At 45.8% G+C, this 144179-nt stretch overlaps 3 protein-coding genes across 3 annotated transcripts in view; 1 reads left to right on the top strand and 2 right to left on the bottom strand.

Moving 5' to 3' along the window:
* Nucleotides 1-7996, top strand: part of LOC121048678 (multidrug resistance-associated protein 1) — a 110710-nt gene extending 102714 nt beyond the window's left edge. Inside the window, exon 7 of the mRNA XM_042288553.1 lies at nt 7879-7996. Within this exon, the coding sequence (XP_042144487.1) occupies nt 7879-7996 (118 nt within the window). The remainder of the gene's footprint in view (nt 1-7878) is intronic.
* Nucleotides 7997-25596: 17600 nt separating this feature from the next.
* Nucleotides 25597-98155, bottom strand: LOC120839800. The gene is made up of 4 exons (XM_042288552.1): nt 98144-98155; nt 97739-98003; nt 33524-33619; nt 25597-25694 (listed from the first exon to the last, which is right to left on the bottom strand). Exons 1-4 carry the CDS (start codon nt 98153-98155, stop codon nt 25597-25599), a joined length of 471 nt encoding a protein of 156 aa, XP_042144486.1.
* Nucleotides 85910-86768, bottom strand: LOC115319059 (zinc finger BED domain-containing protein 4-like). Its single transcript, XM_029978828.4, has one exon. The coding sequence runs from the start codon at nt 86727-86729 to the stop codon at nt 85995-85997; it is 735 nt and encodes a 244-aa protein (XP_029834688.2). The 5' UTR covers nt 86730-86768; the 3' UTR covers nt 85910-85994.
* Nucleotides 98156-144179: the final 46024 nt, after the last annotated feature.

Here is a 144179-nt window from a genome sequence, read left to right as displayed (position 1 = left end):
TCGCGCTTTGGGGTCTTCCGGAAATATGAAAAAACTGCAAGAATCTTTCTCCACGCGATGGTTACAACCGGGTACGAAGCACCCTCTCATAGCGCGAGTCCGCAAACAAAATTTGGGATCTCAACCGATCGCCTAAAGTGCTTTTTTCAGAGTGCATTGCGATCTTTTAGCAGACGATCATCTCGGTCGACGCCCGGACTTTCGATAAACCATATTTAGCATCGCACCCCACTATGAATTCTTATAAGTGTCTGAAACTCATTATATTTGAAACAGATGCAATATCAGAGTATCGTCTTTATTCACACGACTCAGACGCCGGCGCCGGCTTGGCCGGCGGGTGTGTGGCAGACGGCACACTACTTGCATTCGTCGTCTGCTGCAGGCATCTTGAGGACCGGAAGTTGCAGTCGTAAACATTTCAGAAACAAGCAATTACCGGGGCACTTCTGTCGAAACATATATGACGTTCAAGTTTCCTATATCTCTGGCTTTTAGAAGTTTAAATCCTACTCCTGATTTTTGAACGGTCGGGTTCAAAAACCTAGCCACATGTATTTGCCCATAACAACGACCCCAGCAACGGTTTGTTTGGACCCATGACGTCACATTTACGGAGTCAATTGACTCCGTACGTGTGACGTCATGAGAAACCCGACCGTTCAAAAATCAGGAGTAGGATTTAAACTTTTAAAAATCACAGATATAGAAAGCTTGAATGTCATATATGTTTTGTCAGAATTGTTCCGGTAATCGCATGTTTCTGAAATGTTTGCGACTGCAACTTCCGGTCCTCAAGATGCCTGCAGCAGACGGCGAATGCAGGTAGTATGCCGTATGCCCACACGCCCGCCGGTCAAGCCGAGGCCGGCGTCTTAATCGTGTGATTAAGGACGATATTCTGATATTGCATTTCTTTGAAATATAATGAGTTTCAGTCACTTATAAAAATTTATAGTTGGGTGCGGTGCAAAATAGAGTTTATCGAAAGTCCGGGCGTCGATCGAGATGATTATCTGCTAAAAGATCGCATTGCACCCGTCAGAAAATCACTTCAGGTGATGGGTTGAGATCACAAATATCCAATCTTTCGCGCTATGGGAAGGTGCTTTGTACCTGGTTGTAACCATCGCGTGGATAAAGATTCTTTTAGTTTCTTCAAATTTCTGCAACACCCCAAAGCGCGAAAGAACTGGATGAAAAACATAAGGTTAGTTTATTACAGATTGTACTCGCGTCGCGGGTTCGATGGAGATCTTCACCAGAAGAGCACATCCACGGAATTCGATGTATACCAAGGAAAAAGAAAAAAAATACTCCGAAATCGCTATAGACATGCAATTAATTATTAACCTGACAACCTCAAAAATAATAATAACAAACGACTTACCTCCACGGCGTACGATTTGTTTCTTATGCCGGCCTGCACCACGCCGGTAATGAACTTCAGGTCGTCGTCTTAACTGATCTGCATGGCGTGGTTTGATTTTACGGCATTTTCACCCCTCTGAACTAAGTTGAATTTTTCACAAAAAAAAAACAAAAATGAAACGCAAATCGCGGAGGCCTTTACGGCTAGGGCCATGCACTTGTTTTTGTTCCTCGTTTACCGACGTAATTCAATGAAGACGCCCGCTGCAACAGAGGCGGGCAAATCTATCGTGTCGTCTGCTACGAAAGCAAAGCGGAGTGTAATGCCTCAGAAATGGCTTCCTTCGTTTCAATACGACACCGAGACGACAAGAACATCTTCATAATTAGATATCAAGAAGTTCGGTTGCTTACAAAAATTATTTACTGGTAAGCAAAAAATCTAGCCACATGTGGAGTCTCCGTGCATTAGTCCATAGCGACGTCCCTAGCAACAATTTGTTTTGACCCAGACGCCATGTTGTGACGCAATCACTTGCGGGGTCAATACCCCGCCCATATTAGTCAAATATCACCATCTTGAAGTATGAATCTGTTTAAGATCCTTATTTTATGAAAGACATTAATCTCATTGAATCTATCCAGGCCAAGGCTGTAAGGTTTATTTTGAATAGGTATGACCATAATTTCTCTCCCTCCTCGGACTTTTTATCTCTGGGGCATTAGGCCTTTATCCAGAAGGCGAACAATTGATAGAAATAAAATATTACACAGAGTTTTCAATGAGGGCTGTGGAATTCAGCGAAGTAAATATATTTTATTATATCACTAGTACACGCACCAGACGACCTAAGTCATTAAATATTCTTCCTTTTCAGTCTCATACTAACTACTTAAATATTTGTTTCCTTCCAAGTGTTATTGAAATTTGGAATAATATTCATGGGCAAATAAATACGTACTCTTCCAGATGGTGATTTTAATAGGGTTATGCCTATGGCTTTTCATTATTACATGACGTAATCGTTTTCCATTTTTGTTATGTTCAAAGGCATATTGTAATATTTGGCTGGTACTTTTTTTCTGTATTTATAGCACTCCTGCAATGACCTCATCAAGGTCGCAGTATGTGCGAATAAGTAAATGAATAAATATAATGGCCACAGGTCCAGGGTTGCTCCGAAAGGAGTGCCCGATATTTTTTTTTTTTTTGTGACGCATTGTTTTTTTTTTAATAAATATGCTTTGCAGACAGTGCCACTGCATGCTTCCTTTTCAGACATTGATGTTTACGTAATCTTCGTCCACTTCAAAAGTGTACAAAAGCGCAGAACAAGAGAAGGCATGCCTCCTGTACCAGCTGGTTGCCTGCTTACATACCCATTACGTCACCCCTTGAACAACGCTCTCATCGTTTTCAGACCGCGCTAATCATGGGGTATGCTTTAGTGGCAAGAAAATATAAATATCTCACGACGCCAGTTCAAAACGGCTCTCTTGCCGCGTCCAATATTTTTTTTTTTTTTTTTTTTTACTTTGAAAGCACGCTGCAACATCTCTGGGTCTGTGAACATGGCAGGGTGCCCGTTCGCAATCAATCGTGCAGCTCCACTCGGTTGCTTTCTGAAGCCTTAATTCGTTGAACATATAATTCAGGGATGTACCTATCGATTGCAGGATCTCCATGCGCAGCAGACGAGCAGTTGAGAATGACTGACTCTTCTCTCCGCCACTAAGAACCCAATTACAGCTCTTTATTCGTGACGCGTGTGTGATACACAGAAAGCCGTATTACAATATACTAAAAGAGCGCCTTCTGTGAGACGGCTTTATAATTGCGCGGATGTACATGAGATGGAAACATCAATATTCCAACCTGTTTGTATGTAACTATTTTTACCTTAGGATGACAAAAAAAAGTGAAGCATTAATTTCTGAACAACCCTCGTGCGCTCAGTGGAATATGCGCACAATTTTGAACATGTAACTATATAATCTGCTGTTTTCACCAGTTTATGCTCTATATTAAGTCAAACAATTAAATTCTAAGGAAATTGCTTTTCTAAGTCATCTTTCTTTTCAAAAACCTTATTTGTTATTTCAGGGTGAATCATATGCAATCCTGACATCTTAGTCAAGTTAACACGCCTCATTTAATAGCTTTAAATTGGTCGCGCAGAAAAAAAGGGGGTTGGCTAAAAGGAAGGCTATGCTTTGTTTCAGGCTAGGTTCGAGCGCGGCCTATGTTATGAGCCGAAGGACCAATCATACAGCGCAAAAAGCGCAGCGTCATGGCATGCTCTCTGCGCTTTATAGAACTAGCCAGAAGAGGAGCACGCACAGAGAAGCGGCGAACAACGGCTGGTCCTCTCAGGTGCAGAGAGCACGCCATGACGTTGTGCCGCTTTCGCAGTTTGATTGGCCCTTCGGCTCATAACATCGGCCGCGCTCGGACCTAAGCTGAAACAATTTTTTTTATAGCATCCATAATGAATGTCCACCCTCGCTAAATAGATAGGAGGTAACATCTATAAGAGCACTGCTCTCTCGGGTGTGCATGAACGTTCGAGATTTAAGGGCAAGCGAAACCAAGACCAGAAGTTGATTTCATCATCAATAATTTATCGATCCATCTTTTCAGCGTGGGACAGCGTCAGCTAGTCTCTCTCGCACGAGCACTCCTTCGACGCCCAAAAGTATTGATATTGGACGAAGCAACCGCACAAATGGACAGCAACACGGACAGCCTGGTTCAGGCTACGTTGAGAAGCAGCTTTGCCGACTGCACAGTTATCACCGTGGCTCACCGTATTCACACGATACTGGATTACGACATGTGAGTGGCCCGTTCCCTATCAGCTTGAAAGCTGGTTTGACGGCTTAAACATTGACGTAAAAAACAAATAATGCACACGCTAAAAAAAAAAAAAAAAACGATGTCATCAGCAAGGCAATACACCATTCCAATTTCACGAGTCCTCAGCTTAGCAAGCGATGTCGTCAGCCCAGCCCGCGCATATTCGTCGCTTCGGGAAGCGAGGAAATCACACGCCATACGCACGAACCCTGAAAATCAAACCCGCCAGGAGCCCTTTTTTGGAAAGGTTTATAGTCGTTGACATAAGTAGAGCGGCAGGGCGTATCTTTTGAACACCTGGCCTCTAGAACGCGCTCCATGCCTTCTAACGTGTTTTGGATGTGCGAGCCCCATCGAGGTGCACGATACATCGAACCATTCTCGCATGTACGAAGCTCGCGCTCAAGACGGGAAAGCAGGAGCTCATTCATTCTCCCCACGCCTTCTTAGAGGCACGATAATTATCTTCAAGGTACGCATAAAATTAGGCTTAAAATATTCCACTCACCACCGACATGATGGTCGTCTTTACCCTTTCCGATAATGACAAGCTCCGACAGCGCAGTGTCAAACTTTATTTATAACTTGTTATTGCTCATTGTCGTATGAGCGGTACTTGAAAATCGAAATATATAATTAGCTGGATCGTATGGTATTTATGGTCAGATATATCTCTGTTTATTGCTTCCTGGCTCTGTTCCGGTGTTGTAGGCCGACAGGTACGGGCCTCCGGCCTTTCTGGTACATCTCACCTCTCCCGACTCCAAGTAGATATTGCCGTCTTTGCTCGTGTAATAGTCCCGCTGTTTTTAAAGAAGGCTAGTGGGTCCGTTTTTACGTGGTGCACGGGAATAGCGAATCACCGCCATCGGCAAGAAAATCGAAGTGATTTACGGAACAGAGACGTCTTCACGCGAAATTGCTGTCGGTTCAGATCGATTTTTTACGGACAATCGTGTTCGAGCCCTCATTATTCGCTGCGTCCTTTATGCGGAGCGCGATGATTCACTGCATGCGTGTTCTGGAGGAACGTAGAGGCAAGGATCTTGTTCGTAATTTGTGCGGCTATCACTAGAGCAAATACGGTATTGTTATTATCTGAAAAACGCAGTGATTAGCTGATTATGTTCCAATTTTTGGCTTCGTGATTATTTCTTTGATGGTCTTAGTTGCAAATGCTGAGATCTCATTGGCCGCGAGTGGTATCAAAATATTCGCCACCCGCCACGCGCTGCAATTCTTATGCTGTTCAGGACCATAGCCAATTTAGCATTAACGTGTTACACGGGCGCACTCAAGTACAATTAACATAAGCCACAGGCACCACACAATACTTGCGGACAACATTCTGCAGCTATGCAGTCAAAGGTATGGGCGCACGCGCGCTAAAGCATTTTGAGCACCCATCAAAGCAGTACACGTTCACTATTCACCTCTTCTGAAATAGTTATCCTGGAATATAGTGCGGTAACTGTGGCGACGCGTAACAGAGGTTAAAGATGAGTTAACTGCGGTTACAGGTGCCCGTGTTACACCGGTATCAATGTGCAGGATATCGTATGATAAGACTTTATTACGCGTCCATTAACTTAATTGATCGTAACTCTTCGGTAAACTTGCGCGACAGATTTATATACGTTTAACGACAACATCACGTACTTCATAGCCAATCAGTACAAGATTGCAAAAAACATATCTAATAACACCAAGGTGTTTAGTTTTGTTGGCCGAGTTCTCCTGATACAAGGGAAAGACTACCTACAACTTGAGAATTTCAGGGCTTGGCAAATCTTCCACATATTTCGTAATCGTCTTGCAGCCAATGAGATCGAGTCATTAGTCAATGCAATCGCCTGAAAACCAAGCTCTGAGAGACAAGTCGCATCAAAAATGTGTTAAACTCCCAGTGACCATGGACACCGGAGCGCTCAAATAAAGATATTCGGTCTATGTGCAAGCTCATTAGGTCAGAAACCTATTTCGTTTTTTTTGTGCGTCTAGGAATGTATTGCACGTTTAAGTGAGGTGGAAGAGCGTGGGCGACGTAGTAAAATTTGATGAGCTGACGATTCCGAATTACGACTTCATAAAGCGTTCCTAATTCAATCACAGAATTGTAATTATAACATGATTTGTTTTGTTTCTTGCACGCTCTTCTGTGAAATTTTACGCACATCGCTTATCGACTTTGCTTAATTTTATTATTCCCAGGTATCATCATTGTTCCGGTATAGGGTGGTTCAAGTCACCAGGCTCGATCTAAGATGGACCGTAAAAATCGACGCCTGCGCGTAGCAATCTAAACTTTTCGTGAAATGTGTATTTCACAGGTCGCTTTTTTCTTGTAAAATTACAAAGCGTAGTTCTCTTTCTGTAAAAAATAAGGCAAAGAAACTTGCCAGGGTCTACGGCGGGCAGCGACGCAGACGACAGGGGTTCAGTAGCGGGGTGTGTTTGGCGTTCGTATTGATAGATGGCGCTAGCTTCTTATCGCGACGGCTCGCGACCACGTGGTTTATTAAAATGAACATAATATTTTGGAAATGTACCTTCGGTTGAAAACTAAATGCGGACAATAAAAGCAAAATTTAAAGTAGAGAAACGCGTCTGCATAACGGCGGCACTTTTGCTGCCAACAGATTTCGTCTTCGTGTCGTCTGCTTTCTTTCGCTGGTCGGCTGCACCTTTGGACGCCGCTCCCGACGCCATCTATCAATACGAACGCCAAACACACCCTGCTACTGAACCCCTGTTGTCTGCGTCGCTGCCCGCCGTAGACCCTGGCAAGTTTCTTGCCCTTGTTTTTTACAGAAAGGGAACTACGCTTTGTAATTTTACAAGAAAATACCGACCTGTGAAATACACCTTTGACGAAAAGGTTAGATTGATACGTGCGGGCGTCGATTTTTACGGCCCATTTTAGATCGAGCCGACTTAGACCGCCCTATATATTATATGCATTGGCGATCTACATAGGCCAGCAGCACTATTTCATAGGCTAAGGAAACATAATTATGGAAACAGTAACCATATCTAACCCCTCAAGATATCTAGCTATTCACCCCCTTGACAAACGGCAACAACAGAAATTTATTTTTTGAATGCAGCCAAGTATATGCCAGAATCCGTAAAGACGTTACTCTTTCCTCTATTGCTTCCGAAACAGGAGTCCTATGCAATGATCCTGGCGAAAGTAACTTAAGACTAATTTTAGTATAACTGTGATGGTGCTATGAGCTTTATATTATTTAAAACATCGTTTATGTAACATAACGAGTAACCATAGTTGGTGACAAATTAAGAGTTCAGTGAAAACTCCTCCCTCCCCTTTCCACTTTTGCAAAGCGAACGCTGGAGAGGAGGTCCCCTGCTCCCCAGCGTTTGCTCTACTAAAGTGGAAAGGGGTGGGAGGAGTTTCTCCTGAACTTTTAGCCTGCCACTGTCTATATATCAAATATTTTCCAACACACTAGTTTGCACAAGAGACGACCCGAATCCCACAGTTGAACGCATGTGTTTACTGTACCTTATATACGCTTGTCTAAGAAACGAACGTTTAGATCAACACTAAATGTGCAAACCTGAAAACATTGCTTAATTTATTTATCGACTTGCTGTAAAAATGGTAACCATCATGTTCTATTTTATAGGGTTATCGTGATGGCTGATGGCGTCGTACAAGAGTTTGGACCCGTGGCTCAACTCTTGTCAAATCTGAACTCGGCCTTCAGCCATATGGCGGGGAGTGACGGCATGACGCATTCATAGGCCTCAAATAAGCCGCATCATCGGTAACGCGTGCTATATTTGGTTTTACCTTTAGTCCAGACACAACCAACACTACAAGGTAATGGTACCAATCAATGAACGTCAGAAGCTCAATTCACTAGGCCTCTTTTGTTTATGGTGGGTTCGGCGATGACAGAACAAGTAGAGACACATGAAGAACACCATGATGGCGTGCTTTTGATGCCGACTGATTGCTCCATCAGCTCGTAGCGTCGGCTGCATTTATATTCAATGTCAAACGAATTATGATGCTCTAAATGCTTCGTCCTGTGCAAGCTCCACTTCTAAAATACTCTTTTTACAAGTAACGACAACCAATACAAATGATAAAGCACATTCCGCTGGAACAAAATGGCGTCACTCAGTTCACTCTTCGGGTGTGCGCCGCCATTCACTTCCTAAAAGCCTGCACCGTCACACAGTCGGCGCTTCAAGGAATGTCGCTACTTGTCGAAAGCTCTTCTCTAGAAACTTTATCCGATTCCGCAGAACCTGAAGGCGTAATGATTAGCGAAGTGGACATGCCTGATCAACCTCGGTAGAGAATTGATTTTTTTTGTTCTCTGATCCCTATGATTCACAGCATAAACATCACCGAACCTTAAGCCCTCATTAAGCTCAACATGAGAAGTAGATGCTACACTTCGTTTCAGCTTAAGTGCAGACGCAGCCGATGCTACGAACTAATGGGACCAATCAAGCAACGCCAAAAGAGCAAGTCAGTGTGTCTTTTATATTTGATTGGTTCAGCAGTGATGAAACGCGTAAAGAAAATATGACGCACAGAGTGCTGATGCGATTTCGACGCTGTCTAGTTGCCCCCATCAGCTAGCACCGTGGGCTGCATCTGGACTCAAAGTGACGCGAAGTATAGGGATTAATTTAAATGTGCAAGAAATTTGTTCATGACGACAAGTTACGTGAAAGCCGGTGTTGGTGTTATTCCCGATCATTTACTTGAGTATACGCACGCTTGTTCGCAAACAAAGAGTCAGCGAAATCACGCGCATAATTAAAAAGAAACGGTTTTCAATGGAATCGAACTGTTGTTCCTACTATCAAAGACAACACTCTTGGTTCGTTAACTTTCTTAACTGAATTCTACGTAAGAGGCATGTGCAGTTACTGTGAATATACTTGATGCCTATTAATTTTGGTAAGTGTACCATACCGTCCAAAGCTGTTTGATGTATTTTTAATATTACACTTAATTCCACAAAAATTGTTTTATTTAAACGAGCGTTCTCACGATGCAAATAAATAATAAAAATATTCTAAGCAACCAATTGCCTCTGTGTAAAGGTTTTATACATTCATTGTCAACATACATTTTTCGTTTATTGGTTCTGTTTTTCTGGGGTGTTTTCTTCGCGATTTTGTTACGTTGTTTGTAACTGTCTGTATAATTCATATCGTTAATGCAACGATGGGATTAGAAAGATAATGCATCTTCTCCAATTTCGTCTGTTGCCGAGATTTTTTTAAATAAAGACAATATTACCAAGAAATAAATAAACAAATGTCAGTCTTAAACCGAACTGTACATTTGCATATTTTAATCGTAGAGCGATGGTGGGAGTCTTGCTGTAGCGAAAACGTCAGGCCTAGAGGTTGGAATTTTTGCATTTGGTGAAATTCGGGAACCACATTTTGCCAGCAACCTCAACAAAGTCAAGGCTAACAAAAATTGTATTGTAGAAACGTTGAGGATACTCCAATAAATTGTTTCTTGGCTCTGAGGTGATGTATGGCTGTCTTTATTTAAATTTAATGCACTTGAATGTGGCGTGAGTGCAAATGCGCTTGGTCATAGTGCTAGAGTTTTTTTTTTTTTTTTTAAGATGACGAAGTCAAGAATGTGATCGTCCAATTGCGTTTTGTAATTTCGTTTTCTTTCAATTCAGTTGCCTTTTAAATTTCACAAATTTTACTAATAAATTGTGCGTAGTGCCCAAAAAGCCACCAAAGTATCGAATATACAATAATTAAATCCGTGACATTTAGATATTTTTTGTGACATTATACTGCTCTTTATATTGTCTAGTACTTGTTCAAGATAAGAGCCAACAAAGCTGCTCAAGACCGAGTCCTGTCCTCTCCAAGTCGTTAAGCCATTGGCTCCGGGATGATTAAAATGTCTAGCTTACTACAGAAGATAATCAAGCAGCTTCCGTTTATGTACAGAGGTCCACCCTAAGTGGTTGACAGATTGCACCTTAAGTGTTGGACGGATTGGAGCTGAGACACTTGGGTCATGCTTGTGCATAGAACCAGGCGAACAGATTAAACTCTTAGTTCAGCGTTCGCCTATATTGTTTTTTTTTTTATTTCAGTTTCCTTGCCTTTTTTTCCTTTCGAGCTGGTTACATTAAAAAAAAAACTAAAAAAAAACTAAGAGTTGCTCAAGTTACTTTGTTGGCCTCCTATAATCTACAATTCTTCCGTAAGCCTCGGGCGGGAAAATTGTGGAAGGAATTCAACCCCTTCTAATGGAAGGCGTTGAGCGTACAGTCAGCAAAGGCGCAACTATTGTAGGGAAGAAAAGAGAGAGAACCTGCGTTCCCACGAGCTCGAGAGTTACAGTAATCACACAATCCTGGCTCGCCTGCATTTAGGCTCTAACCTAATCTCTTCTGATGGCCCCCTCAAAAATCTTTCAAGGGTGCTTCGGCAGCAGAAAATACAGGTCAGGACGGGAGGAAAGAATTTGTAAACTTGGCTAGATCAATTACTTTTCTCCCCCTCCCCCACCTAATGTCCTTTGATTGTGTGCGATAAATGTGATGGTGAAAAACATTATGTATACGTACATGCTGTCCTCTTTCGCTGTTGCGGGGAGGCAGAGGCTCGTCAAGCAAACAGCTGAGTTGCTTTTTTTCTCTGTATATATATAGTGGTACAGCTGGAAATTTTAGAGTCATTTCAGAAAAAAATTGGTTCCGAAATACAATCCTTCACTCTCCGAAAACAAATGCATTAAACTTCTTGGCTCCAGGACCGACATTGTCATTAAGCCAGCCGACAAAGGTGGTGCCGTAGTTGTTCTCAATACGCAGGACTACATTAATGAAGGACTCCGACAACTGAATGACCCAAAATTTTACAAAAAAACTTTCAAGTGACCCAGCATTGCGAATCAAGTCCGTTGTTCTCAAAGCACTGTACCACTTGAAAGATAACGGTGGAATAACTAAGGAAATGTTCCACTGCATTAAGCCCTGGCACCCCAGGCCTGGGCGATTCTACACGCTACCTAAGATACACAAGGAGAATAACCCTGGAAGGCCAATAGTGTCTGGCATAGGAACAGTAACCGAAAGAATATTAAGTTTTATTGACGCTATAATTAAGGAAATCCCACCCACCTTTCCGTCATTCTTGAGGGACACGAACCATTTCATCCAGGATATATCCCAGCTATCCATACCCACAGGATCATTTCTGGTAACATTGGACGTAACTGCGCTGTACACCAACCTTCCGCACGATGACGGCATCGCAGCGGTAATTGGAGCGTATGTGAACACCCGAAACTCTTCAATACTCGATTGTCAGTCCTGAACAAAATTGTTACGACTCGTGCTTGAATGCAACCATTTTGAATTCGAAGATGAACATTATCTCCAAATTAGCGGAACCGCCATGTGCACAAAAATGGCCCCAAATTATGCCAACATTTTCATGGCGGAATTGGAGGGTCGGTTCCTCGCAGATCGTCCGATTCAGCCATGTTTCTATAAAAGGTATATTGACGATATTTTTATGATATGGACAGGCACCGAGGACGAACTCAACACATTTATTTCGGAATACAATTCGGCTCATTCTTCTATTCGGTTCACCCACAACGTATCGCAGCGGACAATCAGTTTCTTGGACGTTACCGTCCAAATTCAGGATAACAAACTTTCCACTAAACTCTACAGAAAACCCACGGACAGGTAACAATATCTTAACTACGATAGCTGCCACCCCCACCACTGCAAAAATAGCTTGCCCTATTCTCAGGCGCATAGGTACAAACGTATATGCAGCAACGAGAAAGACTTCAAACAAAACGCAGATAATCTAACGAAAGCACTCATTAGGCAAAGTTATCCTCCGGGCGTCATAAACAATGCTATAGAAAAGGCTAGTAAACTAGACCGCACGACATCCATCAACAAAACAAGCGTTCGAAACTCAGAGAATAATCAGTATAATTTAGTGCTAACCTACGCAAGTAACCTTCCCAACATCAACAACATCCTACGCAAAAATTTTAATATTCTCTCACAAAGCCAGCGCCTCCAATCTGTCTTTCCGCAGGCTCCACGCGTCGTGTACCGTCGAGGAAAAAGCCTTAAAGACATGCTAGTACGATCCAAAACCACACATGAGGAGTTCCTGGGATCTCGGCCATGTCGGGTGCCGCGGTGCAAAGTGTGTAGCCACATGACAGAATCCGTGGAGGCAAAAAGTACTAATTCGGACTTCACCTTTAGGATAAACGGAAATTATAACTGTAACTCAGCTAATGTTGTCTATATGTTGCACTGCCGCGTATGCAACATGCAGTATATTGGACAGACCGATCTCCCCTTCCGTCGAAGATTTAACAATCAGAAGTCCCACCTTAACACACTCCCCAAACTCCCGCTACTCTACAAGGTCCTCATTCGCTCTAAACTCGAATATTCCGTTTCGGTTTGGGATCCAAGCCACGAAAACTTGATACACTCACTTGAAATGGTTCAAAATAATTCTGTTCGTTTCATATTGTCTAACTATAATAGAACTGCAAGCATCAGTACAATGAAATCTAACCTTGATCTGCCATCCCTAACATCCCGCCGCAAGATCTCTCGTCTTTGTCTCTTTCACAAACTGTTTCTTCATCCCTCCTTGCGCGCCGAACATATTTTACCCCCCCAATACATCTCATCTAGATTAGATCATGTTCATAAAGTCGGGATTCCATCGTGTAGAACTAATGCTTTTTTTCAGTCATTCTTTCCTCGCACATCAGTGGAGTGGAATGGCCTTCCCGCCCCGACAGCAACAATCAAAGATCCCCAGCAGTTCAAGAACGCCATAGCTAACATTGTATAAATAAGAGTCAATTTACTGTACTAATAACCACTGCATTTTTTAACTTTATACTTATACATTGTACCCACTCCCCTCTCTAATGCCTTTGGCCCTGAGGGTATCTGAAATAAATAAATAAATAAATAAATAAATATGCGTCTCGATCAACACCACATAAACAAAATATTTGTAACTATACTTCAATCGGGATTTAGTACAGCACGCGAAAGAGAGCAAAGGGAATCGTACCTAATTAAAAAAATTTAACACGCTTCGCGCGGGCATTAACGAGAGCGCCGGCCTGCTTAAGGGGTGTCCAAACAGGACACTACAAAACGCACGACCCCGACAAATCGTGAAAATTGAATCGGACGCGCCCGCTTCCATTTTCACGATTTGTCGGAGTCGTGCGTTTTGTAGTGTCCTGTTTGGACACCCCTTTAGCTGCTTACATCTTGAACGGTTCACCTCCTCGGAACCCCCACGTCGACGGGAAAACGAACAGACGGAGTCCCCTGCCTAGAGTTTTTCCTGCGCTGGACATCATTACGACCTCGAGGAATGTCTTTGCTCTCGGGCGCGAGATGGCGAGGCGGTCGGTGATAAAAATAAAAATAAGGAAAATGGAAGAAAAAAAAAAAAAAAAAGGGGGGGGGGCATGCTTGCACGTGAGTGTGTGGGTGTGTGTGTGTGTGGGGGGGGGGGGGGGGTGGAGAGGGGTGTTTGGGTGTGCAACTTGAACCATCGCGCGTCTCGGTTCGCGCCCGAGCTGCTCCTGTGTCTCTGCTGGCTCTTCTCGGCCACCCGGGCGCGCTTTTGGGCCCACTTGATTTTGTTTTATTCCCCTGTTTCGTTCTGAACACTGCTGAGCCCCAAGGGCGCCTAGCGGGAGGTTGTTTGGGGATGCATGCGGGGCCCCTTCCCTGGCCGCGGCCTTCGTCTACCGCGTGGTTGTTCCTGAGAAGTTGTTTTCTCGCCTTTCCTCAGTGTTTTTTTGTTGTTTTTTTTGCCCCCATGTCAAAGTGGCAGGCTTCCAGTTTTGACTGCAACATTAGGACCTGATGAAGAGCGGTCCCCGCTCGAAACGTCGTCCAATAAATACGTTTTAAAGGATTTAACTCCTTTTTACGATATATATATATATATATATATAATATATATATATATATATATATAGCGATGCATGTAAGACGTTGGTATATTTCTTTCAAAATCAGATTATCAATAGAATTAATTAATGATGAAAAAAATATCAAAAGCACTATAAAAAGTACTTTGGAATCTGCTACGCACTCGCCTAAAAATTTTAAGTTTAGGTCACTGGTGCTAAAAAATATACATTTACTCTTCTTGGACATGAAGAATCTTCGATCGCGGTGTACTATTTCAACAATATTGGGATGGTTATTTATAAGGTCAGATAATTGGTAATCAAGGTGAATCCAACTACCATCAAAATGATGAGTTATATAGAGCCATTCTAAACATCCGTCTTGAAAAAAAAAAGTCTGCTATTGCTTGTTTTATTATAGATCAAAATGCAGTCAAAAACTATAAGATACGCAAGTACAAACACGCATACTAAAAGCGCAAGTCCATGGTGCATGGTTTACGCTTGATTGCTTTGACCGGGGACAAAAACGCACTATAAGACGTTGAGCTCCGTGACATAGTGTTTTCTGGCTCTGCTTGATTGGCCTCATTGACCTGTTATGTCGGCTGCGCTCTGACTAACAGCAAAAAGGAATTGAAACGTTTATGTCGTGCAAAAGCTCTTTCATTCATGAAATGCTGACAAGGCATGTCTTATATATCTTCTTTAGCGTTTGATAATATTCTTCACTGATTGAGTGACTATATTTTTAATTCTTGAATAGTTAAAACGATAGCTACTGGCTTGTGAACCACTAACGAACGCTTTGCCAACCCTGCAGCGCGGAACAAAGCCAGTATCAAAGATCAAATTTTGCCCAGCTAGGCACTCTCGATCGGGTCGATGAGCTAGCTGGGCTCCGCGTCTGTGCGAACTGGGCACTGCTAGCACCACTGGCACGTTTGCTGGCATTTGTGTCAGCGGGAGCACGCGCTGAGCGTTGAACGTGCACGGGCAACCAGAAGAAAGGAGGAAATTAGGATCAAAGAAGGAACATCACTGGGCCACGAGCCTGTTTTCTGGCCACACGGATGAGTGCCGCCATCTAGCGGTTGAACTGATGGCTTGTTCAAGATGGCCGCCGTGGGACCGCCGCCTTAAACGTCATCACTAGCAGATCCTCTCAGCGCCTTCTTGGTAGCCCGGATGAGTACCATGGTCTGCTCCCTCGCCTGCTTCGCCTGCTTTCAACTGGCTCAGTTGAAATAATTCACAACTTGTCATTTTTATACCGTTTTTATTGGCGCAAGTGAGAAAAAACGGGCCAGCTTCTGCCGATATACCGAAATCATCTTGCGTAATCGCAAAGTAAAAATGAGCAGAGCAGGCCTCTGTTAAAGGGGCCCTGCAATCATAATTAAGCGTCTACCTTTTTTGCGGTTTCCACGTCTCTTGGGGTTCGGGCAAGCCGGCGGGCATGGAGAGAGTGACTAAATATCACTGAGTCATATTTTAACCGGACGACGCGGAAACCTCCTCCACCTACGAGGGCGACCCGCGTTGCCGAAAGCGCGCAATATGTGACGTCTTTGGTCCTGGGCTTACTACTGGTCAGAGCCGCTAAAAGCTTTTTAGGGGCGAAGCTACTTAGGGGTTAGCCATGTCCGTATGTCCGTCCGCCGTCGGGTGCACGTGCTGCTGCACGTGAGCTTACGCGCTTACGTGCTCACGAACTCGTCAGCACGTGCTCCCGTGCTCGTGTAGGGCAAAAAAAAAACAAAAAAAAACAACCGCATCTCCACGTGGCGAGTGATGTCGATTGGGGCGAAGCTCTGGTGGTGCTTGTCTGCGAAGACGGTGAGCCGCAGCATGCCGAGCCTTTCGTTCGTTTTCATCCATGTCAGAAAGAGAATGTAAGTAAGTAAGTTAGTTTATTTCCCATCAACACTGATGGAGGAGGTCGAGAAAAAAAGCTGTAAAGTACAGCTTGACAAGGTCCTGGACCTCCTACATAGGCGAAATAGCAGAGGAACAGGAGAAAAAGAAAAAAAAAAACATACAAAAAAGATTTTCCATGCCAAAACATGGTTCAAGGTGAAACAAGAGGACATTATACAAGCGCAAAATACGTACTAAGCAAACAAGGAATAAAAATATATATATCAAAATATATTAAAAAAAATATTACATGAAAGATGAAATCATTGCTAATTTACCTATAAAATATTCTCTAAGTTGTTTTGGTGATATTCTATTCAACTACAGTTCACTCTCTTCTAACTGGTTTAGCAATTTAGGCAGCGCATATCGAACCATCTTGGGAACCGTAATTTGCTCTCCGAGCCACCATCCCCCAAAGGTGTGCATGACGAGTGGGGTAAACCGGTTCTTTTAGATAAAGATTAGCCAAATTTGTAAGGAGACGTGTATTTCTATTGTTTTCCGTTTTAAACATATTACTAAGTCTATAATTGTATCAATTGTATATATTAATAACGCGGAAAGCCCTAAACAAACCAGCTGAATGGGAATCAAACAAGACGCCGCCGACGGACCTCAGTATTTTTTTTTTGTAATAAAAATATCTTTTCAAGGTTCGATAATGTAGTTGAGCCCCAAACAAGATGGCCAGAATTTAAATACGAATAAAACAGAGAATTGTAGATTAGTAATTTCACATTTGTTGGCAAAATTAATCGATGGCGATATATCGATCCAGTTATTCGTGACAGTTTGGGAATTATATAACTTATGTGATTATCCCAGGACATATTCTCAGAAAAGATCACTCCCGAAACCTTAAAATTGCTCACAATCTCAATTGGGGTTGTATTAAGAGTAATATCTCTAATTATTCCAATCGATTTATTTCTCGAGCGAAAAAATACAGCTTTAGTTTGGTTTATGTTAATTTTTAATGAATTTTCCCGGCTCCAAATTTCAAATCTCGACAGCCTCAGATTTGCAATGTCCACTAGCACGTTGCGGTCCTCGGCCGAGATAAGTAGCGTTGTGTCGTTGGCGTAATTCACAAATTTGACATTTGGGTTAATGTTGACGACGTCATTAACATAGAATTTAAAAAGGAGAGGACCTAATATACTGCCCTGAGGAACACCGCAAAGTATAGGTTTCATAGAGGAAGAATTCCCATTTAGACAAACATATTGCGCTCGATGTTCTAATGAAGACCTAAAAATCTGTAACGCGTGTCCCCGAATGCGATAAATGTTAAGTTTTTTTAGTAAAATTTCGTGGTCAAGGCAATCAAAGGCTTTACTGAAATCTACAAACACTGCCAAAACTATTTTTTTTTCTTCAAAACTTTGCAGAATGAATTCTTTCTGCACAAGTAATGCAGCCTCCGTTGAATGATCTCTCCTAAAACCGAACTGCGAATCCGTAATCAGTCTGTATTTATTCGTGAAATTCGTCAAACGAACATGAAGCACTTTTTCAAGTGCTTTTGAAAATACGGGTAGTATGGATATGGGTCTGTAGTTTCCCCATTTCGTTTCTATCTCCTTTTTTATACAAGACCGAAACTTTAGCTATTTGCATGCGTTTTGGAAATACAGAAGTTACCAAGGCCAGGTTAAAAATATGACTTAGAAATGGAGCTATCAAATCAACAACATACTTCACTGGTTTTATCTGGATGCCGTCGGCATCGCAGCTCCCGATATTTTTTAATTGCAAAGTGAGAAAAATTACCTCATATTTAGTAACTGGTTCTAAAAATAGTGAGGCCTCGTTTCTCGCATCACAAAAAGTAGAATTAAAATTGTCCTTGGTGCTCGTTATACTTACAAAATGGTCATTGAAAGCCTCAAATAACAGACAGCCTGTCAGTTTTGCACCATCATGCTCTATTTGCTCGGTATTTTTCGATAGTTGATTGCGGCCTAAAATTGAGTTTAACCTTTCCCACATAATATCTAGGCGTCCGTTTGCAGACTCAAAAACCTCATAATAATAATAGCGAGCTCTTGCGCGTCGGATCTCTTTTGTTAAGTTGTTGCGATATGATTTAAATACTTTCAAGGCATCCTGTCTTCTAGTCTTCACAAACCTGGTGTACAATGTATTTTTCGTACGAATTTTACAAAGCGAATCCGGCGTTATCCATGGTTTTCAAATACGCCTGGTTTTTCGGAAGGGCTTAAAGGGAAAATGGGTCTTACATAGAGTAGAAAAAAGATCCAAAAAACTGTTATAGGCCCCGTCAGCATTGTCCTTACCGAGTACTCCGGTCCAGTCTGTGTTAATGACATCTTGTCGAAATGCGTCCAACCGATCCTGAGTAATACTTTGAAATAATGTACGTTGTGTTTTGTTCCTCTTTTTAGAGATATTCTTTACGCTAAAAATATTGGGAGATGATCGCTCAGATGTGTGGTATGGAACGTGGTTATATAGCATTTGAGCATCTGACCGCAGCGTGACATGGACGAAACCAAACGAACGGAAGGCTCGGCATGCTGTGGCTCAGCGTCTACGCAGACAAGCACCACCAGAGCTTCGCCCAAATCAACATCATTCACCACGTGGAGATGCGGTTGTTTTTTTTTTTAGTCGAGATACAAAATATAAATGTCGCGAACCGTTTCCATTATGTATCAAAGTAGTTTTTGTTCAGTATTTTAGATCGGAAAAGAAACAAATGTAGTTTAGAAAGGACGGAAACAAGAAATGACCCGTCGACATACCCGCCACCAAGCGGCGGAAGAAACGGCGCATACTAGAAAGGGCTAGTGGGATGAGGCACCGGCGAACGCGGAGCGTAGAAAGGTCCCGGATGTACGCGGCGGCGCTGCCGTTGTATACCGGCTCGAGGATCTGACAGGTTCTGAGCGTCCCGAAGGCCTTCGGCGCGGGCTTGTCTGGCGACTTGGCCATTTGGCGGTATGGCAGCGCGAAGTGGCTCCGGTTCTGAACTGATCTTTATCCCGTGTTTACTGTCGTTTGTGGCCAATGAAGTGTTATGCCGAATTAGTTTTTAATCGCGCATCAAATGCAATGCGAGCCGCCCTGGCCGCCCGCTTCATACAGCTTATCCAACACATGCTTTAGTGGCGCCCTCTCGAGCCGTTGGCACGGAGTGCTGCAGCCGTGAGCGCTCGATGAGCTAACTACTCCTCCTCTAGTTCACGGCCACTCAAGGCAGGACTTTCGACGTCACGAAGGAGGTTATTTTTTGCTTGTTTTTGTCATTCTAATTTGCCAATAACTTTTAAAATAAAGCGAAATTTGAGAAAAGAAAAGTTTCCTTAAGTTACTACGGTCAGTGCGCTCAGGTTCGGTGCAAATTAAAAACCAGTCAAAAAGTCCTTGCATGGCCCCTTTAATCCAAAGTATTCATTGCGATCGCTGCGACGCGTCACGGCCAAGTTGACGGTCACCGGCGTCGCGCGTTGGGCGCGTGAACAAAAACGTTCGGAACAAAATAGACATCTGTTTGGTGATATTAAAGGGCAACTCCGCTCAATTCCGAAAAATTTAGGCTTACACGTGATTCCATTTCACATGTAAGCCTTTTCACTACTAATTTCATTTCACTATTTTCATTTCACTACTAAACAGCTCTACGTCCTCGTATTCGCGAAATGTGGAATATTATTTGTGTAATCTTAATTTAACATCAGATGATACCGAAACCGAAACTTCGGTTGCGTCAGGCAACATTGGTCTCGTGCCGTCAGAGTCATGGCCACGTCACGTCGAACCACGTGATCTTGTGACGTTTGGGGGGGGGGGGGGGGGAAGAGGGGGGGGGGGGGCTAGGGACAGGACACGCGACGCGGGCAGGTCGGTTCGCATGGCGTGGACGGTGATGGCCCGGGGGAGAGGGGGGGGGGGAGGCGGGGAGAAGACGAAAGAGGAGAGAGGGAGCGGAGAAACAGACCGATAAACACGCAGGGCAGCGCAAACTAGCGGATCCACGTTACGGTGTTCACGTGGACGCCGTTCAGCCAACACCGAGAGGAGAAACTCATGACGTCATCGTTCAATTTCGCTTCTAGAAGTAAAAACAAGCAAAACGTGAGAATAACGTAGTCATGCCTCTGACGTAGTGGCTGAACGTTGGCCGCTCCAACTCCGTCGCAATGGGCGCGTTAAGTCCCTGCTCCGGAGCGCGAGAGTTTGGTGCTCCTTTCACTAAACGAACAGTAGTGCCACCGGAGACTGACACTCGAGCGCGCTCTTCGTGCACCGAGAATTTTTCGGAGCGCGAGTGACTTCTTCGCGCTCCGTGACGTCACGTAAACAAACAAGATGGCTGCGCTACTGTTGAGAGTCTTGAGACCGTCGAGACGAAAAGGCGTAGCCGGACCGCTGCCCCTTTTCAGTTGATTAGTGCTTAATCCAACGGATAAAAACGATTTGATTTGAAAGTCAGGACAGCATTTAGCGTTCCGAAAAAGGTTTGTTCGGGAATCTCGCCTGAAAAAGAAATTCATCTATCAAACGGTAGCGTGCCGATTGCACAGCGACGAAAAAGTTATCAAGGTGCGGAGACATTCGGACCGCTCTGTCCAATTTATAATGCTTAGCCCAGCGAATAAAGATACTTCGATTTGAAAGCCGAAACATCAGTCAGCGTCGAGGAAAAGGTTTGTTCGTGCGTCTTGCCTGAAAACGAATTGATCTATCGAACGAGCGTGCCGATAGCTCGGCGACAGAAAAGTTGTGATGAAAAGACAGCCAGACCGCTGACCTGTTTAGAATGCTTAGCCCAGCATCAGCGAATAAGGATACTTAGATTGGAAAGCCGAAACACCAGCTAGTGTTGCGGGCGAGGTTTGTTCATGTATACCGCTTAAAAACGAATTGACGTGCAATCAAACGACGATGTGCCGGTATCGGCGTAGCTTCCGTCTCGCTGCGAGACGGAACCGACGGAACCAGGGAATCTCTGACAAATTTGAGGATTTCCTGCGTCGACGAGCGGGTTCAAGAATGTTGTCTTTAATTTAAATGGGAACAGCATGCATGGTCAATAAATAGATCGGCCAGGTAACCTTCCACATATGTGCACGAAGCGAGTCTTCAAACCTTTCAGGAATATTAAAACGTTCGTAGAAACTTCATAACGTCGCCGTCTCTTTTGCTTTAGACTCTGCCGCTCCACACGGGCCTATATATTTATCTTCGAAATATTTTCGGCTTCTGAAACCCGTATCTACGGTCGGAAGGGGTTTGTGTGGCCCGTCTGTAGCCCCTCGATAGTTTCTGGCCGTTTTTAAGAACTTACTCGATCTAACTCTAGGGTAAAGGTGATTATCGAAAACCTACCCGCGTCCAGCGTTTCTCCATTTTTGTTGTCACGTGACACAATCTGCCAGGGTAACTCAGATCCATTCTAGTAGGTTTGAAACGCAGCCTTGGTGTGTCGCGCCATAGTCGCGCTCTTGTACGCTATGCGCCATTTAGTTGGTGCCCTTGGAGTATGAAACTCGGAGCGTCGGAGTAGGAGTAACGGAGCGCCGACTTAACGCGCCCATTGACTTCGCTGACGATTGCGCCTCACGTCGCACGCTGGAGTTGGCAGATTTCGGCGACTTGGCTGATTTGAAAGTTTGCTGGCCAGTTTATTAAACATATAGACGGAATTATATCGTAATATTTGACATGGGGTCTTCCTACATGATACTGAAGAGGGCTACATAGTTTTCTAAATATCAAAAATGAAGCGGAGTTGCCCTTTAACGATACCTGACTGTACTGTGTGTTTAAACAAGAAATTATGTCTGCTGTCGTAGTACACCATTTCGATAAAAAGGGTATTCCCTTGGGCTAGTCGGTTGTACACAACGTTACTGGAGCAAGCTCAGTTTCGCAGCTCCCTATTCTCGTTGCAGAGGCGAGTGGCTCAGGTGGCGTTCACAAGAACTAGCGGCGCTGCAGTCGGATCTTGCTTGCCTGTCTCGTACGTCGTCTACTATACTCCGTTTCACCTTATATTGTACCGCAGCGAAGGCTAAAAGCGCGAGCTCATAGCGTTGGCAGCTGCCCTTGGAGCACGAGAGCTTGTGCCGCCGAGACGTGCCCTAGAGCAAGGAGCTCGCGCTTGTAGCCTTTCGTGCGTTACAACAGAAGATGAAGCAGAGTATACCACAGCGTTGAGAGCTTCCTTTTCTTTTTCTATTCTTTCTTTTTTCTACTTCCATGTGTATATTAGCAAAAAAAGGTGATAAAGATGAAGTGTAATACACCACAAAGATCAGAGTCAGCGCATTGTGAGTGTTCTTTCTTTGAGTGTTTGAAATTTATTTTTGTGTGCGTCTGTTTCCTTGCGCTGTGAAGTGTTAGTATGAATTTCCAACTCGCCCAAGCTCAAGTATTGCTATTTTAAGCTTTGCGGGCTAGACAATCCGGAAGTAATACGCGTGCCCCACGGGCAACTTGAATGTCATTTACAACGAATGACATTTGAACGATCGACCAGTCAGCGCGCGACACTCCAAGCGTGGGGCATTCCACGCGCGACAGTTCACGAGCCGATTCGTTGATCACACGAATGTCATTCGTTGTAAATGGAATTTGAGTTGCCCGTGTGGCACGGGTATAAGACTCGACTGCAGCGCTGCTAGTTCTCGTGACCGCCACTGAGCCCACGTCGCAGGCGGAGCTGTGTAACTGAGCTTGCTCCAGTAACGTTGGTTGTACATTTCAAGATTAAAAGCGCTTTGTTTCTTGCTAGCACAAGCTAAAAAGATTATATGTAGACTGTTGGACATTGTGTTATCATGACGTGAATGCTTGTTGATAAGGCATATATGTTTCTTCTTTGGTTTAAGTCAGATTAAACCTCAGATGCAAGTGAGTTCTATTGTGTGTGTTCCTTTTTTTAGTGGTTCTCGTTTTTTTTTTTTGTGCTTTCAATCTTGAAACATCATTTCGACTTATTACAGGCACAGTGAGAAGGAAGGTACTCACCATTTTATCGCCCCATCATTTGTTTAGCCCTTCTTTCATTTTTTGGCGATGGGGCAAGCGACGAAGTGTATGCGGAGAGCAAGTTTGTCTGCTTCTTGCACAGGGGTTGCGATGATGTCAGAACGCCGAGCTCTTATTGTTCGATTAAAAAAAATTTAGGATGGACCTCAAGGCATTGAGGTCTACCCACTATTCTTCCAATCAAAGCCAATCAGAGGTTGGCGTCGTTTTGACGCCACCGCAACTCCTACGCAAGAAGCAGACGGCTTGCTCTCCGTATTGCGTCTCCCCACTAGAGAGGGCGAGAAAATTCGAATCCTGGTTTTGGCAAAATCTTCATTTGCAGTTTTTTTTTTCTATGGCCATTTTGAATTTAGAGATGAGAAATAGCCCACCGGAAAGAGTATAATGGGTATTGTAAAAATGGGTGTAATTTGAGTAGCTCGAACTTTCAACCTTCGGCGACCCGTTTGAGGTTCATCTTCGCACGCCCAATAAAAACGCCATGTTACGCAAAGGGCACACGCTGGAGGCGGAACCTCGGCAACAACGTTGTAATGGTTGCAAAAACCCCGAGACTGCGGGTAAACGATAAAACACTAAAAAGTCTCTAGAAAGTCTTCTAGATACTTTTTAGTGTTGTGTCATTTACCCGCAATCTCGGTTTTTTTTAACCTTGTGCAATGTACACCAGCTCATTTGCGCCCTTACATGTTGTTCATAAGGTGGTAATAGTGGTAACTTGGGCTGGCGGAATTTCTGGCCAATTCGTAACTTGTATCTGAGTATAGCGGTTTTCCTGCCGCCTCCAAAAAAGCTTGGAAGACGAAATTTGAACCATGATGTGAACCATTCAACAGGGAAACGGGCTTGGCTGTGGACACCGTCACCCACCTACTGCCACTCTGACCCATCACGTTCACAACGTGCTTGGGGAAGAGTGAACTACTCCTCGAGTGCCAGGCAGGGTGTTTCCTCCACAATGACGATTTTCGCTTTTGTTTATTTCTCTCTTTCTCATGCTGTAATAATACAACCTTTCCAAAAGTGCGCGCCATCTGGGATTTTCTGCGCCAAATATAAGAGTTCGCTATTGTTTGGGCATGTAATCTGAGCGTGTTTTGGGCGCGAGGGCTGCGTTACCGTTCGGCGTGAACTCGGCTCGGATCGAGAACGAGCGCTGTGTCACGGTTTGGCGAGAACTCGGATCAAATCGCACGCTTCGTGCCAAGAAAATGGCTACCGCCATCGTTGCTTGACGAGGTTTCGAAAAACTGAATATTGTGTCCTTTTAACTTCGTCCCCTTGAATTCGAAAGCCTTCAAAGTGACTTTGACATTGTTTATGCAGATATTACTCCCGGGCCGTAAGAATTTTGCCAGTAACACAAGAAAAAGCTACAATTATCTTTCTACAATTTAGAATATCACAAGGTGAGGCTATCGAAGCAATTTAAGGACCGTTCACACACTTGTGTTTGCTTAAGACCGAGTTCTGTTGACGAGAGAACTCTAGAGAGCCCAGGTTAAAACAGGGTCCATTTTAATCCATGCGGAGTGTTTGCAATTTGATGGTGGATGCTTTCTGCGTAGATGGGTCGCAAGTCCGCATGGGCTGTGTTTTCGCGTGGCGAGGAGGAATGCAGGCGGAGAAGTTCGCAGACGATCAACGCTTTCGACACCTCCTCGCAGCTCGTATTGCAAATAGGCTCTCTAGAGAACAAGCTGGCGCCATCTGTGAGATGATCCTGGAGCTGCATTTCACTAGAGCGAAGCTTTTCGCGGTATTTTCGAGATCAAATGTACTCACTATCTATGAGGATGGGTCGTTCGTATATTGCGCTCTGAAAAGCTTTTTTTTTTTTTTTTTTGCGAGACAAGAAAGAAAAAATGATGCGCAAAAGCAATTATAATTAAATATATAAAAAAAATGCCAAAACGTTCCACGGCTGCCCAATAGCTGCGGCCAATGGGTTCTCTGGTCGTAAGAGATCACAAGAGGTCGCAAGCAGTCAAAAGTGTGTGAATCAGCTTTTAGGAGAACGGGTGCTCTTCTTTTTTTTTTTTGTGTGTCAGAGATTTGTAAAAGTATAAATTTATTTACAGACACGAGCCGGGGGTAAAGCATGTATAAACTTTGTGCTACTTTATTACCCGTTTTCTTTTTTTACACCTTTTTTTATTACTTTTATGCCGTCCTCTGAAGACACTTTCATCCCGGTTTATGGGATCGCTGCCATGCGTCTCCTTTGTTCCCCTTAGTTCTACTGCTTTCGTTTATATCTCTTACTTCTTTTATTCCTCCTTTATATCTTTACTTTCCTCTTGCGATTCATTTTCATCTTCTTCATCCTCTTCGTCTTTCTCTTCATCTTCACAGTCCTCAGGATTGTCTTCCTCAGAATCGTCTTCCTCAGAGCCGTCGTCATCATCACCCTTTTCCTCTTCACTTGCATATCCGCATTCCTCAGGTTTCATCAGGGTGGGACTTTGCAGCCCTGCTCAATAGGTTTCGATTGACACCACTCCGGAACGACGTCACCTCCGCCCATTACCAGGACCCAGTATGAGCAGTCTGAAACGAATCAATTAGCTTTACACCTGTCACGGTCGGTTTCCCTTCGTATTTTCAAACAGCACCGCATGTTATTACTAGAGTGTGGTGCTAGTGTCATCAAAACCGAGATACAGTTCGCCGTGTCGCTTGGCATGTCCCGCGTTACATACAAAGCGAGGGTGACGACGGCGGCTTCTGCGTCTGCTCGGAAGGTGGCACAGTGGCATTCTCTCCAAGGCGCCGCTTATACTTGCGTACCGTGGCATACAGGGAGTCCTTTACCGCTAAATTTGTTGTAACGCCCCAGGGATAATTTTTTTTTAAAATATCGTTAACTGGGGACCGGACGTACCCACATTGAACATTTATGATAATCTCATTAATAAATATTGGCTGCACCGCGCACGTTGTCTGTGTGTATACTCAGACAGCTCACGAAGCGCAGGGTACGGTTTATATGTTTACGCTTCGTGCTTTGTGATTGGCCCCTAGGCATTTTTATCGGATAATGCCGCAATCTGATTGACTGCGAGCCGATAATAAGATGCATGGAAATTGCCACGCTCTGCGCTTCTTACGCTGTCAGTAACACTTATTGCATGCTTTGTTTTTTAATGTTATAATGACTAACGAAAACGGCTATACCCCGTTTCACGAAAACTTGGCGAACTTTGGAGGCTGCGGCCCCCGCGACCCAATAGGGGCGCTGGAGCAATGCACGTGATAACACTTAATAATCGAGGCCACCAAATCCTCCTTACCGCCACAGCAAATGAGCCCTCCGCGACAAAAAGTAGTCCTAGGTTTCTTTTTCTTTTAACTGCAATCTAACTCGTGCTATTCAATCTATAACGAGAGGATATAAAGAATAAGAATAAACAATCACAAATTTATGAGTTTTAATTATATTTGAACCAAAAACGTGATGCCACGTCCGTATCAGCTCGATTTTTTTCGCCTTGTAGCGCCTTGGCCCTTGGCGATCACCGGCGATCGCAGCCGTGTATGTCCTGTTAGGCTTTGCTGAAGAAGAGGAGAACGACGGGAGGGTTTTGAGAATATAGAATAAACATGGCGTTTAGACAGGAGCCTACCGGGAGCGCTCTGTGTCATTAACAGCCAACAACACATGGTGTCAAAAGTTCAAGGATCCAGGACCTGAGAGGAACGGTGAGCAATGGCTAACGCCAACTCATTCCAGTGCCAACCTCCTGCGGAATTCGATTTCACCAGCCCCGATGAATGACCTCATTGGAAGCGGCGATTCGAACGTTTCCGCGTCATCAGTGGTCCATCAGAAAAACCTGAGCCTGAGCAGGTCAACGGTCTTATCTACTTTATAAGCGACAAAGCAGACGACATCCTTCTCTCGTTTAACCTGCCTCCAGCAAAGATGGAGAAGTACGAAGAAGTCCTTTCAGCTTTCGAGCGACACCTCGCAGTCCGATGAAACGTCATCTACGAGAGAGCGAAGTTCCACAAAAGAAGTCAGCGGGAAGGCGAGGGCACGGAAGAATTTATAACAGAACTTCATAGCCTCGCCAAGACTTGCGACTTCAGCGTCCTACACGAGGAGATGATTCGAGATCGCATTGACGTCGGGGTCCTCAACCAAAAACTGTCGGTGAAAATGCAACTAGATTCGGAATTGACACTCGAGAAGGCTACAAATCTGGCTCGAAAGTCAGAAGCTGTCAAGAAAGAGAAAGTTGCTCTCCACGAGTCCCCAGAAGAAAATGTTGACAGAATCTTCATAAAAGAAGCAAGTCAACAGGGAGGAAAGCAAAGAAATGGAGAAAAGAAAACTTCTCGATAGAGTTTACCAACATCCGAGAAAGTCTGTTCAAGATGTGGCAATGAACGACATAAAACGAACAAGTGCCCTGCGATAAAAGCTACATGCAACGAATTCAGAAGACAGGGGCACTACGCACGGGTTTGCAGAAGCTCTACCACCCTGAGGGAGGTAACAACGTCTGAGACGGCATTTCTTGACACCGTGTTCACGTCAGATGGACAGCAATGGATAGTCAAGGTTCAAGTCCGAGAAGTCTCCATAACATTCAAAGTCGACACGGGGGCCGACGTCACCGTGATTCCTTAGAAGATGTACAAAGGACTCTTCAGTGATGTCTCTCTACAGAATCCCAAGAAAGTCCTCAAGAGTCCAAGTAAGAAATCCTTGACAGTTCTTGGTGTCATGAACGAGACCCTTTACTACAGGGACAAAACATTCATGACCGACATCTACATCGTAGAAGACCTGAAACAGCCACTTCTCTCAAGAGATGCAAAGGAACGATTAGGCATCGTACAGCGCCTTGATCAAGTTGGGGCCGTCCGAAGCTGCACTGTCGAACCAAAGAGAGAATACCCGAAGTTATTTTCTGGGTTGGGTCACGTCAAGATTCCGTACAAGATCAAACTGAGACCTGACGCTGTACCTTTCGCAATGATGACACCTCGAAGAGTGGCCATTCCTCTTCTCGGCAAGACCAAGACGAAGCTCGAAGAAATGGTAAAGATGGGAATAATCGAGCCAATCGAGGAGCCGACTGAATGGTGCTCTGGAATGGTGATCGTGAGAAAACCCAACGGAGAGGCCCGGATTTGCGTTGATCTAACGGACCTCAACAAGTTCGCCGAAAGGGAAGTTCACCCACTACCTGTAGGAGAACACGTTTTTGGGCAGCTCACCGGAGCACGCTATTTTTCTAAGATCGACGCCAATTCTGGGTTTTGGTAATTTGAGCTTACTGAGGAGTCCCAAGCTCTAACGACTTTCATCACACCCTTCGGAAGGTTTAAATTCAAGAGACTACCGTTTTGAATATCATCGGCTCCAGAATTTTTCCAAAAGAAGATGTCGCAGTTTCTGAACGGTCTCGAAGGTGTTGTATGCAATATGGAGTACGTTCTCATTTATGCCAGCTCCCAACAAGAGCATGATGACAGACTCCGTCTGATTCTGGAACGTCTCCGGGCGAAAGGAATGACTGAATCCGGACAAGTGCGAATTTAACGTACAAAGAGTGAAGTTCCTGGGTCACATCATCGACCGCGAAGGAATTCGTCCAGACAGCGCCAAAATGGAGGCTATTGTTGACATGAAGCCTCCCTCAAGTGTTTATGAACTGAGATGTTTTCTGGGCATGGTCAAGTATTTGACAAAGTTCATACCGAACATCTCACATAACGCCTACCCACTCGTTTCTCTTCTGAGCTCAAAGAACCAATGAGTTTGGGCTACGGAACAGCAGAGAAGCTTCGATCAACTCAAGCACGCACTCACCACGAGTCCCGTACATACGCTGTTCGACCCAGAAAAGAAGACAGTGATTTCAGCCGATGCTTCATCATATGGCTTGGGGGCTGTGCTTCGGCAGATTCAAAAAGACGGACCCTACAAACCTTTGGCGTACGCGTCACGGACACTCACAGAGACAGAAAAAAGGTACGCACAGGTGGAGAAGCAAGGCCTAGCGGTAGTTTGGGCATGTGAAAGGTTTCAAGATTTCCATCACGGGCCTTCAAATTGAAATTGAAACCGACCACAAGCTGCTTGTGCCAATCTTTATGTCTAAAAATCTAGCTGACATCACACCTAGACTTCAAATAATGAAGATGAGAATGATGAGATTCTCCTATGTGATGAAACACACTCCAGGAAAGTCTTTAATTGTGGCGGACACACTGTCCCGACAGCTTCTAAGCGAAACTGGTGACAGGGATCTGGAGCAAGAGGTGGCTGCATATATCAAGGGGGTGACAGCTGACCTTCCCGCGACAGAAAAGAGGTTACAAGAAATCAAAGATAAGCAGGCCACGGACTCTACACGCAAACAGTTGGCGTGGTACAGCGAAAGAGGGTGGCCCATCCGAAAAGAAGTCCCTAACAGCTGCAAAGATTTTTGGCAACATCAATCAGAGATTGCCGTTCAAGATCGACTGCTCATGAGAGGGTCAAGACTCATCATACCGCTGTCCATGCGTCCTGTTATTCTGCTGAAGACCCACCAGGGTCATCAAGAAATCACCAAGTGCAGAGCTCGAGCCAAAGACTCTGTATGGTGGCCAGGACTTTCAACACCGATCGAAAGTATGGTACGCAGATGTCCAGAATGCATCAAGGAAGCGTCCAACCGCCATGAACCTTTGATGCCATCCGACTTTCCAGAGCGTCCATGGCAGAAAGTAGCAATGGATCTGTTCTACCTGTCGGGAAAGAACTATCTTCTAGTAACTGACTATTACTCGAGATATCCAGAAATTGCCCTTCTGAATACTATGACATCAAACGGTGTAATAATACACCTAAAGTCAATTTTTGCAAGACATGGGACGCCTGAAGTTGTATTCAGCGACAATGAACCACAGTTCCAGCGAATTATTGGAAGTGCATTTCAGCAGTTCGCCCAGGAATGGGGTTTTGAACACAGGACGTCCAGTTCAAGATATCCACAGAGCAATGGATTTGTTGAAGTTGCTGTTAGAATTATTAAGAGAAGCCTTAAGAAGACATCTGACAGCTACATCGCATTGCAGTCCTACCGTGCAACACCATTGAGAAATGGATATAGTCCCGCCGAATTACTCATGGGTCGCCAAGCTGAGAACGTCCCTTCCATCTGTTTCCTCTTCTTTGGAACATAGGCTTGTGAATACCAAAGAACTCCAACGGTGGTAAAGAAAAAAAAACAAATCAACAAAAGGCCAACTACAACAGACGACGGGGTGTACGACAACGCAAACCATTGAGAAGAGGAGATCTGGTCTGGATTACCGATCAGCGAAAAAGAGGGACAGTGCAATCTGCAACGAAGTACCCAAGGTCATACTTAGTGGACACCGATTCAGATACTCTTCGCAGAAACAGCTTTCATCTTACACCGATGCCTGGGAGGGAAGACACCGATAAAAGTGCAGCACCAGACATCGGATCGACTGCTCTTACACCGGTGCCTGGGAGTGAAGACACCGATAAAAGTGCAGCACCAGACATCGGATCGACTGAGTACACGACACGAAGTGGAAGAGTTGTAAAACCTGTAAATGGACTTCAGTTTTAAAGGGGGGAGATGTGCTGTTAGGCTTTGCTGAAGAAGAGGAGAACGACGGAGGGGTTTGAGACAGGAGGCTACCGGGAGCGCTCTGTGTCTTTAACAGCCAACAACACAGTGTAATCGGCAGTTTCCGCTCCAGATATCGCACTGTGCTCTGGCAGTAGCACCCGTCACAGATTCACGGCTAAATTGAGCGTATGGTTGTGTCATGAACTGTTCCCGAAGTGCTCGCTATTCAAGCGGACGGAAATGCTGCTGCGGTGAACGTACATCTGAAGTTCGTTGGTTTCGGCGCAGACGACTCCTGGCTTGCTGACGACAGCCGGTTCTTCCAGGCCTCCCGGTTCGCATTTGGCATGGTGACAAAATTCTCCTTGACGTCGGGTTACGTGCCTCGCTCCAACGCTCTTATTGGGTCGCGGGGCCCTAGCCTAAACAGTTCGCCAAGTTATTGTGAAACAGAGTATTGCAAATGAGTTTATAATAGAATGTTAAGTTGGGCTAGTTGGTTGTTTATGACTGGAAGGAAGCGCCGAAAGACGGGGACAAAAGAAGTAGGTAACGACGACACGTGGCGCTTGCAACGGAAGGTTTATTGAAAAATACAAAGACTTAAATACTATGACAAACCACTTCATTTCCTGCTACCCCACTCTCTCTCTAAAAATAGAATCTCCTCATCTAACAATGCCACAGACAGCTCGCTGATGCACTTTATAATAGACCACACAAAAAACTCTTCACACGAGACATTTCTTTAAGTGGTGTTAAGACTAAAAGCTTTCAGCCTTTCCACTCTGGTGAAGAAGGAAGAGCAGCGGAGCAGTAGCTTCTTTTTCCGGCGGTGGCTTTCCAGGCGACCGATCTGCTCCTCTTTCGCAAGAGAACCTGAAGCGCTCGACGCACGCGGCTGTTGCGGACCCATTCGCGCTGCTGCGTACGTCGCCGCTCCTTCCGCACCCCGGTCTTCTTTCCCGAAAAAAAGGCACGCGGCCGACTTATCGTGAGTCCAAACCAAAATTGTTAAGAGAGTAGAAAACAGCATGGAAAACAGACGAGGACGAAAAAGAAACACATGTGACGTGCGCTGCGCTCGTCACGTGTGTTTCTACTTCGTCCTCGTCTGTTTTTCGCGCTGTTTCCTACGATGAATAGACCGATCTCGCCAAACGTTCCACGCATGCGTGACGCCGCCATAACTGTAGTTCGTAGGAGGCAGACGCCAGTTCACGAGATAGCTCATGCCGCCTCGTGCTCTGCTCGCGCAGACCTCCAGCAGGGTTGTCGCGCGTGCAGAAAGACTACAGCTCCCACGATGCATGTCGGCAGCAGTGGCGTACTCAAACTAGCTCGTGAGATCGGTCTATCCACCAACCCGCCCAGCTATCCAATCCTCTTTGGTAGCTAGAAAGGCTGCCGCCATCTATGAGCGACGGAGGCAATCAGACTGGTTGCCTGGTTTCCGCCTTCGCTTATACATGGCGGTAGCTGTCCAGAAGTTCATGTAGGTTTGGGTCGATATTTCTTTGCTACCGGATACGATCCTGGGGAACCTAGTCCTTAACAGCTCCGCTGTAAAAGTTATACTTTTAGAGTTTTCCTCTCTTACTCGAACTTGTGTTCCACTAAGAAAACTTTCACTGGCAATATGAATATACTTTTTAAGCCGCTGTGTGTGGACGCCTTCATTTTATATATAATTTAGGTCATAATGTTGAACGCAACAAGGGTTACCATCGAATCCAAACCTGCTAAATTTCCGTCAAAGAGGTTAGGTTCTGGGTTTTAAAAAATATTTAGACGCAAAAACATACTTTTACGGCCATTCGTGTTTTTTTTTTTTTTTTTTTTTTGTGTGTTGGGTTTGATCGAGAAGATTGAGAGCCGGTGTTTCCGCTTGCATAGGAAGCCATGCAGAATGCTCAAAATCAGTAATAATATGACGCTACACAGTGGTGGGGATGGAAGACGAGTTTGAGAATATAACACCACATAAATAAAAACTAAAAATGTTATCAATGAGCCGATATCCTTCTAAGTCTTATCTCGCAAAACAAAGACAAAATGGCATTAAGGGCGCCAGTGCCATTTATTTCAATGAAACAAACTTGTCAGGAGGGAAGAAATCAATGTATTCTTAATGACAAGTTGGTTTTACTGAAATACATGCCTCAGGTTACCGCAATGTTATTTCTTTTTTTGTGTGTGTGTCTGTGAAATAGGAATTTCCTCGTTCTCTTATATCTTTTCATACAGGTAATGCTATGTTTTAAAAAAAAATTGCCATGTTATCCCCTCCACTTAGCGGCATATTATAATAATCTAATAATAATCTTTATTTTGTTGGGTGTCCAAAAACAGCACAAGGCCTAAATGCCATTTTAGGCCTTGTGCCTTAAATGGCATTTAGGGAATAAAGGGAATAAACAATGCCTTCTACAATGCATTGTTTATGTATACGACCCGAAAAATCGAGTTTTGTATTCTCGATCGGACCCTGTAGTTCGAAAAACCATATACAACTTTTTCTTATGAGAAATTAATCCTACCCTGCGAAATATCTAAATGAACGATGTGTGACGATCGCCCAAGTCTCAAAGCTTTCCTTCAGTATTTTTTAAGCGATACACTCGGCAAAGAAACCTTTGCCAAAAATAGGGGTTTCAGTTTCGTTCTCTTCAAGAATTGGCCAAGCATTTATTTCAAGTTATTTTAGCCACCAGGTTTTGCACAGTTTCGAATGAAAATTCTCCTATACAATTATAATGAAGCTGACTGCCTTACTTGATTGTCCCTTTGAAGTTTGTAGTGTGCTGCAATAGGTGCTATCTTGATTTTTTACATTCAGGAGTTCATATTGGACTGTCCTGTCCATGAGCCCTGAAACAACAACACACATGTAGATAGGTTTAAAGAAAGGCGAAGACAAACATTATGGTGGTTGAAACCAAGATCGCTTAAATCACGGTTCAAAGAACATTGATTTTACCACATTGGTTTAAATTAGATTTTTCCGGGAAAAATATTTCCGAAAGAATTATTTATTAAGATTTGGTGCGCCTTCCATTTGGCTCTTCCGATTAATATGTATTTGTTACTTACATAGAAGAATCATTAGATAAGATATATTCTTGCTAGGGTAGAGAAGGAAAAACAGCTAAAGTGATCACTCTCTGAGGTGAAAATAAATCAGTGTTGAGGTTGCCATCAGTGTTGTAGGAAACGCTGTCCCAAGGAACGGCGTTCCTGGAACGCGTTCGTTTTAGAAGGAACGAAGGAACGCCGCCGTTCCATTTTGCATCGGTGACACTGGAACGGGAAGGCGTTAAATTTTTTACTTGAACAAGAAAAACGAGGTTCCTTTTTTTTGTTTTGTCCGGTGAGGTAATTTTTTTAAATTTTATTTCAACGAGGGAAGTTCTAAATATACAGAAATAATATCTTTACGAAGGGCAGGATCTCGTGAACTTTTTGGTTACATATCTTGGGGTTTATTTTTTGTGGTCCCAACATAAAAGAGTCGGTGCAGAAAAGCTAGTAGACATCGAGTTTTTTTTTTTGTTTTTTTTGTTCTTCTGTTTTTTTTTGTTTTTTTTTTTTATTTTGTTTTAGTGCCCGAGACTACGGTACAAAAAGCAACTCTTAGTCGAAAGAAGACACCGAAAGAGGGACGTCTCAAACTCAGCTACCCTCTTTGCTTCCACGAATCCTCATACATCTAGAAATCTAAGGCCGCCTACAACCATCATACCTCCACAAAAAGACAAAAAGTTATGACAGAAGAGCAGGTTACCAGACCTAGAACGCACCCTTGTATCCCGACCATTAGTCACTTAAAAGATACAGAAATATTAACGTTTATTCATTTTGTCCTTGTACCCCACATTCCAACTGAACAACGAATTCAACCCTCGCAAAGATGGACTCGTAGTTTTTAAGACTGACCTTTCAAAAGCCCACATCCCCTAACTTGCTCGTCTTGCGGACAGCAACATCGAGAAGCAACGGTTGTTTAAGTTCTAACAAGCGACTTTGCTAGATTGAGACGTGTCAGGTTGTTGTAAAACGCTCGTGCAATGTGGGGTAACGGTACATTTTGCTCGTCTCGATCGTTCCCCCAAACATAAATTTGGGTAAACGATTCGATTTTTAAAGGTGAATATATAACAAAAACTTGCTTCCGCTTGTTTTTTTATCCCTAGCAGTGTTTTTTTTTTTTTTTTATTGCGGAGTACAAAGCTGTATGCTCCCATTTGGTAGAATGAATATAAAAAAAAAACTAATAAAAACTTCCCTCGATTTATCGAAGTATGGTAATCATCAAAATACAAATATAACGTATATGAAACGATACGTTCCATTTTTTTTTTTACTGTAACGGGAACGTGTTCCTTTTTCACATATGAAACTTGTAATGAGAACGCGTTCCAAAAATCAGTAGGAACGAGGAACGATCGTTCGTTCCTTTTTTTTTTTTTTTGAGGAACGTGTGCAACACTGGTTGCCACTTCACTTTGCTCTTACCTAAATCAAACTCAACACTCAATATTATTTTGTGTTTCAAACTAAATAATATAAGTAAAAGGTGACAAAAAAAGTGTTCGGCGATCTCTCGAACCCTCCCTTCTAGCCCCATCAACAGGTATAGCATTGATCGGCTAGCCACATTACTCTTGAAATTTCTTTATAGCTTGCCTATGCAAAAAAAAATAAAAAATTTTGGACAACCTTTTTTTGGTGATGGAGCCAAAACTATGGGAGTCGTGCGCTCGCACACATTTAGCGCCCATCACAGTTGTGCTCCCGCAGTCTTCACTTCTCCAGAAATTCCAGAAACATTTGTCCCCGATCAACGCTTGGTACGCTTGAGCGTGCGGTGTTCGCATAAGGCCCTGTTAGGGTTTTTTTTTACTTACACCAGGCATTGACGCTTTTTTATTTAACTGGTAGGCAGCACTTAAAGCGGTGATGAAACGATTTTTCTACTTTCGCTAAATACTACTAAGATTCACTCCCTAACGCTAATAACCAAATCAACTTGTCTTAATCCTGTTTTTTTTTAGGCAGTGGCAGTTTATAAGACAATTCGACAAATATGAGCATCGTTCATCCCCTCAGCTGGGAGCCAGAACAAGCGGCCATGTGCACTGGTATCCTATGGCAACATCGTTAAAGGGGCGGTGCAACGGTATTCAATTGGAATGTTTTTCACTTTACACGACCTTACTGGCACTAATGGGTACTCAAGGATACTAGCACACGAGGAAAATTGGTTAAAGAAACTTCTTTGTTGCTACGTAATTTCAAGGACAATAGCGAACATTTTGATTCAATCTCTCCTTAGCAAAACTTGATGACGTAGCTCAGCGGTTGCAGTACCGCCCAGTGACGATATTTTACTGCCGCTCATAGATAGGACCCGGGCATTGCGTGGGCATTCGATTTGCGCTCGTGATAATCGATAGCTTGAGAAGCATTCGGGTAGATGCCCGTGTCCAATCGCTGCAGTGACGGCAATAGCCGAACCATAACAATGTCTTGAACTCAGAGCGTGTCTTGCGTTTTGCCAACCCCAGCGCGTGGCTATGATCAACATTGGCGGTATATAATCGTCTTCAGATCACGTGGCTGCTAGTTCTGGCTGCGAGCTGAGAGGGTTAACGCCACTCCATTTTCTTTAATTTTTTCTGCGACTTGGATTGCGTGTGGTGAAAAACGAACAGGTGTTTCACAGGTCATTAACGTCAGGGATCCGTTCTAAGCGGCATTTAAGCAAAGTACAAAATTCGTCGCATCGCCACTTTCATCATAGCCACGCGTTGGGGTTGGCAAAATAGAAAACGGGTGCTGAGCTCCGGTCATTGTTAGGGTTCGGTTATTTTCATCACAGCCAGTAGCCGAGTGTCCTCCGAGGCATTGATTATTACGAGCCGAAAAGGAGTGCTCACGCAGTTCTCGTGTCCAATCCATGAGTCGCGCTCGACTGCCGACCAGGCGGATGGTTTCGGTCCCACAATTACGTCATCAAGCTTTGCGATGGCAAAACTGAAAGAAGTTGCCCCCTTTTATCCTCGCAATTTCACCGCGACAAAGAAGCTCCTTAATCAGTGGCGGTTTGTGCGAGCATACGTGGGCCAGACTAGGACCAGTACGCCTCTGCAAACTCATAAACATTCCAACTTGATATCGTTTCACGAACCCTTTAAGAAGGAACGTTTGTGACATCGTTGTGGCGTCGGCTATCCTCGGAGATACTCGTAGAACAGAAGCAGTTTTCACAAAAGGTTTGTCTTTATCTCAAATAAATTAGGGTGGTTTCATTTGAAATCGAACACGCTTGTCGGGGTGGGTCTTTAGATTTTTTTTTTTTAAATATATGTAATTGCCCTATTTCTGGAAAGAACAAAACCGCTTTCCAAAATTTTTTAAAAAAATATTTCGCTTCACAAAAAATTATTGAGTGGAGAAGAGTGAAAATCTGTTTTTTACTCCGTGATTTTTCTACCCAGTTCTGTACGCTGGTATGAATACGCGAAGCATACAAAACTCACAGTAATTTTTTGTGCTCTTGTATGTTATTTGGACTATTTTTTAGTTTAAAGGAAAATACTTTTGTAGTTTTGTTTATTGAGGTAAAAAATGCCAAACATCGTCTCTTTGACCATCCGGTGACGTCTTCAGAGCCTTGTAACTCATGAGTTATTATATTTGTCACTTATTAAATACTATGCGGGTGTAGCCCTATACATGGGCTATCGACGGGAATAAGTTTTGTTTATTTTATTTTCACTGAAATTTTTATATAAAATTTGAAATATCGTCGAAAATGAAATCAATTGATATTTTGAACTCACTTTATCAAAAAAGGCCATTTTTTATTTCGTTAAATTTTTTTATTATTGCTGCCGCTCATATGAACTTTCAATTGGCTTGATGCGATTTCCCCCTTTTCTTGTTGTATCTTCTCAAGAAGTGATCGAAATCGCTCCCACGTTCTCTGAACGGCCAACCGCAGTTTCCGCAGGTCGGCTTCGCTGCAAAGACTCTACTGCTTATTTGTGTGTTCAAATGCCGCGGGTAAATTCATTTCGATTGAGAACACTCGTGCTTGGCTACATTGTATTTTATTAATTTTTAATGATGGCAACTGACATTCCTTAGCCTGATATTTAGCGGTGCAGCGGATGTTCCATTATCCGATGTGTAAAGCCAGGGCACAAAGGGCGGAGAAAACGGAACGAGCTCTTCATGTAGCCAGACCGGAGTCATATACCTGTACAATCTTTGCATTAAGCTCGGTGCGACAAAGTGGAGAAACTAAAAGTCTACAGAGACATCAAGTGACTGCTTTCGCTGCCTTCTGTGCATGTGGGAATCCTTGCTTCTTGGCATCAGAGATATCGATCAGTCTTGAACAAAACCCAACACTTTTATTTTTAACTGCACACACTCATTCAAACAGAAGGGCCACCGTCTCAGGTTCTCGCTTTGGCTCCAGTTTTCGTTCTGTTCGTCTCGACTTACCACGCTGTTGAACTTCTCGGGTGCATCCGACCGCTGCGGTACAAAGTTCAGCTCGCCCCCGCGCTCGATCGTCTCCACAGGTAAGCCAATGCCGTTGTCAAAAAGTTCCAATATTGCGTTGCTCGTGAACTGGACTATTTAAAGCACAACAACATATTGTTTTACAAGTGCATCCTAAATATATTAGCGTTAATTAATAAAAGTGACTATTTATCGCCAATTGGTGTTTGTGTTCTGTAAAAAATTGTCTTCGCTTCAAGTAAACTCAGTCCGTTTTCCTGACTTTTTTTCAGCAAACTGCTTTTTCTTCTTCAAGAGGGGCATGTGATATTACATATTTTTGATATACACGCTGACAATGAAGAACAGGTGATTACATGGTTATTTGATCGGACGCGACAAGACACATCATAGATTGGCGCCCGTGCCGGATGCTTCCTGGGTGTAACGAAGATGGGCCTATAGCCCGAAGGGTCGGGCGTGCTGTACGTGCCTTACAAACTGTGTATAGCAGTAACAGATATATGGCCCCGGTCTGGCTACATGAAGAGCTCGTTCCGTTTTCTCCGCCCTTTGTGCCCTGGCTTTAAACATCGGATAATGGAACATCCGCTGCACCGCTAAATATCAGACTAAGGAATGTCAATTGCCATCATTAAAAATTAATAAAATACAATGTAGCCAAGCACGAGTGTTCTCAATCAAAATGAATTTAACCGCTGCATTTGAACACACAAATAAGCAGTATAGTCTTTGCAGCGAAGGCGACTTGCGGAAACTGCGTTTGGCTCTTCTGAGAACGTGGTTGCGATTTCGATCACTTCTATAGAAGATACAACAAAAAAAAAAGGGGAAAATCGCATCAAGCAAATTGAAATTTCATATTATCGGCAGCAATAATACAAAAATTGAACGAAATATTAAATGCCCTTTTTCGATAAAGTGGGTTCAAAATATCGATTAATTTCATTTTCGACGATATTTCAAATTTTATATAAAATATTCAGTGAAAATAAAATAAACTAAACTTATGCCCGTCAATATTCCATGTGTAGGGCTACACCCGCATAGCATTTGGTAAGCAACAAATATAATAACGCGTGAGTTACAAGGCTCTGAAGTTGTCACCGCATTGTCTCGTGGGAGCAATTTCGATCACTTCTAGAGAAAATAAAACAAAAAAGGGGGAAATCACATCAAGCCAATTGAAAGTTCATATAATCGGCAGCAATAATAAAAAAAATTAACGAAAAAAAAATGGCCTTTTTTGATAAAGGGAGTTCAAAATATCGGTTAATTTCATTTTCGGCGATATTTCAAATTTTATATAAAAAATTCAGTGAAAATAAAATAAACAAAACTTATGCCCGTCGATAGCCCATGTATAGGGCTACACCCGCATAGTATTTAGTAAGTGACAAATATAATAACTCATGAGGTACAAGGCTCTGAAGATGTCACCGTATCGTCAAAGAGACGATGTTTGGCATTTTTTACCTCAATAAAGAAAACTACAAAAGTATTTTCCTTTAAACAAAAAATAGTCCAAATAACATACAAGAGCATAAAAAATTACTGCGAGTTTTGTATGCTTCCCGTATTCATACCAGCGTACAGAACTGGGTAGAAAAATCACGGAGTAAAAAACAGATTTTCACCCTGCTCCACTCAATAACTTTTTGTAAAGCGAAATTTTTTTTTTTTTTTTAATTTTGGGAAACGGTTTTGTTCTTTCCAGAATTGGGGCAATTACATATATTTTTTAAAAAAAAATCAGAAGACCCATCCCGACAAGCGTGTTCGATTTCAAATGAAACTACCCATTACATTTTGATATCTTGATGCAATAAGGCAGTTAAAGCTTATTCACCGACGTTTAAAACACAAATAAGGTCATCGTACTTGGAAAAGTACAGAGTAGCGAAGTAAGCTTTTCTTGGAGGCGTATTAAATTTAAAAATATTTTTCGATGACAATTTTGAAGCCTCAAGTTAATTGACACAACTGATATTGAATCTGTCACATCTTACAACTTAAAAGAAGAAATACAATTAGAATAAGCATTAATTTAAGAGTGATCTTTATCTATTATACAGCATATTTCACAACATATCGCGCTGCGATTTATTAAAAAGGTGCGGCTACGTGGTGGAAGCGAATAAGCTTACGTTGTTCAAAAAACAAAAACCTATTACGGGCTATCTGCCGGCCGCGGCATTCGCAGATGGCGTCATGAACATGCTCGCCTAGTTGCCGAAAGGTGGCGCAACGTGAGATACGAGAGTAGTTAAGAGCTTATATTACAAACAGTTTCCAACTGCTCGATCGGGGTCACGTGGTTTGTAAGCCGTGTTTAAAACACGAGCTGCGAAGAAACGCCGAAAGCGTTGATCGCCTGCAAACTTTTCCGGCTTTCTGTCTGTTTTTAATGCGAAAGCATTAACTGGTCCCACGTGTTGTGTCGCGCCGAAGCGCCAAAGAACAGAAGCTCCCACGCAGAAGAACAGCACATAAAGAACAAATTTAATATGGCGAAGACACATTTTACAGGGCAAAGACCAGCGCACCTTGGTGGTGAGAATAGGAACCTGTTACAGTGCTTTATACATACACAACACTCCTCCACACTTACATAAAAGAACACTAGTACACCAGTCTATTTGGATGGCGTCGAGCTCTGCTCGACCGTCGAACTTCCTGAGCAGCTAGGGCACTGTCAGAATTCTGTGGCATTGGCACCTCACATTCGCCCGGTTCATCAACACTCTCACTGTCACTCGATCCACTCTCCGAAGAGGCTGATCGGGACGAGCCCTCACTTCGAAAACGCAAGTGATCAGCATGCACATAAGGAATCTGGCTAGCCACCCGCACCAGGTATGTAACCGGATTGATTACTTTCTTTAAAATTCCTTTAGTCCAGTTTACTCTCTCCCCCCTCACATTTCTGACCCAAACTCTGTCGCCCACTTGAAAGAGTTTCGTTGGACCTCTGCGCTTGTCAGCCAGCTCCTTTTTCTTGTTTTGCTTCTCTCGTTGTGGAAGGGACGTTGCACCTGGCTTGAGCTGCGACAGTCGGGTCCGCGGAAGCCGTCCCAGGAAGAGCTCTGCAGGTGCATTTCCAGTACTTGTGTGTGGTGTTGTCCGGTAGGCAAGCAGGAAACACGACAACTTTTCCTGGATATTCCTTCTCTTCCCTTGGAGGTCGTCTTCAAGTACTTGCTTGAGCAGCGCTCGCTTGACTGTTTGCACAGCCCTCTCTGCGGCGCCATTCGAAGCCGGGTGGTAGGGTGGCGTCATGGTGTGCACCACTCCTTGATCCTTCAAGAAGTTCTTCAACTCCTTGTGGAATTATTGAAAGGACTCGTTGGTTTTTAGAATAACAGAACATGGTTTATTGATATTGAAAACTAATTTAAGCAAAGTTAGAGAAGGCACGTCCTCCTTCGACTGTCGTTCCAACAAGAAGGGACAAGTCGCCCCCACCAAGCGTCGGTCCAAGAGGGGGGCTCGTCGTTTATGACCCCACGGTGGGGCGCGCTCACCCCGCGGCTCTCCGTCCCTCTCCCCGGTTTCCCGGAAAGGGGCTGGTGCCTCGGTTTCTGCTCGTCTTCAAAGTCGCTCTTCCTTCCCTCTTTCCGGCTCGGGCATCTCCACGTTTTCTTCTTTTTATTTTACAACACATTCCCCCCCAAAATGACAGCGTCATTTTTTTGTCCCGTTATGCGATCTCTAGAGGGTACAATAACTGTATGGGTCTTTTGAGCGTTGACCCTCCAGGCATCTTGAGCAGGCATGATCGTACTTTGCCGTCTCTTCCCGGAAACACCTTCTGGATCCTAGCGAGTCTCCACTGCTGTCGGGGCCGCAGGCCGTCACGGAGAAGAACCAGATCACCCTCTTCCAGCAGTTTTCCCCGACGTTGTTTCTGGCTTTGCACGTTCCTCAGTTCCGCCGGGTACTCTAGGCTCCATCGGCGCCAGAAGGCTTCCGTTATTATCTGTCGGTGGGTCCAAAACCTGCGGAGGTCGGTGTGAACACCTTCGACATCTTTCCTCCCCATGCTTGGCAGCGTCGTCAGTCGTCTGCTCGTCAAAAAGAAAGACGGACAGAGTGGCTCGGGCTCTCCGGGTTCGTCGTAGACGTGAGTAAGCGGTCTCCAGTTCAATACCGCCTCGATCTCGGTCAGTGTTGCTGCCAACTCGTCGAAATTTAAACATCTGGCACCAATCGCTTTCTTTAGTGAGAGCTTCGTTGATCCGACGAGGCGCTCGTAGAACCCGCCCCACCATGGGGCGCGCTCGACGATGAATTTCCACTCGATTCGTGCGTTGGTAACGTAACCAAGGACCTCGGGATCACGAATAGCGCTCCATAGTTGTTGGAGGTCTCTGTTGGCTTTCTTGAATGAGAGTGCGTTATCGCTGTAAATGGTCCGAGGGACACCTCTTCGTGAGATGAAACGTCTCAGCGCCATCAAAAATGACTCGGTGGACATATCTCTGGCGAGCTCCAAGTGAATCGCTCTCGTTACGGCACAAGTGAACAAAGTCACATAGGACTTGTGCAGTCCGTTTTCTCCCTTTACCAGCAGTGGTCCTGCAAAGTCGACGCCTCTGACCTCGAAGGGTTGAGCCTGTGTCACTCGGTCTCGTGGAAGCGGAGCGGTCACTTCCGTCGCCGGACGGGCATTAAAGCGCTGGCACGTCACGCATCCCTTGATTATCTTCTTCACCAATTGCCGTGCTCGCACCACCCAGTACCTCTCTCTGAGCTGGGCCAGGGTGTCCCGAACTCCCCCGTGTAGCACCTGACGATGCGACTGTCGGACAAGCAATTCTCCCAAGCGATGTCCGCCTGTCAATACGCTGGGGTGTCGTTCAGAGTACGGCTTGTCACTTTGTTGAAGCCTACCGGTGACACGGAGAATGCCGTCATCGTCAATGTGCACTGGGATGTCTCGTAGAGGCGAGTCCGATGGAAGACGCTCCCCTTTTTGTGTACTCTCGATTTCCCGTTGAAGCTCTTCCCGCTGTACTTGACGTATCCAGTATTTTTCGGCCTGATCCAGTTCGATGGCTGTAAGTTGACCGGTGTTACTGTTTACATGCCGTAGCTTGCCGACATAGCGCAGAATCCACGCTGTCACCCGAAAGAGGCGTGCTGCATCGCTGTAGCGTTCAGTGTTCAGCACTGAAGGAACTGCAGTGGAGCTCGTTGCCTGGAGCAGCTCAATCGTCCTTCTCTCCACCAACGCTGTCGGCGGAGAGTCACCCCCTAGTGGGGAGTGTGGCCAAGAGCTCTCGTTCATCTTGATCCACGGAGCTCCCTCCCACCAAAGATAACTGTCAACGAGCTGATCAGTACTAATCCCTCTGGTCATGAGATCTGCCGGGTTTTCCAGTCCGGGGCAGTGCCTCCACGCAGAGATGTCGGTGAGGCGTTGAATCTCAGTCACCAGGTTCTGCACGAACTGTTTCCACTGAGATGGCTCCCCTGTGATCCAATGCAGAGCTGTCGTTGAGTCCGTCCAGAAGTGTGACTCGTCTGGCGTTTGTTTCAAGCTTCGCATGACGTAGCTGTGCAACCTGGCCACCAACAGACATGCCATCAACTCCAGTCGCGGTAGTGTCAGTTGCTTGACTGGAGCGATTCGTGACTTGCTCACCAGGATGGTCGATGTAGTATTTCCATCCGCATCTGTGACACAGATGTAAGCCACTGCTCCGTACCGGATCGGGCTGGCGTCGGCAAACACGTGCAGGGTAGTTTTCTCCGCACTTCCAGTCGTGCCGGCTTGGTAGTAGCGCTGCACCCGAATGTTTTGCAGATTGTTCAGTTCACTACACCATTGCATCCATTTCCCGTCCAAGTCCTGTGGCAGTTTTTCATCCCATTCCACATGTCGTTGCCATAGCTGCTGGAATAGAGCTTTTGCCCTAACACTGAATGGTGACAACCATCCAAGGGGGTCGTACAGGCGAGCCGTTGTTTTGAGAAGGGATCTCTTCGTGATCATTCCAGAATCTGGTTGCGTAATCGTCGATGGAGTGAACGTCAGGTGATCAGTGTGGGGGCTCCACGTCAGTCCCAACACCTTGAGGACGCCCGTGAGATATCCTAGGTGCTTGGCCTCACAACTGTCATTCACGAAGCGTTCGTTCATACTCTGGTTATTTGAGGCCCACTTGTGGAGTGTCATGGAAGCAGTCCCGAAGATGGCGTTTGCGTCGTTGTAAAGCCTCAGAGCTTCCTCCTCGTTTTCTGCTCCCGTCAGGAGGTCGTCGACGTACAGGCAATCCGCAAGAAGCGTTGCTGTGTCTGGGTAGTCTTCCTCCACGCTCTTCAGATGATGCCTGAGGGTTGCCACGAGCAGGAATGGGCTGGCTGTTGGTCCGAAGGGAACTCTCGTCATGCGCCAAGCTTGTACCTGGGGTTGCGGTCCATTCGCGTCTGGCGTCGTCTGGTACCACAGGAAGCGCAATGCGTCTCGGTACTCTTCCTGTATTACAATCTGCAGGAATGCTTTTTCGATATCTGCCACCAACGCGATCCTGTGGCTTCTGAAGTTGAGTAGCAAACCAACGAGGTCAGCGGTCAAGTTAGGTCCGCTTTCAAGGTTTTGGTTTAGTGACCTCGACCTGTTGCCATGCGATGAAGCGACAAACACGACGCGCAACCTCGTCGTACTGCTTGACTCTCGGAGCACCGCTTGATGTGGCATGTAGTAGGTCGGCTTCTGCTCGTCGACGTCGTTCCTCGTTACCGGTTCCGCCATTCCTTCCGAACAGTACTGTCTCATTACAGCGTCGTACTCGCGAAGCAGGTCCGGTGTTTTTTGGAGACGGTTCGTCAGCTGGGTCAGTCGTTTTTCTGCTATTTCCCTGTCGTCGTCGAGATTCACGTTTGATTTCCAGGGAAGAGCAACTTCGTATCGGGAACCAACTCGTTTGATGGTCTCCTCGAAGGAGTCTAGCTGCCGTTGTTTTGCCGAGTCAACTCCTTCGTCTTCAGTCACTCCGATTGACTCCAGTGTCCAAAACCGCTCTATGCAGTCTGTTGCTTCAGCCTCTGCCACAGATGTGTTGAGGGCGATCGTTTGCGTACAATGTACGTCGTGAACTGTTGCTCTCACAGGACCCTGGATACTCCATCCGAACGCGGTCTCGACCGCTCTTAGTTTCTCTTTTAGTGGTTTGGATTTCCCCGTCACAAGGTCCCAGTAGTGCTCTGAGCCGATGGGAAGGTCAATGTCACCACGTTGCTTGTTGTTAGTCGAGTCGGCCATCTTCAATTGCCTCAGTAGTCTCTTCAGGTTGGGTTCAGGGATAGGGATCTTCTGATCGCATATCACGTCCGTTTCTAGAACTTCAAGCTTATGTATCTTGCCGTTTTGTGCCGTTAAAGACCGACCAACGAAGCCATTTTCCGCAGGGTAAGAAAATGCCCCTCGCACCCTCCTCTTTTCACCCCCTCCCAAAAATCACGTGACGGCAGGGGCTTCTTTTGTGTCGGCTTTTTCTGTAGGGATAATCCTCAAAAACCGCGAAATGAGCGGCTAGCTGAGAGCGCCACAACGACCTTGAGACGTTCAGGTGTCTTCCCTCGTTGACGCGGGTACGCTCAATCCGCGAGATTGAGGAAGCCAGCGCGACCGAACGCTTTCTGCTGCAGGTCCGAGGCCGCTCGGTCGGTGGAGATCGAGGGGTCGTGGTATGCGGGGTTCGTTCCAGCAGCCGCTCTCTGGCCTCGCGCGGCTGCTGAAACCATTCCCGTGTCTGCACAAGGATTGGCTTGCGCAATAAAGGGTTCAGGTCGTTGATAATATATTTATTTTCGAAACTTATAAATCAAGTAGCTTTCCCTAATCTCTTCTTTACTGTTTGAAACACATCTCCTCTCATAGGTTGTTTATCTCATTTTGGAGTCTTTTACGTATTTATTCGTCCTTACCTCTGCTGGATGTTTGTTTTATTACTTGATAAAGACCTTTAAATATTGGCGCGGGCTTGCGCGGTCAACGCTGTCCCGGATTTATCCAAAAATTGGAAAGATTGGCGTCAAAACCGGTTGAAGAAGCAAACCGAAGTCCTCGCTTCCAATGAAGACGGCACAATCGTAAGATAGGTCTTTGCTTCACTTGCCTCCAGAACGCTTTAATGTTTGCACTATCGCAACTTCTCAGTAACATAGCTGTATACCATATTTTACTTATGGTTACTATAGATGTGGCCCCACGGGCTTTCCCGTTATCAGCGAATCGACTTTTTAACGACCGGCGAATCTCCTGAGTGAGAATAAATATTATCACCTTCCCGTAACATCCATTCCTTTCTCTCTCTCTCTCCAACCCCCCCCCCCCCCCCTTTCCCGAGTTGGGGAGATATCAGGCCACTCCAGGAAGCAGCCTGCAGACTGCGCTTTTGGGCTACTCATTCTCAACGCATTCGAACGTGGAGTAAACACATCGCATGAACGACACCCAGTTTATTTGCAACCTAAATAATGTGGCTCTACTGTTCGGACCAGTAAAGAATATGCCCCTCCCTGAGGGTCAGGTTGTTTTGTCCCGGTCCTTCCTAGAAGTCGTAGGTCAGGGCCGGGCGATCGTGGACTGCCGCGCTGGATGGTCGCTTCTTGCTCGTTGGTGGTGGCGGATCCTCGAGGAAAGACGCTCAAAGTCGAGAGCAACGATTGATAAAAGCAAATATATTAAAACGACAACGGCAAACTTGGTTACAGAACTCTACTGTCCGCTCACGGCAGTAGAAATACCAAAAAAACGCGCCTCGGCGCAAAGTGCCACCGCGCACGGTGAGGCTCAAAGGAACTGCTCGTCGCTCGCGACAAAGCTACGCGGACCGGCGGACCGCGGGAGATAACTTGCTCCGCGCACGGGCTTGTTCAAACTCAACGATTCCTCGCCAGCGAGGACGAGAAAACTCCCCGCTGACACAGGGCCTGTCCAATCAGTACGATTAAACAATTCTAATGGCCCCAGTGCCAGCGGGTCCTCCACCAATCACAAAAAGGCCACCGAACTCGTTATCTCCATTTCTAAGAAGAGAAACAATGGTAAACCCCTGGGGGAACTCTCCAATCGAGGCGATACTATATTACTTTACGGGGAAAACACCCCCCGCTTCGACGCGTCAAAACAAATTGGCGCCGTGTCCTTCTAAGTTAGCGAGTAAAGCGTAACGGAGTCCAAGTGGACCCAGACCGGCGACCCTCATCGCTAAAACCTCATTGTAACAGTCTCCCGACTGAATAAGCAGTCACTGGAAACGCGCCGTGACGACAAAGTCGCCACTACCTCGCGTCGACAGGCAAGAATGTCTGTCTCCTTCCCGGGCCAAAGATTAAAAAGGGCTCAAGCCACTCATCCCCCTACCCTCGGGGCGAGCCGTCGGGGTGCCCCCATCCGAACGGTTGAAGGTCGATTACCTCAGTTTCCAGGAAACGACCAAATCCTCAAGCGATCCCTACAGGACCCAATCAATTTCATCATCAATCATTATTTGTTACGATTTCGTGGTGAAAGTGTGTTCGTCGTGATGCCACAAAAGTGATCGATGTATTTATTTTGCTGAAATACTCGCTCCTGTGACGCTCTATAGTGCGTAAGGTCAAAGCACCCGAGGCAGTGCGTAATACTTTACAACTTTCGTTGACGATAAAATATTTGTGGGAAGTGCGTAAAAATTGTTCACACTACAAAAGAATACCTAAAATCAACAAAATATCGCAATGGGAAAAAAAAAAGAAAAAAAAATCAGCTTGCGAAAACCGTTGTTTCCCTCTCTCTCTCTCTCTCTCTCTCTCTTCGCGCCACTACCAAAAATAGCGGCCGAGCAACGAAATTCTATCAAAACCTCGCTTCTTGGAAAAAGGACCCTAGGCTATATGGTAGTTCATCTGCCAGGGAGTTTGTAGAAATAATGGGCGACCATTGCAATTAGCCTTCTGCGCAAATCATGCCCGGGATATTTCCATTTTTCTTCCACGCGATTAGAAGGCAAGACGCTGGGAGAATTCATGCGCACTAACATGCTGCTTCTAAAAGAACGTACCAGATTAATAGTGCATGTGAATTTAGATGCAAATGGTTTAATCACTGTGCACCAACATTCGCGGCCTGGAGGATCACATGGAAGCATGGCGGAAAGCAGGTTGCTGAAAATAGAAATCTCTATTGCATTGCACTGGTGTGAAGAATTATTACGTATTTTTGTCTTATTTCCGTGCCAAAATAAAAACAGCGTTTAGAAACCGAACCCTGTGCGTTTTGAGGAGCGCCGAAAAAACAGAAAAAACCGGGACAACCAGAGCTTGTCCTGGTTCCTTGTTTGTTCGGAGCCTTTCAAAAGGGGATGAAAAATTATGCACCGAGTGACCCGACTTACCACATTAGGGCAGTTCATTTCCATTGCGACAGGCTGTCTTCAAGCGTCTTGCATAGTCCAGCTTGTTCTGGTCCGTTTTTATTTTCGGTTCCTTTCAAAACGTGAGCTCTAAGCCACTGGACCAAACTACCACATTCATAATCTATGGAAGCGGAGAAGTGGAAATGCAACAAAGTGAATGATTCGCCTACGTTATTTGAGTCCTATAGAAAAGCGGACCGGATAGAAGGGGGCCGAAATCTCTTTCAAGAAACACAATTTTCTCTTCAATTCTGTCTAACAATTTGTTGTGAAGGTGTACTTGGCTATGGCATTATTCGTTTAGGAATCAAGCGTCTACGTTCACTACGTCCACGTCTACGTACACTCCCATTCAATGCTTATCATGTTTTCGACTATGTACACGGGGTGGTTTTCAGCGGTAAGTTTTTAATATGATTGCCCGCCAGAGCGCGAGCCAGAACGCACTACGGCCGCGGGCCGTCGCGCTCTTCTCATTCTTCTCCGTATCAATATACAATTAAAGACGCGGGCGGTGCCGTCAATCGTGCTGGTGTCGGGAACCAGTAAGTCTGACCCTTGAAATGCAGGCGTGACGCAAAACCTAGAGGCGTCTCGTTCGCCCACTTACGTTCTTCCCAGGCGGCGGAGATTGTCGTTTAGAGGGGATTATCTTCTGAACGGATCCAAGATACTCGAGCAAGCTCGCATTCTACTCGCAAAGCCCAGCCACTTAGCAAAGGTAACGGACGGTGGTTCGAGAGGCGTGCAACCCTTGCCCGCTTGGCCCTCCCAACCACTTCTCCGCTTCCGTAAATTTTGAATGTTGTAGGTTGGTCCGGTGGCTTAGAGCTCACTTTTTGAAAGGAACCGAAAATAAAAACGGACCAGTACAAGCTGAACTATGCAAGACGCTCTAAGAGAGCCTGTCATAATAAAAATGAACTGCTCTATGTGGCAAGTCGGGTCAGTCGGTTCATTAATTTTTCATCCCCTTTTGAAAGGCTCCGGAAAAACAAGAAACCAGGAAAAGCTGAGTGACGCAAGGCGCCTCGTATTGTTCAGGTTGTCCCGGTTTTCCATGTCCTTTCGGCGCTCCTGAAAACGCAGTGTTCGGTTTCTAAACGCTGTTTTTATTTTCGCACAGAAATAAAACAAAAATACGTATAAATTTTCACACTAGTGCAATGCAATAGAGACTTCTATTTCCAGCAAGCTGCTTTCCGCCATGCTTCCATGTCATCCTCCAGGCCGCGAATGTTTGTGCACACTGATTAAACTATTTACATATAAATTGACATGCACTAGAAATCTGGTACATTCTTTTAGAAGCAGCATGTTAGTGCACATAAATTCCCTCAGAATCTTGCCTTCTAATCGCGTGGAAGGAAAATGGAAATATCCCGGGCATGATTCGTGCAGAAGGCTAGATTCAATGGTCGCCCATTATTTCTACAAACTCCCTGGCAGATGAACTACCATATAGCCTGGGGTCCTTTTTCCAAGAAGCGAGGTTTTGATAGAATTTCGTTGCTCGGCCGCTATTTTTGGTAGTGGCGCGAAAAAAGAGAAAGAGAGAGAGAGGGGGGAAAGCAACGGTTTTCGAAGGCTGATTTTTTTTATATTTTCAATGGCGATATTTTGTTGTGTTTAGGTATGCTTTTGTGGTGTAAACAATTTTACGCACTTCCCACAAATATTTCATCGTCAACGACAGTTTTAAAGTATCACTCACTGCCTCGGGTGCGTTGACCTTACGCACTGGAGCGTCACAGGAGCGAGTAGTTCCGCAAAATAAATACGAGGAACTATTTCTCCCTTTGAATCGACCACTTTTGTGGCATCACGACGAACACACTTTCACCATGAAATCGTAACAAATAATGATTGATGATGAAATTGACTGGGTCCCGACAGTAGAGCCACATTGCTTAGGTTGCAAATAAACTGGGCGTCGTTCATGCGACGTGTTTACTTCCACGTTTGCATGTGTTGGGAATGAGTAGCCGAAAAGCGCAGTCTGCAGGTTGCTTCTAGGAGTGGCCTGATATCTCCCCAACTCGGGAAAGGGGGGGGGGGGGGGGGTTGGAGAGAGAGAGAGAAAGGAATGGATGTTACGGGAAGGTGATAATATTTATTCTCACTCAGGAGAGTCGCCGGTCGTTAAAAAGTCGACTCGCTGATAACGGGAAAGCCTGTGGGGCTACATCTATAGTAACCATGAGTAAAATGTGGTACACAGCTATGTTACTGAGAAGTTGCGATAGTGCAAACGATGGGGCGTTGCGGAGGCAAGTGAAGCAAAGACCTATCTTACGATTGTGCCGTCTTCATTAGAAGTGAAAATTTCGGTTCGCTTCTTCAACCCCTCCTGACGCCAATCTTTCCAATTTTGGATAAATCCGGGACAGTGTTCATCACGCAAGCCCGGGCCAATATTTAAAGGTCTTTATCAAGTTATAAAACAGTCATCAAGCAGAGGTAAGGACGAATAAATACGCAAAAGAGTCCTAAATGGGATGAGCAACCGATGAGAGGAGACGCGTTTCAAACAGTAATGAAGAGATGGGGGAAATCCACTTGATTTATAAGCTTCGGAAATAACTGTATTATCGACGACCTGAACCCTTTATTGCGCAAGCCAATCCTTGTGCAGACACGGGAATGGTTCCAGCAGCCGCGCGATGCCAGAGAGCGGCTGCTGGAGCGAACTCAGCATACCACGGCCCCTCGATCTCCACTGACCGAGTTGCCTCGGACCTGTAGCTCATGGGGAAAGGCGTTCGGTCGCGCTGGCTTCCTCAATCTCGCGGATTGAGCATGCCCGCGTCAACGAGGGAAGACACCTGGACGTCTCAAGGTCGTTGTGGCGCTCGCAGCTAGCCGCTCATTTCGCGCTTTTTGAGGGTTATCCCTACAGAAAAAGCCGACACAAAAGAAGCCTCTGCCGTCACGTGATTTTTGGGAGAGGGTGAAAATAGGAGAATGCGAGGGGCATTTTCCTACCTTGCGGAAAATGGCTTCGTTGGTCGGCCTTTAATGAAACCAGTACCCTGTTAAATACTCGTTCTGATTGGTGTCCGCCGAATACTCCGACGGTCAGTGTCTCTTGTCCCAAGATCTTGCACTCGAGACGTTCGGACGCGCTCTTTGTAATGAACGAACGTTGGCTCCCTCCGTCGAAGAGAGCTCGGACGATCATCCCGTTGGTTTCTCCTGCACACCAGATTGTTGCAGTCTGGAGAAGGACAGCTGGCCCGGCAGTTTCGCCTGTGGCGGTTTCCAGATTCACTGGGACGCTCGTTATTGCATTTCGGTTTGCTTCTACCTTTGTTGACGTGTAGCCTGGGTCGCACATCGTTGTCGCATGTCGTCTCGAACACTTCGTACATTGCATGCTGCTTCTGCATTCATTCGAGCGGTGATTAGGTTTCGTGCAACGGTAGCATCGTCTCTCCAAGCGCAGCAGTCTTTTCTTCTCTTCGATTGAAATGTCAGCAGAGCAGGCAGCTGTCGCGTGGTTTTTTTCTTTGCAGAAGAAACAGCTATCAGGTTTCGTTGTTTGATGCAGTAATGCTGCGGAGGATTGATAGCATTCTCTGGGACTTCCCTTCTTCCCGTTTTTCTTCTCTGAACTGAATCCACGCGGCTGCTGTCTCGTGTCCATAGCTTATTGTGCAGCTAGGTTCTTGCGGCTCTGGACTTCAGCTCTCAAAAAGGCAAGCAGTCGTGAGAATAGTGTCACGATACCTCGTTCAGTGGTGCTTGTCTCCGTCGGTCGTTCCTGAGAGTCCTCGGATCTGGTGGACATCCCTCCGGCTGAAGCGTCCAGCGTCGACACGTCCGATGTTTGCTCGTTCACGATCGTTCTGTTAAAATCCAGCAAGATTTCTTTTGGCAGCGCACGCTGAACCACTGGAAACAAAAGAGCACCGAAGGTCTGATGCTTCTGTCCGAGTGCCTCAAGTCCTCTGAGATGCGAGATGATGGTGTCGTAGAGTCGACGGAGACCCCGGACGTCGTCGGCGTCTCGCACTGGCTGTAGATCTAGGAGCTTCCGCATGTGTGTCTCAACAAGGACGTCCTCATTTCCGAAGCGTTTCTTCAGCAGAAGCACGGCGTCCTCGTAGCACCGTGATGTGGGAGGCAAACCCCTGATGGCACTTGACGCCTCGCCGGTCACCGCAGCCCTGAGGTACCCGAACTTGTCCAAAGTCGTTAGCTGGTCGTTGGTGTGTATTACTTGCTCGAACTGCTCCCAGAACTCTTGCCAAGAGATGCTTTTGTCGTCGAACTTGTGTAGCTCGAGCTTCGGGAGCTTCACTCGGCAGGCAGTCGTTGTCGCGTTTTCGTTGTTGCTCATCGGCGATGAATCCAAATTTCGTGGTGCACTTGCTCGGACTCTTCAACTCTTCTTGAAGTGTTGCAATACAGGTGACGACCCGATCATTGTATTCAATTGTTCGCACAAAGTTTTGCTCGGCTTCTCCTTCCGGCACTAGTGGCTCGATGGCGGCGTCCACCTCGTTCAGTTGTGCTTGGAGGGCGCCAAGCCTTGCGGAGGAGATGCTGAGGTTCTCTTCGTTTTTCTCGTTGCTTTTGATGTACGAATCAATTTCAGAAAGGAGTTTGGTCACCTGTGTTCGCAGTGCAGTTCGTTTCCCCTTGAGTCGTTCCATGATCCGGAGCTCGTTTCCTCAGTCGTTGGCGAATCCAAGATGGCTCCTGCCTTCTTCTCGTTGCCTGAGCAGTTGGGGAATGCAAGATGGCTATCCAAGATGGCTCCTGCCTTCTTCTCGTTCGTTGTTTTCACTTTTCTGTCGTTGGATGTTCTGCGTTGAAGTCATGCCCTAATTTCCTTCATCCCGGGTTTCGGCACCAACTTTTTAACAGTGTGGAATTAGGGAAAGGACTCGTTGGTTTTTAGAATAACAGAACATGGTTTATTGATATTGAAAACTAATTTAAGCAAAGTTAGAGAAGGCACGTCCTCCTTCGACTGTCGTTCTAACAAGAAGGGAGAAGTCGCCCCCCACCAAGCGTCGGTCCAAGAGGGGGGCTCGTCGTTTATGACCCCACGGTGGGGCGCGCTCACCCCGCGGCTCTCCGTCCCTCTCCCCGGTTTCCCGGAAAGGGGCTGGTGCCTCGGTTTCTGCTCGTCTTCGAAGTCGCTCTTCCTTCCCTCTTCCCGGCTCGGGCATCTCCACGTTTTCTTCTTTTTATTTTACAACACCCCTCACTTCGAAACTGGGGGCCTCCATCAGTCACCACTTTTTCGGGTAGTCCAAACTGTGCGAAGACAGCCATAAGTTTCTCGACTGTCTGGGGTGCGGTTGTGGAAGACATGGGCAGGACCTCAACCCATTTAGAAAAACTGTCAACCAAAACAAACAGGTTGGTTCCCGACTTGGTTGCAAAGTCCAAATGAACACGTTCAAAGACCCGCGAGGTCACCTTCCATGGCTGGAGTGGTACTGGAAGAACGTCGTTTTGAACCGTTTGGCAGATCTCGCATGACTGCACCTTGTTCTCGATCATGGCATCGATTCCCGGCCACCACACATGCCCTCTCGCAAGTTGTTTCATACGCACCATTCCTGGATGTTCTTCATGCAGGCTCTTGAGGACCGCAGCCTGTAGTGCCTGTGGAATCACGACTCTAATCCTCCAGAGTAGGCAATCTTGGTCCGTTGACAGCGTCTCCCGCCTGTGCCAGAAGGGTTGCAACCCTGGATCTTGCACGGATGTTGGCCAACCTCTCTTAGTGTGTTCAAGGACACGTTGCAGCAAGGGGTCGCTGAGGGTCTCTTTCCCCACATCAGAACTTGAAAGAAGCGGCTGCTCTGTGGGTGAAAAATATTTCAACATACTTTCCTCTCCTACAGTTGTCTTCAGAGGAAGTCTCGATAGGGCATCAGCATCCCCGAGCTCCCCGCCCTTGCGGTACAGGATCTTGAAGTTGTACTCTGCAAGTAACAAGCGCCACCTCTGGACCCTCGCAGCAGCTATGGCTGTGGTAGAATACTTAGGTCCCAGGATCGACGTTAGCGGGTAGTGGTCAGTTACCAGGGTGAACGAACGCCCAAAGAGATACCGGTGGAATTTCTTGACCGCAAATATGAGTGCCAAGGCCTCTCTTTCCCCTTGTGCGTAGTTCTTTTCAGCCACAGTAAGCGTCCTAGACGCAACCTCCACAGGTCTGTAGTCCCCGTTTCCCATGTCTTGTGTTAAGACTGCTCCGAGGCCGTAGCTGGATGCGTCGGCCGTCACTCGAAGTGGTAGACTAGGGTCGTAGAGGACAATTACCCCAGCACTGCACAACTGATCTTTGCTTCTGTCTACAGCCTGTTGGCATTCTTCCGACCAATACCACTTCTTGCCTTTCTTTTAGAGTTCATACAAAGGTCCCAGTGTGGCAGCTAAGTCTGGGAGGAAACGAGCATAAAAAGCTAGCAGCCCCACAAATGCCTTAACCTCCGTCACGTTACTCGGTGCGGGTGCCCTTTTGATAGCCTCTACCTTCTTAGGGCATGGCTTTAAACCCTGGTCAATCAACAAGTATCCCAAGTAACGAACTTAAAGTCCATGTTCCTGAAAGCGTTTCAACACTTCCAAGACTCTCTGGTTGCAGTCATTTTGGTCTACGCCACCCACCAGTACATCATGAAGATAGCACGCTACCTTGGTTAGGCCCAACAAAATCTTATCCATTACACTCTGGAAAATTGCTGGTGCGCTCGAGACTCCGTAAGGCATACGTAAAAACTCAAACAATCCTAGGTGGGTGGTCACTGTGAGCAGTTTCCGCGACGCTTCGTCAAGGGCTAACTGCAAGTATGCAGTCTTTAGATCCAAAATAGCAAAGAGGCCACACCCCGGAAAGTTGTTGAACACCTCATCTACCCTCGGTAATGGGTAGTGATCCACCGTCACCTGTGGGTTTACGGACACACTGTAGTCACCACAGATGCGAACTTTACCCCCTGGCTTGGGAACCACAACAAGGGGTGTTGCCCATTCACTACTTTTTACAGGCCTCACAATGCCCTGCGCCACCATTTTCTCAAGCTCACTCTCTACTTGCTCTCTGAATGCGTATGGCACCACTCTGTGTTTACAAAACACAGGTTGAGAGTTTTCTTTCAGTACAATCCTTGCCTGAAAACCCTTTATCGGCCCCACTGGACCTTCAAAGACGCTAGGGAACGACCTTTTCAATGAGTCTGTCATCGTCTCGTTCTCAATACGACCTACGCCCGACCAGTTAATTTCTAACTGCTCGATCCAGTCTCTGCCTAGAAGAGCTGGCAGCTGGGCATTCGCGGACTTTACCACAATCAAAGGTAACTTTTCGCTTGGTAGCTCCCCGTTTTTTACATTAACGCTCGCTACACCCTTGATTGGCACTAGAGCCCCGGTGTACGTTCGGAGACGCATGTCACTCGCCTCAAGGGGCACGTGAGAAAACAAATTCACATACATTCTTTCTGGCATCAAAGTAACTGCTGAACCAGTGTCGATTTCCATCGTCAACGATTTTCCTTCGATTTCCAAAACCTTCTGGAATGCTGCAGACGGGTCATTCTTCCGCATACAGGTTACGCTCCAAGGTCCGCGCTTGGTGTTCGAAGTAGGCTTAGGCTTGGCCCTACACACCGCCTTAGTGTGCCCCTGCTTCCCGCATTTGAAACACTTTGCTTTCGAAAACGGACACTTCTCGAAAGCATGCACGGTACTAGCGCATCTAAAACAAGGGCCTACCGTACGCTGATACTGGACCTGTGGCGATGCAGTGGCGGAAGGTGGACACCCGGAGTGTCCTTCACCATCACCTTGAACGCGGTGCACGTCCATTGAGTCCGGAACGCCGGGCTGTCGTATCTCGTCCGTTTTGCGCAGAGAAAGTTCTTTGGCCAGGCTCACCTTTAGAACTTCGTCGAAGTAATCGTCGTCGAGCTGGATGAGTGTCCGCTGTACCTCAGGGTCGCGACACCCCGCCACGAGCCGGTCCCGAAGAGCCTGATCGAGGTAGTCCTTGAACGCGCATGTCTGGGCTTCTTGGTAACCAAGGAGAAGTCCGCAGGGCTCTCGCCGACCTCTTGATTTCTCCGATGGAACTTCGTGCGCTCTGCAATCACTAAGCGCTTGGGCGCGTAGTGGCGTTTCAGCACCTCGGAAAGTACGTCGTACGATTTCGATACCGGCGAGTCTGGGACGAGCAAAGTTTTCAGAACCTGGTACGACGCTTTCCCGATGTAGTTCAGCAGCGTCACGGCCTTGTCTTCCGTCTTGACAGCGTTCACTCGAAGGAAAATTTCGAAGCGTTCGAGATATTCGTTGACGTCGTCCTCCTCCGGCTTGAACTCCGTGAACTTCGGCATTGTGCTGTTCGCCACATTGTTACTCGGTTCGTTCGATCTTCCATCCCATCCAAGTCGCCATTGTTGTGTCGCGCCGAAGCGCCAAAGAACAGAAGCTCCCACGCAGAGCAACAGCACACAAAGAACAAATTTAATATGGCGAAGACACATTTTACAGGGCAAAGACCAGCGCATCCTGGTGGTGAGAATAGGAACCTGTTACACTGCTTTATACATACACAACACCACGGAGCAGAGCCGGCTGCGTCTGTAACCGCGAAAAAGGTGAAAGAAATTCCCATTCTCCCATTGGCCCAGCGAAACGGCACCTGAACTTCCACTGGCTGCGACGCGTCTTAGTTCCGAGGAACGCCAACCCACAAAGGAGCCCTTTCCGTGGCGCTGCGGCCCGCGTGCTGGTAAAAGGGAGAGGGTGGCGTGCGCGCGGCCGCCCCTCATCCCCCTCCTCTCTCGTTCACGTGTCAGGCATGACCGGAGGCCCGGAGGGGGAGGGGTGGGGGAGGAGCGGGAAGTACCCACTCCCTCTTCCTGTGCACTACCCTATCGCGTGTTCTACTACGCTCTGCTTTCAGCCATGTCGCACCGACCGGCCGGCCTTTGCCGATGACAGCGGGGCGCACTGCTAGTAGGAATGCGCTGAGTGTAGGAATGTCTCATTCCTACACATAAGCAGTCTTAACTGTACTCCTGTTTTTCTACTCGCCACGCAAAAACGCAGCGCATGAGCACTTGCGACCGATCTCCGCAGGAGGCTCCCGCCATTAAATTGCAAACGCTCCCTGTGGTTTGAGATAAACCCTCTCTTCAATCTAGGCTGTGTGGAGTAGTGCAGTGCCTCGACCAACCATCTCCGTATCGAAAATGGGGAGTCATGAAGGATTTAAATCCCTGTTTTCTTTTTAAGTTCATAATTTTTAATTAATGAGTAATTTCACTTTGTGAGCCTAACATTAGAGAGACGCGCGCTGGCATAGTGAAATGTTTCTAAAGATCTGTTAAGCTCGGCGCCGGCACGCTCGACGTTTCGGACATCTGTCGGTGGCAAATGTTAATAGGTGAGCCCGGTCAAGACGTCGGCTGCTAACGTCACTGTCGATAGCCCAAAACAGGCTTTTTATTTTCATTGCAAGGAAAGTTTCTTTGTTGATATTTTCGCTCCAATCTTCCACCACCTAGCCGCAAATTTCAAAGCGATAGGTTGCGAAAACAATTTTTGCAAACCACGTAAAGTAGGTTCGAATGTTTGTGTACATGCTGTCCTATGTTCACATTAAAAATGTAAGTAAAATTAGTTTCATATGAATAAAAGTAGTAAGATTTTTGTTCAAATAATTTTTGTTTTGTCTAAAATGAATACTGGTAATTGATTTTTCAAGACATTTTATTGGTACGGATTTTTCTTAATCTTATTTTTCTAAATATGCAAATTCTGGTGATGAAAGATAATATCATTCCTAAGATTAGCGCCTAAGATATGCCCATGAAGCTGTAGCTTCAAAGAGCCTCCCCAGCCTAAATATAGCGATCGTAGCTCTTCACGCCTCGCACAATTTTACGCACCTTCAATTACGCTGCAAAATTGTCAAACTAAGATAACTGAGCTTTCGCTCGGACATTAATTCCAGAAGCTCACATGTTTATACACACATTTTCGTTTATTTACTCGACGAAATCTGTGACGCAATGGAATACTACAGCCGCTAATCGTGGCATCACGCTTTTTTGGTTCTTCTATTTACCAACATCGAGCCGCTCTCTCGAGACATGCAAGATCTATGTGGGACAAACTGGCAGATGTCTCAACGATCGACTGCAAAATCATCATAACACGAATAGGACTGTCTCTGGCCATCTAGGGATTCACTGCCGAGACTGTGGTTGCGATTCACAGTCCACAAAATGCACTGTATTGGCGCGGGGTGGCGACCCTTTAATTAGAGAAAGTATTAAAGCAGAGATCGCGCGACTCCATGACAAGTGTATCAGCGTCCTTTCTTTTACAGCGGAGCTGTTAAGGGCTAGTTTCCCCGGGATCATGTCTCCCGCAAAGAAATGAAGACACCAAACTCTGGACAGCTACCACTATCTATGAGCGACGGCGGCAAGACACGCATCTGGTTGCCGCCATCGCTCATAGATGGCGGCAGCCTTTTCACTCTGGCTTGCCGACTTGCGGCAGGCCATTACTTTCCATTGTACCGCTCGGCTGGCCTTCCTTCTTCACCAGAGTGGAAAGGCTGAAAGTTTTTCTTTATACGCCAAAGTACTATACTACTTGGCGAAGTAAACGCAGACTCCCAAAGTGTTTTTTTTTTTTTGGGGGGGGGGGGGGGATCTTCAGGATTTTTTGCTTCGTTCCCTGTTGGAAAATTTCGATGATGGAAAGATGACGGAAAAGGCTCATACAAGCGTAACCGTAATATGGGACATTCTATACAAGCGAATCGGCGGATGGAGTATAGTGGATTAAGGCGGAACGATACAGGTAGGCAGAACCATACAAGCGTGTCGTATTATGAGACATCCTATACCAGCGTAGTGGAATATGGCGGAACCATGTGGAACCATACATGCATAACGTAATATGGGACAACCTATACCAGCGAAAAGGCGATACCAGCACGGTGGAGCCATATGGCTCCAACATGCTGGTTTCGCATTTTCACTGTTGTACAGGGCGATTTAGTTTTAAGCTTTACATATATGTTTAGAAAGGTCGTGAAAGCTAAATTAATGCGGTTTGTGCAGGCGAGTTATATGGCCAGGCGTACGTAGTATAGGGACCTAATCGTAACAATCAGTCAGATAATTAAATAAAATTTGTTAATTGTTAATTTCTATGTTTACAATTGTTAATTAACTTTTTAATTAGTGGAAATGAAAATATGGTTTCAATTAGAAACTTGCTGAGTCATTGAAAACCACAAAATCAACTCTTTTTAGAAGGATATAATGCAGGGGTAACCTTTTACGCGTTCTGTAAAAACGCTTTATTTGGACGAGTTTATAGGTTTCAGTTTCTTATCAGAGCTCATCTCTGCGCCCAAGGTCCTGTTCCCCCTTAGACACGCAACGCACGTGCGCCTTGCTTCCCTCCATCCTACGAGGGAGGCGAGGGGGCGGCTTCGCACTGCGGCCACCGGGCAGCAAAACCGCAGGTGCAAAGATGAGCTCTGGTAAGAAACCAAAGTCTGGAAACGCGTCCAAATTGACCATTTTTTTAGAACGCCATAAAATGCTGCTCTTGTTTTATATCTTTACAAAGAAAGTTGATTTAGTGTGTTTTGATGATGCTTAGCAAGTTTCTAATTGGAACCATGGGTCTATTTTCACTGATTAAAAATTTCAGGAACATACTATACTTAGAGAGAGGCTGAAGCGGTTTTGTATTTGAGAAAACACTTTTATCTTCTTCATATGACCTCCAGAATCTCAAATATCAAAATTATTTGGTAATTTTATGAATCGAGGCTGCATAGAGTCATTTTTAAAGCGCTGTGAAAGCACTTCCCTGGAGAGCAACGTCACAAAAGTGGCTTTCGAAATCTTTGCTCATGCATCTTCAGCACCTATCAAAGCTATGCACGCACGTGCTATTTTTTAAAAGGGCAGAAAAATGTGTCACAACTGGTGCCAATGCGGGAGAATATACCTAGAAAACTTGAGATTGGACGAGCGGCCCTTAAGCGACGCGCTTGGCGGCCGAAAGGTCTTCTTACGATGTCACTATCGGTAGGATGTTTTTTTGTTTTCTCACGTTGAGTTATATCTTTGCGGAAAACGAACGGGATATTCAGATTCGCGAGATAAAACTATGCTAGAATGAACCTCCATCTAGTTTTCTGAAAGAAGACTGGCACATCTCTGTAATAAGCTGACTGATCATTACAAATTAGCCTTTTATACTATGCCACCCTGGCATATAACTCACGTGCACAGACCGCGTAAATGTAGCTTTTACGGCTTTTTTAAAACAAATCTGTAAAACATACAAAAAAAACACTCTCTAGAATGTCCCCCAATACGATACGATTGTATGGTCCCTTTCCCGCTTGCATTGTTCAAGAAAGACCTGTGGACATCCAGCGTTTCATTGGAATGCTGGATGTCAGCGAGTGTACATCAGTGAGTGGTTTCAAACAAGCTTGATGTTTGCACACCAGTAAGCTCTTATCCGAGGCTCACCAGGAGCACTAAGAGCAGAGGCAAAATGTTGTGACGTGGTAAATTTGGTTGTATTTATTTTTAGAAGACCTGCAAGCAACAAAGCTTAACTTTGCTCAAAAGAAGATAATTAAAAATTCAATACTGAACAATGGTGTCCCTTGAGCTGTCAGACCAAACTCCCACTCTTGCCACTCAGGAGTTCCTAACTTGTGCGTAGAGGATCAGCACAACCCAGATTTGTGCTGCAAGCGCACCTGCAATATAAAAGTTGAATAAACATGAGATGAAATATGAGACGTTTACAATTCTCTGTAACGTGAAATTAGAGCACAGATCTTGAAGAGGAGGATGGGAGTGTATGCCCCTCCTCCCCCTCCCCTCCTCCTCTTCTGCTCCCTCCCATTTAGCGGGACATTTCCCTGAATTTAGCGGGAAAATTTCCCCATTAAATTTAGCGAGTTAAGTTTCCCACTAAATTTAGTGCGGAAATTGATGTCACATGACTTCAACACAAATGCAGTTTTCCCGCTAAAAGTAGCGGGGAAAATGACGTTGCATGACCGTGTCATGTCATCCATAAAAAATTCAGTTTCTCAGCTAGACTTAGCGGAAATATTAACGTCACATGACCGCAACATTAATTCAATTTCCTGCCAAGTTTAGTTGGGCGGTTACGGCGAGGGCGACGCCGCGAAACGCGGAAACGGGTGCTAAGAGCTGCGCTAAAAAAACTAAATGCATCAGGTGAAATAAGGTGAAAATTAGAGATAAGAAAAAGAGAAGAGAATCTAAGATACCGTTCTCAGATCCTTCCTTTTGTCCGTTCTCAAATGTTTTGATTTCAAGAAATGTTTATATCTTTATTCATACCCAGAGAACCCCTCCCAGTTTCAGCATGAATGCAATAAATCAATGCAGACTAGACCTTGTAAACTATAATGCACATGAAAATGAATGTTCGCCACATAGTCATGTATGAGTCAGTGGCTCAGATCTCTAAATACATTTGTATTGAGGAACATTCTTGAATAAAACTTCTGGGCTTTGAATTCGACAGTTTGTACTTCCATAAGGAACACTGTATGGCACTGATTTTTTTTGTGACACATCAGAAACAGCAGTGTCATCCTTGCATACCTAACAAGAATTTGCATTTTTTTTTTAGCATGGCATGTGCTATTTTAATGCTTATACAGCCTCCTTTAACAAAATTTCTTTTGTAGAGCTTTTTATTGGTTCTTATTTAACTCGCACGACAGATTCGGGACCTTGAATTCTCACTCGGCATCAACAGTTTTATATATTAATGTAATAGTGAAAGACAAGATTAACGGTCGTGAGTACGGCTCGACAAGCACAGATGTTGAGAAAAGTACTGAAGAAAACTCAAATGTCAAAATAAAAATAAGCTGGAATGTGGATACAATTAAGGACATGGTCATGAATACAGTAGCAGATTCAATATGAAGAATACGTGTTAGACGCACGCTCAAAGAAACCTGTTGCATCTATATTCATGCAAATTACTTCGCAGAACCCAGCGCTGCAGTCTCGGGTGCGAGTTCGCTGAATGAGTCCACTGAAAATGAGTGCAGACGGAAAAAGCAGTTTGATCTGCGACAATGAGCATTACATAGGCAAGTGACATGTCATTGTTACTGTTACAGTGCCGAATGTTTCAAACTGCCAGTCGCATCATTCTGGAATTTCATCCGTATATTACAGGGTTTGGCTCTCTCGAATGCTTTGCGAGAAAAATTATCAACTGGAAATGTCTAGCGTAGTTCTAGAAAAACTACTTCCAGAATCCTAACTCAGCATCGTAAAGAATATAAAAAGTTTCTAGAGATAAGGTTAGTGCAGGAGTTGAATAAACTAAATACTTAGTTTTGTGAAACCTACTTGCCGTAGTAAACGTATAAAGTTCCCCTAGGTAGAGCTAGTCATTACGGATGATTGTGCCCATTGCATACCATAAAAATATAATTTGCGACCTACAATATTTACAGACTCAACCAACTCTTAATAAGTGGAACACTTGGCACTAAAGATTGGTCTCACCATGACTGTCTGCAAACATCCACATAATAATAAACCTATGCATTTCAAGAAAATATTTGGAGCGAGCTGTTTAAACTGCCATAACACTTTTTAACACTAATAGAAAGCCTGTAGTGGGCCACAACTTAAGCAGTTTTTACTTCATTATGAAGGGCAATAACAAATATGTGAAGCTTAAAACTAGGCCTGCACTGAATTGCTTTCTTAAGTTGAACGTGCTATGCTTGGTTCAATATATTATCTTTGCAGAGCTGACAATGTGCAAGTTCCCATTTTTTTTAATATTTCACATCTCCCGACTGCTGGGTGGGGTAGGTACATAAGATTAATGACACCAACGTAACACAATGATTATTTTAAGAATTTGTTTGGGTATAGCACTAGCGAAGCCATCTGCGGGAAGTTATTTCTGTGACTCCGTCGAACCTACATCCGTGGGCTTTAAGTTCACATGTGAATCATGTCTGCAGACGCCTTTTTGTAATTGGAACTCAAACCAACCCGAGATTTGAATGTTTTTTGCATTTTAGGCTTAGTAGTGCTTTTGCTGTTTCACTTCAAGAATAGGTAAGAATGCTTATTTCGAGTAGCATACCTAACACTTGGTGGCATGAGGACTCCCTTGTCGTGATGCTAATCGAAAGTCACAGGCAGGGAGATACTGTGATGCTCTTGTTGCTGGGATTACCTCCCCCATGGTCCTGGCCGAACCACAGAAGAAGATTGAGTCCAAGCTTGTGGCCACTAGGATCTCCAGATCTTGAGGCAACCAAGTAGCTGGAAATAAAAACAAATCACAATCAAGTACTTGGCAGAGCTACATTAGAATGGCTAGAACATTATTTCATGATCAGCACATAGATCCTTTTGTTTTTATACTTTGTACTTGTACCTATTAAAAAACTGCTCCTTCACAGCCACAGTCATAGACACACCCAAGGACAAGGCCACACAGGCCTTGAAATGATGGGTACCGAATTAAGGCGAATGATCAAATGCATTCATTTAACCCTCTTTCACCCCAACCTGGGAGATTTCTGTCAAATATTCACATTTAACTCTAAAGACTATAAAAAAAAACCTACTACTGCAATGCAGAGCCGTATAGTGGGAGAGTTTAGCCAGTGGGTGTGGTGACAAAGGTGCCGGAGAGGAGGAAAGGGAGGAGAGCGCCGAAGGAAAGAGAATGAAGGCAGAAAAAAGGAGACGACCGCACTTTTTGACGCAACGCTGTTGGCACGGAGCACTGCTGAGGCTATGTGTCGTCTGCTACTGGCTTAATTCATTTTTGCCTTTATAAAAGTTTGCGTTTAAACATGGAGAAACTTCTTTCTTTAGGTTTTTAAGCCACCGTGGAATAACACTATATTATTTTATTGCCAGAGCCTGCCAAATAAAAGCAAAGGGCAGGTGTCTGGATAGAAAGAGTTTAGTTGGCGCACCAAGAGGCTAACCAATAAAAATGGGTACCACTCTGCGCAAAATGCCTAAAAAGCGTGCATCTCTACTTGACACTAACAGCGGCACACACTATCTATTTTACCGACTAAAGGGTACTAGATCATTATTTTCAGCTAACTAGTCAAAATAGACAACGGCTTAAAAAAAAGCAATGGCAAAACCAACAATCGAATTCGCCTGCTCTCCAGTAGCACGACATCTATAGAAGGCAGACCTGCAGAATGAACAAGCAGTCTAAAGAAGAGTATGTCCCATGTATAATTTGTTTCCATGCTGCAAACCAAGTGCTGGAAAGAGGTTTCATGACATTAACAAAATTTCTTGCAATCAGTTGAGAACAAGTTAGAGCAGTGAACTTGTCCTTGCCCTTGGCATAACGTTTTAGTTTTGCCCATGGAAACTCAAATAAATTTGTGAATAAAAACAAAAAAAAAGACTAACCTTCATAAAAAAAAATCTAACTTTCGCAAAGAAAAGCTATCTTGAACAAAATATGCGGGATACAGTTGTACAGCATCCATTTTTGTGCTGAACCAATTTTGAGGCAAATCTGCGACAATGAAAAGAAAACGCCCGAATACAATTAAGGGAAAGACAGAAAGGATGCATACCTACAACAAAAAAAATTTAGAACGACCACGGGCAGGAACCTCTGGTGAGGCTCTCGGAGTGACTCCCTGCAATGGGCCTGCGCAGACCAGAGAACAAGATCGGTCAGAGCTTGCAGCCATAAGGTGCTTCATACCATGAAGTTTCAGAAGTAGCTGCACTTGGAAGCAAAGTGCATTTCATTTCTCTGCAGAATGGAGAGTTTAATAGCTAGTATGCATTCATAAGGTGATACAGTCACGAATGCAGATTTTTCAATGCAGCACTTATCACCAAATTGTTAACAGTGCCGGGCAACACTAAAAACCGGGAGCATTATTTTAAACTATCTCAGTTTAAAGTTAACCACGGCAGAAGCTGCAAGCCATGTGACCTTCTAGTTGGATGCCATGGTACGTCGAGCTTCTAATCATGTCTCACACTGTTTTTGCTGCAATGGCTTGTAGTGTCAAAAGTGGTCCAGCTTAAAGAGATGCAAAGTATAGACGTTTGTGAGTGGGGCCCTGACCTAGTCTTCAGCTACATTGCGAGGTAGGACGTTCCAACCGGGATGTTTGCTGCCTGTAACCACACGACCAGCTTGTGCACAGCGATCGCTCGAGCCGAGTACATGTCCTCGACAGTGCCATTATTTGACAAGCAGTTTTATGAATGTTAAACATGACTGACTTGCAGAGAGACTGTATCTCAACGACTAATGACTTGGGATACCTAACTGAATACTGATATATTAACTGAATGCAAAACAAATTACCTGGCAGGCATTAAAATTATCAACAGGGTGGGTCAACTCCGCATTAAGTTGGAGTCGATGCGTCAGGCACGTAGCCAGGATTTTGTTTCAGGGGGGGCCCCCTCATAACAAAACGTTGTATGAGGGGGAGGGGGGAGAGGAGGACCCATGCAAAATGGAAGATATCGGGGGGGAGGGGGGGGCCGGGCCCCATAAGCCTCCCCCTGGCTACGTGCCTGCGATGCGTAATAGGACAATACAAACAAAGGTATGCCTTACAATTCCTTTTACACCCCCAAAATGATGTGTTTTTGAAGGTAAGATACACAATGTTCTTGATTCAGAAAGTGCCTCAGCTGTACAAATGCATATGCAGTAAGGGCACTCGCCAAGCCTATTCTCCTCAGCTCTGTGCAGGTTAAGCTAAGTTAGAGTATAGAGGTACACGCTCACTGACAGCATGAGAAAGGCAGGGAGAAGTCTCCGTTGTTCCACCACCAGCCCGTCTGCTACCTTCGATGACGTTTCAGCGCCTCATGAGCCTGGAGCAAGCACATCTGTCCAAAGTGGGGTGAAAAGCACAAGCACGTGCTGGAGGACGCCCAGCCATTCTCTTTTTGTCATCGGCTATTCTACATATTTTAGTATGACATATTTTTAAGTGAGAAAAAGTATTGCAAATATGCAGTCCAACTTTGACCATAATACATAAGTCTGATAAAGATAACAGTTGCCATTCACCATTTTCCAAATAAGTGCTCCCACCTATCGGAACATCTACACATGTGGTGCGTGAGTGGGTTCAGGACTGAGACGCTAGAAAATGAAGCGCTCACAAGGCTTGTCTGGCCCTTCCAACCATGCGGGTACATTCATCGCAAATCCCAGATTTTTAGACAAAATGATTTAGAATAAGCAAATCTTGTCTATGCCCGAGGTAGAACATTGAATTGTGATTCCCCCATATTGTGCCAACCATCCTTCAACCTGCGGTACCACCTGCAAATGAACTATGTTGTGCTGCGGCACGCGTCCATGCTGCCTGCTTGAGAAGAAAACCACTGCTCATGTTGAAGACGACATCCCACAATGTACAGGCAACAATGTTTAACAAACTAAAACAAAATTGATATCGTTCAATAGACACAGATAGGCTTACAAAGTGTCGACACCATGATTGTTGTTGTTGGTTTTACTCCTGCATACAAACATAAGTGACTTCCTCTTTCCTCCGATGTACAGTAAAACCCCCTTATCTTCGTGGCCCCTATTTCTTCTCGAATCGGTCACAGAGGACATAATCGCAGCCACTGAATTCTGCAAAATTAAAGGCCGCGAAAATTAAAGGTTCGCCAACATTAAAGAGTTTACTGTTCTTCCGTGTGTCACATAATGTTAACATTTCAAGGAGGCTGAAGGTATTAGTTTAAGGAAAAATTGACTTATGAAAAAAAATGCCCTTCTCCAGGTTAGGCACGCGAGGTTCTTTTGCACTACCTATAAGGCGGCAAGTTTGTTTCGGCAGAGCTTTTGGTTAAACGGAGTCACAAAAGTAGCTATACTTGGAGTCAACCATTTTGTGCTGCATTATAAAGCTAGAGTAAATTCCACTGTGCTTCTCACAGCACTGTTTGTTGCGAGAGCATATGTGGTTTAGTTTTGCATCCCATTTGCATGATCTAGAGAAACTAGCGCTGACAGAGTTGGAGCACTCAAAAAAAAAAAAAAAAAAACAGCCGACTGTGGAAACATTGAGAGATGCACACATGCGAACTGTGCATTTCTTAAAAGTGGATTCGAGCAAAGGTAAAAACAATATCTATACTTACGGCGGCCATACTTGCCTTTCCCAAGCACGACCACTTTTCCCTCGGTAGCACCATCCAGTAAGCACCAGCAACACGCCCATGAGACGCCGCCGACTCATGGATTGAATGACGACCCGCCTGAGGTCTTGGAAGGAGATCCGGAACACTGCTTTAGGCCAGATGTTGTATCTGGAGGGGGCAGGGACTAAAAGTAAAAATTAACAAATTTATCTGAAGCGCTACATTCCTATAGCATAAACTCTAGGATAGCAGTATTTTTTTTTTTTTGAGGTCAGTGATGCATTTTAATTAAACACAAATGGTTGGTTTATAACTTTATATGATGAACCAGCAGCCCCTATTTTCCTTAAGTGTAACGGAGTGTCTAACGTTACGTCCGACGGAACCCGAAATAAAAATTAAAGTTACGCCCAACGTAACTGTCAAGCATTCGAGTTGCGTCCGACGTAACCCAAAATAATAATTAAAGTTACCGTATTTACTCGAAAATAGGTCGAACCCTATTTATTGTATCCACCAAGAAAAAAAAAATTGAAATATAGGTCGATCTTTTTTTTTATTTTTAAGAACAGGGGAAATTTTGGGCAAAAGAAACAAAAAAACCTTTATTTACATCACTCTCAGCTAAATCACGGGGCGATGCCAAAAACTTCATCACCGTCAGAACTTCTGGACATGTTATCATCGTCCCAAGCTTCGTCAGCTGGGTAGACATCCTCGCAAATTCGCAGCAATACTTCACTGACACCGTTGTAAAATGACGACAAGAAACGAAAAAAGGTGCGAAGCGACGGAAGACAAACTACAAAGACGCAAGCAAAGCCGCCGTGTCGCCATGAGCAACACGCGAGCCGAGCCGCCTGCGGGGATTGGGGGTAAAGTGCATGGCGCATCGCGTTCCTCTCCTTACCCGTTGCCCAGCAAGGGGAACGCTAGAGGCGCGATGTCGAAATCCGACGCCCGACCGGCAACCGCGGGCGGCGAGCCATTTCGGCAACCAAGAGCTTTTTGAAACAAGAAGCGGCGCGGCTCTACGGCAACGCCGGCTTGGTGACTCGATAGCTTCATGCCTCCGGTAGGGTCGCAAAATTTGGTCGCGAATGTAGGTGTCGAAATTCTTTAGTCACAATTTCCGAGAAGAAAAAGAAGAAGAAGAAGAAGAAAAAAAAAAAGGTCGATTTATATTGAATAAACACGGCAGTCAGCCGCGCGACGAGACACACATTATGAAAGCGATCGGTGCGAGCGACCGAGGCGATGAGCGACGTTTTCTAGAAGCCCAAGAACCGAGCGGCGCAAGCAACGAGAGTGAGAAATCTTCGGCGCTCGGCGCCGGCTCTCGTAGCTTCTCGCCGTCGCTCGTCTCGTTGATCGCTATATTGCTTACATGCCGTTCAGAAAGGCGCTCTAAGTGCTTACACTCTCAGAAAAAAAGGGTGTATGTGGGTGTATCGCGCACCCTTACACCCCCCTTCGACTGGAGACACCCGGCGAGCGTAATCGTACTCCCATCACGCGAATCCTCCTCTCCCAAAGGAATCGGCGGGCGAGGCGAGGGTGTTACCAGGGGCACCATTACACCCCCCTTTCCTTTTTCAAAAAGGGGAGAGGGAGTGCTATCAGGAGAGCGCAAGAAAACAAACAAAATGCGCGCGGTAATAGTGTAGAGCGCGCGTCCTGATTAGCAGTCACTGGTTACACGTCATCCGACTGACAACCTATCGCGATAGCGATCACGTTTCGCGCGTTATCTGGCCTTCGTGTTGCTAGGAGACTTGACCTCCTCACCTCCTGCATTCCATCTCGGCGTGCTTCGGCGGCCATACTTTTGCTTCGGCTGGCGGGTGACATCGCCTTTGTTCATTCGCGCTATTTTGAATTGCGTGTTTTTTTAGAAGGTGGTTCGACAAAGCGGATCGTGTTCACGAAGCGATGCTTGGCACGTAGCTGCATTGCAGTCACAAACCAAGATGTGCCCGCCCGATGAAGGTAAGTCTGCCGTTTACATGCACTCGTTGGATGCTGCGTTTTGCGAGGCATGGGGCCTGCTAGCTGGGGACGTGCTTTCCTTTTTCTCCTGTTTATGTCAGAGTTACTTCGCTTTTGTATTTGTGGCATGTGTGCGCGGTGGCGGTGCCCGGTTCTCTGTGTGTACAAACGAGCACGGCATCGCAGCTTCGAGACATTATTCTTGCGTGTAGAGCTGGCGTCATTCAGAGCAACGGGTCTCTCTCGTTTCACCAAAAAACACTTTTTGTGGACAGATGTTACATGGACTCTCGTTCGTCGACACTACCGTTCCATCGACAGTCGTTACGCGGATTTAGTGTTGTAGGGACATTTCGTCGCGGGTGTATCCTACACGTACTATCCGCTTCGTGGCAACAGTGTGAGGCAGCTCCTTACAGAAAAAAGGTAGTTTGTGCTGTCGATGAAGCATTCTGGCGATGAATCATCGCTTATCTATAAAACGATCTGTCGGTGAAACGTAGTTCGATTGCAGAGCAACATTCTCGCGCTTGTTACCGGCTTTGCTCGCACGTATGGTTGTGCAATGCGATATTCAGTGGGGATGATGGAACTAAGGTGGCGCTTCGGGACAAGGCAGTTCTTTTATAGGTTCCCTACGGGAGTCAGAGTTGCGCGTTCATCTTCGTAGCGCCGTCTTTCCTGCACGGCATGTTGATCCAGCTCCTCACGCGACTTTTGGACCTCTTGGCGAATATGTGCTGCCACCTCGACACTAGGCTAAGTGTCGAGAAAACAAGGCGCGCTCAAGGCCTCTCTTACCCGTTCCACACCCAAAACGTCAGCTACATCCTGTTCAACCATTGAGGCGCTGTGACCTAGATACTGCTCCCCCAAACTCGCCTTTGTCCCCATCGTGCGTAATCTTCCGCCCCCGAGGTCGACACAACGAAACCATATTCCCTCCCTGCTCGGCCACTACGAAGAGGGAGAGGGTACTGGCACCATTGACTCTTGAACCGACGAGGCGCGCGGCGCGCTCAAAAGCAGGGGTGCGTACGGCGGGGCGCGTGCAACGTTACTTTCTTGCACGGTACGTGGTCGGATCTCGGCAAATAGCGGCGCGGCGGCACGTAGAAAATAGACGCGCAACTCTGGCTCCCGTAGGGAGCCTATACAGGAACTGGCACTCCAGTGCAGCATTGAGATTATAGGCTCCAGCCAGAGTTGCGCGTCTGGTTTCCACGTGCCGCCGCGCCGCTATTTGCCGATATCCGATCACGTGAAGAGCAGACTCCAAATGCCGTGCAAGAAAGCCACCGGTACGGCGGCTTCGCCGACGGTGCAAGCGCCTCGGTGTGCATACCCCCGCTTTTGCCTCCTCCTGTCCTGCTTTCCAGGAAATGAGGAGGTAGAGCCCCTGCGGCCGCTATTCCCCGAATTCAGTCACGTGAGGAGCCGACTTGAAGTGCAGGAAAGTCGGAGCTACTGGGATGAACGCGCAACTCCTGACTCCCGTAGGCTGCCTCTGCAGGAACTCTAGGGCAGCATGGAGTTCCTGCGTAGGCCCCCTACGGTAGCCAGAGCAGGGTTGCCAGGTATTTGCAGATTAACCCGTCAAACTTTCCTGATATTGTGCCCAAGAATAGCCAAATGTCGGGCTATAAAAATAGCCCAACACATAAAATTTCATACAAGGTATTTACATCTCTTTGGAACAGGGGTAACATGATACATGACATAAGACAATTATTTACAGAAGAAGGCAATAGGAGGATAAAGCGTCCCCATGTATTCGCAACTCCAACGCCCTATAGGTGGCGTGGCGGTAGTTCCAAGTTGGCGGAAGAGACGGGGATAGAAGATTCTCCAGAATATCCCGTGCGCTTGCTCGCTGACGCTGTTCAGCGCGCTAAAAATGATTTATTTGTCTACAAATGCGAAGCGGTAAGGAGGGATCATATTACAGGTGACGGAGATGCTGATGCACGTTAGAAAAACGAGCATGCTGTTATTTAAAAGTTGCAGAAACCTCAAAGTGCGAAGCTTTGTGGTGAGCGAGCGCGTTTTAGGCACCGGCCGCGTTACTGTTTATGACAGAATATTTTTGAGGGTGATGACGATACTATGTTTGTGCTTTGCTGGCCATTAGTGCTCTAAAAAGTGAGCCGCGAACGGTGACAGTCAAGCTTCGGAAGAGCAGCGTTCACAGTATCGGTGTCTTCGCGTTACAGCCATACAACTCGCTGCTGACCGTGCAACACGTAATCAAACTGCTCTATGGTTATTGATAGAAAGTTTGTTACCGCAGGCTACCGTGCGGTGTAGCATTACAACCGCAAGCTCGCGCTGCGCCTTTGAAGCACAATTTCTAGTGCGCGCCAGAAGCGTTGCCGTGCTCATCACTAAAAAAAAAAATGTCGTAGTCCTTACACCTTTTGTCACATATACGACACTCCAAAACTTCAGTTCGCCGTGCAGCCCACTGACGTAAAACTGACGGCCCCAACTTTTATGATAGGCTTGATGACGGCGCAATATAAGATATTAAACAGCTAATGTACGCATCAAAAAGTACCGAATAAAAAAAAACAAAAAAAAAAACACCATGGTTTTGCAGGAAAGCCAAGAAAATTCCGATTACTTTTTTCTTTTACAGTCATTTACACTTACTTAAGCTATTTTAATAAGTTGCGCAACTCGGCTATCAAGCCGCTCGTGAAAGTTGGTAGCGCCGGTTGAACGTCAGTGCGCTGTACGTGCAACTGAAGCTTAGGGGTGTCGTACGCTATGCAAAAACTGCCTATTAACATAATCGGCATGTTTAGGGGTTTTATTTATTGCTCTATCAAAAATTTAATATAGCGTACATTTTTGTACCGTGTTATTTGCAACATTGCGGTCCCTCTGGCTAAAACTACGCCTTCTAAGCTCTCGTCACGAACGGTTGGCTAACATAGACGCGCTTGAAATGCTTCGAGCATTTGTTTTTTATTTGCTTTGTAATTACATGGAAGCAAGTGTGGGTATTCTGTCTTTTTAAAGTGCTTGGAACAAAGGGTCAAGTTCCTTGTAACGGCCTTAAAACGCGAACCCATTCCCGATTTCTATTGCTCGACATACCGTTGCGAGACGAGTTTTCTCCTACTTATGGCAAAGAATAGTTTTTCCGTACTAGAGAGTTCTTCATTAATAGGAAGTTTTCGTAGACCGCGTTTCCCCCTCCGCTAAGCCCGCCGTCACGTTGAGCACAGATTCAGCTGGCGGCCATGCACAAGACGAGAAATCCGCAGCGTATGCGATACATGAAAAGTCCCTAATGAAATTAGACACCCCGGTCCCTCGTGCAAGGCTACTGCAAGGTGGAGCACAGGAATTCCCCATTTAACGCGCTCAGTGTTTTCGTTAAAACAGCTTTACGTATCAAGGCCGACAGTCCATGCCACCGTTTCCGCGCTGCCGCCGCCGCCGCTGCCGTCCCCGCTCCTCTGTTCTCCGTTCGTCCGCGGGAGGGCGAGCGGCGCGCTGGAGTTGCGAATATTTTAGTGCAGCGAAAGAAAGGGGTTCTCAAACATCTGTTAAGCTGCCCCCACTCCTCTTCCTCCCTCCTTCTGGAAACACGTGCCTCCACCCCTGCCTGCGGTATTAAATCGTGTCAAAAAACTTCGAAAAAACGATATTGCACCTCCGCAACCAACACCAATGAGGGTCCACATATTGTATTTGCACCCTTGTGATTTGGATATTTTCTCTACCCGGCGCAGAAATATCATGTTTAAGGCTTTGAACATTGTTGAATATCGGGTATGAAATAGCTTAATAGCCAACCACCAGAGTTTCCTGCCTATTACAAAACTGAGTAGCCCAATTGGGCTGTTTATAACCCAACCTGCCAACCCTGAGCCAGAGCTGCGCGTTCACCCCGGAGCACCGGCTTTCCTGCAGGGGACGAAATTCTGCTCCTCATCTCACTGGATTGGGCGAATAGCAACGTGCTCCTTCTCCTTCCCTGAAAAACAGGAAAGGAGGAGGAGACAAAAGCAGGGGAACGTACGCTGAGGAGATTGCAACGTCGGCGAAACGGCCGTATCGGCGGCTTTCCTGCACAGTATTTGGATTTTGCTCCTCACATGATCGGATCTAGGTGAATAGCGGCGTGTCAGCGTGTGGATAACAGACGCGCAACTCTGACTCCCGTAGAGAGCCTATGCAGGAACTCTAGGACAGCATTCACCAGCTTCGGTGTGTGTGGTGCTCAGTTTGGCGTTACTTTGAGAGCTCTATTCGGAAACATGTGTAGTGGCTGTACCCGCGGATGCTAACTTTTGCGAAGCTCGAGTTTGGCTAACTTTGAATTATCATGTTGGTACCCTACTTGTCAGACTCTTTCTTGGGCAAAATTTGTAAAATTAGACTACACGTTTTATTGCATTTTTCATTTGTGAAGCATACACTTTGTCACACCGTCTGGCAAGGTGAGCAATTGACTATCCGGTGGACCCTGTTTTCTTTTCTTCTTTACTTGTCAGACTGCTAGGCTTATATTGTGTGATTAGGCTTGGTACTTGGTTAGATTACATGTACTGATGACTCAAATCCCTGAAGCACAGGCTGCCCTCACGGCAAAACAGGTTTAATTTTGGCAGACGCCTTTCGTCAAGCATGGTACGCAGTCTTTACCATTTTGTAACTATTTGATTCAACGGGGGCGACTAGTTTTCTTTAGCGGCATTAATGATAAATAAAGAGTTTGAAGTAAGAAGGACCGCATATAAAATGGCACAAAAAGGAGCAGAGCATAGATACCATTCAATGGGCGTACCAACCGGGGAGCGGGGGGGGGGGGGGGGGGGGGGGGGCAAGGAGGGCGCGAGGCATGTCAGGGCAGGTTAAAGACTAGCCGGCGGCGCCCAAGGGATACCAAGAGCACTCCCCCGCCCCCCCCCCCCCCCCCCCCCCCCTTCCTGACTCGAAAACAAGTTGGAACGCCACTGACCGTACATATTCCCCACGAACTACACCCTCTACAATACAGATACAACTACACATTGTATCTGTATTCCTGAATACTTTTTCACCAGTTTCGCAGAAGTGTCTCGGGGATATACCATTGCATAAAAGACAATGTATCTCAGTCAGACATGTACAAATTACTCAAAAAAGGTAGTTAAGTTAAGTTACTGAGTATCGACGCCAAACGTAATTGGAGTAGAGTAGAAATTACACATTTGTAATAGTAATTGAGTAAACTACTAACTACTCTAAAAAGTAGCGAGTTCCTTTGAAGTTACTTTCAAAGTTACTTTTTTATATTTTTGTGGTAGCAAAATGTACAGCAGTTTTGATCAATGAAAAACCCTGCGAGCCTATAATAAATGCAGTCTATTCATGGCTTGCGTTTTCGTCAAAATAGCTTAGTCGCTCGCAGAAGGAAATGACTTTCAAAGTTCTTGATTGGAGAGTTTTCCACTTTTCCTTCTAAGGACGTCCCCAGCCAAGCTAAATAGATGTTCCACCGATGGGCTGGATGAAACGGCAGCGTTGAATTTGAGAAACAGGCTGTGCAGGGTCGGGTAAGCGAGTGTCGGCATCTTAGGTGTCCATGACTAAACACGTGAGGTTTGCCTCGGGTAGAGGGTCTTTTATAACAAACTTTCCTCCTTTTTCCTTTTTTCTTCGTCAAGTTGAGATTGTTATGACTGGCCCCTCTTTATTCCGACGTCGTTCTGAGAGTACGCTGATCGAGTGCACCAGACCGCCAAGGGTTCAAGTCTCGCGGCACGACGATGCGATCATCCGGACGACTGCGCGTCCCGTTGTAGTGCTAGTGCTACGCTACTGAAAAAAAAAAAAAAAAAAAAAAAAATTTAACAGAAGATGAAAAGAAGTATACTTCGCCGCTGACGCCGGGTCCAACAAATGGATCGCCCAAGGGTAACTCGCAATCCTCGCCGGCGACTACAATATTCTGAAGCGCCTCGTTTTTAACAAAGAGGAGGTCTCCCAGGCATGGATATTCGGAAGGACGCGAAGGACTACGTGAAGAAGCATCGTCCCTCGTATACACGTTTGCAAGTCCGGCTCCAGGCCGCTGCCATCTTGCTTGGCTGGGGTGCGCTTAGGCGGCTCATAATCCGATTACGAAGCCTTGCTAAAGCGTCGTAATCGGATTATGGCCGCGCCCAAGAGCGCACCCCACTGAGGAAGATGGCGGCGCCCTGAGACCGGACTTGCAAACGTGTATACAGTTGCAGCTGAAAGCGGGAACGTGCTCCCATGAACGGATTATCCGTGCCAGGGTTTGTGCGCGGGGGAGTCCGGCTTTGCAAAGGCGTATGCGCTGACGACAAGGCGACCATAGGAACAGGCGCCCAGCTGCGAGGTCATTCCAGTGGCGCCTCCCGTAGAACCTACCGCTTGAGTCAGAACTCACTAAAGACAGACAACACGAAAACAACAACTCTCGGAGTGTCCCCGTCTTTCACGGTTGCAGCTGAAAACACGGCGCCTGCGTGCATTACCGGATTAGATCAATACCCGACCAAGGCTTGTTATGCATCTCTTCCTGTGTTCGTGCGTGCCGGTGTTATATTTTGGCTGCTCGTCGCCAACTTGGCCCAAGGACGCCTTTCCGAACAAGGGGGCCCCTTGTTCGGGAATGCCACTTTATCTGCCGGCGTTTTATTCATTTCTGTGCTCAAACTTCCGTGATGGGCAAAATTAGCACTATATAATTTCGAAAGTAGTTAGTAATTTGAGTAGAAGTTACCTGAAAAAAGTAGTTAAATTAAACTACTAATTACCCAAATCAAGTTGTAATTGAAAGTTACCAATTTACTCGAAAAAGTAGTTAAACTACAGTAGTTTGAGTAGAGTAGTTGAACTACGTCCAAGTCTGATCTCAGTATCTGTATTTTTGGCCTTAAAGCAGATGTATCTCAGTATTCCCGAATACTTTTTGGAGTGTGTCTGCCCAGCCCTGGTTTATGGCACATTAATTTATTCTATCATTCTTATTATTTTCCAGGTACTTCAGGCAAATCAACCCATCTGAAGTGCGATACAAAAGTGCAACCAGTGGCATTGCACCGAAGTTGCGAACTCTTCAAGTGCTTTGACATCTGTGAGTGTACCGTCCTTCAATTATACTCAGTGTCACTAGTTGTGTGTAGTGCAGGTGAATGCAATGCCATGCGAAGAGAGAAAAGGCGAGCGCTAGGAAGGCATGTGGGAGGGGAGGGCAGGGAGGGGGGAGAGGGGGAAAGCACTACGAATGTTAGATAGGAGAGGAAGTTACTCTCCTCACCCGCCTTTCTAGCGCTTGCCCTTTCCCCTCTTCGGGCAGTGTTTTAGCCTGTGCTGCTAGCAAGTAGTGTCTCGGAATATATTCACCATTGTACAGATTATGATGCACTGGCAGGTAATAACTGGGTAAAATTAATCTGCTCAGTGCTTGAAGACGCAGCTCGCGACTTGCTTGAACACGGCCCACAGGAAACCAGCTGCAAGCTCCCGTTCTTATAACGAGCATTACAAATGGCATGCATTATAATATGTCGCTAATAGACCGATCTCACCAGCTAGTTTGAGTACGCCACCGCTGCCGATATGCATCGTGGGAGCTGTAGTCTTTCTACACGCGCGACGACCATGCTGGAGGTTTGCGCGAGTAGACCACGAGGCAGCATGAGCTGTCGCGTGAACTGGCGTCTGCCTCCTACGAATTACAGTTATGGCGGCGTCACGCATGCGTGGAACGCTTGGTGGGATCGGTCTATTCATTTACGCTGGAAACGTAGCTATGCTCTTGTAATATATCCACATAGTTAATGTAGTTTCGTTTTTTTTATTTTTTAGGTGTTTAGTCTCTATTTTTCCTTCCCGTCTTTTTTTTAGTATTTAGCACCTGCACGACAATTCCGCTGGTAGGCTGCAAAGACGAGCTCTTTGCCCAAGGATGCACTTCAACTGCATGAACTCTCGCTTGTCAGAAGCAACCACCAAAGATAAATTCATGAGCTCTGGATTCTCGCCCTCAGAAAATATCACCATTAAAATATAAGCATTCGCTCAGACTGGTGCTATCAGAAATTCCCAGAAAAGCAAAAGGCATTCTTTCGAGACATGTTGAGCTTGAATATATCCTGAGTGAAATAAGCAACGGCAACAACAGTGTACTTCTTCTCTTGTCCTCTTACAAAATGCCAGTATGTTGGCGGCAGTACCACTTTAATTATTGTGATTACATCAGGCAAGGGATAAGGGGAGCACTACAAATGAATCACGGCTAAAAATGTCACTGTCAAGATTGCAAGTTACAAAATGTGGAGAGCGCAAGGTCCCCTTAACAAATTTCTTGACCCCCATGCCTTACAGAAGCCCTCGATCTTTTGGGGGTGGGCTATCTGGCCTCTACACTCAATTGTGTTTGAGAGCACTGTTTTAGATGGTCCAAAATTTTGTTAAAGGAAGCTTGCATTAGGACACCTCTGATGTTGGCATTCGTTGATCTGGTTAGGCGCCACTGAGTACAAGGTTGCTTATGGCATTTTTCGGCTAATTGTGCATTTTATTAGTAAAAAATAAACACAGTTGCAATAAGAAACCGGCTGGCATTGTTGAAAACCGCCAAAATCAGTTGTTTAAGTATATTGAAAACACATGCTTTTTATCTGTTTTCGGTTTTCCAGCCTTGCATCTGTATCTAAAGTGGTAAACTCCCCCCCCCCCCCCCCACTATTATTCAGTGGTGTGCAAAATATTTATGAAGTTGGCTGAGTTCCTGGTTTTTCGTAATGCTCATTAAGTAAGGTGTGGGGCCTTGACAGTGTCCTATATGTATCTAATCATGGTATGAAACTGGGTTTTGCTTTTCAGGAATGCTCCATGGCTCTTTTTGGTGGTCAACACCCAAGGCAGAAGACTAAAAAACAAGACATGCAAAAAGAAGAAAAAAAAAAAACAAGCGCCATTTCTGGTGCATGCATTCAATGTGTATTTTTGTAGTATATGTTTCACCCAGTGTTTATGAGCAATAAATATGTAGGAACAGATACCAACTTTCGTAGCTTATTTTATAAAATTTTGCATGATCCTGACAATGTTATATTCGCAGGAGTAACACAAAAGCTCTCAATTGTATTTCAGGTTGACAGTTAGGACGTCAAAATGATGCCAGGCCATATAATGAAATGACGATAGAATGTGGGATTGGCAGCCTAATTGTTTTCGGGTTGACAAATGGGACATGCAAATGACACAAAACACCGTCGTTTGACGGTTAAAAGCTTGGAAAAGAGCTGCAAAGACATTTACTGTCAATTTGATAGAAAATGTTCTAGTGTTAGTTTTGTTGACTTCGCACATGTACACCTAAGAGTGGGGTTTATCGGTTCCCAGTAAGTGAGAAGGGTGTGGAAAACGGTATATAAGTACACCTAAGAATGGGGTGTAACTGCATTCCCAGTAAGTGAGAAACGGAATATCTGTGCACCTAAGAATGGGGTGTATCAGTATTCCCAGTAAGTGAGAAATGGAATATATGTACACCTAAGAATGGGGTGTATGAGTATTCCCAGTAAGTGATAAACGAAATATATGTGCACCTAAAAGAGGGGTGTATCAGTATTCCCAGTAAGTGAGGAACGGAATATACGTACACCTAAGAATGGGGTGTATCGGTATTCCCAGTAAGTGAGAAACGGAATACATGTACACCTAAGAATGGGGTGTATCAGTATTCCCAGCAAGTGAGAAACGGAATATATGTACACCTAAAAATGGGGTGTATCAGTATTCCCAGTAAGTGAGAAACGGAGTATATGTACACCCCGGGGTGGGGTGTGTCTTATGCACCCGCTGAGGTGCACATGTGCACCTCAAAATGAGGTGCATGTATGCACCCCTTTTTGGGGTGTCGCATATATACCCATGGGGGTGTCGTATATGGGACAAGTCACATACACCCCACTGGGTGTAAGTACTACACCCCTTTTTTTTAGAGTGTACCATTGCATTGGGACCAGCCTCGCATCCAACCGTAACCAGTCTTTTTTTTTTTAGCCGCCCAGGTAGAAGTTAACATCGTACATACACCGTTTTCAAGCATGGCTCCTCGTTCATTGCCCGATTTACATTTTCGGCAAATGACCGCAATGAAGCACAATTATTCTAGTTCAAAAATGTCACGAACACTTGGCACGCATGCTTATACTGTAGCGCACCTAACGTAATTTAAAAGTAGAACGAAAACGGGACGAGATTCGCTTACCGCTTCACGGATCCTAGGCCTTCGGATCCTAGGCCTAACGGCCGTACTTGGAAGTCGCCTGCGGTCTGGCGATCGGACGGGTCGAGCCGGCCTGACGCAGGCTGACCACGCCTGGTTGGACTATGAGAGTTGCCGTCCAGTTGAGAGCCAGAGACGCAGTAGAAAGGGACCGCAAAACATCTGTCCCGTAACCGTAAACGAGCCAACGACCCCCACCACCGCTCTATCTTCGCCATCTCCGCGACGACCGGAAGTGGAAGCCGCAAAGTTATAAAAACCGCGACAGCGGAAGCCACTAGGCGGAAGCTTTAAGTTTCGGTTTCGCTTTTCTCCAACGCAGGCTACGGTCGCTACGGTTTCGGGCTGGTGGGTTTGTCGGGTTTGTGGCTGGTTGCGACGACGCGAGGGGCCACGAAAAGACGCCAAGTTGGCCGAGTACGAGTCACGGCCCACGATACGAGCAACGGGCCGTTTGCCGCTGTCGACCGGTGATGAGGTATCCGCGGCTTGGTGTCACGATCGGTTTGTTGCCGTGCACGTTGACTCAAAGCTCGAAGTTATGCAGTTCCGTTCCGGCACCAGCCGCACCACGTTTTCCGGTGCATCGCACGTGGAGGCCTTTCGACGCATTCAGTGAATGTAAAGATCGTGCCCGCTGTCTTCGGCGCTGTGGAAGAAGTTGGGAGACGGAAGGCGTTTAGGACTCCAGGCCGGGCCGCCGGTTCACTCTGAACGAGAGGCGACGTGTGTGTGCACGCTTTGAGGAAGCCCCCGCGTTTCGCCGCGCTAGACCTCGCCGATCGCGACCAGACCAACCGGACCCCGAGTCCGAGAGGCTCTTGCGGAGCCAGGAACTGCACCGAGGTAGGAGCTGCTCGTTCTGCGCTACCATGCAGTGCTCTACAGTGCTCGGAGCTCTCGGTGTCATTCGTGCTTGCACCGAAGCCTTTGTGACCCCTTCGGACGCGCAAGTCGTACTTCGCAAAGGTTTGGACGGGGCCGCCCTCACCGAGCAGCTCCGCTATATTCCGCTTACTTATGATCGCAATAAAAGCTTGCGTTCTCGGGAAAAAAATTGCGGGACCGCTCTCCGCGCCGCCGACGATGTTGGCCGCCGCCATGTTCTCAGCTGTTCACTCGCTACCGCAGCGAGCGCCTTCCGATAATCCTCCCCGTTCCAAAATGCGATGCGCTTTGCGCATTATGCCGTTTTCATGACCGCATATTGAATGCGGCAACTGGATTCAATGCGACTAAGTCGCATTCGTGTAAACGTGGCTTATGTTCTTTTTCGACATGTATGGTGTATGTAACGATAGCGGCGGTGAACGATGGACGTTTTTGTTGGAAGATGGCGGTCGTCTTTCTGCATGTATGATTTGGGTATACCGGTGGTCCTGTGGTATAAGCGTTTTGTTGGAAAGACGGCAGTCGCCTACGTCATCGGACGCAAAATCATACCAGCCACACAGAATCATATCGGCAAGCAAAGTGGCTGCCAGTATAGACAGACCCGGAGCCATAGCGGTGCCAGTATCTCCAGTTATGCAGAACGACAAACCAAACTAGCTGCATGCGTAACACAAAGAAATTAATGTGGTGTCATACCAGAACTGTACAAGCAGCAGGTTTGTTTCTTGTACGTTTTTCCAATAGGGTTGTAAATTTCGTCAGGCTCTCCAGATTCTTACAAGACACACAGAGCTTCTGGAAATCCAGATAGTCTGGTCCCCGGATCCCGGGGCACGAGGACTTTGTGGGAAAAAAGGCGGCCCACGCCTTGGCTCGATATTATACAATCCAGGCGTTGCTGCTGATCGATCGAGCCCAGTTGAACCCGGATGAAGGCGTCTACACAAGAGGTCCAGAGACTTTACATTAAAGAAATATGGCCGTAAAGGAAATCTTATGGGTTCTTCGGGTTGTTCAAATTTTGCACCCTAAAAAGTTATTTTCAGCACCGCTAAAAGTGTTCTGTGTGAAAAAAAAAACATTTTGGGGTTCTTTTAAGCTCCTTTTTGATGCGAAAGAGTTCTTCATCGCCCAGCTGCTTTCCTAGTTCGCCAGAGGACGATAGTGCTTCAATCCAAACCGTTCTTCACGACCTGAAAGAGTTCTTGGGGTGTCGAAAACCCTTTCAAGAACGAATTTATAGAAGGTGTAGAACACTATAACGTCTCGGGAGAAAGTTTTACCCACCATCCCGCCCGAAGCTATCCAGGGAGAAAGCAGTCTTTTTGAGGCAGCTTGAAACCAAACCCTATCCACATGGTGCAATTTACCGCTTGAGTCATCCAGACTGCTACGAATTTGACTGCATTGGCATACAAGGTGCCCACCACACTCTACAGCATGGGGGGGGGGGGGGGATGCCAGGGCAGCACGGCGATACAACCCATCGCAAGACCCACCACAGAGTAGTGGGAAAGCCGGCTGACCAGCGTGGACCCTGGTGACTAGGTCGAGCTGACCGACAGGGCCCGGCGGGCAGCCAAGGACCATGGTCTCTTGGACTGAGGAGACCACCTACTATGAGACGAAGACAGCGTCTGCCCTTTGATAAATAAAGTTTTCCCTTTATCTCTCTCTCTCTCTCTCTTTGTTCTATTATCCTATTCCTTACAAGGAAGTAAAAAAAAACGTTACTTGGAATTCTTCACTGTGTTTGTCCTTCTATGTGTCCTCTCCTTTTGTCTTTGTTTGTAAGGCGCTGTTGCTGCTAATATGAACTTAAAATGGGTTGAGTGACGTTACCCACGCGTTGACAACAGGCGGGACCTAAGAGGGCAGAGCAAGAAGAGCCCTAAGGAGACGGCATCCTTATCTTGTTACGTCATTGCTAGTTTATGGAGTGAGTTGCAATGCGAGAATTTCCAGACTCGTTTTATATACTTGATTCTTCAAATCGCGAGTTGAAATTTCGTGTACACTTCCACGACAAGGTCCTGGCACATGCCACAAGGATTTTATATTAAACTAACGATTTTCATTTCAGGCTAGAGAGGCCGTTTAGGTGGACATTCGCCACGGGAAAACATGTTTTCTTTATTTAAAACAGGTGAATGAAAACTTCACAGTACATAGTGCCTAATATTGTTTTATATAAATCTGTATTGAGTTTCTATATAGCTTATTTTTCTATGTTCTGGACGCAATGTACAAGTGAAGCAACACATGTTCTTGTGCACCCATGTGGCAAGGTAAGAAGCCTAAAAGAACGTAATAAAATAAGCTATCGCTCTCTTCGTGGGCCACTGACGACGACGTATTTAAGTACAAATAACGATAAAGAACAAGATTCTATTCCACCACCATAATCAAGACACCAACTCTGCCATACCGCTCGCGTTATACACGACCTACAAAGCAACTAAATAAGTTATTTATCACATCTTCATCGTATTCACACGTCCCGCAAAATCAGTTATAAGGAAAGTGAGCACTCACTCTCACAACACTCTCGCGGAAAGTAGTCGATAATCCACCAGTATCGTCTTTGGCTCGATGCCCCAAATATCACTTTCACCGGATCAGGATTTGTTCCGCGCATCTACGTAAATGCCGTAGCCACAGAACAGAAGAAAAAAAAAACACTAAAATTCGCTGCTGTCGGTATATGCTGATTCTCGACGAAATGCGTTAGCATTTAGTGCAGGTGTTCAGACTCAGCGAGAGAGGGAAATTCCAATTTGCAACGGTCCGCATAATGTTGTCTTCGAAGAGCCACCCAAGCAGCACCAAAAAGTGAATTTCGATCGGCCGACGGTTGGCCAGTGTCTGGACAGCTTGGCCACTTTAAGTGCTTGGCCACCGGAGACATAAACAAGGCCGGCAAGGGTCCGGCCACAAACTAGCTGTTTTTAGCTTGTCCGCCGGAGACATAAACACTGCCGGCAAGCGCCTGGCCAGAAGTGCTCATTTTCAGCTTGGCCGCCGGAGACATAAACACGGCCGGCAAGTGTTTGGCCAGCAGTGGTGATTTTCAGCTTGGCCGCCGGGGACATAAACACGGCCGGTAAGTGTTTGGCCACAAGTGCTGATTTTCAGCTTGGCCGCCGGAGACATAAACACGGCCGGCAAGTGTTTGGCCAGTAGTGCTGATTTTCAGCTTGGCCGCCGGAAACATGAACACGGCCGGCGAGTGTTTGGCCAGCAGTGCTGATTTTCAGCTTGGCCGCCGGAGACATAAACACGGCCGGCAAGTGTTTGGCCAGCAGTGCTGATTTTCAGCTTGACCGCCGGAAACATAAACACGGCCGGGGAGTGTTTGGCCAGAAGAGCTGATTCTCAGCTTGGCCGCCGTGGACATAAACATGGTCGACAAGTGTTCGGCCAAAAGTGCTGATTTTCAGTTTCGCCACAGGGACACCCATAATCTAAACTTTCATCGCGTTGACGAAACTTTGGCATAACGACGGGCAGCGAGAGAAGCATCATGAGCGAGTGGATGGCAGGATATTAGTGCGTGCATCGCGCGAACACTGTTAGCGCAAGCAAACGATCACCGTTTTATTCAGTTTTTTTTAGTTACCCAGTACGATGGGTGGACCCGAGTGTACACCGACGGATCGGTGGACCCCTCCGGAGGCACAGCAACAGCAGCGGCTTTCTTCGAGGCAGCAGCTGTGGGTACCAGTGAGCGCCTGGATCACCAGGCATCCTCCACCACGGCAGAGCTAGCAGCCATACGGCTCGCCCTCTGGGGTATTCGGACGGGCTGCACACAGGCTTTACGCTTGGTCATCCTGAGCGACTCAAGATCAGCCCTCGAGCTGCTATCTAGGCTCGAACGGGCAACGCCCCTGGCCCGTTCAATCGCACAGGATGCGGTCGAGCTTCAGCAAGAAGGCAACAACATTGCCTTCCAATGGCTCCCGAGCCACTGTGGCATTAGAGGCAATGAGGTCGTTGATTTTCTAGCGGTGCGGGCTCACAAGGACCCCGAGCGCCCCCTTTCAACCGTTCCCCGCTTCTCAGACGCCAAACTCCTTGTGAGAAGAGCCATCGCCCTACAGCACCCGGACCCCGTAGTGGTGGCGGGTGCCTTCCCAGCTCGGGTACCCCGCGGCTTCGACCGCCAAACTGCCGCAGTAATGCACAGATTACGGACCGGAAGCGCCTTCACCCCGGCGTGGATAAGTCGCTTCAGACTCAGTGTTGACCCCATATGCCAGACCTGCGAGGAAACGGCCGACGCCGAACATCTCCTCCTGCACTGCAGTGATCACGAAGAGGAGCGCACCAACCTCCGTGATGCTTTTTCCCGCCTAGGGCTACCTAGTACCACCTTGGAAGAACTCATGCGTCCAAGAGCCTCACGAGCTACTACGGACAGGGCACTCAAGAGTGTAGTCAGCTTCCTGAGGAGCGCGGAACTCCTCGAGATCCTCTAGGACTTCCAAGAGATCTGGGTTGCTTGCGGCTCCTGGGGCTCTTGAAGATCTTACATCCAGAGGTTTTCAGGAGTTCCAGGAGTCGCGAGTCAACACACTGAAGAAATCCTTTTCCCCCTTCCCCCTCTCTCCTCTATCTCTTTTTTCACTTAATTCCCTTTCCCATCAACGGTGACAAGTGCGCCCAGAGCGTAACTAACAACAACGTCAATTTCCTAATAAACATCGCTTCAACAACAAACAAGCCAATGCATTTAATAAGCACTAGGGCTGGGCGTCGATTAAAATTTTAAGCCGATTAATCGCCACCCTTTAATCAATTAATTAATCGATTAATCGGTTGATTTTAGTAAAAAGCAAAAGTAGACATTTTGTCCTTACAATTTGTTTTATTGTATGATAAACGGCGCATATATACAAACTTAATTGAGAATAAACGTTGATGTAACGCACTCACAGATCACAACCCCAGCTGCGGAGGCAAAGAAGTTTGTTGACATTTTCCGGCAGGAGCGAGTTTCTTTGTTTGTTGACGATCATCCCTGCTGCGCTGAACAGACGCTCGCAGGGCGTTGAGGTGACTGGGACACACATCACCCTCTTCACAATTGGCACAATTTGAGGAAACAGGGAGCCCTGAGCTCGCCACCACTGTAGGGGGTCCAGTTCATCGTCCGTCACCTCGGCCATCGATCGATAAAGCGACACTTGGCAGGAGATGGTGGGCTCTTCGTTTTCCTCCGAGAAAACGTATTTTCTTTTTTTCTTGGGCGTCAGATCAGTAGAACCGTCGTCCGAAGACGCATGTGTTAGCTGGGAAAGCCTTTCCCACACAAGTTCGCGGCGATCTTTTTCGATGCATGCGAGGCTCTTGAAACGAGGATCGAGACACGTTGCCAGTTCATAATCGTTGTACCGCGGCCACGCGCGAAGCCTCTCATCGATAGAGTCCACAAGCATGGCCTTGAAGCGGCAGATGAAGGCAGGGTCACAGTCATTTGTCCTCATTTTATTCTTTAGCAGTTTTAAGGCTGGAATAAGTACAGACCGAGTAACGTACTTGTCCCCTCCAAGGAGCTCAGTAATGTCGAGCAGGGGCTTCAGAACTTCCCGAAGCTGCTCCAACATGTCCCAATCGACGTCTGTGAGGTGGGGAATCGACGATTTAATGGTACTGCTGTCCTCCATGGAGCGGCGCAAAGGCTCCTTCAGTTCAAGCAGGCTGGTTATCATTATGTACAGTCGCCGGCCATATGAGCTCCCCCGGCCGAACGCCGACTGGATCAGCGAAAATCCCCCACGCGGCGCGTCGAGTTGCCGCGTTTTGGGAGCCGGGCTATTGGGCCCAAACCATTCCGTTATCAAAGGGGTGGACGCATAGCTTTTATCGGGATTCCAGCCTTTAGAAGTGTGAATCACAAAAACACGGCTGATTAAATTGCCGTCTTCGGGTGTGGGCCAGTCTTCGGAGATGATGTTATAACTGCTGATAAACTGGAGCTTGCTTTAGGCGTAGATAAAGCAGCAGTGTTCGATCGATGCTTACAAATGTAAAAAAAAACATGTTTGATATCATATTAGGCATGACAATAAGGATCCCTCGGCAAGCGAGAAGTGGCCGACCATGAAGCCATCGGTAAAGTCATCGTGTAGATAATTACCCTTGGCGAAGCAACACGCTACTGAGCGCAGAACAATAGAGTCTCCTCGATAAAACGCGTTCATGATAAGTGCCTGAATCTTTATTCTGCTTCGACACAAATCTTTCTTTTTCTTATTTATAGCATACCCTTATAGATTAAATAAAATATTTCAAAATCACTTGTCATTGTCTAGTCTAGGTTTAAGAAAGATTGTAAGAAAGCTTGTGTGCAGGATTACTCTTCGGGTAGGAAATATTTAAAATGACAAACAGGTTCTGCAAATAAAATTGTGGCATAGAACACGTCAGAGATATCATGCAGTGAAGAATTTCGATAAGCCGTCTGCGTTTACCTACAACCGCAGGTGGGTGTGTTATCGGCCGTGTTCCAGATTCACGTTCCAAAACGCGGAATGCTATTAAACTTCCTGCGCCCACCCCTTTGACAACGGAATGGTTTGGTCCCAATAGCCCGGCTCCCAGAACGCGGCAACGCTCGACGCGCCGCATGCGGGATTTTCGCTGCTCCGGTCGGCGTTCGGCCGGGGGAGCTCATATGGCCGGCGACTGTACGTGCTGTTCCACCGTGTTGCGATGTCCTGCTGAAGCTTCTTCTTAGGTGCTCCGAGTTCAGCGGCATGTTTTGAAAGGACGGCCTGGTTGTTCGAACTGTGTTTAAAGTGACCCACAGTAGGACGACAGGCGGCTAGCAGTCGCTCCACGCCCGTCACGCTGAGCGCCTTGTGGACGCACAGCTGAAGCGTGTGAGCTGCGCACTTCAGACTCTGAAAGTTTGCTCTCTCCACCCCAAGACCGATGTTGCGGGCATTATCGGTACAGACAGCTTCTACCTTTTCAACGATTCCCCAATCTGTAGCAGTCTCCAATACCTCACTGGCACATTGTTCTGCCGTATGGCGCTGAGGTACATGTCTCACCTGCAATGTTGCCAATCGAAGCATCCAGTCGTCGTCGATCCAATGCGCCGTTATCCCGAGGTAGGCGTCATTGGCGATGGAGGTCCAGAAGTCCGCTGCTAAGCTGATGAAGCTGGCTGCCGAGAGTTCTGCCTGAAGACGCTCCCGTCTCGAGGTATACAGGGCATCCACCTTGGCACTCACTGCACGACGGGACGGCGGCTGGTAAGACGGAGAATCCAAGGCAATCTGAAGAACTTTCGCTAGTCCGTGATCTTCCAATGTTGAGAGGCCGGCTAGAAGAAACAAGCCAAGATGTAAGGGCTTGTGCAATAGTTTCTTCTTTCTTCAGAGAAACCGGCCTCGAAGAGAAAACGTCGATAGTCGTCTGCTTTTTTGCAGATGATTCTTGTTGCAGCGAGATGCTTGGGTGCTTAGCTCTGAGATGGTATTGAAGCGAGCTTACACTTCCGCTATATGCGAAAGCTTTTTTGCAGATGAGGCAGTGAACTTTCTTTAAGTCAGAAACTTCGCCCGCGGAGTTTACTTTAAACCCGAATTTCCCTGAAAGGTTGCCCTTCATACTCCTGTATTCGTCCATGCCTGCGCAGGGTGTTGTGATGAGATACTTCTCAAACAAGTGACTGCGGCGCGACGTGAAGGGAAGGGGAAAGACGGGGCAAGGGAGACGGGGATAATTGGGGAGCGTCGATCCTTCGAGGACGTCCCTGAAGGTGTTATAGGAGTAGTACATGAAGGACAAAAACAGGATGAAACATCCTCGTCGTTCATGTAACTTTACCAGCACGCTCTAATTCCACGACGTCCTTGAAGCTTTCAACAAACAGAAAACCCCCGGCGAAGGAACGACCCCTTTTTACGGGGAAAAGGGAAACGAGCCCATCCGGCTGCGCGCGGCGCCAACTCGTCAAAGACGACGAGAGAACGGGGGAACATCTGGAAGCACTTTGCCACGGGCAGTGCGGGTCCGCCAAGGTCGTTGCGTCAAGAGGCAAAAGCGAAGTCGAGAGAGAAATTCCAACCACACAAATAAAAGACAGGGTCGAATACTGAAGCAAGCCACGACCACGGCCGGCTTTGCACCACGCTGAACGAGCGGAGAGACGAGCGAGGTCACGTTGTAGTGACCGCAAGGACGGAGCATAACCCACAATGGGGATCAAGGCAGCCTTCGGAAGAGCTCTAGCTTTGTCGCTGCAAACCCGTAAGCCAAACCCCCCCACCCCCCCCCCCCCCCCTGCTTGCGTGCCTTCAAAAAAAAAAACTGCTGCGTGTGCTCAAATCATGACCAAGGTCACCGGACTTCCGTAAAGCCTACTTTCATTCCGCTTCTGTTTTCGCTTTTTTCTTCCAATCCCGCGTGACTCACGACGAATGATTTGTTTGTTGGGTGTTACCTACGAGGTGAACAAGGAGCAAGTTTGTATGTTCGTTTTAGAGGGAACGGCACCAGGAGAAAGGAAAAAAACGTATATTTACTTACTTTTGTTCGCCTCATTTTAACCGATTAACTGGTTAAAAAAATTGATCGCGATTAAAGCATTAATCGATTAATCGGAAGGTTAATCGATCAATTGCCCAGCCCTAATAAGCACACAGACGAAAACCACGTCAGCTGAATGGCTTAAGAACGGTGTCCTGGTTGGCACATTCTTTGCCCGTTTCTTCGCTCCCCGCGACAATGAGTGGAATTTTTCGTATCCCTTCTGTTCTGCATTGAATGTCTCGGGGTTCTTTTTCAGGCACTCAGCGGGTGAATGTCTCGGGATTCTTTTTCAGGCACTCAGCGGGTCACACACAACGTAAATTCGCCAAAATTGAAGCCCGCATGCTAAAAGAAACTGTCGCGACCGAGTCGGTGATTCGTTCAAATAGACATGATACAGTTGCTCTCAAGTTTTGAGCAGCGCCCCTGGCAAGGAAAGTCGCTTTTAAACTTGGCTAATGCATTGTATACTAGGTTTACATCATAAAACAATAAATTGTGCAATACCGTGTATTTCGATGGCTAAAAGAACAGGATAAACGAAGAAACAATTCACGTGACCTCCGTAAGCAGACGACGCACCCGAGGCCACTGGGGCGAAGGGTGCGTCGTCCCGCCCCCCCCCCCCCCCCCCAGGAATTAAAATTATGGGGGGGGGGGGGGGGGGGGCGGGGCTTAAATTTTTAGGGGGGATGGGGGGCATTGAGAATAGAGGAGACGTTGCGAATCAAGGGGTGCCTTTATAAATACAATTGGGTGGAAGGGAGGGGGTATAGGAAAATCCCTGCCGGGGCCCCTTTTTAGTATAACGCCGTATTAATACTGGCGGCTGAACCGCATTCACAAAGCGGTTGTGAGCGCTGTTGCTTAAAGAAGCAGCTCAAATTTACACCCATTTGACGATGAAAACAAGCGGATGCGCTTCGCGGTGTAGATTCAAACGCCAGTGTTAATGTAGCATAATGGCCAGCCTACACTTGCGATTCCAAGGACGTATCCGCCTCGGCGACGAGCGTTTTTTCGTTCCGGGTGGCATTTTCCGCTCATCGCCGGCGGATTTTCCGGAACGGTCCGAGGGCAATCTTCGTCGCTCAGCGACGTGTTTCTCCTGACGCGAGCTAATCAGCGCTTGCCGGAAGTTGCGATGCGTGGTGCGTTCTTCCGGTTCTTCCTGTTTGTAGCAATGGCATCGCTCACTGATCGATACAAATTCACCTGCCAGGACGTGGAAGGAGGCAGCGTGCACGCTCAGTCTTTTTCGCGGCATGAGCGAATCACCACCGCCAACAGCAGTGCTGTTTCTTTTGATGTGCTTTGCATCTCCTCCTACATAGCAAGTAGGGCGCACGGGAAATGAATGGTCATAACCCTTTTCTCGCGAAGTTGCCTCTTTTCTCTGGGATTGACCTGCAGGGAATCTAATTTAGGTACTTGGCGAAAACGTTGGCTAAACATTCGACCGCTGTGATTGGCCGTGGCCCGGCACCAAGGTCAAGCGCGTAACTGGCCAATCACGACACCCGAATTCCTCGCCGACTTTTTTGTCAAGTGTCCAGATTAAAGCCCTGGCAGATAAAAAGGGCCGGAGTATGTCGGAATGTTCGAGAAGTCCGAAGAGGCGGCGACGACGGGGCCGAGGGAGGAGCCCAAGAGAGGGAAGCTTTAAAACTGTGCTTCAGGGTCGAGATACATCCTGTGTCCTTGGAATCAGGAAGGGAATTACGATAAAGTAGGGGAAGCCTGGCAAATTCGGCGAATATGTAAACGCCGTATTGGTAGACACCCTGGTATAGTGTCTAGAAAAAACTGATTCAGTACACAGTGCAACACTGCACAAACACACGACAGCTGTGTTTTTTTTCTTCTCCTTTTTGAAGTTTAATGGTTCTCTTCAAATCAAGTGGTTTGGTGGAAAAATTTAATTTGGGGGCACTAAACTAAGCGTTCATATTTTATACCTACACATTGCCAAATGAAGTATGAGGTTTTTTTTCTTTCTTATTTTCTAACTAAATATGTAAAAAAGTAAGAGTGATTAAAAATATTTGAATATACGCTAAATGTAGCTTGAAATCTGACTACATTTTACATAATCACCATACAGTTTAAGGCAGTTCATATGACGTGGTGCAAGCTTGTGGATGCCCCCCCTCCTCCCCCTAAAGGGGGCTTCAGCAGGGGCTGTCAGCCCTTCTAATGAACTGAGTAGACAAAAGAAGAGTGTTTAAAAATATTTTCTTACACACAGAATGTAGATACATACTCTAGATACTCGTACAAATAATCGCCCATTTGAAGTCATTATGACGTGGCACGCGCTTTTGTATGCTTCCTCCCTTCCGTATGCTCTCCCCCCCCCCCCCCCTTTCTTTATGGGGGGTGGGGGGGGGGGTGGAGCATACGGACGCTTGTGCCATTGCATAATGGCTCCCTAAACCTATGCGATGATTATATGATAAAGTGACTAAAGCATGTATCTGCAATCTGGCCAAACAAATATATTTTTAATCGCTTCTATTTTCTTCACATAATTTCTCGGAAGCCGAAAAAAAAACAGCCCTGGTACAAGAAATTGCTGATGTACCCGTGCTCACAGTGTCTCGGAGTTTACATACAGCAACATATTGTGCCTGAGATAGCGTAGAACGATCCGATGAACTCACTGCCGACAACCGCCTGTTAAGTGACATAATATAGCAACGAGGCATGTCCTTCTCTTATAATGTTAGATGCAAAAATAGAGCATCGTATGTGAAACACCGTATCATTTATTTCTTGCTTCTTACGTATTCTTGAAGTTTTTGGATTTCCCCGTGCATCAAATCAAATCAAATCAAATCAGTTTATTTTTCACCTTGTGCAAAGAAGATGCAGGAGCTGTGGAGAAAAGCTACAGCATTGCAGCTTGACCCACAGACCGTTAATATTGGCACCTAATCAGCATCGTACTAAAGTATTCACAGAAGTAAAAAACAAAAACAAAAGGCGGGAAGAAAAGTAATCGTAACAATGCATTGCAACAACACACTCACAGAAAAAACTCATTGTCATCATAAATGTTTAGGGCACACATATTAAAAAAACATCCAACTCTTTCGGTTTCATACATTCTACGGAGTTCACTGTACTTCCAGGAAAATAGATCAAAATGCACAAGATAATATCTATTTAATAATTACGGTAATATAAAACTTAAGCAATCTTTTCCATAGTTCGAATGAGGTGTACGCACTACCCAATTGTCTCTTTGTCTTGTTGAGTAACTAGTTATGTTCTTTATTTGAAGATGAGCCAAATCACGTAGGTTAGTAATATTGTTTCGTGTTTCTAATTTATACCTCGAACTTAATCGATATCTATACAAGTTGAACGCTCTAATCACATGGGAGCGGTAGAACAAGATAGCACATGGCGCTCCATAAGGCTCATTCTAAATATGCCGAAGGCAGTTTTTATTGTAATATATGAACAAGTTGTAGGTTTGAAAATGTTGTTGGTCCCCATACAAATTGAGAGTAGATTAGATTGACAACTTAATTTTCGTGGAAAGAAGCTACCTAATACGACCTACAATGCCTGTGATCTGAGTTATTTTACTTACTATATGGTTTATGTGGCTATCCCACGACATATGGGAAGAAAATACGTCACCAAGAGACTTAAAATGTTCGACAATATCTATAGGACGTGCATTTAGGATGTTATTTTTATGTGGTGGAACTGGCTTGTTTTTAGAGCGCAGCTCTTAGGGGCCCGTTTCCGGCTTGAGCGGTGTCGGCGTCGGCATAACCGTTAGGTCACGTGACCCCCTGAGGTCACGTGATCCCCCCTAAGGTCACGTGACCCCCTCAGGTCCCGTGACTTCACGTGAACCCCCTGAGGCCACGTGACCCCCTCTAAGGTCACGTGACCCCCCCAAGTCACGTGACCCCCTGAGGTCACGTGACCCCCTGACGTCACACGACCCCCTGAGGTCAGGTGATCTCAAGGAGTCACCTATCCCTCAGTACGCTTCCATCCTCCTCCTCAAGAGCTGCCCTCTAACCGGCGTTACAGGGAATTGTAAACGGCTTTCATATTCTTTTGTCTGAATATGACTGCTTTAGTTTTTACTTTATTTATTCGCATGGAATTAGAAACTGACCACTCTTCTATTGCCCTCATCGTAAAATTACATTTGTCTACCAGTTTGTGGATGTCATTACCAGAAAAAAAAAACAGACTTGTGTCATCCGCGTATATAATAAATTTGGCAATAGGGTCGATGTTCACAATGTCAGTAGGATACATGTTAAAGAGTAGTGGCCCCACTATACTACCCTGAGGAACGCCACGAAGGACGTGTTGAACTTTGGAGCACATATTATTTATTTGAACGACCTGCTTTTGATGAGATAAGTACGACTTGAAAAGCAACCACAGCTGTCCACGAATACCGTAGCATGCAAGCTTTTTTAACAATGTATTTTGATTTACCAAACCGAAAGCTTTTGAATAATCCACAAATGTACCAACAACAATTGCTTTGCTTTCAAACTGTGTATGTATTTTTTTATTTGTTCAAGTAGTGCTATTTCAGTGGATTTGTTTTACGGAAGGCAAATTGGTATGTCGTTCACAAGTTACATCTATCGATAAAGTTTGAAAGTCTTGAATGTAAATTTTTTCAAATACTTTTGAAAAAAACTGGCAGAATAGAAACTGGCCTATATTTAGCCAGATTATTTCTCTCTTCCTTTTTATAAAGAACAGTTACTCATGCAACTTGCATCCTTTCTGGAAAAGCAGCAGCCACTATACTTTGATTAAATATCTTAGCAAGAATCGGTGCAAGGATATGAACTACGTGCTTCACGGGCTTATTTGTAAGCCGTCGATATCGCAGCTATTACGGCTTTTTTATATTTTTGATTACTGTTATCGCCTCTTCCTCGGCAACAGGATGCAAAAACATAGATCTGTCATTTTGTACATTTACATAATCGCAACATGTGCCAGGCGAGGCACCGCCGACAGCCATGCTTGTAAAGAAATCATAAAATGCGTCAGCTAATTCTCCTCCGGATAATTCTTTTCCACTGACTTGCAGTTTTGAAAGAGGGGCATGTGAGGGACCGCGACGGGCAGTACTGTATTTAATCTATACCACAGCACGTCACGCCTACAGTTCTTATCATTTATAAATGAGGAGTGATATTCCGTTTGCGCACATCGTAGTTCCGTTGTTATTTTGCTTCGATACTGCTTGAAAATGGTGAAACCATTGGGTGTGCGAGTATTTAAGGATGTCTTATACAAGTTATCTCTTATTTTCATTTCCTTCAGTAATTTTTCCAGTAAGCCTACGCAATTTACAGGGAAATGAGTACAATATAAATGTTTAAAATTGCTCAAAAAGGTATTATAAATATAATTTGGCTCTTTTAAATTGCTTATATAGCTTCAATTTGTATGCAAGATTGCATCCCGGAACGCAGTAAGTGCTCTCTCTGTAATTGATTAGTAAAGTATTTTGGATTATTTGTTTACTGCTGGCCCATTTATTTAAGCGTAAAAAAACACAAACAGATGGTCACTAATGCAACACGGTATAGCTCCCGCTCCAGAATTTGATCGCACACAGTTCCTAATAGGAGCAAGAAAGGTTCAAGCTGCAGATATATTCCGCTTCAATCATTTTTATTGTCACTAGCGTCGTCCTCAACACTTAAATGTCTGTTTTCATTGGTGCCGACTGCATCGCTATATTGAAAACATATGTTCAAGGTGAAGTAGATGGCGTTAGCGGTGCTGAAAAAAGGGTTCAATTAGCATCGAATGAGGTTCGTAGCGGTGAACTATTCTGCAAGTCAGCCCAGGTAAAAAAGTATCTAATGTGACCCAGATAAAAAAATGAAAGCCGTTTACAACTCCCTGTAACGCCGAATTAGAGGGCCTCTTTTGGGGGGGAGGAGGGAAGGGTACTAAGGGTCACGTGTTCTCGGGGGGGGGGGGGGGGGGGGGACGTGACCTGGGGGTGTCACGTGACCTCGGGGGGGGAGGGGTCCCCAGAGAAAATTTTTCCGACAGATTTAGCGGGGAAATTTTTCCGCTAAGTCTAAAGGGGAAATTTTTCCGCTAGGTTTAGCGGGGACATTATTTCGCTAGACATAGCGGGGAAATTTTTCCGCTAGATTTAGCGGGGAAATTTTTCCGCTAGGTCTAGAGGGGAAAGTTTTCCGCTAGGTTTAGCGGGGAAATTATTCCGCTATATTTTGTGGGGAAATTATTCCGCTAGATTTAGCGGGGAAATTTTTCCATTAGATTTAGCGGGGAAATTATTCCGCTACATTTAGCGGGGAAAGTTTTCCGCTAGTTTTCGCGGGGAAATTATTCCGCTAGAATGTGTTGAAATATTTCCGCTAGATTTAGCGGGAAAATTTTTCTGCTAGATTCAGCGGGGAAATTATTCCGCTAAATTTAGCGGGGAAATTTTTTCGCTAAATTTGGCGTGGAATTTTACCCATAATGCACCGCGCGGTTACGCCAACGGCGACGCCGACGCCGCTCAAGCCGGAAACGGGCGCCTAAGAGCTGCGCTCTAAAAAATATACACCCCGTATATTTTTTAGGCCCAGTAAAACATTTTCGAGGTGACCCAAATAAAAGTTCTCCAAGGTGACTCCGATAAAACATTTTTTCAAGCGGACCCAGATATATTCGTTACAAATTTATCCACCACAAATTTGCAAAAAAGTGATGGATAAATAGCGGATACATCCACTACCGGGTTTTTAGCGATAGGAGGGGGCCGAGAACCGGTCAAGCTACATTTGTGCAGCTTTGTCCTCGGTCTCCTTCGATCAAGAATGTAATGTGATGGAAAACAAATTCTATTTATTAGTATTACAATTATTATTATTATTATTATTATTATTATTATTATTATTATTATTATTATTATTATTTATTGTTATCATTCTCCCAGGCGTCGGCGGTTTCGGGTGCAGCCATCACAGCTTTCTCCCGCTCCCGCATCGTGTCATTGGAAACGTGACAAAAGACTAAACTTCAAAGTTTGCTAATGCTCTGTATATTCCGTTCATGTTATACAAACAAACACTGTTCAATATCACGAATTTAAAATGTTATTAGTGCCGGATATGCGCTCACAAAGAAATCACGTGACCTCCGTGAGCAGGTGACGTGGTGGGCCGCCGGGGCCTTTTTTTTTTTTTTTTTCAACGAAAAAGTCAGCGAGGAATCCGACCGCCATGATTGGCCGGCGCCAAGGTCGAGCGTAGCGCCGGCCAATCGCGGCCGTCGAATCCCTTGCCAAGTTTTTCGCCAAGTGCCCCGCATACTAACATACTGCGAGAGGGGGCGCAGTATGTTGGTATGTTCGAGAAGCCCGAAGCGGCGGCGGCAAGGGAGGTGAGGGGGGTGGGGCGAGAAAGGGGGTGCAATATCCTAATAGTAGGCCTTGTTGTAGATGACGGGGTTGAGGGACGGCAACACTGTCGTCTTCCAAACCTTTCAAACGCCAACGAACAAACAGGGCAAAGCGAGGGGCGAAGTGGTGAAGGCGATCACTATCACACACTCCCCGTTGTGGCTTAGCTTTTGCTTACAGATCATGCCGCATTTTGTTCGGACGGGGCACTGCCGCAAGGGGACTTTAAATGCTTAATGCTGCCTCTTAATCCCTGAAGCCCCACAATAGCTAAAAACAATGGCGAGAGATGGCGCTAGTATGCAAGAAGTGGTGGCACAGTGTGATTACCGCTGGAGGCTTCTTATTAGGGAGTTTTCGTAGACCGCGTTGGCCCCTCCGCTAAGCCCTCCGCAACGTATAAGTTTCTACTGCGCCTGCGCGCCGATGGCCTTGACTGTATAGTTCCGGGTATCCTAGCGGGTTGCGGAGGGCCATTGCGGCTCGGCGAAAACGATCTACGAAAACTCTCCATTGGCTTCGGGCACAAATGCTAAATCCCGGTACGCGTGGAAGCGACGACGAAAAACGCTAAAGTCGCTAATCGACTTTTGAGGAAGCTCGAAGTTGTGAGAAAGGCCATATCACTGGCAAAGGGTCATTGATCAAAATAAGACGGTTAACACTGCCCTTGGGACCCCAATGACGGTATGTATTTACCTTTTTTGTCGGTGAGGGTGAAAGTAAATGTTACGCTGACCGTTGATTCCACCTTGATATCTAATGATGCTTTTGTCCAGGTATAATCTTTCGCTGGATCGGAGGCATCTATGTACTTCAAGAAGAGGGTGTTGGGCACTTCTGCAACCCCTGTCCTTAGAAACTCCATCGTTACGCAGTAGGCGTTTATCCCAAGCAGAGAGGGTGTTGTGTCACTAGTGGTGTCTTGCCCGTAAAACTTTTGTCCGCTGAAGTGCACCAACATCTGAAAACGGAGCGAGAGGAGGCGGTGACAGAGGGTTCGCCACTTTCAGATATGAATGCGATCGGACGTTTTGGCTGCGGACTGTTATAAGAGTTGTACACGCAGTGAAGAGCCTAGCTCCGGTTTTCACTTCAGCGAACATTGAAATTCATCTCGTGACCCAATCTATATATCACAAGTTGAAAATAAAAACACGGGCTAAGTGGCCTAAACCACCACCCGACCCATCCATTTGTATACGGATTCATCGATCCATCCATTCATCCATCTGCCGTGGCCTGGCCACTGTACTCCATTCAGATGAATAAGTTCTGGCCTGTTTTACCTACAGTGTTTCTGCACATGGCATCTTGTTTATTCACCATCGAAGGCAATGAAACGGTGGTTCTGACAGTAAGAAGGTGGTTTCGCACAGGGCCCAGCTGATGGGGGCATGCGCACTTAATTATGAACAGGGCTTTATGTTTTTGGCATTCTTTTTTTTATGGATTCGGTGTTTCTCGGTATCAAAGTTTTGTGTCGGAAAAGAAATCGCGGCTTAGGTTGAAGAAAATAGAACACGTGTCTGGGATTCCCCAACCTTCAGGTAGAATATCGCGTTAGCCATATAGATAAAAAAACGCCTAACACCGATAACAAAAACGAAAAGGAAACGAAAGAATAGATGAGGTTCCGATGAAAGAACCAGCCTCACATACAGTTCAGTGGAGAACTCTGTTCCACTTCCGTGTCAACACGAAGTAAAGCTCTAGATAGCTCTGAGAGCTCGAATTCGGGAATTTATTTTCGCCTGATTTTGATAAAACTGTGTCGGGGTTTATTGATAGTGACGGAAAACACGGAACCTTACTTATTTATGAGCCGTGGGTAGACACTGAAAAAAAAGGAACGTAGTCTCAAACCCTTTTGTCCTATATAATACACCCCAAAACTTAAGTTCGACGTAAAGCGCACTGACGGCCCCACGTCTTGCGAGGGACTTAATAACGATACGATATAACTCATTAAATAGGTAAAGGTAGTATAAAATACTACAAAAAAACAAAAAGCTTTGAGATTTTGCAGTAAAAGGAAACACGATTTTTTTAAATATTTTTAGTGAGTAACACGTACATTCTTCATGTTGAACCACTCGGCTATCAAGCCGCTCGTGAAAGTTGGCACGTCTGTGCACCGTACGTCGAACTGAAGTTTCGGGATGTATTATATGAGAGAAGGGGTGCAATAGCATATCTTTTTTTCTTTTCTTTTTTTCTGAGAGTGCTTGTGTACAATGCGAGGGTGGCATTTCCTTTAAGAAAAGAACAACCTTGTTTTGCTTGTCATGGATGTTCTCCTGTATCTGACGGCACGAGTTGCAGAGTCGGACATTAGCGGATGACTGCCAATACTGAAAAGTACTGTCGTTATTATTAGACCAGAGATAACTAAATCGTGTCGTTTATGCGAAGAATTGTAGAGATATATTTGGAAAATTTAGTATTTCCACGACAAGACCCGCGGCTTTAGTTTTCACAATGTCACGAAGAGTGCGATTGAGACTTCCCCTAATCATGCGGGCGGACACTCGATATTTCTAATCGTACCTGCGGGCAGCCGCAGCTACGATATAGTATATCGTCACCATGGCAGGGTGAAAACGATAGAGCGCCTTTTTAGGATACCCGGCAACTTCCAGTGCTCTCTCCCGGCCTTTCGTCGTGCTTTAGCTGCGCATGCGCGCTCTGCGTTCGCCAAGAAACCGAAGTATCCTCAAAGGTACGAAGCCCGCGCTAGAGGCCAGACAACTGGAAGACCGCCCTGCCGTTTTTAATAAGTTAGTGTGCAGACAATTTTTATTAAAACACGAAATAACCCTAAAAGTTGTATAGTCTAACGTGAAACCACGGTGCCTGTGCCGGTTTGCTGATCAGAGCTCGCGTATCTTTCCCGGTGGTCAACTCACCCGCAAGAGGGATTTTGGGTTCACGTGACTGGCTCTGTTGAGAGAAAGTACGCAGCGTCCCAGCCGATTCCGCTCAGCAGAAGTAAGCCTTAACTAATATTTTTTTTTTTTTTTTATTCTCGATTAACCCGACCTTCTCCAGAAATACCTTTACCTGCCGCTCCTAAAATACACGAATGCTGCTCATTTCACTTACACTTATAGCCTCTTCACCCTTCTTCTGCGCGTACAATCTGACTTTAATATTCGAAGCGAGGACGGACCTGCTGCAGCCATTTGGCTGGAACGCTAGGTGTTTAGTTACTTGTCCCCATGAAGCCCGTCACGTGACCTCAATATTCCTCTCGCGGGTGACTTAACCGCTGGAAGACATAAGTACGATTCAAACACTCCCGGCAGGTCCGATCAAGTGCAACTTTAACGGCTTGCGACGTACGGGTTGCTATGGCGGCACTTACGACGAGCCAATGGAGAGGCGCGGTGCTGCACGACTTAATGCAGCGAAAAGCGGTTGACGCTAATATATTAATCAGCCTATGCGGAGGGCAAATGCGTCTGCTTCTTATGCAGGGGTTGTAGTGACGTCAGAACGCCGAGCTCTGGTTGGCTCTGATTGAAGGATAGTGGGTAGACCTCAAGGAAGCTTGCTTTGAGGTCTACCCTCTATCCTTCAGTCAGAGCCAACCAGAGCTCGGTATCTTTCTGACGTCACCGCAACTCCTGCATAAGAAGCAGACGACTTGCTCTCCGCATACCCGCATTGATCAGCAAGTCGGCCGCGTCCGAGTTTGGTCTTGATGAGAGTGAGAGCCTTCTCGACTGCTGATTGGACGTGGCGCCGCAGCCGTCGCATAATCAACCGATGAGACATTCTTGACCCGTTCGTGAGTTCACAATCGGGCAATATTTTGATGAGAACGTCTCACGAACGTACAAATAGCGAGAGAGGCATCGCGGCCTCTGACGTGCTTGTCTTGAGTACTTATTCATCAACAGGTTATTGTGAGCTTGTGTATACGGCAGCAAAACAACGATATTTGCAAACGAGGGGCGGGTGGCGGCCAACGTCAAATAACAGACTATAACAATTTCAACGCGCGATCGGATCACACTTAGGCGAAGCGCTCAGCTCCTACCAGACGATAAAGTTTCCTTCCGGTTTTATATAAGTCGACCTTTGGTGTTTTCATATTTTATTTCCGCCTGCGAATGACGCTTCATAGCAGAGCGAACACGCTCTTCACTCGCGGTAGCAGAAGAGCCGTTAGCTTCACTCGCGTTAGCAGAAGAACAACCGAGAGGGAGGTGGACGCGTCTTCTTTCTAAGCTGTTTACCTCCGTATGGAGATTGACATTGCCTCAAGCTTGAGTTCTACGAGCGACAACAATATGACAACCGCGTATTTTGCCGCTTCTCGTCACCCACATCAAACAGACCTCACTAAGCTCAAACGCCAACCGGCCCGACTTCTCGGGAGAGGAGAAAGACACATCCCCGTCCTCTGACAAAAACTAACGGACGACACGGACTTTAGTTGACCAATAAAGTTTTCTCTTCCCAGGCACGTAGCCAGGAATTTGTTTCGGGGGGGGGGGGGGGGGCGCTTATGACAAAATTCTGTATGAAGGGAAGGGGGGAGAGGAGGTCCCGGCAAAACGGAAGATTTCGGGGGGGGGGGGGGGGGGGGGAGGGGCCTTATGGGCCTCTCCCCCGGCTACGTGCCTGTCTCTTCCTCTCTCTCTTCGCCTGTGCAAGGCACGAGCACAGATACCTGCACCAGCAAGGGTAAAGGTGTAATACATCCTTTTTCCGGAACGCGCAAATCAGTATAACGTCAACATATATTTTTACAAAGCCTGTGCACAACGAACTGTCTGCCAACGAATCAATGACCGTAGAGTCCAATTTGTTTGAGTATATTTCTGCTAGCATTGGAGCAACCGACGAACCTATACATACGTTATCTTTAGGTGCAAATCTCTGTCCATTACACTCTACAAAACCGTTGCTTACAAATACAAATCTAGAATGAAAATAAAACTGTCTACCGCTACTTCTGATTTTGATTGAAAACTAACCAGATTCAATTCCAAGACATCTCAAACTCGTCGCATTAGTATTGTCTTCTCTATATAATAATATAGGCCTTGTATGTCCATTGAAACAACTGAGCCGTCCTTTCCATGAAAACCCTCAAGGACATTGATGAGATCATTTGAATTCTTCAGAGCGAAACTCCTCTCCAAATGAACCAGATTTAAGACTCTTTGAAGGAACCTCGAAACACTGTTTTGCCACGTGCCATTTTCATTAATGACTTAAAGCAGGAGCATTTCCGGCATGGGTTTAGCAAGCATGATCAACATCCACCAGCTCGCCTGCGCACTTAAGGCTTATTCACACGATGCATCTCTTCAACGCGCCACAGTTTAACGAAACCAAGATTTCGCGAAATCGGCCTGTTCACACGTGGAGCTTGACGCGCCAAACCTGTGACGTATTGACTCACGAGAATTTCGCCAAACCTTGTCATCTGCACCGGGATACCAAGCGTTTCGCATCAAAATGATTTGAAGTACGCACGGCGTGAAGAGACAGTCTGTTTTATTAATACAACTCAATGAGCTTGGTCAGATTTGGCTCACTGGGTTTACTAGTCCTGCCGAACCTGGGAAAGACCGCGAACGTCAACGAACAGGCAGATGATCGCGAAGCATTTCGGACATTTTTGCACCGCTAATAAAGAAAGTTATCCCGTCATCATGTTTATATGCGGTGCTTGCACTCGTCGCGACTGTTGATGAATTTGCACCGCGCCACAAACCCGTACTCTAGGCGCCGTTCACACACCTGCAACCGAGTAGGACCAAGACACGTCTCCCGTAAGCACCGCTTCTCCGCTTGTCGCTCGCCATGTTTGTTTTCTTTCGGCTTTGGCTCAGATACGGAATCGGCCAAAAATCATACTTCTCCAAAAGCTCGCTGCTCCTCCTCAAAGGTCAGACGTCAATGCGAAGTCGAGCGGCCATTGGCAGCGTCCACGTTTCCCCTTCGGGTGATTGACAGGCCTTGGTGAGGTTTCAGCGAAAAATTGCTCGAGAAGCGAGGAACACTCGCCACTTTTTTCAGAGGCGCGCCACTTTTTCGGTCGCGTTGAGACGGGGAATGTGTTTCCCGAAACCTAGTTTCGCGACACAAGATTCGCCAACAAGATGCATCGTGTGAATAGACCTTTACAGTCTTTGCGGTGGATCTTGACGCATTGGTGCTGTTTCTCTGGAGACAATTTTCTTGGGAAAAAGTTGACCTTTTTTAGGGATGACTAAAGGCCGTCGAACCACACAAGGCGCATTCACCGCGTCTTGTGTGCACATCTGCGTGCAAAAACGCGGCCTGCTAATGCGTTCAAGGCCACCGTCTCCTATGCGTTTCTCGGGATCTGACCGCGATAGATCTTCACAAATTGGTGCTGTGTCTCTGGAAACGTTTTTCTCGGGAAAACGTTGACTTTTCTTAGAGATGACTAAAGGCCGTCGAACCCCACAAAGCGCATTCACCGCGTCTTATGTGCACATTTGCGTGCAAAAACGCGGCCTGCTAATGCGTTCAAGGCCACCGTCTCCTATGCGTTTCTCGGAATCTGGCCACGATAGATCTTGACGCATTGGTGCTGTGTTTCATGAGACGTTTTTGTCGGAAAAAAGCTGACCTACTAATCTACAATAAATACTTTAAATTTACTACCGGCGGCAGTATCCTCGTGGTGGAAGTTCGGTGTCTATTCATGTCTAAACCTTTTATGTTCAAACTTTTATTTCTGTTTGTGCTGCGGTCTCTTCTTACATTGATATATTTCTGAAATTTTTGGAATTCGTATATTTCTTAATCAAAGCATTCTCGTTCGGCCCTAGAAAATTGGAATACTTTCTAAGAAAAAGGTCGACAAGCTACGGTTTTGTAGAGTGCAAAGAACGGACAAAGCGATCGACAAGTGTTTTTTTTTTTTTTTTCTTTGTAGACTTTTTTCTGAGACATGCGGAACGGGCATTGCCTTGAAGGGACACTGACACCCCCCAATTTTTTTTTCTTTTTTGTCAGGCGATTTAATATGGCGTCGGAATACTACGCAATTAATACATTGCTACAGAGTTACGTATTTTTTTTTATAAAGCCAAAAACGCAACTGCTCGAAACCAAAACAGAGACTCCCGCACCGCACAGAGAAGTGGAGAGGAGAGAGTGGAGTGGCAGAAGTCACGTGGCTACACCCGACCGTGCGGGTTCTTTTTTTTTGTTCTCCGCACGTAGCAGACGAAATGCGTTAGGGGATCCGTTCGCCGTGAGATTCCTTTGCAGTTATGTTTGTTCCGCTCGCTGTTCTGTGCTTCAAGATGAGTTTTTTTGAACATTTAGGTGTTGGCAATTAGTAGTTACAGTGCCCGTGGTGAATTCCCATTATCAGCCCCGAAAAAAATACTCCCAAGATGTTGCGTGAAGAGCTGCATCACATGTCCTGCATCTGAAAGTGGCATTGTGCGGCAGAGTGCACAAGTTTCCGAAAGATCAACGGGTCGGGATCAATGGCTGGCTGCAATTCCTGTTGAACAGTTACGCGAAGCTCGGAAAGCGGACGCTACCCGATTCATATGATCCTTGCGTATTGTGGAAAGTGACTACATTGAGTCCGCAGGTGTCAAAAAGGGAATCCCATACCATTTAGTTCAGCGACGTATCGTCCACAACAATTGTTTTTTTCAGTGATAATTGGAAAAAAGGAAATGTAAACATCGCAAAATGCTTGACAAAAAAATATTGGTACACCCACACCAGGGATCGAACCCGTCCCCGCTGCGTGTGAAGCGGACGTCTTTGCATTGAGCTACTAAGGAACTCTTTCATGCTTAGTAATGCAGCCAGTCGACTGTATGTCGGAAAGTTTCCTGCCGATTTCCCTCCAGTACATACATTCCCGGCTTGACGTCGGGCAGCACCACGCATAGGCCACATTAGCACCTCGTAAAGAAACCGTATACGCGTGCGTATTCAACTCGAAATACGCACTTCGTGCGAGCGATGTTTTCAGCCACGAGAAGCGACGCAGACTCGTCGACGTGTTCGTGCAATCGGCTTGCTGGTCGGGCGTGTCGTACGGTATGAATATCAGTTCTTTTGATCGGTCCAAATGTTTTCTTTCGAAGGAAGACAGAATTCGCCGGTGCCGTGAACGACAGTTCTGAAGTAGAGGTCCAACGCACGTCGTCCACTGCCATCCGCTAGTCCCACGATACGCGAAACGACACCGTGTTGAGAATTATGCAGTGAACGCACAGAATGGCTGCGGTTTTCTGTGCTACCCTTTTTTTCCTTTTTTGTTTCAATCAGCGTATTTGCAGCTTTTTGGAAGCCACAAAAAAAAATGGGTTTCATATTTTTTTATATTTTTAATATTGACTGTGTGCCTTCAAAACCCACGACTTTGATTAAATTTGGTGGTCGCGTCGAAACCTTAGAAAACGGCCCGTGACCACGGAAAAGAGAGTGAGCGCGACTCAAACCGGCCAGTTCTCGATCGGCGGTTTTCGGGCGGAAAGAAAACGAATTTCGAGCCGCAACTTCTGTTATGGGTACTTGGGCTCTCATATGTCCCGTACAACTAAAAACCTCGGCGAGCTTAAATACCCTGTTAGTGTCCCTCTAAAGTTGTGTTCTATCAAGAACAGAGGGTGACATCGACACCGTACCCTACGCGTAAACGAATGGAGATGTTGGAAAAAACTTCTGAAATATATTTCACAAATTTGCAGGGGAGGGTTTTCTGTATTCGTCAAAAGGCTGGAAAGCTCTGCATCCGATCAAATTGCTCTGAGCTTTCCTGCGACAAGTTTTTTACTGATAGTTATTTAGCGGTGAGATTTTTTTCATTAAGGACATGGACGTCACAATACTATTCAAAAGTATGTGAGGAATGTCTAAATAGCCAGCAAATATATCGGAGCCCAAATGGCTGTCAAGAATAGTCCGAATATAGCAAAAATTAAACTATTTATAGACCACCCTAGAAGCGTACCGCAGCACCGTGAAGAAATCTTAGACTCGCTGCTCCACCTAACTGCAGGCATTCCCGGTACCTATATGCCCCACTCCCCCGCCTCCTTTTATCTCCGATATCAGTAAACAATTGGCTAGGAAGAGTCGCATCCGTTTTATTTTTATTTTGTTATTAAAGGCGTATTCAATCAATCAAAAATCACCAATGCTCCGATCCGATGAGCCGCACAATAGAACGATCTCACCAGGTAGTTTGAGTACGCCACCGCTGCCGACATGCATCGTGGAAGCTGTAGTCTTTCTGCACGCGCGACAACCCTGCTGGAGGTCTGCGCGAGCAGAGCACGAGGCAGCATGAGCTCTCTCGTGAACTGGCGTCTGCCTCCTACAAACTACAGTTATGGCCGCGTCAGGCATGCGTGGAACGCTTGATGAGATCGGTTTATTTTGTTCTGCCTGGGGAGCCGCGGGCACATAACCATTTTGCGGTGTTCGTTCAACTGGGGTGCGCTCTCGTGTCGCGCGCTCGATTGGTCGTGCGCTTTCCTGTCGTGCGCTCTCGTGTCGAGCGCTCAACTGGTCATGCGCTCTCTTTACATATGCTCTAGTGCCAAGCGTGCAACTGTCGCCGCGCCCTCATGTCGCGCGCTCTAACGTCGGGACTTTAGTGTCGCGCGCTCTGAAGGCGCTCTCTCACCCACAACAATGCGAGTCGCAGGACGATGCCGAAATCTGGACGGGACAGATATCGGCACTGAGCGCCACGCCTGACGTGCACGTGACGTTGACGCGAACGAAGCGCGTCAGCGCCACCCGCATGTAACGTATTCTCAACATATTTACGCGCGTTTCAGTGGGCGTAACCACGGCATTTGGGCGCGCTTTTTTCACACAATGGAAGGTCGCCAAACCACACACGGCGCTTTTCGTCATTGTCTCCTCGGCGTTTTGTACAGTGTGGCCCGCCTCGCGCTTTTCATGAAAGGAGGCAAAATGTAGATCGGCTGCTGCATTATTGCGTTCCGCAATGGGACAGAAATAACTAAATGTTAATCAATCACGAAAGCCTAATTTACTAACGCTTGTTTTAGAAAGGGATGAATGGATGGATGATATTGGCTATGCCCTTTGTAACGGGAGGTAGCTTGAGCCACCTAGCTTGAGAAAATGCTTTCTTCCCCACTTAAATACCCAATTTCTTCCCCTCTACACCCCTGCAACTAATACCGGGCCGGGAGAATGAACCGCTAGACTGAACTTTTGGGAATCAGGTAAATAAAAGATAAAAATAAAAAAAAAAGGAAAACGCACCCCCGCCTTCTCCCTCCAGCGAAGGAGTCGACAATTTTCCTCTGGGTAGCTTTGTAAGGGTTCTTTCCCAAACCCACACCCACCGAGAGACGGGGTTGAGACTTTGGGCCGGAACCACGCGGGAGGGAGTCCCCATTTTCGTCTTTGTTCACTGTCTCCAGTTTTGCTAGCTGCTTTTACCAATTTCAGCTTTCCCTAGTCTCCTTCCAACAATGTTCTAACCTCCAAATGCTCCTTACAATCGCGAAGTTGCAAGTAAGTCCCGGCAGTAGGAGGGCGGCGATCTCTGCTCAAAACCCTTGCTTTTATAATTTTTTCACATCACCCGCATCATAGAAATATTTTTCTTCTGTCTCAGTCTTTTATCGCTCGTTCCAAAACGATATAGCGATTTCGTATAGTTCGCCGATAAGTCGTCAAACGCGCCGAGAGAGCTCCCATTTCGGCGGCCGAGCGAAGTCAACCAGCCGGCACATAGCTATGCAAGCCAATCTCCGAGCAACTTCCGGCTCTCAACTCGGGAGCTGATTTGCCGGCACTGCGCCGTATACGCTTTTGGATACGCCACGCCGAAATACGCCGAAGCGCCGAGACAGGGCCGGATTAAGGTACGGGCTAAGGGGGCTGAAGCCCTGGGCCCCAGGCTGTCAGGGGGCCCCATGCTGGCCCCTGAAAATTTAAAAATGTTAGTCGTTTTTTTTTTTTGTTTTTTTTTTATTTATGAAAGTTTTGGCAGAAAGCAGAAGAAACACTCCAAAGGGCCTCTGGCGCAATGGCCTTCTCGTTCTCTTTTCCTCAAGAAGGAAACAAGGATGCCATCAAGTTCCCGTCTCTAGATCAGCTGGCGTTTGTGAGCTCGTTGTACAAGAGCGCGCCAGAAGAACAAAATTTAACACGGCATCCCATGCCCCTTGTTAGACTTTTTTTTTAATTGGAGCTTGATGGAAGGACGGTTATGGAGCTTTCTTTTGTACTGGGGCCCCCTTAGCGTGTTTTACGGACAATTGTGGGTAGGAAGTTAAGCAAGCGTTAAGCAAGCAACCCAGATGGTTCGCACATGTTGTTTTAAACCTTTTCGCGAAACTCCATATGGAGCTTATTCCAGAACGATAAGTTTGGAACAAGCGAGAAGCTGCCCGTAAATCTTCGGACACCGTCTCTATAGCCACCAACAAAGAGGCGTTTCAAGGAGCTGGCTCTTAAGACGCCCTTCAACAGTTTTCGATGGGTACTGACTGCAAGGAAGTGCTCTAGAGTCGATATCTGGTCTGCCAGTGCAACTGAACACTCTTCCTTCCAGCGTCTGATACGAATACTGCTATTGGTTTCACCAACCTCAGAGGTATAACCTCTTATTTTTTAACGTTGAGTCACATAACAAAATGGCCGCCGAGGTTTAACTTACTGCATTTAAAAAGAACAAGATTAGTACTAAATCTGATGAGAAACATTTTCCCCATTCAAAGAGACAGCGTGTGGATACAAAAAGAAAACAACTTCTCGATTCTCATGATAAATTCTTTAAATGCAAATGTGACCGAACGACAGCGGTCGATGTCTTAGAATCGCACACAGTTTCTCCTATGCTTTAAATATGGAAGTCTGTGTTTGTTGGCGAAACGAGGGTTCAGTTATTAGAAGAGCGTTTATGAAGTAGTTTGATCCCGATAAAGACTGCTTCAACTAACGAAATTTCTTTCTTGCCTATGTCACTTCTTTCACTGTTCACACCAGTAATTAATTAACAGAGGTCTAGTTAGAAGTTAAAACACTTTCAATCATTTGGAACAATAACAAGAATGAGGGCTCTAGATTTTCGTGGCAGTTGTCGATTTGCGAGGCATGCCATTTAGGGGAAGCGAAATTAGAATGGGAATTTTGCAGGTACCTTTTCGGTTTCTGCATAAGTCAATTCGTGTGTGATTAATGATGTCACTCGACATGTTAGCAAAAGGGTCACCTGCGCTACAAGTCGACATATTGACCAATTCGTATAAACTGGCCCGGGACTCTATGAATCTAGCTAAGCTAAAAGCATTAACATTTCCAAAATGTCACGAAAGTTTAGGAAAACCCATTTCAGTCTACCTTTTATAGAAACACAGTGTGGCACTCGAAACGCTCGTTTCCCTAACCAAATTGTTTAAACTCAGCTTCCTGATGCAGGCGAAGGATCATGCAGAAAGGAGCGATTAAAATTGTTCACTCTAATCTCTTACTCAAGTCGAATCGGGCCTAAAATAGTGCTTACCCAAGTGAAGATAAACTGTCATAGTCTGGCTGTCGAGGTTTGTTCTTGACAAGACGCCATTCAATGAAATATGAAAATAAGGATCCCCCTTACCAATTGATTTTTTTTTTTGCTTAAATATAACAAAGTAGTATGTAATGCTCTACTCGACATGTCAGCTACTAAATTGGTCACTTTCTGACGGTTTTCGTGCGGAATCGTCGTAGTGGTCCGCCACGCGCCCCTGTGTACTTTGTTTTTGTCCAGCCCACACACACAAAATGTCTGTTCATCACATAAATGAGGCAATAACAGACTTCTCTCAGTTTCAGAAGTTATATATGTGTCAGGAACACAGAGTTATTTAACTTAGCTTCGAAAGAACTTTCTTAAGGCTCTGATGAACAGATGTGCCTATCGAGGATAAAAACGCTGGAAAAGATTTGCAGAGCATATTTCAGGGGATAATTTAGGGGTGCATTTACTTATGGTGCATATCTTTAAGGTGATCGGCGGTTTACTTATGTTGCTAAATCTTCAGTCAGTCAGTTTGTTCCCTGTGTGGCAGTGTGAAACACCGGGTTGCAGGGTATGTCAAAAAGGACTTTAATTGTGCTCACATGATAGAACGGAAAACAAATACACGAAATGTGCAGAAAGGGAGAGATAAGTGGAATTTTTCTAAATATTTTCTTTCTAAAAAAAAAGAAATACATGGAGATGCATGCAATTATGTTCCTAATTATACATAAATATAGCGAAAGACAGCCAAATATTTTTAGAATCCTAAAATAAACATTTCGGCATCAGCTTGCATGAGCCCGAAACTTCGCGATATACTGCCTTGCAAGGCTGATGCTACATACCACGGGTGGCCAGGCTGACCCGGCGTAAGAGTCGCAAAGGAAACCACGAAACTTCTAAGAGGGGCAAAACAAACATCGCTGCCTGGTTCTTCCCCCCCCCCCCCCCCCCCCCCCGCTCCCCCTTTCCTCCCCCGATAGCATAAAAAAGAAGCTTGCGGGTCACAACTGCAAGCCGGTAAAAATAACCTTTGTGAACTTCAACATAACGCCTGTGACTCGTGGAAGCTATGAATGAGGTCACCCCGGGTTTCCGCGACCTTCAACAAGAAACAAAATCGAGAGAACATCTGTTACCCAAAGAGGACAAGTATCACCGGCGAGTTACAAAGGCCGCAAGACAGTACATTTCCTCGACCCCAAGCCAAAGTGCATGCATGTTTTAACAGTCCCTGTCCTCTCGACAGGGACTGTCAAAAGGGACTACCAAGAGCCACAAGGTTAGGTAGTGAAGGGATCACCTCCCCATGCTCATAGACCTCCCGCTAAGAGTGTCTCCCAAGAGACCCGTCCCCTTATCAGGTGGGATGCCTTTCGGGCCAACATGGACCGCCTCAGAGACCTTCCGCTTGATCGCAGAATCGTGAAAGCAGAAAATCAATCCAAGACCACGTATAGTCAAGAATGATACCCCGAAGAAAGATCTTCAACTGAAAAATCTCTGTGCTTCGAGGCTCGCGGCTCTAATGACGTTCAGAACGAAGAAACCGTCAGATGAAAGCTCGAGCTCATGCTGGCAACCGCCAGGGCCAAACGTGACACTTTGGAACTCTTCCGAAACTAATGGAGAGGGCTGTGCAACTCAATCAATAGGAGTACCGGCCTGCGTCGGGTCTGGCGGACTTACAAGGGCCTCGCGGGCGAGGCCAAGGCTCGCAACACTGGTCGAAACTTAGCGCTGCACGTCGGAGTGTCGGAATAGGAACTAGTAAATGAGGTCTGTAGTTTCTTCTTCCCACAACAATCCCCGCAACCTCCAAGTGAGATCCACGATCCGGCTTTAGTCAATCTTAAGGAACCAGGGGACGACCCCTTCACTCGGGGCGAGCGCATCGAGGCTCTAGAGTTCGCCAAGAACAACTCGGCACCTGGCCCAGACGGCATATCTGTCGCCGCCCTTCGGAACTTGCCAATGGAGGACACGAAAGAGCTCCTGAAAGTATACAAAGACGCATAAGATTGCGGTGAGGTCCCGGCCGACTGGAAAGAATCCATAGTCCTTTCCATACCCAAGCTCGCGAAACCGTCTACCTCCGTCAAAATATTGAGATCCATCTCGCAAACTTTTAACCGTTGTCAAATGTTCGAGCGCATTGTTTAAGCCCAGCTTTCGTGGATCCTCGAAATCCGAAAGGCGCTGCACCCCACGCAGACCGGCTTCAGGCCTGGATTGTCCACCCAGGACAGCCTTGCCGTGCTTCACACGGCAATTTTACAATTTCTTCATCCAACCACAGTTCAAGACGCAACACCGCACTGTCGTTGCCATAGATGTAAAAAATGCCTTTCATTCTATACCTCACAAGACGGACACCAAGGCGACTCAAAGGAGGGGCATTCGGGGAAAGATTCTCAAGTTCATTAAGACGTTTCTCAATGACAGATTTTTCCAAGTCGCCCTTGGCAGCACCAGGAGCCGGTTGAAGTACAATAACGTAGGAGTTCCCCAAGGCGCAGTCATATCCCTCCGCGCTCTTTAATATGGCAATGGCGGATCTGGCTTTTGCTCTGCAGCACGTCCCAGACGTCAATTTCTCCATTTATACTGATGACGTCACACTCATTTACCAAGGGCCTTGCCATAACCCAACAGCGTAAAATGCAGCGCGCCCTTGCATTACCAATGCAATCGCGGTCCAGTGCGAACTTACGCTCTACCACGAGAAGACCGCGTACATGGTCGTTTCCAAGACACGACGCAAGCCCAAGCACCCCATTCTCCTCCAACTGAATGGCGCCAACAATCGAGTTTACTGAAACCTTCAAGATTCTCGGTGTCACCTTCTACAGATGTAAAGGCGCGTCAAGTTGACTCAAACAAAACAAAGTCCAATGGAACAAAGGCATCAACCTCTTCAACAAAATTACCAGCAAGGCGTGGGGTGCCCAAAAGGTTCCTCTCAAGATACTCGTTAGGTCCCTTCTGGCGTCCAAGGTCGTCTACGGTCTGAATTACGTGCCCCTGACCAAGACCCAAGAAGCGGCGCTCACCGTGCTCAACAGAAAGCCATTTGGTAAAGTGTGGCCTTGTAAAAAGATTGAAAAATAAAGTGCCTCCATTGGTGTCGCCTTTCTATCGTAAGCACAACCGTTTAAAGCCCATTAGATATAAACGAATTGAAGCCTAGTATCTAGTGGAAATTTCACCGAAAAGCCAATTGGGAGCTGAAGCAAGAAAAAAAATGAAAGGCGTTTACAAGACCTTGTAACGCCGAATTGGAGCGCAGCTCTTGAGGAGGAGGAGGAAAGGGTACTGAGGGGGTATATCCCTCCTCCTCACCTCCTCATCCTTCCTGCTACTCCTCCTCTCCTCCCCCTCCCCCTCCTTATTTGAATCCACCCTCTTCCTCCTCGCCCTCATCCTGTCCCCCTCCTCCTCCCTTCCCCCTCGCCCTCCTCTCCCTCCTCCTCCTTCCCGCGTGATGTATTATGGGACATTTCCCATAATGCACCATGCGGTTACGCCGACGCCGCTCAAGCCGTAAACGGGCGCCTAAGAGCTGCGCTCTACAACTGGCTCTCGCCAAAAGAACGCCCTAGGAAGGACCGACAGGGAGAAAGGATTGCGCAGAGCCCGACACCAGCTCAACCCCGCAAAGGGGCACGAAAATGCGACACCAGTGGGTCGTCGACGGTCGAGAGCATCCCTGCGCCGGACAACCGCCGCCGTAGTGATATCTGCTTTTAAAGCGCAGCTCTTAGGCGCCCGTTTCCGGCTTGAGCGGCGTCGCCGTCGGCGTAACCGCGCGGTGCATTATGGGTAAATTTTCCCGAAGGAACCCGAGGTCCTCCCGAAGGACCTCGGGTTCCTTCGGGAGGACCTCGGAAGAATCACGGGTTCTTTCGGGAGGACCTCGGGTTCCTTCGGGAGGACCGCGGAGGATCTCAGCTTTCTTCGGAAGGACATCGGGAGGACCTCGGGAGGGCCTCGGGTTCCTTCGAAAGGACCTCGAAAGGACCTCTGGTTACTTCGGGAGGACCTCGGGAGAAACTCGGGTTCCTTCGGGAGGACCTTGGGAGGACCTCGGGTTCCTTCGGGAGGACCTTGGGAGGACCTCGGGCACCTTCGGTGACCTCGAAGAGGAAGGGTTACGTGACCCCCCCCCCCCCCCCCCCGAGGTTACGTGACTTTCGAAGTCACGTGACCCCTCCCCCAGGTCACGTGACCCCCCAAGGTCACGTGACCCCTCTTCAGATCACGTGACCCCCAAGGTCACATGACCCTCCCGAGGTCACGTGACCCCTCCCCCCCGAGAACACGTGACCCTCAGTACCCTTCCCTCCTCCTCCTCAAGAGCTGCGCTCTGATTCGGCGTTACAGGCAGTTGTAAAAGGCTTTCATTTTTTTCCCTCCTCCCTAGGAGGCACCCCTATCAGGGGGCTTCTTCCTTGGTAGAGGGGGAACAGCAGAAAGGCAATGAGAGACATTACAGGCTTACCCTAGTTCACCCCAGATGAACACCTTGAAGCTGCCACACATATCAATACTCTCCATGACAACGCCAAGAAAATGCTCATTGCTCAAGAAAATCGACTATCTTGATCTCCACCGGGGAGAATCATTCACACCAAATTCGAGAAACATGAGCTCCTCGAAAACACAGCAGCAACGTCAACTTCATCTCCACCATGTAAGAATGAGCTCATCGTCCTGCTCGAACCGGCTCCCAAGAATAATGAAAAGAACACCAAGTAAGGCGCAAGCAAGCGGCCGACAAGCACATCGAAGAGATCAAGTCACTGGCCGGCGTCGAAGCCATCTATGCAGATGCTGCCAGGAACGACGAGGGTCGCTCAAGCGAGTGCCTGAAATTCCGTCTCCAGAAACATCACATAGAATGGCATAACGCACAAGACCAGCAACCCGAAAACGACGGAGCTGCTAGCGCTCCTTCACGCCATCCAAGAAGCGGCTCATAACCTTCCAGAAACGGTCACTGAAGCACGGATCCTTACTGATTCCTGTGAAGTCCTCCAATAATGCGGCCGGGAAACAGCAGAAATCCGGCGGTGAGGCAAATCAAGAGCATCATTGTTGAATCTTGTTCGCTAGTCAACATCGTGCTACATGCAAATTTTATACCCTCACCTGACCACCGCCCCCCCTCCCCTTTTTTTTTTCGTGGAAGAAGACTCGGGCCTCCCGCTTGGCATTGAATAAATCAAGGAGGAGAGGGCTGTCAGGAAGCTCAAGCCCGCTGCCCTACTCGCTCCCGACGCCGACCCTGTCCCTCCTGGTTAGAGGACGTGGGAACGAGTCTGCATGGGCCTCCTGCGCTGAAGCTTTCAAAAAACTGTGACGCTCTCATTTTGGGTAGTACAAGCTCACCTGGTTGGGACACCCACTACTTGTGGCGGCTTCGCTGTGATTTTTTTTTTTCCCTTTAGCGTAGTGCAGAAGAAAGGAAATACCTTTGAACGTCCGAAATCGGATATATTCAACGCCGCAAGACAATCAAAAGTTCCGGATTCATGACATCATTGCTAGGGTACGCGTCTCTGATCGTTAGTGGCGACGTTAAAACGTTTGACGTCCCGACGTTGTTTTTTTTTTTCCCTTTATTTCTTTTTCTTTCTTTTTACAGCGAAGCTGTTAAGGGCTAGTAGCCCCACTATCGGGTCCGCTGACAAGCGGCGTGTGGACAGATAACTCAGCCAGTTCACCGTCACCCTACGTCATCGTCTCACCTACCCATCGTGTGTGTTCTGTGTGCCATGACATTGAGATCGCGCTAGCGTTCTTATCAGTTGCCCTTTAGACTCACGATGGGTCGGCCGCGTGCCGTTCGCTCGGAGGAAGAAGAGCGGGAGCGCAAGGAGGCGGAGACATGCACAGCAGCGCGAATGGCCGTGCAAACGCCGCGAAGCCCCTATCGCCTCAAGTTCCACTGCGTCGAGTGGTTCCGAATCCCATGCGAAAGAAGAGCAGATCGCTCGCTTGGAGCGCCGCCGAGGACAGGAGCGACGATGTGACCGGCGCCGGCGGGCCAACGCCACGGACGACGATCGTGCCACGGAAGCCAAAGGCAAGCGGGAGGCCCGGCAACGACAGGGTGCCACGCCGGCTGAACAGTTTTTGTAAATAATTCAATCTTACAATATTACAGTTTCGTTGGTCTTCCATCTTCACGAGAGTGAAAATGCTGAAAGCTTTTTTCTTTGGAGCGCGTGAGATAGCGTTTCTTGGTTCATGCTCTTATCGTCATAGCTTTGACCTGTGTTTCGACGACGTTAGCATTTTTTGTTTCTTCGTATTTTTCTCGTTATCGCGTTCTGCGCTAGAGCCGACACGCTCATATATGTGTGACATTTTGAGTCGCTCAAGTTTGTACTACCCAAAACAAGTCCTAACAAGTCATTTTTCGCAGCGCCTCCTGGACACAACGCAGGAGTCCAATACGCAGGCTTCAATCAAAGACAGCAATTTCCTCTGCCTGACTGGCGAGGTTTCACCGCTCGTTCGCACCCGAGAATTCCGGCCCTGATCCGCTCTGCAGGCACAGCGAGATTCCCACCACGTGCACCTATTTCGTCTCGACATGTGAGGGGGTCGCCGAGCATCGTAACAACGCAATAAGCTCACTCCCTGAAGAGGCAAAACCAGCTATGTACGATGACTAGGCCCGCCCCAGGCTCCAGCAGTCGCACACAAACACATTCTCGAATTCCTGATTAGTTTCGCCCGCTCGTCAGGAATCGCCTGTTACATTTAGCCTCCTCACAATACGCTTCCCATAATCCCCTTCCCTTGTCACGATTGAATGACTTTATCAAAAGTCATGATGTATCTGTTTCATTAATGAATACGTTTTCTCATTCACTCACTCCCTTGGCTACAAACGCCAATCTAAATATTCGTCGACCGATTGATTGTCGACGACCGCATACGTCAGAATAACGCAGTGCTCGTGTCAAACGCCTGATCTGGTGTAGACTGACGTGCTTGGGCATCGCGGACGCATCACAGTCAAAAGGCGAAGAGCTTTTGAACTAAAGAAGGTACAAAAGTGCACGATACATCCTTCTTAAATATATTTTTGTACCGAAATTCGACTTTCCACCCTCTTTCTTTTGGCCCACTACACTACACGATATGCGATTACAAAAATTTCAATCTAATCTCGTTTATCCCAGCCCAAGATTCATTTCTTGATCTCACCCATGGGAACTCTCAGAATAGCAATGTGAAACTACGGTGCCGGGACCTCGTCTTCAATGGGTGTATGTAGCTTCCTATATCCCCCGTGAATCGAACGTTGCCCCAAGTATCAACAAATAACGTCACAGGAGCCGGAGTGTTGTGCTGATCGCATGTCGCGATCCTTGCAGTTCGCCTGAGAGGTTCCGGCAAAAAGCATACGAGCTAACGCGAGTGTCCCTGTCGTCGAAGCGTCCAAATTCCCAGCTGCTGCAGTTTCCGTGGATTATCAAGCCGGAGAGCGACCTACAGCAGAGCAGGCTCCTTCCGCATCCACCTTCGCTGCTGTGTCACGGCCAGGATGGCGGCACGCGACAGGATAACTCTTTCAGGACGTCGTCATTCGAAAATGGAGAGACCAAAACACAGACGCGGTAAACAAACAAGTCAGAGGTACATTTCAAGCACCACAGTGAAACTAGTTACTCCACAATACAATATACTTTTTTCACCGGCGTCTATTCAGACGCAAGCATGCCTACCATGCAGACCCTATTGGAACAAAAAAATTACGTACAGAGTCAATATTCAGAGATTGTTGGCCGGCACCATCTCCCTTTGCAGTCTGAACCGCGTAACGTGCAGGGCCAAAATAAAGGCCCAGGCCCCGAGCAACGCTTGCCGCCGTCCTTCCATGGCTCCGCTCCTGTGCTGAGGCAAGCAGTTTGTGAACGCGTACGTTGAATCGCTCAATTTATTGGGTTTGAGTGTACCCCACGTGATCACAAACAGAAGGGTGGGTGTGGACGTGAGACGATCCGGCAGTTCTGCAACCCATAGTTTTTTTGTTTTTTGTTTTTTAACACGTACCTTCACACTGTATGCTTTGCCCTTGCGTTTCCACGACTACCCTTGTTTTTCTTTTCTCTACGTTTGAGCGTCAGTATATTCTTTTTAGCGTTGTCGATGTGCCTAAAGCAACTAAACGATTTCCTCGAACTACGTCGGTTTTCGCGTAAGTGGGGATCGATCGCTTCCACCACGGATGCCACCCCACACCGGTCGAGTATATCGGTTTTTTAACTACCCCCATTTCAATATGTTTCAAATTTTTAAACTAGGTCAGTTTTTGTGAAAAGTATGATTGATCACTGCCGCCACGAAGGAGAGACTGATATGACAAAAGACTTTATAAACAAAAATTATGACAGATATCTCAGTTTTTTTATACTATCATTTTGTTCTCGGGTATGTATTGAACACTGTTCCCCATACATATAGGAAAAGATTGAATTTTCTTAGAAAAGGATCATAAGAAATTCGAAGTACAAAGTGGGCGGAGTGGTATTGCAGAGTAAATCAAACTTGTGCCCGAAAATGTAAGGGATTGCAATTACAAATTACCAAGCCTCAAATTTAATGGATTACCGTTGCAAATTACTTTTGCTGAAACGTAATGAATTACTTTACTTGTTACGCTACAAATTACTTCCACGTTACTTTCCCTGTACAATGATTAAGGACTTTTTTTTTTGTCTTCAAAAACGTTATGTAACACGACATTTCACTTCTTATACGCCAGCATTATGGCTGTCCTTCTAAAAATAAATAGTATTTAAGAGAAAGAATGTTGGTGCACTCCTCTCAACTCTAAGCTGACAAGGCAGCGAAAGCGGCAATTAGACACGACATCCCGCTAGCTAACGGCGACCGGAAATTGTCCTAAGAATTCTGCAAACCAAGCGTTGCGCATGCTCAGTAGCAGTGTCTACCTCCGCTACGAGATCAAGAAGGTAACGCCCACTAGAAGTTGTCTTTTTGATATTTGTTTTTCGCATATTTGTACTATATGCCTTGCACGTTTTTCTAGTTGTTCTAGTGACCGGCGATACAAAAAAAAAGTGTTCTCTTTTTGGTTATTCTTCTCTTCAGAATTTTCTTTATTTTGTGAACTTGCTAATTTTATGCTTCTGATTTGCCTCCTCGCATGACTCCAGTTTTTGTGTTATATTCATATTTTTTAAAAGTAACGAGCGATTAAAGTAATCCGTTACCAATATATCGTAACAAGATTACATTACAAATTACTGCCCCGAAGTAACGTAATAAATACAAAATTACTTGAAAAAGTAACGGATTACAAGTAATCGTTTACATGTAAGAGATTCCTTCCCAAGTCTGCCGAATGTACGCGTAAAAACTTGAAAAGATGTTATCTAGATATCAAACAAATTATGACATAATCCATAGGATTTCGTTTTTTCTAAAAAAACATAAAACTGAATTTATCAAGAAAAAAGTATAACGCATAGTAGAATACTTTTGAAGCTTTTATAAACACAAAATAGGGAGAGGCGACAGAAATGATTACGTGCCAAAGATATTGCCGCCCGCAGAGCCGAGAAAGCAACGCTCGGTCACGGACTTCTAGAAGATTCGCGTGCATTCTTGCACCGGACGTAACTTTCGTCCTGCCTTATTGTTCTCGAAACTGCCAGTTCATCCTCGCCCCAAGCGCGTGTCGCTCGAACCTTCCTTTGCCGAACTTTCGAGATAGTGACGCACTGTAGATAAGCAGCTGCCCCCATGACCTTGTCAAGTCAGTCTCGCTCTCGCTCTTTTACGCCGTCGAATCGCATCGCCACCCGCTTTTTTGTTGCCCAGACGCTCGTTCTTTGCTCATTTTGTTCGGCACAAGTTCGCCGATTCAACCTTTATTTGCAGTTGACTGTTCGTCTTCTCGTCACCTTCATTCGTGACAATATTCAATTAGTTACCCGAAGAGATCATTAAGATGAAACCTCCTGAACCAGCCAAAATGTCCAGAAAACAAAAAAAAAATTATTAAAAAAATTGTACAAAAAAATATATAACATGTCAGGGAAAAAGTACCTTTAAGTGAACTTTTCTAAACTATAATGCTTAGTGGTTCAAATCAGGATTGGGCAGTATCACGATAGAAATGTATCGCGATGGTGCTTCCGAAATAATTTTTGTACTTATATTTCAGTATCGCGATACATTTCGTGTAATCGGTATATGTACTTTTGTATCGGTATATATCATTATTCTAATTGGTATCTGTATTTTTGTAGCGGTATATCTTTTTTGTCTATTTCTGTAATCGCGACGCAATCCCAAGCACCCCCCCCCCCCCCCCCTTTACGGGTCGACTCTCTTTGCTGACTCTCTGATAATAATAATAATGTTTTTTTATTCCTTTGAAAAAAAAAACACAATAACTGGCCCACAAAAAAAAAAGAAGATTGCTTGTCCGTGGGACCAGGCAGACCAAAATCTTTACATAAAAAGGAATAGAACAGAGTATTGCAAGTAGCACTATAAATAAAGAAAATAAACAGAATTGTAAAACACAGCAATATTTGCGCCATGTAAATGTACTCTCCATATGAAAATCAACCAAATCGCTGAACACTGAAATACTAACAAATCCTAAACACCGTACGACCTCACGTGAAACATACCATAATAAACAACAATTGAACATGAACATCGCATAACACAGAAATTACTCACGAAAAAACACACTAAACAAGGAAATCAGGTTTTACACTCTAGACACCACTTTTTAAGAGCTTTCTTAGTCGTTCGCATGGATGATATACTAATCAAATTATCGGTTAAATTATTAAAAAGGAAGGAATATAATACCGTTTTATTATCTTTCCGTAGTTCGTAAATATTCTGGGTATTGCGTACCTTTCAGTGCATCTCAGATTTTTCTTTTTGACCTCAATTTTCGAGCTCTTATCGTAGTAATGCCGTGTTAATATTACATATTCATACAGTTTAGAAAAAGACATTATATTTAGTTCATTCATTTTCATATCTACTACTAGGTCGTCATATCTGGTTCCGTACGCAACGTTACTCGCAATCTGTATAAGTAGTCTATCTATTCCTAGTTTTTTTATTTCCTGAACATTGACCGAAAACAGTAATACCGTATCGCAAGATCGACTCTCCTAAGGCCATAAAAACAGTTTTACGAACTTTTACACCACAAACGCTCTTTAACCGGTAAAGATACGCTGATACAACGCGAAGCCTTTTTTTAATAAATTCTATGTGATGGTTCCATAAAATATATTTGTCAAAAATATGCCTAAGTACTTTACAGACTGTTCGTACTGAAGTGCTATACTTTTTCAAGAGTTGCCTTGCCCTGAATTTAAATAAATGCCTGCCGTAAGCTTCACCGGTCTATGGGGATTACGGAAACACATAAGTCTCGTTTTGTTGTTATTTACTGAAATAATATTGTCAGAAAACCACTGCAATAACTTGTCCACGTCCTTTTGAAATATTGGAATTGCTTTTTTCTGTATGTCATATGGTAATAATAGAACCGTATCGTCAGCATATAAAAAGATTCTCGACCGTAGCGGTAAAAGACTTAACTCATTTATGTAAATATTAAACAACAACGGGCCCAAAGTGCTCCCTTGAGGTACACCGCACTAAACCCGAGTTTTGTCACTTACACAATTTTTTATTTTCACTATTTGAAGTCTATCTGTGAGGTAGTCATGGAAAAAATCATAAAATGGTCCTCTAAAACCCATTCTTTCTACTTTTTTTTTTTTTTTTTTTTTTTTTTTTTTTTAGGTAGCGTATGATTGTTGGTATTGAAAGCCTTCGATAAATCTAGGAATAAGGCCAGAGCAATTTTATTGGATTTTTTATATGATGCTTCTCCTCATTCCCTCCAGATCGCTGGGTGAACTCGTTGACTCAAATTCTCCTCTGCCTTTCTCTCCTTCTCCTTCAACACCTCGGTGTTTCATACCCAAGTGTGATGTATGCGAAACGTTTGGTCAACGCCCAAACGTTTCGCATACATCACACTTAGTGCACTTCTGTGTTGCCGTTCTCGGAATCATCCAGACGTCCAAATTCAACGAAAGGCTCCCGTCGCCAATTTTTTTTTTCTTGATTTGTTTCGCGGGTTTGCCGCGTAGGGGGCAGAGATAAAGGCGTGATGCCTGACAAAGCCTCTGCCCCCTAAAGTCCAGCAGCTCAAAGTAGTTACATAATAACAGATTCTACAAAACATCATACAGTTAAAATAAAACAAACAAGTCAAAGAAACAAGAAGAATAGACACTATATTCATTTGCTAAAAAAAACTCTATAAACGAGTGCAGTATGCAGATGCAAGAGGACAGAGCCATAAAGAGTAATTATACATGAGGAGGATACATAGAAAGGGAGGACGGACAACGAAGACTTCCAACTAGCAACAACATTTATTGACCCGAAGTTTGCATATATACACCAACTCATCTTTACAAACAAACCCGAGCGCCCCTAGAGGACGCCACCGGCGCCGCGCATGCGCGATGGGGGTGTGGGCAAGAAGCTCGCCGTCGCCCATAAACAAACCATTGAAATGCGATGTTGTCGGCGTCGGTGTGAGTCCCCCTGCCCTTTTTCGCGTTCGAATTGTTGATTCTATGTCTTCCTGGCGATGTCTGACTACTTGAGCGGTGTTAGCGAAATTACCGAGGCTCGTTACACCGCGAAACTTCGCGTGAATAATGTGACATGTGGCGATTCATTCCGCGTGGACGCCGCAGTATGTACGCTAATACCTGATTCGCATGATGAGATTTCGCTCGCAATTTTCAGTCGCGACGCCGCTCGGGCTGCAAAAGCTTGTACCGTAGCTGAGATAGTCGACGTCGATACTGAAAATCGCAAGCAGAATCGGACCATGTCAATTAGGCATAGCAAGTCAGTGATGGTTACTCGTTACAATGATCAACATATCCTTGTATTTACTGTTTACATCGAGCCTGCTTACCAACCTTCAAACTTAAATCTTTTGAGGCCTGCACTTACTTCGTATAGCAAGTACCGGGCCAACATTTAATCTACGGCCGGCGTCGTCTAAGAGAGCAGACGACAAGCAGAAACGTTTGAAAGAGCAGACGACAGTTCGAACGATCAGGCGGCCGTTTGAGCTTGAAAACGCACTGAACGTAGTCCGCAGGTGGTCCGCACAACTTGATGGTTTTCTGGCGTTCATGTTGGAATAAAACAAATAAATCTGATGACCACAAGTGTCCGTGAATTCAACTCAAAGTGCTTCCCGCCCAAGCAATCGTTGTCCGACGGCGTCTGCTTTTCCCTTTTCACGGCACATACCCAGATTCTCGGACGAATCGAGCACGTGAAAACTGACCTTCAAACCTTTCTCGACTCTTTTGGTACGGCCTCAGTCCCGGCGTTTTGACGAAAAGACAGGTTTTTGTCTGGTTCCCTTCAAAACAATGCAGGAATACACGTCTGGCATGGGGACTTCTGCCCACAGCCCCAGACCGGAAATGCGACCGACGCGCCACCACCGCGCCGTGACGTCACAGAGATGAGTTGGTGTATAGGTGAAGGAGGGGAGGGTCAAAGACGCTACACTGGAAAGTGGGAAAGCGATGGGAGAGGGTGCAGAGCCAGGGAAGTGAAGGACGATCCCGTGGGGTTGACATCTAATCGCTTGGAGCCGCGGAAACGAGGGACGTTAGTTCTGGCCCCAGGAAGTTTATGTCCCTCCTGGATAAGCCTATGGACGGGGACCCAAAGTTGTTGTGACTGTAGTGCATGGCGAAGGCCTCCATGATCTCTCTTCCGTATCTTGAGGCGTGACCTCCAATTCTGGTGGTCGAGGGAAGGTCGGCCGAACAGGGTTCGCTGCACTCAGAGGTGTGTTTGGCAATCGGGTGGTAACTAACCTCCGAAGTGTCGGAAGCGGCTTTCTTGATCTCGTTTGCATGTTCCCTCACCCGATCGTTTGGGCATCGGCCCGGTTGTCCGATGTATTTAGCACCGCAGGACTTGGGAATCGAATACACGCACTCTTTGCAGCAGGTTACATAATTGGTCTGGTGCTTTTTCTGGCACGGGGGCGCTGGACCGGGGTTGTTGACCTTTCTACAAATAGAAGCTAATTTGAACTAGCAGGAAAATACAACGTTGGTGTTGAAGCCGAGCGCAATAGATTTCAGGCGATGTGAGGTGTTGTGTATGTAGGGGATGCATGCGAAGCGTGACTTAGGGGGGAGGGGTTTGGACTTCTGCCCCGCGACAAGTCTTTTGATTGTTGTTTCAATCAGGTCTCTCGGGTGTCCTGCCTTTATGAGGCGACTAATCTGCTTGGATAGGCTGGGGGCGGAAAGGTGCTGACAGGATTTAACCTTTGCCGAAGCAATTAGATTTCGAACGATCCCATTTTTTACCTTCCTTGAGTGTGAGCTGTTGAAAGGAAGAACGCGGGCTTAGAGGACCTCTGCTGGTGAGCCCAGCAGATACCTTTGCTAGTTGGGACCAACCTGAGATCCAGGAACTGTAAGCCCTCAGGGGAGGGGGCCTCTTTGGTGAACGTGAGCCCATGTGAGTTCTTCTGGAACACGCTCTCTATGGCTGCGGGTTCGGAGATGGTGGAGTGTAGGATGAGATAATCGTCAACATAACGAAAAACCTTCGCATCGGGAAAATCTCGTTGAACGTCCGACTGAACTTTGGCGTCAACATAAAACAGGTAAATTTCGAGTCTCCCAGGTTAGCGCCACCCGACCAAACCGTTAGTGACCAAAAATCAAACAAAATTTTAACCCCCCCCCCCCCCCCCCCCCACCACAAAAAAAAAAAAAAAGAAACGCGTTTACGTTCACATTTTGAAGACATCCTCGTAATGACTAGGGCGGATATCCCAATAGCTGCATGACATGTATACAAAAACCGGCCGACACACGTGTAGCCCGACCCGTTAGGCGCTTGCAGGACGGACGGACCCCGAAAACCACAACCTCCAGCGGACTGAATCCCCGAATGACATACACACCGACCTACCGCGCCGCTACTACAAAACAAAAAAAAATGCAAAACACAAGTGACACGGTGCCAGCGTTGCTCTTTTTTTTACATAAACCAGACGTCAGGTCAAAATGACAGAAATCACTGCTGAAACAGGCCAGTGGATTGAACAAGACGTGTCCATGTGATATGGGAGGACATAAAACGGATTTAGAGCTTTCTATTATTTTGCTGTAAGGGCCCGTGAAGATATCCGAGTGAGAACTGCGCTCTATTCTGGAGGGAAAGTTTTGCCCAAATATCGAAATCCTACTTTGTTCTCACAGATCCACCTTAAAGGCAGATTGCCAATTTAGGCACGAAAATTATTTCGGAATAGAGATCGTGCACGTCAGATTCCAAGCTTCACGTCACAATGAGTATATGTGTCTCTGTTTTTCAATTACTGAGTAAGTTATGTCAAAGTTTTCTTCGTATAGATGGCGGGTGCACTCAGGCAGCGCTTCAGAGTACAAGTACTTGAAGAGGTCTGAGAAAATCAGTAAGGGGCTCAAACTACGTAAGTAGACATTCGATTTCAGGATAAGTATTTCTGCAATAGCAAAGTTTATTTCTTCATTTGTTCCTAAATACTTTTATCTTTCAAATGTATTTCTGATATGTATCACGATACGTTTTTTAAATGTATTTGAGTATCAAAATTTCAAGTGTCTTTGTTATGTATCCTGGTATTTTTATTTCCAAAAACTTCCTAAGAGTCCCTCTACCCAGACTTGAATCGAAAAAGCATTTATTTATTTCCCACAGTGCGCAAGAGGGCATTGCAGTAGCCGGAGTCACCATCAAATACGAAATACTGTAATTTGAACAATCATGAATCATCAAGACATGTAGGTTCCACAAAATTAATACGTACAAACTCCTACACGAATATAAGCACACATAAAAAGAACAACCTCGGTTCGCAAGAAAAAGAACACTAGCTTCACATTCGATTCAAATAGATTATTAGAAACAATGTTGAAGTTCTGAGAAAAACAAATCTGGACTTTGCAAAGTAACCTCGCTTGGCAGGCTAATTCATTGTTTTATTGTCCGTGGCAAAAACATAATCACGAAAGAAATTATGTATCGCGTAGGGTAGCTACGCGATACATAAAATGGCTCAAACATTTAATGAAATTTTCCGATATTTGACAAACCACAAATAATGAAGAAAAAAATTAGACATAAATATTTACGCCTAATTTCAAGCGTTTTTCATTGCAGATCATCTTTTATTCTGAAGACTAATAACTGCAACTATGGAAGTTGTAGTTACTTCTGACAAATCTAGCGGCACGGTTTGGAATTATTTCAATCTTATTAACGATGTACTGTTGGAATGAATCCCACAGAAGACAAGCACACTCGGGAATGGGCTTCACAGAAGAACAAAAAAGAGAGTCTGTTTTAGTGATTGCGAAGCGCGCTAGAAATTTTTCTGTAGAAAACCAAGAGTTCTGGCAGCTTTTCCTGTTACGTAGTTTATATGCAAAAGTCATCTCAGATCGTCAGAAAAAGGCACTCCCATGTTTTTCGCTACTCTTTTAAACGTTTACAGTTTCCCCGTGTAAGATGTATTTGAGTGAAAAATGTTACTCTTCCTTGTAAACCTCACATGACTACACTCTGGGATGCTTAAAGTCATTCCCCAACTCAGACACCACAGACAGATGCTTTCTGAATCGATTTGAAGAGCTGATACATCAGTGTCTCCATTAATTTCTTTATACAAAATGCTATTGTCAGTGTACATCTTCATGAGCAAGGTAATTTCCTGGGTGTATATCATAAATGAAAATGAGAAAGATCGATAAATATCGATCCGCTGTGGTTACACCAGGCCGATATATGCACAGGCACAGGTGAGACTCGTTTTCAGGCTTTGATAAAATAATAATGATCCAGGCTATGCAAAGTAACTAAAATATTAATTTTTTTTTTTTTGTTTGTATTGTCTAACACCTCAGAATGTTTTCTCTTTACATGTTTTCCTTGAACCACTACTGCCACCTCCCGAGCACAAGCCTCATTAGCTTATGTGGGCATTAAACTGTGAAACGAAGAGACTTAATAAGATTTAAGTGCATTTTATTGCAAGTCTAAATGAAGTCTAAATGAAAGGAAATAAAAACGAAACAGAAATCAATAGTTGTGCAACTGGCTCAACTCTCCCCATTACAGCGGATTTGAAGTTTTGTTATTGCAGAGCTCTTTTTTTTGTTTTTTTTAATCTTTGATTAAATACACGACGCGATTTTGCAATGCTGTTAGGGGCCCACGTTTTCAATAGACTCCTTCCAGCGTTGGAGGCGTAACCGAAAAAAAAATTAAATACGTAATTCGTCAATTGCGGTCCAAACAGACACGTATTTCGCTTTCGTGAGCAGAACACGTAAAACAAAAACAAAAATATTTTTGTTTTTGTTCTTTTACGCGTCTACGGAGGAACTGTTACGTTGTGGTTCGGACGGTCATCCCGAAAACACGAGCCTAGTCGGAATACGGGTGAAGGAAAGAGAGGATACGAAGATGTGCGGTGGTACCTCTCCTACGGGTGTAATGTTGTCGCTACCAGCGCCTCCGCCGTCGAGAAAATAGTGCACCGTCCGCTCCGCGAAGTGGAGACATCGGCAACGTCGATCGCTTCCAGGCGCAAAACTCGGTGTCGATCGAGCGGAATGACATCGTCGTAAAGTGGCAACAGTACCTGGGCTACTTCGCACAATACTAAAGAAAAAAAAAGTGAAAAAAGGTTTCCTTTCGTGTCGTCCAGGGTGACGGCAGGACACGATTGTAACTTTGTCCCCCGAAGCCCCAATGTTCGACAGTGGTATGCCGAGGAAATCATTGCTTACCCGATTTACCACGCGATTGATCGCGAACTATACGAGACTTGGAACGAACACCACGTTTCACGCAGAAATAAATACTGCTTTGAAGGCTTCATTTCAGTCGGCATCCTTCACTTACATCCTTTATTCACACGGCGTACAGCACCGATAGTGATGAGCACAGCCTTTTCACGCCGTCCCCCAGAAACAACCGCTGGGGAAGCTCACACCACCACGAGTTTGCGACGGAACTTGTCAGAGTCATACAGCAAATAAACAAACAGAAGCGGCGCCGACAAACCTTCCTGCCGTCTCGACGGACACTTTATCTACATGTTCGACCAAGCGCGTGGGCGTTGAACATTCGTCGGCGGGACAACAGGCGACTTCTCACGTCATCACAAAGAAACTCCCGCGCACACAATCGGATACCGACATTAGTTTGTGATGAGAAAGGCGTAGCCCGGACAGGTAAAGCGCAGAAAAATTACTGCGAGAAGCCGGCAGCACTCGGCCAACATCGTGCTCGGCGACCCCGGCGTCGCAGTATAGTATATTTAAAAAGCGGAAACTTTCATAGGCCACAGTCGGTCTCCCCCTAACAGTTGGCAAATTGTATTCCTGAAAACGTGGAGTTCGAAACAGTATAGAGTGACCCTGGGGTTTGCTGGGTTCGGTTCGGTTCGGTAGACGTTCATTGGTACAAGGAGAAGATGACTGGAGGTGTGTTGTGTGGGCGTTGGGGGAGATATTAAAGGTTCTTTTCTAGGCCGGTCTTCTTTAGGACGTTGGCCAAGATAGCCTTGCGTCGAGCTGTTTCGCCGAATGTATCGATAATGTATGTTTGGCTTGTCCTGTATGCTGAGTTGGAATAAGGCATACCATGCGTTCTTATCCCTCCAGTTCCACAGTAGGTGCTGCGAGTTTGCTGGAGATAACTTTCCACACTGTTTTCCCTTTCCAAGCTCCGGTACAAAGTCCTTTTTTTATTATTCGCTCTTTTCGTACTGTTTCATTACTTGAGGATGGAGGGGATGATGGCGGAATTAGCTTGCAATCTTCTCAGAACAACTGTCTTGTGCCTCCAGAATCCGGAGGAATCTCTACATTCGATGCTTTCCTTGTTTTTGGTTGTAATGCGTTTCTTGAGGGCAGCTCGAGCTGCTTGTACCTCCTAGAAAGGGTCCTAGTAGTAAGTAGTAATTGTAGTCAGTGAGTGGGACTTTTTCGGATTCCGGGGGCGGGTGGAGAGGAGGTGTGTGAAGATCGGTATTTGCGACAGCGGAGGTATGGCTGATTGCGCTCTCTCGCTGCCACGTGTGCCCCTTCAATGAATTCGATCCCCTCGTAGTCCGAGATCCATCTAATTGATGGGGTTTTGACGTTTCGCATTTTGAGTTCAATGACGGTGGTTTTAATGGCTGTAATAGCTGTGCATGTGATAAGGTGTGATTTGCACGACCTGATTGCTTTTTATTAGAAGGTGTAAACAATAATATTTGTTGCTGGTAGCTGTTCGGCCATTATCATTGAGCTCCTGCTCAATGGCGCTAAATTCAGCTCCTTGCGCCGTCCTGCAGTGTGGGATGCAGTCCGTACGAGTGTGCTTGTCGTTGCTAGTGTGCCTTGCGATGGTCGCTCTCTCTTCGACCTCTGCGGCAACTGTGTAACAGATGATATTGCTTGAGTCTTCTATCAATATTTCAAGTGAACATTGTGGGTTGTTTAAAATTCCCGAGCGAAATCACGTGGCTGTGACGTCATGCCCCCCCCCCCCCCCTCGACCAATCAGGATTTTCCTGTCACGACGCCTCTCACGCCGGCTTCTCTGTGACACGAGCTCTTTAACGCTGTTGCGCTAAAAGCTTGCAAGGACGCCATTTTCTGGTCATTAATAAGCTGGAAGCTGCTGTTCAGGCGTGGGAGCGAGGTACTTTCAAAAGTGGGTTCAGCAGACCATAGAAAAGCTGCCACACAGGTCGTGCAGGGCACTCAGCTCCAAGGGGAGGTAGCAGAGAAGATGAACATATTCACAGACCTCTAAATAAACGGTATCGTCCGATATAGGCGGCTTTTACCAATTCGATTCCTGTGCCAAGATGTTTCATATGAACGTGAGTGCTAACAGTTTGCGTAAGACACTCCAGTTGCGACCGCGGTTTTTGAAGCATGCTTTGCCGCTCCCAAGACATAGAACAGATGATGAAAAATATTTTCTCCCAGAGAGAATGACGCTGTAATATACTTTTATTAAAAAAGCGATGCAACTATTTTGTGCTTTGTGCAAATATGATTCGAACAGATCCCTGACGTCAATGAGCTGTGAAACACATGTTCGTATTTCACCAGACGCAGTTGAAGTCGCCGAAACAATTAAAAAAAGAACGAGCAGCGTTCATCCCCTCAGCTTGCAGCCAGAATAAGCGGCTACGTGATCTCGAGCCGATTATATACCGCCAATGTTGAACATAGCACGCGCTGGGGTTGGCAAGGCATTGCAATCACATTGCAGCGATTGGACACGAGCCACTACCCGGATGCATCTCGCGCTATCGATCATCACGAGCCGAAATCGAGTGCCCACGCAATGCTTGGGTCCAATCTACAATGCGCATTTAAATATTGCCACTGGAGGATAGTGCGATCCCCCAGTTATGGGAATCGGCGGCCAAGTGGGCTAGCGCACACTATACCCTGTTTTACCTTGTGTTGTACCGCAGGAAAAGCTACAAGCGCGAGCTCCTTGCTCTATGGCACACCTCGGCGGCAGAAGCTCTCATGCACCAAGGGCAGCTGCCAACGCTATGAGCTCGCGCTTCTAGCCTTCGCTGCGGTACAACATAAGGTGAAACGGAGTATAACTCGGAGCACGTGGAACGAAAGCTCGCACTGCAGAGCCCAGGGATCCTGGGTTCAATCCCCTCCCCTTCAAGTTTCGATCTGGATGAGCATCGTACCGGCGTGCGGTCCTGTACCACTACTGCGTGGTGCGCGTTAAAGACCACAGGCTAGCGGTTGTACTGCACTGGCTAAATTTTCATCTACAGCAAGTGACTTGTGGCAAGTTTGAAATGGCGGACCAAGTACACGTTGTCTAAATATCTACACAACCCCAGTTATTATCCCACAGTTACGTCAAGTTTGGCGGAGATATTCAATGAAAACGCTCGATTTTTTCTTTGAATTGACACCGCAAAAAAAGGAGTTTTTTGACCAGTGGCGTTGCGTGCGAGTATCTTTGAGTCCCGTTAGTGCCAGTAAGCTCGTGTAAAATGGAAAAAAAAATTCCAACTGAATTCCGTTGCACAGCCCCTTTAATATATCAAAGCCATATCAGAGTTACTGGACACCCGTCTCGCAAACCCCAGCTGCGGCCCCTTAAACGTAAATATACTCATAATGTTATTAAAGCTCAAGTTAAATGGTCTTGCAGAGATGTCGCGGAAAGCATACGGACAGAACATGCCACATCCAAGTTTTTACCGGAAAACAAGCGAAAACAGGCGTAATATTTGTCTATAATGGAATACTTCAGAAAGCTTCCGCAAGGCCTGAAAAAGGACGGGGCTCCATACAACTTCTTATCACTCCACAGTCAATGAGCTCGCGGCATTAGCTGATGAGGTCCAAGAACCAATCAGAAAGCAAGGAGTGTGAACATGATATGCCATGCCTTGCGAGTGTTAAGCTGCCAGCGACTGTATTCCTCCATGTTGATTTAAAATGCTTGATTCTTATTCACTTATTAGTTCCAAATTACAAATTATATCTTACTGACATAAAAAAAAAATCAGATTTTTAGGTCTCATTTTAAAGCACAACTAACGCGTGACTTTTCAACAAAAGAATATCAAATCAGGCTCTAAACATTTTTTTTTATTATTTTAAAAGAATACATAAAATGTATATAGCTGGTCTGCTACTACGGCAATACATTTGAGAGATGAAGTAACTATACCTTAAAATATATTTTCCTTCAAATTAACATGCCGAGGAAGGCTCGTCTCAGGCTGAAATGGTACCCGTTACTGCATAGATTTCATGTAACACAGTTATGTCTTTCGTTTTTCTAATTTGCGCTTAGGCATGGTCTTTTGGTGAAAATGTTCAGTTGGCAAAAATGATTTAAAAAATTGCGTCGCGCGTTTGTTCAGACAGCGCGAAGTTTGCCAGCCCAAGTGGCCGTTTGGAGTCTCCACTGTAGACGAGGAATTTAGCCAGTGCATTACCACCGCTAGCCTTGGAGTCTCCAAAGCGGATCAAGCAGTAGTGATACACGACCGGACGCAGGTACGAAGCTCATCCCGAGCGAAACGGGTGGAACTGTAGATTGAATCCATGGAAACCTGCGTTCTGCAGCGCAAGCTTTGTCTACGTGTTCCGAGCTGTGCTGCGTTAACACGCTAGGCCATCGGTCCCTGCAAATGTGCTTCGGGAGAATCACTGAAAAGAAAACAAGCGCAAGCAAAAATATCTTTTTTTTTTCTTTCTTGATTATTAAGGCAGACGAGACGAAAACTGAAAAATTCTCCCGCCTGTTGAGGATGTTGCATGTTTGACTACCCCCCCCCCCTCCTTTTTTGGTTCTTCTCAACCTACGACTTTTTCTCTTATCAAAATGTACCACAATAAATTTTATACTGCAGTATGAATTTCAATTAATACTATATTCTTTTAATAATTAAAAAATTACGTAAAATATTCATGATTCTTTCAGAAGTCCCGCATGTAATAAGACCTGTTTACGATTTTTTTCGTAATCATGAAGTTTTTGAAAGTTCCCAATTAGCTATATATATTTTCTATGAAAATACAACATCGTGTGGAAGAAAGAACGTTACATACGTTTATATAGACGACCCTTTCAAAGACCTGGCGAATCACTCCCCGTTTTACACCAAGTCCCACCGCAGACAACGCTACGAAACGATAGAGGAAAAAAATGAATCGGCGCAAAACATGCATCGTCACTGCACTCGCCTTTTTGCTCTATTTGCATTACCTGCTAAACCAATCAAGCACAGTAAGAGCACCGTGAGCCGGAGCTTTCTTTGAATTATTTTTGTACGTTATTGGTTTAGCCGACGATAGAAAATCCACAAAGACGACGAGCACCGAATTTTCTCAAGAAACCCCACCTTATTTTTTTTTAATACGTGTTGTAGCGGTTTATTAAAAGAATATTGCCAGACAATTACGCAAGAACATTGAATTTAGTGACGAGCGTTACTTCTAAATCCACGAAAATATATTTTCTTCTCTCATTACTGCGCGCATTGGCGTTTTTTACTTGAATGTACACGTAGAAACAAGTTTGGAGGGCTTCATATGCGCTCGCTTGTAACATGACTTAACTTCGTATACATATATACCGGGTGTTTTTGCGAAGACTTTCAAAAATCCTAAAAATTAGGGCGATTGAAAAAAGAAGAAACTCTCTTCGGGAACAAACTACCAGCCACGGCGGACGTCAGGAATTGCCAAAAACCTACTAATTAGCCAGATAATTAAAACTTGTTAATTAACTTTTTAATTAGGGGAAATAGACATATGGTTCCAATTAGAAAGTTGCTGAACGTTATCGAAAACCACTAAATCAGTCATTTTCAGAAAGACGTTAAGCGCGTGAGACGAGTAGTAGCGCACTAAAGTTACCACTCGTGAAGCAGGTACAAGGCTGGGGCTAGATAAGAGGCGGAAAAATCGCGCGGGCGCCTTACCGCAACCGCTAGCCTTGTACCTGCTCCACGAGTGGTAACTGTAGTGCGCTACTACCCGTCTCACGCGCTCAAAGTCTTTCTAAAAATGACTGATTTAGGGCCGGTTGCACCAACGCCGCTTAGCTTAACTTAAAGCGGCACTTTCCTAAGCCGGCTTAGCGCCCTAAACCGATCTTAGGTAAGCACGGGTTTAAATTCCGGTTGCACCAACGTTAAGCCGGCTTTACAGACGCGCCCCTAGCTAAACGCTGGATTTGCGTAGGGAATCTAGGGACAAACAGAGCAAACTAGGGAACGCACAGAGCGACGAATACGATTGGCGGAGAGGAATCACGTGATGTAAACAAAAAAAAAACAAAAAAAAACTGCCGTAGTAGTTGTCGTCGGCGTCTGCTTTTCGCCGTATTTCTTCGGTGAGTAACAAATTAAAGGTCTCCAAATTCAATCATTTTTTCGTTTAACTTTCAATAACAGAAGTCAAAGCTTCAAATAAACACGAATGCTCTTTACATCTTTGATTGTGTGTTTAATATCGGTTGATAACAGGATATTTTGACAGTGGTAGTAGTTTTCGTGCTCACATTTTGAGGCGAAGGAGCCATCGGGGGGCCCAAATCTCACCGAACGCGAGAAGGACACTCTACTCGCTACATCGCTGACGACAAAACATCATGGATATAAGTAGGCAGGTAAGATGACTACTAAAACCAAGTCAAGCCTGAGACCGATGAATTTAAAAACAGTGACGAACTCGCCACGGCAGCTGCGAAAATGCCCGGAAATCGTCGAATAGAAGCCGTCGAGAGGTCAGGTCACGAGACCTTGCATCGACGGTACTCGTCGCTATCAGCAAGGTGACAGAACTGCACTGTACCGTCGTTGAACATCCGCTGCAGCCTCAAACGAACTTCAGTTTCACACTGTCGAGTTCAGAAAAAAAAAAAAAAAACTCCCACTAGTACATTACATCGTGCCGATAAGAACGGTCGTCTCTTCGCATCACCTGCCCCAGCCTGCCCCGATACAGCAATGCACGAATCAAACATAGTAGTCGTTACGATTTGTCGTCGCCACGAATGAAAGATATAAAGCAAAATATTCCTAAAAAATCGCGATAACCAAAAAAGTTACGGAGGACACAACAAGGCGCAACTTTCAACTGAATTTTATTGAAAACGTGTTCCGGTATATAGTCTCAACCATCGTCACAATGACAACAAACGACAAAAGTAAAGGGAAAACACCATCACAGAGCACAACTCGGAAACAACAGTATCTCGTTCTCGGGAAACGAATGAAAGATATAAAGCAAAGTATATAAAAAAAAATGCAATCACCAAAAAAAGTTAGTCATGGAACGATACAGTTTTCTGAAGCCAAGATTCTACTCGCGAGATAAGGAAAATTCACTGAAGATTGTCTCAAAACTCAGATAACGAAAGAAATTGAATTTTCGCTGTTTTATTACTTAAAAGCGCCGCAATCTAATGCAAACGGCAGAGGTGTCGACAATCAGCTGATCGCCGAGATCATGTACTGCCACTATTCAACGCGCTGATCAGATTGAAGGATACGCGCTGCAAGTGTAGATAAGCAAGGTGGTGAATAACAATACGTTACAGCTATGCGAAAATTAGTAAGTACATACGAATAAGCTCGTTGACAGAAGAACCAACGGGAATACAGACGTGCACTCTAAGAAAAAACGGGTGTAGTCGGGTGTATCAGCAGCACATGCACCCCTTTCCTGAAAGATACACCCTCCGCTGCCCAGCCAGTGTATTTGTGCACCGACAATGAGCATCCTCCTCTCCCTTAAAAACCTCTAGGTGTATCAGTGCACCGCCACGCGCCCCGACCAGCGTGTGCTTGGAGGCCCTCTTGGGGGTCACTTTTGGGTTGGGCAGTTTCTTAGGAAGTATGGAACTGTTTTGTTCACTCGGTATTGACAGTAGAGTAGACGCTACGCTTGTTTTAGGCCAATCGGGTCTCCGGGTAGGATCACGTGATTACATACTCCAAGCTAGAGATAAGGCAGAGCACGGCACCTGCCTGAAGGCCAAGGCCACGGGTAGCATCCACTGCACTATTAACTTTGGGTCGAACCTTCAAGAGGATATAGGGGACAGATCCTCCAGCTGTGTTCATTGTTGGGATAACCCTGAAGATAAGCCTTCGCGAGGGCAGCCACTTTTGGCCTTGGAGGAGCTGCTATTTAGTATTTTTGTATACTCCTCTCTTTTCTTTCTCTCCCTAAGCTGAAAGCGTGGAAGAGGCTACGCAGTCGTCGGACCAATGAACCGGAGGCTTTTTTTATCCCTTGAGTCCGCTGTCTGGGCGCGGGTAATGGCAGGATCATGATCATGTGGCAAAGGTTTCACGGGTGACGTGGTAGCTCTTTCTGATCCGGGAATGTCTGATTCCCGGCCTAGTTTCTTGTGTGCTGTGCTGCGACCGGCGGGGCTGCCAGAGATTTCGTCCGTGACAACGTATTCGAGTGTACCAAGGCTTCCAGTGTTTGGAAAGTCCAACGTACATCGGCAACAAGCGATTTCTTCAAAAAAGCCCAAGGAATTCATGTGATCGGTTTAGTGTTCGGTTTGGCAAATTACTTCTGCCACATCGTGTTGAATCTTCACAGACCCCTTTCTTTCCGTGTTTGTGTTTGTGTGGTTCTGCAGTGCCCGTGTCAACATCTATCTCGGATTACATATTTCAAGTCCGGTATTTTCATCGTAAGTGCGCTGCAACCTACTCCTTTGCAGCAATTGACCGTTTCGTTCCGGATTACGTCTAAAATTAGGCAGTGTCTCTTTCCTAGCAGCCGGGAGAATAATTTCCCCGAAATTCTATCGGCAGTCGCCTGCCATTCGCTGTCTACAATCATGTGATAACTGCAGGTGGCTTTCTTATTCTCCCGGCGTCTTGTGAACACGCGTTTCATGGACACCTTTTCGTTGATACACGTTTTCTAGACACGTTTCGTCGACACTAACGTTTCACCGTAACTCGTTACGCGAAATACACGCTGTAGGGACATATCGTCGCGCGTGTGTCTCTGAGGCGCGTGCTCACCGACCCAGCCAACCCGTTCACGTCGCTTCGTGGCGACAGTATGCGGCGGCTCATTAAAAAAATGTTTACCCTACCTGTGATACCCGTATATATCACCTCGCGCATATAGTCTGCGGCAACTCATTACAAAATAGAGATGAGGTGCTTATAGAGGAAAGCTAACCTGAGCTGTCGATGAAACATCGTTCGATGAAGTGATTATATCGCCAATGAGTGACGACTGCCGGCACGATTTCGGGTAAATAATTCCGAGGGCTGCTGAGAAAATAGACACTACCTGAGAATCACCCCGGTTTTTGTTCGCTAAGAAATCTTCTCACTTGTGTAACAGCCTTGGTGCACATCTTCACAGATTGCTTGCACGTTTGTACTTGTTTACGGAATAGGATGTCTAATAAACTTATAGATTTGAAAATAATCCATTGTGTCTGTTTACCTGCCTTTTTGCAACCATCTGGGCGCGTACATTTTTTACAGGTTTCCTTGAGGTGGGTACATCATTGAATTAGGTGTATATATGTTCCATATGAGCGGGGTGGGTGTAAAAAACGGTGTAATAGTAAACCCTGTTGGCGGGTGTATCTCTATTCCCTATGAGCGGGGTGGGTGTAAACAACGGTGTAATAGCAAACCCTGTTGGTGGGTGTAGAGTAGGGAATACTTGTACACCTTAAATTGGGGTGTACCTGCACACCGAAACGACAGTGAAGGTGTAAGAAAGGAGTAGTGACACACCCCAGTATGGGGTGTATCTGTGCACCCCTGAATGCTGAAGGTGTATAATAGGGTGCACATATGCACCCCTAAAGAGGGTGTATATATGCACCTCGTTTTGAGGTGTACTTCTACACCTTTATGGGTGTAGTATATGTGGCAGCACCTACACCCCCTGTGGGTGTACCCACTACACCCTTTTTTTTTAGAGTGTGAGCCCCACAGCTCCGTACGTTTCTCGGTTAGGGCTAACACGCCCTGAAAGTGGAGAGCCAACTTGAAAACAGGGGTCGATCAACACTTCACGCGACAATATTTTGCATCCTTGTCACAATCGAAAGTCATTTTGTCGAAACTTTCACGCGGATGTAGCCTAAAACACTTTGCACAACCAATTTCGTCCACCGCGTCGACCGCGACAAACCAGCCGCCATGTTTTTAATCCAGGATTAAGAAACAACCAGAAGCAAAGCGCCCAATGTTGAGCGCTTAAGTTAAGCGTAGTTTAGTGCTAGGTTTAGCGATAAGCGAGTTTGGTGCAACCGAACGAAACCGAAACTAAGCTTAAGTTCACGGCTAAGCTCCGCTTTGCGCTAAGCGACGTTGGTGCAACCGGCCCTTAGTGGTTTTCGATAACGCTCAGCAACTTTCTAATTGGAACCATATGTCTATTTCCCCTAATTAAAAAGTTAATTAACAAGTTTTAATTAATTATCTGGCTAATTAGTAGGTTTTTGGCAATTCCTGACGTCTGCCGTGGCTGGTAGTTTGTTCCCGAAGAGAGTTTCTTCTTTTTTCAATCGCCCTAATTTTTAGGATTTTTGAAAGTCTTCGCAAAAACACCCGGTACTTTCATAGAACTTCTTAGGAACGATTTCCTCAGATAGTTTCAATGTTATAGTTAAAACGCATTATTAAGGCGAAAGCCTTGCATGTCTCGTCATTCAGTTGACCTTAAAAGAACACGTCGGCGACATGAAAGGCGCCAAAACGAAAGGTACCGATATAACAGCACCAAAAGTGCGTACCAATACTAAAACTCTCAATTAGCAAGGTTTAGAATAGCGTGCACAAAAAAAAATGTATGCACCAAATAATTAGTAGAGGGTTTTATTGTTGCGTATAACAACAAACGAATTTGCGTTAGCGTTGCGTGCTCCGCGCTGCGCATGCGCGTCGTCGCGATTCGCTAATCCAAGACGCAGTTTGGCGCTCCGCGCACGCTCAGGGTGCCACACAACGCTCACGCAAACGCACAGTGCTTGCGTTTAAATAGAATCCGTAAGCATCAAGTTGGCGACAACAAACCTTTCCAGCCCTTCCCTTTCCCTCTCGGAAAGAGAGATTAGCTTCCTGCGAGGTTGGAAAGCGCCCCAACCCACGCGGCACTAGAGCTTAAAGGTTTGGAAAAACAGTGGCAAACAAAAACAACCCCGGAAAGCCGCCCTTTGTTCTTACTTCTTCTCGCCTTCTGTTCTCGCTTGACCCTCTGGTGCTCTGGTCCGTCTTGCGCCTTCCCCAAGGAATTCCGATGACCCCCCCCCCCCTTCCCCCGCTCTCCGCCGCGCCCCCGATGGCACGAAGCGACGCGCGGTGTTATCCACGAGAGGGGCGACACGGTCCAGACCACACCGTGGACCAGACTCCCGACCGCCCGCTGTGTTCGCCCCCGCAACGGTCTCCCTGTGTTTCTTACACCTCCCCTCATCCCCCTCCCCCCTTCCCCCATCGACTCCCCAAGTCGAGCTCTGAGTGGCGAGCCGCCCCAGTAAATCTGTAGTTGCAAGTCGAAAGCTGTGTCGTCTGTTTCGTCCTCTTGTGTGTTTCTTTCGTGGGGGACGCGTCTCTCAAAGTTAGAAGCTGTCACGACATTATGATCAATCGCGCCTCCAATATTTATATTATACCCCCGTCGAAGCCAGCACCAATATATACATACATTGCTCAGCTTTTCCGGCCACAAAAATACTCAATTTCTCCGTTCAGGATTTGAAGTCAAGTTCAATGCAGAGGAGTTCTGCGCGAATCTCCAATGAAGACTCTCTTCAGTTTGTCCGCACTCGTCTCCGTGCTACCGGCTAGAACCATTTCGCAAAGTTTAAGTAGTATCTGTCTGTCTGCCCGATATACTTTTATTAGACAGTTCACCTAATAGCTATACTAAGCGCATATTTCAACCCGAAGAAGATACTGATATCGCTTTTGTGGGACATAGTACGTAATATAATGCATAACCCTCATATTTGTCAAAATGACTTCTCGGTTGCTACTAAAACCTTAATTGAAATGGGAGTATCAGTTGCTTAGTGGGGCGCCAGCGGGTTAACATGCTCCTTGGCTCAAGAAGCGCTTGCTTGATTTTAGTAATTTTCCTGAAGCCTGTGTAGTTGACCGAGCAGATGACTGGAGCTCTTTCTTAAACGCGAATACGCACATAAGCTTGATTTTGCGGGCGGAAAAGTCGCATGGTCGAGGCATGCGAGTTAGCTGAAAATTACTCGTGGTGGAACAATTGTGTAGCCATCGGCGCTTTCCTTAGCTCATCAAAGCTGATTAGAGTTTATCCCCGTCTCTCCGGAGCCCATAATTTCGGTTTTGAATGAAATCTCCGAAACAAAAGTTTGACATGAAAAGAACACAAAGCTCCAGGAAAACAAAACTAGGCTCTGTAAGTGTATTTGCACCGGCTGCACTTAACCGTCGCAAATCAAATACCCATAGAATAGGGCATTAAACAAAAGAAAATCTGGTAAATTGAATCCGCCACCCGTTCAGGCGGCCCGGCCGAGTCGACGCGCCCTGTTCCCAGCCGCCATGTTTGTGTGGTGCTGGCGCCTCCTATAGGTCGTTGGAGTCGCGAATAGCTCCAGACAAAAGGGTGTGTCTGAGTGTAAAATCCGGATGACGTCAGCAGCACGTCGCTAGCTCCAAGCGTGACGTTGCATTCAAAAGCAGCTTAAAAAAAAAAAAAGTGCGCAAGAAGGCGAGAGGACAAATGAAGGGGGGCGTACTTGGGCTATCCTTTTAGTCTTTTGTTGACATTTGAAGGATGCCTTTTGCTCGTGCCTTGTTTCATGCTCTTTGTTTCGTAGACTGCTCCGGCGAATTTCTCTTCCAAGGTTGCGAAATGTATTTGAGACATTAAGTACAAGATAGTGAGAAAGGTAATTAAGATAAAGTAGCAAATACTCTAAACTAAATGTATTTGCAAGCTACCAAAATGCTGCCAAAAGTATTTGAAATACAGTATCTTGAGTAGAGTATTTAAGATAGGCACATGTCTGCCTCCGAATCAGACTTCAGTGTAATTCTGGACAAAATCACAGCCTCTTAACAACCCGGACAAAGAGTAGAACGTTTTGATGTCGGCGGCGCCTTCTTCAGCTGCTTCGTAACAACATTAAAAATTATAATGATACTTTCGAGACAGTTGCACTTCTTAGACATTTTTGTTTAAATTTTACTTCGTTCATGGATCCTTCTTTTTGGTTAAAAAATAGGGGTGCAGTACAGATTGTTTCCCGGCGCGTTACAAGACGACTGATGATGGCAAATGAATAATGGAGAAGCTCACGCCAGCAAGACAAACTAAAACTTACGAAATACTGTATTGCCTAGACTGCTTGCTCGACTTGCGAGTTATGCAACATGCGACGTCACCCCTCTGCAGAGCGCAAGAAAATTTTAAACTTGATTTTAGCATAATCTTTATTCGCAGTTTTGGCCACAGCTATTTTGAATTTAGAGATAAATAGAACGCTGGGAAGGGTAAAGCCCGGGTATTCTGAAATTTTATTTAGTTTGAGCACCTTGAAAACCGCCAGCGCAAACTTTCAGCCTTCGATGACACTTTGAGGTACTGGTTGGCACTTAGTTAGATCACGACGTTAGGCAAAGAGCTCACGCTAGAGGCAGAATTTCTGCTGTAAAGTCGCGTATGTCGGGTTGGCGGAACATCTGGACCATTCTTATAACTTGTATCTCACAAAATATGTTTTCCCTTGGCTTCGAATAAAGCATCCAACACGAATTTTCAACCAAGATGTGAACCTCTCAAGAAAGAAACGAACTTCGCTGTGGACAGCAACCCCCACCTACTGCCACGCCTGATCCAGCATGTTCACAAAGTGCATGGCGAAGCGTCAACTATACATCGAGCTTCCGAACTTTCTTCCACAGCAATTTTCGCTTTTTTTTCTTTTTTTTCCTTCGTTCTGTATGCTGGAGATATTGTACCATATTACCTTTGTTTATTTTAACTGAGAGTCTACAAAATGACTTTGGAATCATTCATATGCGAATTACCCCTTAATAAACTTACCGTTAACTCAGGGAAAAGTTCATTTTCTTCCCAGAGTTTATCACAAAGTGAGAATATGAATATGGTTCAGAACTGCTGGTGCTCTCCCTTCTTATTTGTCGTGCATTTGTGAAATAATCAATTTATTCACAGACGTGTACCGCAGGTTACGCATGTCTACAATGTCTGTTACTTTATTATGCTTTTAATACACCGTAGGTTATTTTTAAGTCGTCTTATGAGGACACTTTCTTCCTGGTTTATGGGATAACTGGCTTGGGTCCCTTTTGCTCCCCTGAATTTTACTGCTCTCGTTTGATTTCTTATTTATCAGCCTTTTTATCGTCTTCCTCTTCTTTATATTTCTTGTCATCTTCCAATTTGTCTTCTTTTTCTTTATCCTCCATCTTCACCACCATTTTCATCTTCATCATCATCTTCACCTTCACCATCCTCTTTATCATCATATTCATCTTCCCCATCCTCTTCATCTTCCGATTCCTCATCTTCATCTTCGTCTCCCTCATCTTCGTCTTCCTCATCTTCGTCCTCGTCGTCCTCGCCTTTCCTCGGAATCATTTTCCTCTTCACTGGCTGCCCCACATTCCCAAGGTTTTGTCGGGGTATAGTTCTCTACCTTGCAGTCCTTCTCGGCAGGATTCGGTTGGCACTGGTCCGGAACTTTGCCATTTCTGCCCATTACCAGGACCTAGTAGGAGATGTCTGAAAAGAAACAATTAGTTTTACCCCTGTGCCGGTCGGTTTGGCTTCGAATTTCCAAACAACCTCGAATGTTACCAATAGACTGCGCTACTGCCACCAAAGCCCAGACGCATTTCGCCAATTGTCCGGCATGTCCCGCGGCACATCACATACAAAGCGACACAGAGGCACGCTGCCTTCTGAGTCTGCTCAGATAGTGGCATAGTGCCATTCGCTCCACAATTCCGCACATATTAACGTGCCATAGTTACACCTCAATTTAACAATGCATAAACAATTTTAAAATTTAAGCACTATTCTAAAGAGGCTGATTGGAACACCGGGGAGGGGGGGGGGGGGCAATTTCTTGGTCAATGTATGCATTCTGAAAAAAGGTCCGTGCGTCTACTGTCTTGTACAAAACTCGGAGAGCCAATCACCGCAACTTACGGAGGCAGCTCAGCGTATGACGAGGCCGAAACATATGTTTAGACCAAAAAACGCAGTCTGAGTTCAGGCATTAAAGAATGTAAGCGTGACGTTTTGTATTGCTTAATGTCACAACTCAGGCTGCATTTTTCAGTCTGAACACGTGTTTCGGCATCGTCATTCGCTGAGCATGCCTCCATAAGTTGTAATGATTGCCTCTCCGAGTGTTGTGCAAAAATGTAGACCCACGTTTGTTTGTTTTTTCTTTTTTTTACAGTGTATTGATAGTTTTCACGGTGGCACGAACAGGCTTGCATAAGAAATTTATCATTAGCTCAATAATAAAATGTGTCGCACTACACACGTTCTATATGCATACTGCAAGAGAGTATAACGAAACGCGTCCTTGACTGATAGGAGTGAAGGAAGAGGCACGACAATCAAAGCACAACACAGTGAACACGCAGACAATGCGCGATAACGAGGCAGCCAAGCACCGTGTCCTCATTGCTTGAGGTCGGGGGAAAACAAAAGCAGCTGAGGGCGCATTTTGCGGGTGAACAAACGCACGAGATGAGCAAGGAGCAGACGAACTTGCACGCCGTATGATCAATGACAGCCTGGGAAGCGCTGAAAGTGTCCTATTTGGTTAACTTTTCTTGTTTCGTGGTTCCTTCGTTGGTGTCCTTACAGCCTAATGCTGCAAGCTCATTTGCTGCGAAGCGACAATCAGGTTATCGGGAATCGCCACGCCATGCGTTTCTTAAAAATCACTTATCATGGGATTTTTAACTTATCGTGTGATTTTTATCTTCCATGGCTAACAGGAAAGCTACCGGTGCGTACCGCTATTTTGTGCTTGAGGTAATCGTACATTCCAATTTACTGTATACCTTAGATACATCGTCACGCTTACACATTTAGGACAGGGCAACAAACTTGTGACCAAATGATATAACAATGTTGTCTTTTTACTGACAAGTTTGTTATAGAAACATATATGCCACAGACTCCGTCATAGGTTTTTTTAATGTTTTACAAAATTAGACTTAGGTGGACGTCGGCTCATAGAGAAGTTACCTTTTCCTTTCTACATTTTGATTCAGGTAATGTTGTGTTCTCAAAATTTGGCTTGCAATCCCCACCGCCTAGCGCCCTATTCTGACGGCGCGTCAGCCCTCTATAACGCATTGTGTATTTATACGGGCGAAAAGTCGAGTTTCATTTTCTCGACCGATCCTTGTATTTTGTTTGAAAAACGTGTACAAAGTTTTCTTCTGCGAAATGTATCCGAACCTGACGAAATGTTAAAATGAACAATATGTCACGATCACCCAAGTCCCAAAATTTATCTTTGGTCATTTTGAAATGAAAAACTCGACAGCTAAACATCTACCAAAAATACGGGTTTCCGTTTCTTTCTACTCAAGATTTTATTAATTTATTTTTAGTTACAAGAGACTGCAGGCCAGTGATGCGGCCCAAGCAGGAGTGGATGCTGTTTTTCTTCCCGTGATACCCAGAATTTATACATCAAATGAAAAGGAAGGGCGATTAGAACAGATAAGCCACATAAAACACAAACTGCACTTCAAAAATGTGTTCAATTGATTGTAGAACATTGACCGAAGTAAAAGTATGGGGAGACAAAGAGTTACAATCTGTTACTCTTCTGGGGAAAAGGAGTATTAAAAGCATTTGAGCGAGCGAATATGGGAGTCATTCCTTGTGTATGGTCACGTCTAGTCTGTCTAGTAGATGATGGCTGAAT

This window comes from Ixodes scapularis, unplaced genomic scaffold, assembly GCF_016920785.2.
Source record: "Ixodes scapularis isolate PalLabHiFi unplaced genomic scaffold, ASM1692078v2 PGA_scaffold10__122_contigs__length_95168666, whole genome shotgun sequence".
Classification (NCBI taxonomy): domain Eukaryota; kingdom Metazoa; phylum Arthropoda; class Arachnida; order Ixodida; family Ixodidae; genus Ixodes; species Ixodes scapularis.
This window is presented reverse-complemented; position numbering and strand designations above follow the sequence as displayed.

Excerpts from the sequence above, each read along its gene's own strand:
- LOC115319059 (XM_029978828.4), bottom strand. The coding sequence starts at position 86,729 with ATGGAGGACAGCAGTACCATTAAATCGTCGATTCCCCACCTCACAGAC.
- LOC120839800 (XM_042288552.1), bottom strand. Across the intron at positions 33,620-97,738 it reads CACCCTCACCGACAAAAAAG|GGCTCATGGACAGGACAGTC; the intron begins GTAAATACATAC and ends TTGTTGTTTCAG. Across the intron at positions 25,695-33,523 it reads AACTTCAAAGGGACAATCAA|ACTGCTCATACTGGGTCCTG; the intron begins GTAAGGCAGTCA and ends GATTCGTTTCAG.